Raw genomic sequence first — 144,179 nt, 5'->3', positions numbered from 1 at the left:
ACTTCAAGTGGGCACCAGGTATAAATATTGAACACTCACACCCAACTCTTCAGTACACCTCTAGACCTGTAGAAGACTCAGATGGACTGCTGTGCTCCTCAGGACTGCTACTCTGCTGCCCAGTGGCCTGAGTGAAAGGACTTGACCAGCCTTCTGATTAGAGCCTCAGGGACAGAAATGGCTCCAACCACCTTGAACCCAGCACCTGGATTCAGTACGCTGTGAGTCCTACCCTCCACCCCCCCAAGTGGTGTCACCCCAGTATCTGGACTCTTGGAATTGGGCCTGAAGATGCTCTGCCAGCCCAGCTGTTGCCCTATGGGCAGACCCAATGCAGCACAACACATCTCCTCACATTTCCGCTTTCAAATTGCTTCCCCGTGATGCATTCCCGACACAGGACTTCGCATCGCAGCCATCAGTCTTCTCCAAAATGACGCAGTGTGACACATCTTTGACATAGGCATTTGCATTGCAAGCCCCTCATCAACGGCACACTTACAGCCCAGCAGCTTCTTTGGAATCATCTGTGCGCAACGCATCTTCGACACAGAACTTCGAATCACTAAGCCCCTGTTGACGGCATCCTCGATGACACTACAGGACTTCACATCACAGCCTCGCAGCTCCTCAGAACCGCCGCTGCTCGATGCATCCTCAATGTGGGATCTTGCAACGCTCTGTAACCAAGATTCAAGGCACTTTGTTCAGCGGGCCTAACTTGGTCTCTGTATCGGGCCCATGCTCCATTGTGGTGTGCCTGAAATTGAGATTTTGTCACTGTTTGTCGCAACCAGATAACCACAGTTGCCACTTTGTGCTTTTAGGCATCGAAACCGGCCTTGAAAGCGCTCCATTGGCTGCCCATAAGAGCGAGAGTGAAATTCAAAGCGCTCTGTACAGTGTTCAGAGTCCTCCAAGGCACAGGCCCTCCGATCCTTAGAGATCTGATCCGCCCTTACAAATCATCACGAACGCTCCGCTCTGGCGAGGAAAACCTGGTAGCTATCCCGAGAGCAAAAAGAGTAAGGACCGGAGGACGCCGCTTTACAATAAACGCGGGTCAGCTATGGAACTCCCTCCCAACATCAATGAGGAAAGAACCTAGCTTGACCAGATTCCGAAAATCCCTGAAAACGTTCCTTTTCCCCCAGAATGACTAACATCTCCGGATGCGATTCAGAGGAGGTCTGTCTGTGTGTACACGTAGCGCTGGGACGCTCAAGGGCAGCCATGCGCTTTAGAAATTCGTTTTCATTTCATTTCTTTTTCATTCATTTCATTCATTTCATTTCATTCATTTCATTTCATTCATTTTTACTTTATAATTCAAAACTGCATATCGCTGGTTCTACTCTTTGGATTTTTGTTGTTTTTGGTCTCAAATAATTTATTAAATTGTACTCTACTTTTCTAAATTGGCGAGGGATTTTTCTTGTTGTGTTTTCACTTTATTACTGTTAGAAGTGCTACATAAATACTTTACATGTTGCCTCTCAGTTAACCCTGACTGCTTGTACCAACCCACCAGAGGCTTAAGCACAGGTTCTTTAGGGTTTGCTTGTGTTTCACCCTGACAGATATTGTGATTTCTGCTTGAGTAGGGTTTCACCCTCCTCAACCAGTAACTCAATTTCAAACATGGGGTTTGCAGGGGGGAAAAACCTCTGGTGCAAATCCAAGTACAAACTACACTTGAGTGGATGGAATTTTGTCTCGACTTGAGGGTTAACATCATCAACAGTTCAACAACATTTCAGTAACAATGGAGCCCAATTTTCCCCACAAGGAAGACAGAGAGTAGTAGATTTGCAAGTGATGAAGGTTTATTAGCAGATTAGCAAATTTGCAAACTCAAATCAATCAGAATCTTCATAAACTAATAATAACCTATTTACATAATGGTTTGATACAATTCAAAGCAGATTAAATTAGAAAATGCAAAGACTAGGTTTTTAAAGATAGACATAGGCAAATCGGAAAGATTCACGGCCATATGTATAAAAATTATGGAAAAGCAATTTCCAAATTACAATTCTTACCAAATTGAAATTTGGAAATCTCAATCTTTATCTACTAAAGAGTAAAGTTGAAAATAGAGATTCCTAGTGGGGTCACAAATCAACCTACTTCATAATTATTGAAGAGGTAGGCCGCAAGTTGTGACCCACTAGGAAAGTAGGAATCACACCAATAACAGGGATGGTGGCTTGCTGAGATCAGCAAACCACCATGTCTGTGATCAGTTTTTACTAAAGCAAACTATTTTTCTTTGAAATGCAGCCCTTTTCCTTAAAGAAAACTGGTAAGCGTTTAAAAAATATATGAAACTTTTAAGTTTCATTTTTTTAAGGGTAGACTGTGGTCCATGGGACCACTGCCTGCTATTAATAGGTTTTTTTTTTCAAGGGGAATGGGTCCCACTACCTTTCAATAGTCTGTAAAAACAAATCAATGTTTTGCAATCATAATTCAGTTGCATAACATTAATACATACCACTGCATTTAGGAAGGGATGCCCTAAACATGCCACTTCCAAATACCGAATCGCAAACCCCAATTGCAATTCTGTAGCAAGTTACCAAATTACAATTTGGCTTTTGCACATTTAAAAATGCTTTTCTGAGGTCGCAAGCAGCTCGACTCAGCAAATCGGGCCATTTGCAAACTTCATAAAAGCTTTGTGCATGTGGCCATTTGTTTCCTTTGAGAGAAATTCCCTACAGCTAAGCTAAGGGTTCAAATGTGCTTGTGGGAGTTAAAAGCAGCACGTGTTAGCAAGTGAAGCCATTAAAGGCAGAACCAAAGGAAGGTTCTGTTGGACAAAGAAGAAACAGACTTCCTCGAGAGTTTACCTCCATGAGCAGGACACATTAGCATGGAGTCTCAAGAGAGGAAGGGGAATCTGCTCTCAAAAGATTAGATGGGGTCATCTACATCCAGAAGTGGCCAGGAGCAATCTGAATCTGGCTAAATCAGCAATACAGCATTAAAACATAAGATTTAACAAACTGTAACACATCCCACAGTTCCCAAGAGAGGGGAACCAATCAAATGTAATCAATCTATCGATATGGTGCAGTCACCCTCTCTGTCATGCATCCCGCAAAGGAGGCTCACAGACCTTGAGAGGTGTCTCGTCCAGGTTTGTCCATCACTGTCAGGCCGTTCAAAACACAGGTGCAAAAGACTCATTCTATCACTTTCGGCGAAACTCACAAGTATAAACAGTTTGCATAGAAGCTAATGCATTGGTAGATTTAGATCAAATAAATTAAGGTAACTCAGCTCCTGGAACAAGTGACAAAATGTGGCAACGCACGGAAGTCAAAGTCACATGTGAAATATTAACATTCATCATTTTAAATAGGGCCTACATTGACCATGGCTAAATTAACGTGAAGACACTCCAACTATGGTTACCTGTTAAGGTGAGACTCACTAGCTATGATCAAACCTAACATGAAAATCACCTCTCAGAGAGGCGTTCATAATGTGCGTTAGTATAATCTGTTCGTCACCCGTGCTAGCACCAGGATCCCGAGACAGGCCATGCAGAGACATCTTGAGACGGCCAGGGGGCTGTCACTATGACCTGCTGGCTCAAAGGTGAGCAGGCCGCCAGGTCAAAGGTTTAATTCAGTTCAGACTGCTGAGACGACTGGAGTAAAGCCGGTGTGTCTCCCACCTCAAAGTGAGTCAAGTGTTTTGTGGAGTGGGAGCCTCACCAGTTTAGAGAGGCTCTCCTGCTCCACTAAACTCTAAATGATCCCTTCATTCTTTTTCCTGTGAATACAAAGTCTCAGAGCATCAACATGGATGAATGCTATTCCTCCCATATTTCCTTGAACTTGATGGTCCTGCTCCTGACTCCAGCAAAACGAAACGCACTTCCTTTAAAGCTCACATGCATTAATAAAATGTGATGCCCACGGCCTGCAGTAATGGTATGAGTTGTGTTACATTATGTTATGGTCAATTACATTATTTTACGTTACACTACTTTATGTTATGTTATATTATTATGTGATGTCTTTTTAACTTGTAAAGCGCATCTCACCCGGGAGGGTATCCTGGCTTTGATGGGAACGATGGGGTGTGGTGTTGCCCAGGCTGAGGTCTATTTGAAGAGCCAAGTTTTCAGTTTCGACAAGAATTCTAGGACTGAGCTGGTGGTTCTAATTAATGTGAAGGGCGAGCTTGTTCCAAGCTTTCAGAGCCAGGTACAAGAAAGGTAGGCTACCGATTCTGGCTTCTCAGATGCGGGGGACAGCTGCGAGCAGAAGGTTGGCTTACCAGAGGTGTCTGCTGTGGGTCTGGGAGCTGATGCAGATGTTCAGGTAGGTGAGACCTAGGTACTACAGTGCTTTGTATGTGTGTGTGTGAGTAATTTGCACGGGGCATGCTTGTGGATGAGGAGCCAGTGGAGGTTTCTGAGCTGAGTGGATATGTGGATGCCAGGTGGGAGTTGAGTATGAGTCTGGTCACTACGTTCTGAATAATCTGGAGCTGCTTGGTGAGTTGGGTGGACATTCCATTGTAGAGTGCATTGTGTTATAATCTAGGAAGTAAATGATGCATCCTCTCTGTTGCTGTCCTTGCCTTGCTGCTCAGTCTGTGTGATGTCATCGGAATGTTGAGTGTGTTTGAGTGGAAGCAAAGATCAGTTGGTGAGATGGGCTGAGCAGCAGGGAGGCTGCTCCTGGTGGGGCATCGCTGGACAAAGATCAAGGCCTAGCATGAACTTAATATGGATCTTAACCAAAGAATAAAGCTGAGATCTTGAACTACATCTCTGGACTACATAGCATTCATTTATTTGTAACACATTTCCATTGTCTAACTTGGTGGTGATAAGTGCCTGGGTGATTGTTTAACAGGTGTTGAGAGGAAGCCACCTGAAGATGTTCATGATGATCTTGAGGATGTGGAAGCAGGAAGAGATAATCAAGCTGACTTGGCTGGACCTTAATAGTTGTTGACCATGATCCCCCGGTTCTTGGCTTGGCTAATCGATGTGCGAGTGGGACCCAGTTCTGATGGCCACCAGGCCAAGTACCAGAGTGTTGTGTCCTTATCCAAGAGTACCACCACCATCTTATGAGGGTTGAGCTTTATGCATTTGCATTTTGATGGAGGTTGCTAGCAGAATACTAAAATCTGAAGCATTGCCACTTTTCCTCTGGACGCCAGTGTGGCTGACCTGAAAGAAAAGGAAGATATGTGAGACAAGCATTGGTGTGTCACAGAATATGACCCAGGATTGCCCTCTAAATGAAGACCAAGACCAGGGGCCTCTGCCCTGAAGAAGTCTGCTTGAGTGAGGCCAGGGCTGCCGCCCGGACACTTTGCTTGTGCTTTCTTCAAAGGCGGAGCAGTGAGATGCTGTGGGGCTGGAAGATCAACTTGGTGCTGGGACAGCTGGTTAGAAAATGGAGTGGGATGTGTGGGGGTGGCCTTATCTCGAGACAGAGATTTGTGAGGGTGAAGAATGGTCAACTCCCTGAGGCAGCGGTGGCCTGGAGGAGGTTCTCGCTCATGTGCTGTTTATCATTGTGATTCTATTTATTTCTTGTCACTGGCCCTCAAGGGACTGCTTTCTGCTGCCTGGGACTCAGACACACGAGAAAAGAAGCAGGCCCGACATGATCCAACAGAGTTCTGTGGGAAATTCTGAGTGGACCCACAGGACAAGACTTCCCAGCACCACAAGAGTGAGCTTTGATAATAGAAAGATCCAGTGACAGTGAGTGCCTGGCGAGTCTGTAAGAGGGTTGAGGCATAACTGTAGAACCCTGCAGTTTTTACCTGAGATGCACAACTTGGTCGGTGGGTGCAGCGCTTGGCCTGGAGTAGTTTCTGTGAGGCTAACCCTTGAATGTATTGATATCACGTACTGTTAAAGGGCCAAGCAAGGGGCACCTCTTGGTTTTCAAACTGTTGGAGGAAACAAGCCGGATAAACACCTGAGTTTTTTGGCATTAAAAAAGTAGTGCTCTTGAAGTCACTTCAGCAGCTCGAGGAACTGAGGTCTTAGAGGTGTGCGCTGTAGACAACAAAAGTCTGGAGTTGTAGAACTGTGGATATTTGTATTAATTATGCTGAGAAAGTTACTCCTTGCCCTGCAGCTAGCCCCTTGGGATGTGTTACCAGTAAATACATACTGAATTTCCTTTCCGTGCCGACAGGGAGAACAAAACAATATGGAGTTGCCAATAAAGTACAGCAGTAAGCATTCGATTCCAGGGGATTTTTGCACCCACAATGGTGAAGCATAAACTGATTAAAGTAGCCCAGACAAACTGTGTACTTCTATCCAAATGGAAACAGCATATTTTATAGCTAAAAAGCCAAAGATTCCTACCCCCTGAGTTGAATATGTTTACACAGGTATTAGAAAAACCCTCAAAACATGCATAGAAGCTGTTGTCATAGCTCTTAACCTAATTTTTCTGGAGATAAGTAAGGTGTCAGAAAGAGTGATCTTAGTGGAAACTACAGAAATGGCTATATTGGATGAGGCAACCAGCGCCAGGTAGAGGTGGGAGAGCTCCAGGAGAAGACCAAGAGACTTGAGACCCATGCTGAAGATGCTGAAGGGAAGTCCAGGTGCAGCAATGTTTGAATGATTGGTTTTCAAGGATGATCAAGAAAATAATTGTTCCTAAAAACATGATTATTGTCTGTCACAAAGGCACATAAAGTCTGCCTCTCACTTGCCCTTGTGACTCGTCTGCCCAGTGATGTTACGTCCCCTAAATTACCAAGACAGGGATACTATCTGGATAGTAGCGAAGTAAAAACAAGAATTTCACTTTGATAACTCGACCATAATGCACCTCCCTAACTTTATGCAGGCTGTGCAGTGACAGTGATGCAACAACTGTGCTATGATGAAAAGATGCTACGTATTGAACTTTAAATATGTGAATATTTTCCCAGCTGAGTAAAAGGTACTATCAGATGACTAATCCTTATTTTTCATCTCAACTAAGCAGGCAGGGGTTTGACTGGGCAAATTTCACAAGTGTGAAAGAGAGCCAGCCAGACCACGATTTGAGCAATGGCGGAGCTGCAGGAGAGTCATCCATCGTGTTCTTCCAGGAGGATTTCCCCTCCCCTTCAACCACCTAGGTTTTTGGATTCCAATCTGAGTACAAAGACGGCTAAGGCTCCATGCAGGTGAATTTATGGTAAATCTCTAATGATTTGGCTGATCCTCCAGCTGTTGGTTTTGGGCTGCACAAGATGGTGGTCTTGCCCATTTGTCCTCATCTCTTCCAGTGCTGTGTGCACCACCTCCCCGTGCGGCCGTGCGGAGTGCCCTGAATGTGCTGTGGCACTGTCGAGAAGCTTGGAGCCGGGCTGAATTGTCCAGGGTGCCTTATTCAGGGTGCCTTATTTGGTGCGCAACCGGGTGGACCGAGCCGAGGTGAAGGAGCGAATCCTGCCCGAGGCTGCTGGGCTCCAGAACCTCCTGTGAGGCGCTGCCACAACCACCGCTGTGACCGTCCACGCTGCGGCAGCTGAGGATTTGGAGGAGCAACTCCCAAAGCTGAAGGTGAGGCCTCCTGGTGAGATTGCAGATCTCTCGCTGCTGCTGTCGGAGGGGGGTGTCACTGTTTACTGCCCCCCAGGAGACACGTGGATGTCCTGATTTTGCTGGGGAATATCTATAAATATATCCTGCATCCTGGTCTCCTCACACCTATGGAATGAATAGTGGCCAGATTGATTGGTGCTCGCTTGCTGGGAGCAACGGTTATGTGGCAGGACGTAGCGCTTTCTGCTACATAAAAGGCAAAAGCGGAATGCTTGCGAGGGAGAGGCACCCACATTAAACTTTTCAATTGTTGAGTTACGGGCGTCCGTTTGAGAGCTAAAGCTCCACTAGAAATAGAGGAGGTGACCAGTGCCCTCTTCAAGGAATCATCAGCACATTAGCCATGAAATTAGAAATAGGGAACAAGGATGGCAGCCATCTTGAATAGGTCTTTAGCTCTCCTTCAATGGAAATAGAAATAGGGTGCATTCCTCTTATGTGGTTGCCAGCCATCTTGGAGTGGTCAGGGCTATTCAATTTCCGTACTTCACTATGAGCAACCACATTCCACAATAAGACTAGTCACAGAAGAATACATCCGTTTTTAGGAATCCAGACAATTATGGAACCAGGTCTGCCCGGATGAGATCGTAGACAACTAAGTAAGACTAAAACAGATATATGCAGCAAGCAACAACACAAACAAAAGCAGTTTGGAGTAGCTCCTACTCAAGGAGGCATCAGCTGTCAGTGTATATCCCACATCACAGAACACTAATAATCGTGGAAACATGTAATTGAAGATATCGGTATATTCTACCTCCCATCACAAAACAGAAACAATACGGATGACTCAAGTGTATAAAGTCTGTAATTATTACTAATAATCATGACGGAGACCTATCTGAAAAAGGAAGGAATGAACTCTTATACAATCTCATACCCCCCTAATCTCTCCAAAAATGCCACCAATTCCTTTAAACACAACGTACTTAGGAAAAAACCCCAAACCCTAATTTCAGACCCCTCCTTCAACATAAAAAAAGCGCCATCATTAACGACCTAATATTTTACACTACTAAAATGGCTAAATGGCGGAACACCCTAAATAACGTGCTGAAGGTACAGGAAGTAAGAAACATTCCTTACGGCATTAAGATGCTAACATCACCCTCTCGAAAACTAAGAGCTACTCTGAATATAACATGCTACAAGACCATCACGATTCTCATACAAGCCGCCAACAAAGACTTGGATCGTTTCGATGAATATTTCGCAACCTTAAAAGAACACGTTCTTAAACGCCCTCTCTCAATACACCTGCCAAACAATAAATAGCAAGACATCACCCCGCACAGGGTTCAATCTACCAAGATAGAAAACATCGCCACTATAGAGCCCCAACAATCAAAAATGGTACCCAGTAGCTCTGTAGCTAAGAAGAACAGCCCACATTTACTGAAATCCAAATTATCCCCTACTAACCACAGAGCCCATAGCTCTGAAGCAAGCCCTAATACAGGTCCGACCCCTATATGGGAAAATGTCGTTAGGATGCAATCAGCAAGCACTGACCAGGATAACCGAAAATGTACTCTAAGGACAGGATCTAATTACTGCGAAACATCAACAGGATAGAAGAAAATATGCATAGGTAAACCCAACAGGAGCCCAATCCCTCAAGAGACGACCTATCCCAACACACCAACAGAGTCACCAATACTACATCTCTCAACAACTTGGCATGGTATCTGATAACTCCAGTTCTTTTCAACCCAGTACAGAGTATGAGGATAATCTCAGCTCCCAATCGAGCAAAACTTACAAAGCCATGCAACTAGCTATCAGGGACATGACGAACCTACTTCTCCTATCAGAAAAATGTCTTTTAAAACTGGAGCGCCTACAGAAATCCGATCACGATACCCACAATAAAATAAAATCTATCCCAATGGCAGTGACAAACAGACTATACTGCTCTCGCAATCAACTCGGATATCTGACAGACATTGAGCTACAAACCTTTGTGCTATCATATGAACCTTCCCCCAATCCTCACACTAAGTTAGACAAACATCTCATTCAGTCAGTCCCAATAAAAGCAAGCAGAACGGCAAAGACTAGCCTTAGAAGGCCAAACTTCAATAACCTAAAGAATGTGATACTAATCCCCGAAAAGCAAGAATCACCACTCATCAAACCACAAAAACCTATTTCGTGTCTACTACTCAACTGTCGATCAGCAAAGAAACATGCTGCGGACATAGCCGACCTCATCCTAAACCATGAAATAAACGTAACTATTCTAACATAATCATGGCTCTCTGACTCATCTTTCCCATGCCTAGATCTTTTAGTCCTCCCAAACTATTGTATTGTGAGACTATACAGACCTAACAAAAAGGGCGGAGGCATGGCCTGTATACATGGATCCGATATAGCCATTACAAAAGTACAATCGGACCCCTTAGAGTCTTCTGAATATCTCGGTCTGTCATTAAGGTCCTCAGATAATCAAACTTGCAAACTTCACACATTTTACCACCCTCCTGGTAAAAACACCTTGTTCATAGACCAGCTGATATCTAATGATATTTTTCTAGGAGACTTCAATCTTCGCTGGGAGGATCATACCGACAATCAGATCAATCTACTCAAAACCTTCCGTGGAGAGCAATCGCTGGTTCAAGAATGCCACCTACCAACCCATTCAAAAGGCTCCACCCTAGACTGGATCATCTCGAAAGAAAAAGCTGTCAAAATCGAGATCACCCCCTGCGACTGGTCTGATCATCACATCATTACCTTCCAAATACCCCACATATAAAAGAAAACCTCATCACAGCCAATAAAACCCAGAAAATGGATTCGCGACACCAGAGGGCTCAATATGGAAAGTCTCGCAGCACGCTGTGAGGAAGAATTGCAACCTCCAAATAACCTAGTAAATGTCAGTGACCTCACAGAATACTACAACAATACGATGACGAGCATAATAGAGGACATAGCCCCTTAAAAACTCAAAAGGATCCCTGACAAAGACAAAAAACCCTGGTTTAATGGATCCCTCAACGAAGAAAGACGATCACTCAGACTCACAGAGCGGAAATGGCGACAACACCCTTCCTCACCACACTTAGCACTACTAAGACAGGCTAGAAAGGTCTACAATAAAAGTATCCTAAATTCAAAAAAAGACTTCATTAGGAAAGAACTGGACAATGCAAAAAACAGACCGAGAAAACTCTTCCAAATACTAAAAGATCAATCCAATAAAACGGCCAAATCTGCACCAACAGCTACAATATCAAACATAAGCAGCAAAGAATTCTTCTCCTTCTTTACAGCCAAAGCCATATCGATGGAGAGGGAGCTCAAAAAGGCAGTGGATTGCCCTTCAGTCAAGACGAACACCCCAGCCAAGCCTCATTCTCAACCAGTGCTGGAAAGACCTAAAAATAATGCGTTATGGTCAGAATTCAAGCCTGTCTCTGACACAGATATCGCAAAGATTATCGCGACCATAAAACCAAACAATCACTTTAACGATCCTCTACCTGCAAAGTGCTGGTCTACAATAAACCATCTGCTCATCCCCTCGTGGACAAAGATTATTAACGCTTCGCTATCGCAAGGGTCACTACCAGACTTCCTAAAAATAGGGCAAGTCACTCCAATTTAAAAAAAACACAACAGAGAACTCTGCAGACTTGAACAATTTCAGACAAGTAACAAACATGCCCATGCTAGCCAAAGTCCTGGAAAAAGGTGTTCAACAACAACTGAGCCAACACACCGCAGACTTCAAACTGCTGAATGACTTCCAATCAGGTTTTAGACCTTTCAGCAGCATTTGGCACTGTAAACCATACCAAAATGCTCGATCACCTGAAAAATAGGATGAGCTTAGAGGGTTCAGTCCTAAAGTGGTTCAGCTTGTTCCCAGAAAACAGATCGCAAAAATTCATAGTAAACCAAACTTTATCTGCTTCATCCAGCATTTTATTGGGGTACCACAGGGCTCAACACTATCCCCTGCTCTATTCAACTTGTACGTAGAGCCACTCACTGATATCTTACAGCAAGCAAACATCTCCTTCCACATGTATGCTGACGATACACAGCTATACATAAAGATCACATCGACAGAAGAGATCGGTATCATGAACTAAGCATTAAAGAAAACTATCCATTTGCAAACCAGTAATCACCTCAAGCTTAACCCACAGAAAACTGAATTCCTCTTGATTTCCCAGCAGAAAAGCACCACGAATTTCACGGAGTGGACCAAACTAATCACTGTGCTAAACTGTATTCCAGAGATTGTAGACTCAACCATATCCTTGGGCATTATGCTAGAAAAAACCTGAACATGCTTGCACATATCAACACAATGGCAAAAAACACCCGCTTCCATCTAAGCTACCTCAGAAAACTGAAACCTTTTATAAACAACGCAGACCTTAAAACTGCAGTCCAGGCACTAGTCATATCAAGGATCGAGTACGGTTGCACAACACTAGCCGGTCTTCCTAAGATCTCAACAGCCCCACTAAAAGCTTGTCTCAATGCGACTCCATGACTTATAACTGGATCCAGAAAATTCGACCACATCACCCCTCATCTGAAAGCGCTCAACTGGCCCTAGGAAGCAAGAATACAGCTAAAAATGGCATGTATCACTCACAAAGTGATACATTACAATACACCCAGGTACCTAGCTCAGAAAATCACTCTATCAGGAGGTTGTTGGGTTTCCCGGAGTCATGGAGATCTATTGCTAAAACCGGCCCTCTTCCGAAAGAAAAAACTCTTATGATCGAGCTTTCTCTGGTGCAGCACCGAGAATTTGGAACGCTCTCCCCCCTAACATTAGAAAAACTTCATCCGTCGCGGCTTTTAAAAGCGCAGCCCAAACTTTTCTTATGAGCAAATTCCTGCCATAACTCCAGCAGGCCAGTCATTATCAGAGGACCCGCTTATTTAATACAGACACTACCACACATCGACCAATAACATCATTTCGATTTTGTAAATTTGTATGTCATGCACAAATGTCTCTATAACAATTCAATGCACAACTAATTTATGACCTCGTAACATAACTGTTGCTATTGACTTACTGTATAATGATTAGGTTTACTGAAACTGCAAGGTGTTTGTGTTATGATAAGGGGATAACATTATGTGAATGTAAAGCGCTCTGCTACCCTATTAGGGTCAAGTTTGCGGTATATAAAACACCAAAAATAAAATAAAATAAACCCCCATAGGTGATACTGAACACTGGTATGAGGTTGAATAAGGAGTAGATAAAAACTGGACAAATTTAAGCGACTGTACTAGGAAGATGGTATGTAGGTGACAGATATAGAAGGTTATTATTTATGAGCAGTATTGCAGTTTGCTGAGTGGTGGTTTTCAAATCAATTAATTACTCCTGGAGGAGGAGCCTAGCGCGCAACCAAGATGGCCGCGTAGGTGCGAGGCTCCCGAGGACCTCCGCGACCTCCTGAATTAATCCTGGCGATATCCTGTTCTTGTTGAGGGGACTGTGTTGGGGAACCGGAGCTGAGGCGCCACCCGTTTTTTGGGCTCGAATCGGACCCCGAACGCCGGTGGGAGCATCGATCGAAGGTTGCGGCCTTCTCCTCGCCGGCCCCCCGGATTGGAGTAGTGGGGCGATCCCGGGACAAAGTGAATAACAGCGGCGAGCTGGGCTGGGCGACTGGCGTACCCCGCACTTTCACTTTCGCTTTTGCGCCCTCCCAGCTCTTGAGCGGGGTCGGGCTGCGGAGTGCGGTGGTGTGGCCTTGTCCGGGAGCCCAGCTGACCCGCCGGCGGTGGGTTGACCCGCGGTTCGGTGGTCGCCACTGCCCCCCCCCCCTGGCACCCGTGACCTGGTATAGCGGCCCGTTTGGGGAGCTTGGCACAACGGTGGAAGAGCCAGCATGTCCACCAAACAAGATGGCGACCGGGCGAAGGTGAAGACGACCCGCCGTGGCACGGCGCACCAGGCCAACAGTATGGACCGCTACACGCTCCAGAAAGGTTCTCCGGAGACATCGCGTGCATCCCCGGTGGGCCCGACGGAGGCATCTGCTCATCCGGTGGATCTGACCCTCCGGGACGTCATGGGCGCCATCGCAGAGATGAAGGCCTCGGTGGACCAGCGTTTCGACACCTTAGCGCAAAAAATAGACTCGGTCCTGGTGGATGTGAGCCTTGTGAGGGCAGACTTGTCCAAAACAAACGACCGAGTCGACTCCCTGGCCCACACCACGACGAGCCTCACGACAGACGTGGTGGCCCTCCAGAAGGAGGTGCGACGGCTTGGCCAGGCGAGCGCCCTGATGGACCGGCGACTGGAGGACTCCGAGGGTCGGGCCCGGAGGAATAATGTCCGTATTGTGGGGGTGCCGGAGGGCCGAGAGGCGGAGGCGGCGGATCTCTTCGTGGAAGAATTGATCCTGAACCATCTCCACCCCCGGGGGCTGAGTAAGTTTTTTGCGGTGGAGCGTGCTCACCGGGTCCCCGGGGGCAGACCTAAGACTGGTGCCCCGCCACGGCCTCTCATTGCCCGGATTTTTAACTTTCGGGACAGAGATGCTATCCTCCAGACCTCCAGGCAACAGGGACCGGTCAAGCTTGACAACATGGAAGTACATTTCTACCCAGACTTTACTCCGGCGGTCCAGAAGCAGCGACAGAGCTTTCTTGGTGTTAAACGTCGCCTAAGGGACCTAAACCTCAAGTACTCGATGCTCTTTCCAGCTAAGCTGAGGATAGAGGTGGATGGTCGCACGCACTTCTTTGACCGGCCCGAGGCGGCTGGGGACTGGCTGGACACTTTGCCTGGAGATCGGGGCCGGGGGGGTGGGGGGGACGCGGCTGGCGAGGAGGGCCCGCCGGACCAGAATTGAGGGGTGACTGCATAGGCCTTGCTCTGGACGTTGTTCCTTCACCATTTCTTGATTGCGTATGTTACCCTCCTATGGAGGTCGTGCGGGGTCTGTTGGGGGCTTCCCTCCTCCTCTGGGGGACTAGTTAGTATTTTAGCTATGGGGCGACAGGCACACTGCACTTTGGGGGGGCTGTCTGGGCTCATGCAGGGGTGCAGGGAGGGGGGAGTTTTGTTGGGACCGGGGGGTGGGGGGGGTGTGTTGTTTGTTAACACCGCAGGGCAAACCCGCTACTATGTTGCTGTTTTTAGGATGCTCGATGGGGGACGACCGATTGTTTCGACTTATGATGGGGGGTAGGGATTTGACTGTGTTGTCATGGAATGTTAACGGCCTGGGGGACAGGATTAAGCGTGGTGTGGTCCTGCAGTACTTAAAACGTATTTCACCAGATGTTGTCTTCCTGCAGGAGACGCACCTTATAGGTAACTCCTTTCTTGCAATGAATCGGCGGGGATATCGTTTGGCTGCCCATTCCGGCTTCACCTCGGGCTCGCGGGGGGTGGGTATTATGATCAAGAACTCGCTCCCGTTGGAGATTGATGAGGTGCGCCATGATGGGAGGGGACGCTACACGGTTCTGGTGGGAAGAATGGAGGGTAGAGTGTTTATCTTTATATCAGTGTACGTCCCGCCTGGGTTACAAGCCACCACATTCGCGGACCTGGGGCGCCTCCTTCTGGACCTTCCGAGTGGCCTGCTGGTGGTGGAGGGGACTTTAATGCGGTAGCCTCTGGGTCTATGGATCGCCATCCCCCTAGGGACCTCCCCCGGGCACAGGCGTGGCTGCCCGGCCTTCTGGACACGCTGGGCCTGGTGGATTGCTGGCGATTAAAGCATCCCGCATTGCGACAGTACACCTTCCACTCGGGTGCCCATGGTAGCCTCTCGCGGCTTGATTACATCCTTGTCCCGGCGGCCCATGCAGGGAGGGTGGGGGAGGTGCGCCATCTGGCGCGGGGTATCTCAGACCACTCCCCATTGTTGTTGCATTTCGATGTCTTCCCGAGGGGGGATGGCAGGGTGGCCCCAATCAATGCATGGTATTTGCGCGACCCCACCATTCGCGCCGATTTGATCAAATCCTTACAGCGATATTTCGACGAGAATGTGGGGTCGGTCTCTTCGGCCATCTCCATGTGGGAGGCTTTCAAGGTAGTCCTTAGAGGGGAGGCCCTCTCCTTTATCTCCCATGCCCGGCGGCGCGAGCGGGAGGAGGTGACCCGGGTAGAGGCCGAGATTGCAGAACTGGAGGGTGACCTGGGGAGCGGGGTAACAGACGCCAAGTTGCATGTTCTACACCTAAAGCAGGCGGCCTATCGGGCCCTCGTCACGGAGGCGGCCAGGGGCCTCAGTAGAGAGCAGCAGGGGCGATTGTATGATGTGGGTGATAAGGCTGGCAAATTGATTGCGTGGTTGGATAAGAGGGAGAGAGCGAGCCGCGTGGTGCCTTTGATTGAGAGTGTTGATGGTGCGTGTGTCACTGAGCCGGAAGCCATTGTCACCTGCTTCGCGGATTATTTCCGCGAAGTCTACTCCCCGGTTTCCCCCTGCTCGGAGGAAGATTCCCATGCCCTGCTTCGGGACATCGCACTGCCCTCCCTAACGGTGGAGGACAGGGACTCGCTGGACGCCCCTCCCACCTCGGACGAAATTGCCTTGGCTATTCGCTCGGTTGCATCCGGCAAGGCCATGGGCCCCAATGGTATTCCCATCGAGCTCTACAAGCTACGCCCGGATGTGTTGGCGCCTCACCCGCGCGCGATGTTCCTGGCGGCCCACTCGCAGGGTTCCCTCCCGCCGGACCAGCGTCTGGCCACAATTGTGGTGATCCACAAGGAGGGGAAGCCCCGTGAACGGGTCACATCCTATAGGCCGATTTCGCTTTTGAATGCGGAGCCCAAAATCCTCGCCAAGGTGTTGGCCAACCGGTTGGTTGGCGTGGTGGGCGATTTGGTCCACCAAGACCAATCTGGCTTTATACCGCACCGCAACACGGCGCTCAATCTGCGGCGCTTGCACGGGGTACTCGCGCGTGTTCCATTTGTGCGGGAGCCGGCCATCTTGGCGTCCTTGGACGCCACCATGGCGTTTGATACGCTTGAATGGCCTTACATCTGGGCGATGCTGGCGAAATTCGGGTTCGGCCCGGGTTTCATTAGCTGGGTCAAATTGCTATATTCGGGCCCCTTGGCGCAGGTGGTGGTGAATGGGCGAGTCTCGGCCCCATTCGCGCTGGGGAGGGGTACGCGACAGGGTTGCCCCCTGTCGCCTCTCCTGTTTGCCCTGGCCCTGGAGCCCCTGGCGGAGTGGCTGCGGTGGCACCCCTCTATCCGTGGTCTCCGCTGGACTCCCGAGCATGAGGACCGTGTGTCCCTCTATGCTGACGATATCCTTCTGTATCTCGCCTCCCCGCGTAAATCACTGATCGTCCTGGTTGATGTTTTGCGTTCATTCGGTCGCAACTCAGGCCTGGTCATCAACTGGGCGAAATCCTGTGTCTATGTGCTTTCCGGGGAGGCTCCGGCCCTACCACGGGACTGTCCGATCCAGATTGCCTCCCAAGGTTTTCGGTACCTGGGTATCTATATCACACTTGACCCGGAGGCCCGCTATGAGCGGAATTTGCTGCCCCCCCTCCAGCGCTTGAAGGAGGACGTGGTGCGCTGGCGGCGTCTGCCGCTCTCGCCGCTCGGCCGAGCGGCCTTGTTTAAAATGATGTCTCTGCCGCGCTTCCTCTACGCCCTCCAGAATACTATGGACTTGGTCCCGGCACGGTATTTCCGTGAGGTGGAGGGCCTCCAGCGGCGCTTGTTTTGGGACGGGAGGCCGCGCATTGCTCTGGCTAAATTGACGCTCCCGTGGTACGATGGGGGGGTCGCCCTCCCGGACATTAAACGGTATTACTGGGCCTCCCAACTAGCTGCAATTAATCACGGCCTTTATGGGCCCGCCTTGAACCCGGCATTTGAGATGGATAAGATGCTCCTACCCGGTGGCGATTACAATCGCGCGCTCTATTCCGGCGCGCCCGACTCCCGTTTGACGGGACCGACACGTGTCATGGTGCGTGTCTGGCACGCGGCTAATGCAGCTATGGGGTGGAAGGACCGTTTGACCCGGGCGTCACCGCTGTATGCGTCTGAGAGGTTGGGCTCCCTGTGGACGTCGAAGGGCTTCGAGAAGTGGGACACGATTGGAATCAGCACGGTGGGAGATCTCTGGACGAGGGGGGGATTCAAGACTTTTGAGATGCTGCAGGCGGAGTTTCAGCTGCAGGGCAGTGAGTACTTTCGGTACCTACAAGTTCGCCATGCGCTGGGCTCCGTCTTTCCGGACGTCGCATCCATTCCGGAGTCTTCCCCCCTGGAGGACAGAGTGCTGGATGGCCATGTACCGGACAGCACGATCACCCTCATATACAAAAAACTGATCAACGATAGATCGTGCCTGCTGACTAGTCTCCGCGAGGCCTGGGTTGCCGACGGGCTGGAGCTGGACGACGAGGATTGGATTTCCGCGGTGGCCTCCCCGAAAGAGGTGGCCATCCCGGCTCGCCTTCGTTTCGTCCAGCTCAAGATCCTTCACCGGGTTTACGTGACGGGGCCACGGCTTCTGCGTATGGGTTTTGCTGGTGACGGAATGTGTAAGCGTGGCTGTGGTGCGTTGGCGACTTTCATGCATATACTGTGGGAGTGCCCGAGGGTGGAGCGATTCTGGCGTGGTGTGCATGAGGTCCTGCGTGTGGTTACGCGTGTCGCGTTGCTGCCTGAAGCGAGGAGATGCTTGCTGAATGTATGGGAACCGAACGACTATTCAGTCCCGCAGACGCGGTGGGTGACTCTGGGATACATGATAGCTAAACGGGACATTGCTCAATTGTGGGGATCCCAGAGGCCCCCTGCGGTGTCGGCCTGGAAAGAGCATATGGATTGGTGTATGTTTCGTGAAAAGGTGGTGTATGTGGCGAGGGGTAAGCCTGGGGCGTGGGTGAAACTCTGGGGCCCCTGGAACGCCTACCGCGGGGGTATTTGTGAGCCACCATTGCTACCGGCTGCCTCGCCTGCTCCGTCTCCCTAGACGGCCCCCCTCCCTCGGCCGCGGTCGCGCGGTCCCCCAGTCCCTGACCTACTCCCATTCCCCTCCTCAGAGTTCTGCTGCTGGTTCGGATCCCCCACTTCTGGAGCACATGCTGTCACTTTGGATCGCGGGTTGCCGTGCGGGTGTGGTTTTTTTTGTTGTTTCAAGAAAAGGGAACCGTACTGTGGGCTTGGAGCTGTGAGGCCTGCACCATTGATTACTCCTGTTTTCACTGCTCCGCACAGCCGAGAGACTTTTACTGTATGTATATAATATGCTTTTGTCATTCTAGCGGCCGGCCGGGTGGTTGTAGGCCCATACCTGTAACTTTTACAAACTGCAATAAACGGTTTCCAAAAAAAAAAAAAAAAAAAAAAAAAAATTAATTACTCCTGAATGTGACACTGGCGGCCAATTTGTAGATTGCCTATTTGCCTAGAAAAGTTGGAGCGGGAGGGACTACCGTGTGGGATTTCTGTCTCATGCACATCTTTCCAATACACCATGAACATTGTCTTTATGAGGCTTTGGAATGCTTTATAGAATATAGATGTTCCTCTCATCAAATGGAATATGGTGTAGTTAGAGTCCCAGGGGGTTAGTAAAGACAGGCTTCTCTGGTAATGTCAATGGAAGGTTCACGTTTGCACATGAAATCACGGGATAGGGTTCCCCTTTGGAGGCGTGGTCCAATTGGCCCGTTTTAATGCAAAAGCAGGTTGAACTATCAATTTATGTGACAAAGACGATTGGGCAAACGCAGAAGCTATAGACAATGTATAGAATATTTCTAGGTGTCATGTTTTTGACATCCCCTTTCTGATGTCCACTAGGGCTGCATCAGATTCTAACAACAGGCTAGTATGTAGTGACTAGTGTTACTTGCGTTTACCTTATGTTCTACCTAGGTTACTATTCTAGGGATGGCAGTACATAAGGTGCCAAAAGACCCAACACATTTTTGGAGCTTCTGCAGTGGAGTGTCATGAGCAGTGCAAAAATGGATTCACTTAGCAAGAATGATCAGGAATGATATTCTCCTATAAGGATGTTGCCTTTATAGTGCACTGCAACAGTATCATGTGAGCACTCTAGAAATATTGCTTTATCTTGCTGGTGCAGTATTGTTTAGTCTCACCTTTATTGTAGTGCTTCACTCATTAGCTGTGTTGCAGACCTATGGATGGACTTGTATTGCCAAGCCAGTTGGTCATTGACAACTTAGAGAAGCGTTTCAGTGTGCCTTTGAGGCCACTAGTCTAAGTACTAACTCATTCTCACAGTGTGTTACACTCATGAGCCTACGTCATTTTGTAGGCACACGCATGTGGTGTGTGCACCTAAAAAATGACACGATGGCTTTTATTTATTTACTTTAGGTGTGCTGCACAGCTTTGTGGAGGCTGTGCAGCTTGGCTAAAACCAATCACCATGCCAATGGGCCATAAAAGTGAGTCTTATTGACTTTACCAATGCTTGTTGTTTTATTTGGTTGGTGAAATTTGGGGATATTAATGACGCTCCTGACTGGAAATACATTGCTTTGAGACCACTTTCCATTTGTTCTTTTGTGAGAGCAGCAGCCTCATCAAGGAACATAAAATGTGTGAAAACTCATAATCGAGCCATAATGGGCATAGCTGTGTGCTATCAGCTGTCAGAAGAACGGGCTCCATGTCATGGTGGGCGGAGCTCTCCATCACCCAGCATCCCACAATGCAAGAGGGCCTGCACATAGAGTGCAGATAAATATATGTGTATGGGTTATGGTCATGGTAACATACATACAAATAATATGTTTCCAAATAAAGGAGATGGATGGGCAAATGTGTAAATAAAGTAAATGTAATTGCCTGTAAAAAGAATTCTGAGAGACATGAAGACCAGAATAAGCCTGTCAATCATCTCCAGGAACAGAAGCAGTGAACTGTGAGATGACAAAATGTACCTTGAGCTATATGTGAAGCAGGCACAATATCTTCCAGAATGTTTATTGTCAACAATATTATTTCTAATTTTGTAAGCCGCACAAATGCAATTTAAGTTGAACACAGGAAAATATGTGTCAAAAGTAACGCTGCTTATATTTTATAACATCTTCGGTGAGGTCTGGGCTGGTGGGAGGTGCTCGAAAAATGTAAACAGACAAAAGCCCGTCAACATTATGGAATGCACTGCGCACCTGGCGCCCTTGGTGTGGTTTTAAAAATGCGCAGTAAAAGCAGACACTTCACCCAGAAGGCGATGCATGACAACAACAGGGTGCAGAGTTGTGGGAGCTCTCAGACTGAAGCAAGATCCTCGCTACCATGGAGCAGCCATGACAATGTTCCATATTTTGGCCTCCATATTTTCATAGGAAATGAAGCAAAATACTTCATGGATGTAAATTTGTTTTCCTAAAACGTATTTAAAAAGTAGCTAGTTAGTGTATTGTGCGTGGTTAATATTAAATGAGAGAATACAGAAAATCAGTAGGTCTCCACCCTTTCTCCATAACTATGTTGAAATGCATGTTTGAGTTGAGGAATGTGCGAGCCTTTGGGTGATCTGTGCTACCTCAGTGTCTTGTCATGGAGGACACAGTCATGAGTCTGTACCTATAAGCAGACTTTTGGACAAGTGTGAACCTTCTATTTGTTTGTATGATCCAAGGCTGCACGACCTTATCCCCTCACCTCTGACCTCCCTAACCCACCCTGCAAAAATACAGTATAAGCATGTATGTTTCAGTAAGGTGACAAAGTAGCCTGCTTCCTGCTTTTCTTGCTGTCTCCACAGCGTCAGTGTATTGTATCACCAGCGTATCAAGGGTGCCATGGGCCCTGGTGCAAGGAAGGAAAATGGTCCCTTTGACTGATGTCCGTGAAGCAAAATCAGGGGCGTAGCTTCAGGGGGGTGTTTGGGTGTTACAACCATCTAATAAATTATTGGTAGGCTGTCCGGCTTTAGGTTTAAACCTATAATAACCGATAAAACCCCACCAGAAGGGAAATAGCACCTCACCAGTGTTAACATATAAACACTGAAAAAAAACCTGCACAACCACAAACTAAATGCCATTCAAAGAAAGGAAAAGGAGAGTGAAAGAGTCATTTTTATTTCTTCCTTAAGGGCCCGATTCACAGAACAAACTTAAGACTAAATCCTAAACTTAGTACCATTCTGGTATTCACAGAATGCACCTAGTACTTCTGGTATTCACAGAATGAACTTACTACTTTTGCTATTCACAAAATGAACTTAGGACTTTTGCTATTCACAGAATCCATTTACGACCACTAAACTTACGTCCGCACTCGGGCCGGAATTTCCGCACCCGGAGTGGAATTTCCGGGCCCGGAGCGGAAAGTCCGCACGCGGGCCGGAAAGTCCGCTCCGGACGCGGAATTTCCGCTCCCGGGCCGGAAATTCCGCCCCCGGGCCGGAAATCCCGCTCCCGGGCCGGAAAATCAGAATTGGGACCAGACTACATTAACTGTTGCCATTGATCATTTGAGCCAAGGGGAAACACCTGTTCAAGTCCCTACCACCCCCCACCATGCATCAGCTGACGCACTCCAGCCAATCCCAGCCAACAGCTCCAGTTAGCCATCATGTTGCTAGTGCCTACCATCCCCCACCATGATCCAGCTGAAGCCAATTAACACTGATTGACCAGCAGCAAAAAACATTTAAAAGCAGCACACAGTGAAGGAACAGGTTTGGCCACACACAGTTTGTATTTGCAAGCAGAGACCGGCTAAGGAAAATGGACCTCCTGAAGAGAAAGAGGAACTACACAGCAGAGGAGACCACCATGCTTGTGGAGTTCATTGTCAGGCACCACAAACGCCTCTATAGACTCCCACCCTACTGCACCAGTGGGACACAGAAGGCAGCCCTGTGGCAGCAATTAGCCACTGCTGTCACAGCATTGGGGGAGAAGAGGCGCACTGTCCAGGACCTAAAAAAAAAATGGCAGGATGAGCGGCTGAGGGTAAAGGAGAAATACTCCAGGATTGAATTACAACGGATCATCCCAGCCGCATACTCTGGACCACGCATCCGCCTCACTCCACTAGAGGAGGATATCCTGACAACCATACACCCCCACTTGGTCCATGGGCTGCCTGTCAGTGACGTCCGCTACGTGGTACCAGGTAAGTGGGATGAAAAGATAAAGTGCATGAATAGAATGTCTGTGTTGCACTGTCAGTGTGAATAAGGAAGTAGTCCAAAGTGTATAAATTAATCCGTCAGTCAGAGACTCCTGTGTCACCCTCTGTATGTAGCACTACAAGTCCCACAATCCTTAGCGATGGAAATGGCAAATCCCTCCCCCACTTCAGAAAACATGGCCACTGTCCAGTTGCATTAATACACCAGCCCGCTAAGTAGCAATTGACAAATAACAGCAGAGATGCGCCAGTAACAATGCCACACCCAATCCAACTCTTGTGCAACCGCGGATGCGTCACATTTACAATGCAGTGCACTGTGGCGCTGGGATAGACAGATGGGTGTCGCAACTGATGGCATTAGGGGGATGCTCTGCTGGAGTAGTGTCGCAAGTGTGACGCAACTCCAACTATGTCCATGGACCGCCTACACCTAACGTTCAGGGCAACTCATTACAGGTGCCTCAAGCTGGTTTAAGTTTGCATGGCACCACCCTATGAAAAGTGACTACGTGAAATGCCGTCGATTACAATGCATCACTTGTACGAGGCATAACCAAATAAACACACACCCTGCCTACATCACAGCTGATGCATGTTTAATGTTGCGCAGGACCGCACACCGTGAGGCATCCCCATAGATGCATAACATTGTGAATAAGTCTAAATGTGTCACCTGTATTACCCCACCGCTGTGTCACAGAAGTGACGCAACTGCGGTGTAAATGTATTACAAGGGGCGTGGAAACATGCCACTAAATCTCAAAAAAGTAAATCACCCCGTGCAAGCTTAAAGCACAAAGCAGAAGGTGAGAGAATCATCTGATCCAAAAGTCAGACACCTATTCTGTTGTACATTTCCCACCCTGCCACGCCATTACGACCCCAATGCACCACTGCTCCTACCTGCCCAGTCAGCGGCAGTACTGCATAACACTGTTAGCATGCAGAAGAAATGGGGAAATCACAGAAATGTTCCACAAGCACATATTCCAGATGTTTAGTTTTCTCTCTTCTCACCCATTGACACATTCAGCCAGAGCACAGACAACTGCCGCAGCAGAGGTCCCTGCATCGACTGGGAGGAATCGCCACCGTACACCCTCACCGACTGGTAAGTCAAAGTGGCCAGGAGATGGTCAAAATGCATACATTGTCAGGAGTGACCGAGGGACATGTAGTGCCCACATATGAAAGTCAACCAGAGATGAACAAATAGCTGCATTACTATTGGAGTAGTCAATGGACATCCACCTTTAGCTAATTATAATTGTGAACAGCTGAAGACAATATATTACATGTCTTGGCTCATCAAACCTTCGTAATTGCGGAACATGACATGTTTTACAGCAACAGGCCCAGACCTGGGAATCCAATCCTGTTATCGAGTGCCACAACTACTCAAAAGGGTGCCCCCACTATGTTGTAATGGTGTCTGTAGACGTAATCAATCAAAGTAATTGACTGAAATATGGCAATGATGAACAAGTGAGATCCCAGGGTCATTAGTATTGACAATGCATACACTGTCCAACCTTGAATGTTTCCAATATAGATCAAATTCCCAGTCCACACAGCTGGTCATGTACCACTTACATTGTCTGGCGTTTGTGTTGGCCATCAACAAAACACGATAGTGGACCTCACATCAGGATCCGTAGACATGTCATTGTGATATCGGTTGCATCCAGGTAGTGGGCCCATTCGAAGTCATGTGGGAGCAATCATGAAATTACGTATAACACACTTCAGCGACGCTGGTGCCCACAACTGCTTGTGCTCATCCTTTGTGCCAGAAATCTAGTGCATCACATGTGGCTGCCGGAATGTTAAGTAGCAAAACACACTTATCATTGTAGGTACAACGAGGTCCTCCCAGAATCAAAGACACACACTGACTTCTGCTACAAGGTTGGCTGTGACATCTGTTCAGGGCCCACACACTGTTCCCGTGCTGGGCCAAGGGAGGGGAACCCAAAAATATATCAGGCTGACTGCTCATGAAATGTGCCTTTCACGTCCGCCGTATGTTGCATGTGTATTACAACACTGTTGTTCTGCATCACAATATGCTCACATATGGCATTTGAACCCATGCAAGATCAGACCCTGGTGGCTAATGAAAGGATGACACAAAATGTATGCCAAGTGAGTGCAGAATGGACATTCAATAGTACCATGAGTCATATGAAGTGACCAAAACACAACCGGCTTGCAATTCAATGATAGGAAACACCATGATGAAAATAGCATGGCTGAGGCCAACACTGATGCCAGTAGTGTACCTTTGAGATGAATGTAGGGGCTGCTAAGGTGAATCTTCATGCAGTTACACCTGCTAAATGACTAGGCAGAAGAGCAACACGCTAATCCAGTGCAGGCAGAAGGCATCAAAGCCTCTTAGCCTATCCGCAATGTGTGAGTATAAACCAAATGTTACATTCTGCTTGCCTCCTCTCCTACTGTATTCACATGTATAGGTGAGTGTTTGACAAAAGAGGTTTGGATGTCTGCTGTACAAGACACCAATCGTCGTCAGCTAAGTAGTACCATGATCTGGGAAATAGAGTACGCAAAGAGAGGACACTCAAAGGATGGACATAAGACATCTGTGTTCTCTCATACAAATATGTGTGACTTCATGCGTGGGGAAGCACAAATGAGCAACATCATGTCCCTGACTATTGCAAATCTCACACATGAAACCCTTTCTGACTTGACAACAAACAACATGAGACTCTGGAAATATGTAAGTCTGAATGGCAAAGGTGATAGCAGTGTAATGGGGAGGAATCCGGGTCATTTATCCCTTCCTATCAGTAATCTTCTCATACATGTGTGTCTGTTGATGTGTCATCTCATTGATGTCACTGCTGTGTGGAGGGAACGGCTGGCAACTGCTGCATGTGAGCAGGTGCCCAAATGTAAAGTTCAGGAGCTAAACATGCTGCACATAGTTCTGGATTACCCACAAATGGTCATTGAGAATGACATGTTGGCTCAGAGCTACCATCTGTTGTTGCAAAATATAGACCTGTATGTCTTATCACAGCTGCTGACCGGATTACACCCCAGCAGCGTGCACCATCCCAGGGACTGAATGACATGCTGCCTGCAACTGTGCAACCCTCGCGCAGCCGTCCTTCAGGTAATTCTAGCATGAGGTGTCTGTTGATGTGTCATCTGATTGATGTCACTGCTGTGTGGAGGGAACGGCTGGCAACTGCTGCATGTGAGCAGGTGCCCAAATGTAAAGTTCAGGAGCTAAACATGCTGCACATAGTTCTGGATTACCCACAAATGGTCATTGAGAATGACATGTTGGCTCAGAGCTACCATCTGTTGTTGCAAAATCTAGACCTGTATGTCTTATCACAGCTGCTGACCGGATCACACCCCAGCAGCGTGCACCATCCCGGGGACTGAATGACATCCTGCCTGCAGCTGTTCAACCCTCGCGCAGCCGTCCCTCAGGTAATTCTGGCATGAGGTGTGTCACTGGCTTCGACTCCAAAGCCATGACAGAGATCCTGATTCCCCTCTGCATGTAATCAGCAGTCGTTGTGTACTAAGTGAAATACAAATCAGGAGTGTCATGTGCCTGTCTGACAATTGGTGATGCAGATAATTGAGAATGTTGTCACTTCCCTCTACAGCTGCTGGTTCAGGGACAGCTAGGCCTACGAAAGCCGTGAGGAGACAGGTCCAGCAGGTGACACTAGGGGGGAACACCAAGGGACAGAGAGTTGTGGCTGGAGCTGGTGAGTTTGCCTGTATCTGTGTAACACCTCAGTGCTATGGTGTGAGCTGTCATTTGTGGCGGTACCCTACACAGGTCACAAGATCCTCATCTGTTGATGCAAAGTACAGTTAATACAAACCCTTGTGTTGCACCACATGTTATACCAGGTCAATCCCTAATACGGTTGCAACCTCTGTTCCAGGGGATGCTGATGACGAGGATGACAGGCCTATGACCAGTGCGGGCCGACGGGGAATCAGAGGGGAGAATCCCCTGATCCTCCAAGCTGTGATGTCGGCTGCAAGCACTGCTCAGGAGGAGGAGGATGATTTTCCTGAGGACGTCTACTTGGTGGATGATGAGGACTACATGTCTGATGACGATGAAGATGCCAATGCACGCTATCGTGCCAGATTGGCTAAATCGGTCAGGGCATCAACTCCTCTGCCAAGCAACGTCCGTCAGCCTCCTCCCAGGCATACCATGGCCTGTCCCCAGACTCGAGCAAACCAGCCACAGCACCCACGCATCACAACACAGACATCACTCCCTCACAGTCCTCACGTCCAGGACCAACATGGTGGTTCCCCTACCCACTCTTCCCTAGACAGTGTATCCCTGCCATCCTCTCCACCATCTGGGGGTGGTACCAGCCCTGTTGTGCTGCCGGAATCCCCTGGGCACCATTCACCTGCCCACAGGCTCCCACCTGCCACCCCCCCCCTGCTGTAGGACCTGCTCGTCCCATCCATGGCAGACAGCTGCAGAGAGGGCCTGCACCTGGCTGTGATGATCAGTGGGAGCAGGACTTCTACCAACAGCAGAGTGATGTGAGGCAGGACATTAGTGCCATAGGGGCTACCCTGTCCGACATGTCGGACTCCCTGCAGGACATGGTCCACTTCCCTCAGGCGGTGGAGAGGCTGAGCCAAGTGTTGGATAGGATGGATAGGACTTGGCAGGACATGTCCAGAAATATGCGAGACATGCTATCCATCCAGAGGGAAGAGAGTGCAAGACACCATGCCTTGGCCATGAAGATGATGGAAGGCATATTGAGAGTGAGCCAACCTTTCCCTTCACGGTCAACGCAGGGAGGGGAGCCATCATATCTGCCCACAGGACAGCACATCCCCACACCTGTACCAACTGCACACCAACACAGCAAAGGGAGACATCCACACCAGCGGCCTGAACTGGCACTCCCAACACCAACCCCTGTTCAGGCACTCCCGCCACCTGCACAACCACCACCAACCCCTGTACAGGCACTCCCGCCACCTGCACAACCACCATCAACACCTGTACAGGCACTGCCCCCAGCAAAACAACCACCAACAACCCCTGTACAGGCACTCCCACCACCTGCACAACCAAAACCACCCCCTGTACAGGCACTCCCACCACCTGCACAACCACCACCACCTGTACAGTCACTCCCGCCACCTGCACAACCACCACCACCTGTACAGTCACTCCCGCCACCTGCACAACCACCACCACCACCTGTACAGGCACTCCCACCACGTGCACAACCACCAGCAACCCCTGTACAGGCACTCCCGCCACCTGCCCAACCAGCACCACCACCTGTACAATCACTCCCACCACGTGCACAACCTGCCCTTGTCCAGGCACAACCATCAAGTGTGCATACACCATCTGCCCCAGCACATGTGGATGACCCTGGACAGTCCCTTGGACAGTACCCACCTCCACGTAGGCGGCGAGCCAGACCTGAGCACTCCGAGCGGTCATCCCCCCCCAAATTGCGGCGTCGCACTCACCAGTGACAGGAACCCAGGACAATGTGATCACGTGATTGTGTGTGCACCAAATAAACACCTACCAAAAATAAAATTCTGTTGTGTATCATGTCCTGTGTAACGATGTAGGTGGCCTCGAGATGAGAGAAGGTATGTGTGTGTGTGACACAGTTACAAGTGTAACCCATCATTGCAACCAGCCATTATGTGCATAGCAGATGACTCACCAAATATGTGTCCATATTCAGAACCAGACATTCAGAATGAAGTCAAACAAGTGGAAGTTATTAGTATTCCGAATTGTATTTTAAGAAGGTACAAAAGAACAACCGTCCGTTTGGAAGGGAGAAAGGAAAACAAATGATGATCTTAATGCAGAGGGAGATGGGAACCTGGATTGGGGTGGGGCAACAAAAATATAACACGTCAGGGAGCGTCAGGGAAAACAGTCTATTTACAAGGGGAAAATGAAATAATTGTTCACGTCAAAAGTCAAGTGTCCTTCTGGTCATCCTCTAGGACCACAATGTCCAGATCCTCAGAGTCCGATGCAGGCACACGTCTGGCGGGTGCAGGAGCAGGCACCACTTGGGTTCGTGCCACACGAGGAGTACGGGGGGAAACATTGTGGGCCAACGGACAGGGGGAGACATTGACGGTGGTATGGGAAGGGATTGGGGAGACAACAGACGACATGGCTGCGGTCAGTGAATTGATGCTGGTGGTGAGGGTGGCCATTGTTCGGAGCATGTCCTCTCGCATCATGCGTTCCTCCTTACACACTTGTAGCTGGATGCGAGCGGACATGTCTGGCTGACCCTCACACATCCACATCAAGTCCACTGGCACAGCCACAGGAGGAACAACACCGGGAGGGGCCTGGGGGGGACAGGAGGGATGTGGTGCCTGAGGTCCGGAGCCAATGATGTTGGGGAGCTGGCGGCTACGATGAGGGGGACTGGTTGCAGGGGATGCAGCTGGGTCCCCTGATGGAATGGGGAACTCTAGAGGTAGGGAGGGGCTGATGGCAGGCCCAGATTGTTTGTTGGCCTGCCCCGAGGACACCTTTTCAGGGACCACAGGTGAAGAGTCCTGAGGAGAGTAGCTCTCCAACACCTCATGGTCCGAGGTGTCGTGTTCACCCCCCCTCCCCCCCCAATTCAATGTCTGCAGCCTCCACCCGGGATGTGGCACCAGCATCAGGGTGTCCCTTGTCAGTCCGGGTGGGCGCAATCCCCTTGGCTCGTGATATTGAGGGTCCCTCCTCATCCTCCTCTTCCTCGCTGGTGGAAAGAGGGTGTAGCCGCCGCCGCTCTGGTGGCCTCGCGCTCCGGACCTGGTCCTGCTGCCCTTCTGTTTCGCCAGCTGTGCCTGCTGAAATGTAAGCAAAATCCGAATGTTATGTTTGTGTCATGCAGGACGAGACACATTCATAGGAGCCAAAGTCAGACTTATTTTCCTCTGATCACACTCAATAGTTGTCAGTGTCTATGAGCTGACATTATGTGTATGTTCACCGTCATTTACTGGATTGAGTCTGACATGGCCATCTCACGTGGATGTGTGTGGCTTACACAACTGTATTGGCCAACCCTCAACCTGGTGATCTGTGTGTCCTGCCACAGCTACATGTGCAGGTTCCAAAAGCAGTCCACCAATGGAGAACATGAAGTCCAGAATCTCAGATTATGGCCATTCATAGGGAGTCGCAGCTATTTAAGGTCTGGACAAGTGTCATCTGCTTTGTAGCATTGTATAGGACACGACAAGTGGCGAATGTGGGTCACACATGCACTGAGGCTCTGGCCTATTTCTGTAGCTAAATTATGAGTCTAGCCTTTGGCTGTCCCCACACATGTTCTGACAATCCAGTGGCACATATTGGCTTTGGTGACTGATATGGTAATGCAGTACACCGCTGAACACTGGGGGAATTTAGTGACAGCTACCTGTACATGTGAAATGTGAAACAGGCCACTGAGGCTGAGACGTCTGTCAGTGGACACCCCTTGCAAATTTAGAAGCGCTTAAGAGTGATGCAAGGATGTCAAAGTCTGTCTTGACTCCATGGCACATGATGTTTTGTCACAATTGGAACCCAAACTCTAAAAATGCAATGCAAGTCATAGCATCCAATACCCTTTGGCCTGCCATGCGCACACTGGACAGTGTCTGTACCATTGCTCATCCAATGCACACATGATTTCCTAGTGCCAATTGTAGTGGTGCGGGAAGAGCTGATTTCAGTACAAATGCACAATTATGGCTCATTTAGCCAGTTGTCATGACGAGACTCCAACTCCCAAAATGCACTCTGCCCTGTACAGTTCATATGCCACAGTGTGCCTTTTTAAGCTTGGTGACTGCTGCATGGACACGGAATCTGTGAATGGAGGCATCGGACACACAATGGTACAGCACTGTTTCACTCACATCATACTCCCAGACACATTTAGCATATGATGCACTTACCATGTCCCTGCTGCTCATGCTCCTCCAGCTGAGCATGGAGGGTCGGCCAAGCTGATCGCAGGACCCTCCTGTACAGTGGGGATAGGCGAGGACGATGCACATGGTGCTGGGAAGACTGGCCCACCAGCTCCTCAGCCTTGTGCCGGGCCCACCGTTTTAGGTCCTCCCAGCGCTTGCGGCATGCCCTCGCACTCCTGGTGTGGACTCCCACTGCACTGCAGCGCTCGGCGATGTTGGCCCACAGCCTGACCGGGCTGCATTGCTCAGCTGGTGTTCAGGGTCCCCATATAGCTGAGAAAATTTGGCCAGCACCCCCTCAGCCAAGATGTTCAACTCACTTTCAGTGAAAGGGGGTGCCTTCTCTTCGTAACCCTCAGCCATTATGGGGATAATAAGAAGGATGAGAGCAGCAGGATGTCAGAGGATCTGTCTGTGATAGAGGATGACTCAGAATGAACACAAAATGGCTGCCAACTATTTCCTGTGATGTATTTCCTGCCTCCCACTTCCTGTAAAACATTTCCTGAATGAAATTATGTGTTCCGGGTCATTTTCGGAGTTTACGGCCCGTAAGCGCAGTTTCCGGTTCCGGAGCGGGGGGTCCGCACACGGGCCATACGCTCCGTAATCGGAGCGTCCGCACACGGGCCGTACGCTCCGTAATCGGAGCTTCCGCTTTTTGTCCGTAAACTCCGAAAATGACCCGGAACATATAATTCCATACAGGAAATGTTTGACAGGGAGTGGGAGGCAGGAAATACATCACAGGAAATAGTTGGCAGCCATTTTGTATTCATCCAGATCCATCCACAATCTGGAATCAAATCTACTGCCATCCTGCTGTTCTGTTGTGGATAAAAATGAAAAGACAGTGCATGTGAGAATTATTTAAATGTGACAAGAGGGTGAAGAGACCATTTCAAGACATTTCTGCAGTTTCAGTTTCACTTTCTCATGCTTTGCATTATGGTACATGTAGTCCATATTAGGTGCTCATTTGCAGAGTTGTGTGATGTGTTACGGAACATTGTGTTGGAGAAGTGTGGATATATCACAGACACATGGGGGCAGATTTACGGCTTCTGGCGCATCTCTGCTAATCAGCAGAGATGCGTCAGTAGAGTTGCGATGCATCTGCCCACCCGTGCGCCAACACAGATGCGCCGCATTGACAATGTGCTCGGATGTGCAGATGCGTGACGCATCCCCCGTTGGAAAGGCGGAGCATTGCTGGAGTTGCGTCGCAAGGGCAACGCAGCTCCAGCAAGGCTCGGGGGTGCCCTATCCCTATGATGCTGCATCAATCCTTACGCCTGCTTCAAGAAGGCGCAGGGTTTTGACGCAGCATGGCCTTAAAAGTGACTGAGTGAAATATTGTAGATTTCAGCCAGCCACTTTTATGAGGCGTTCCTGCGCCGGAAGGCCCCCCCCTGCGCCAGAACGCCTACATGTGGCGCAGGCCTTTACAACGTGACGCATCTCCCAGATGCGTCATATAGTACATACCCCGCAGCATGGCGCTGGCTTTGCACTGCCGCTGCGTCACAAAAGTGATGCAACGGCAGCGTGAAAGGGCCGCAAGTCCCACATTAATCTGCACCATGGTGTCTGATTGACACATTGCATCACTCACGTCGTGGGCGCATCATTTGTGGGGGAGTCACATCTGTTGATGGCACAGGGCCGACAATGCTATGGTTATGGCCTTTTCTGATTAAGAGACCCATCCTCATGAGGTCCGGCAAGGTCTCTCAGTACATGTATCATCTTCCATCTGCGGCTATAGATTCTTTAGGGACATCCACTACACTGATCGCTGACATGGGCACATGTGCTGAAGCAGGCTCAACCTTTTGACTACTGTCAAGAGCTGTGATTAACATGCAGTTAGTGTGGCTTGCAAAGTTGCCTCAGGAAGGAATTTATTGACACAGTCGTGTATATCCAAGTTTCATCATTGGCAACAGACAGCAATCCACATTTAGTCCATTCCACTACAGGTTGCTCATGTGAAAAACGTGGCAACAAGCTGCTCACGGACTTGCATGCCCTGACCTCGGTTATGTGCCATGGCCCGGTTTCCCAGATTCATAGGTAGCCGAGGTTCCAGCGGTATCCGTAAGCCATGCGTTAAGGCAATGCTGTGCAAGACACAACAGGCTAAAATGATCTTGCACACTACTTCTGGGGAGTACTGCAGCACCCCCCCTGTACGGTCGAGACATCTGATTCGCGACTTCAACAGACCAAAAGTGCGCTCTATGATGGCTCGAATCCGTATGTGTGCCCTATTGTACCTACGCTGTGGTACAGTGTCTGCACGCCTGTAAGGGGTGAGGAGATGTGGGGTGAGTGCATACCCAGCGTCACCTGAGTAGAGGGGAAAGGGCAGTTGGTTACATTTCCCTCTTTGACTTGCACAGGACATGATCTATACTGTATTACATGCATTGTCAGGTGGGCCCTGTATCTAGCTTTATGATTCTTATAGTACAATGGTTAATGTTGGGGGGCATTCAGACATTTCAAAAACACATATTCCTCCTTTCTAACGCTTGGTACTTACCCAGTAGCCACATGTTGCCAAATTCTCCCGCAGCCATCCGCCGGGCAAGAGGTGACATGCGGAATATGAAGCTGTCATGGGTACTGCCGGGGAACACCACATGCACATCAATGAACCTCCCTCTGGCATCACAGACAGCTTGCACGTTGATGGAATGCCATCGGTGTCTGTTGCAGAAGATGTGTGCAATGTGGCGGGGTGGCTGAAGGGCCACATGGGTACAGTCAATTGCACCCAGCACGCGTGGAAATTGTGCAATGAGAAAGAAATCTCGTGCTGCCCTTTGTCTCAGGGCCAGTGTCGGTGGCATATGTATGTGGTGGTGGGATCTTGCAGTGATGCATCGCAGTACCTGATGCAGGCACCGCGACTGGCTCGCCTGGGATATGCCCACATGGTCACTGGAGACCCTTTGGAATGAGCCAGTGGCAAAGAAATGGAGCGCTGATAGGATCTTTAGGTACGCTGGTATTGCATGTGAACAGTAGGTCACGGAGTCAAGTTCCTGCTCCCACTTACATACCATATCCAAGATGATTTCTGGAGGGAAACGGTACCTGGCCCATACATCTTGACTGGACATTCCAAATAAGTTGATCCTCTGTCTGAAGATCCTCTCTGCTCTGGCTCTCCTCCTCCTCCTCCTCAAGTCGTTTTGCCGCATGGCAAGGGGCAGTGCAACAAACACATTTAGTGACATGTTGAAAGGGTTTGTGTGTGTCTGCTCTGCAGTTATACATGCTGCCGAGCTAGGATTGGCTGGAGTGTGTCAGCTGATGCATGGTGGGGGATGGTAGGGACTTGGACAGGTGTTCACCCTTGGCTCACATGATCAATGGCCACCAAACCGGAAATTCCGGCCCGCAATCGAAACTTCCGGCCCGTAGCCGGACTTTCCGCCCGTAGCCGGACTTTCCAGCCCGTAAGCGGGACTTCCGGCCCGTAAGCGGACTTTCCGCCCCGTAAGCGGACTTTCCGCTCCGGGTGCGGACTTTCCGCTCCGGGTGCGGAAATTCCGGCCCGGGTGCGGACGTAAGTTTAGTAGTCGTAAATCCATTCTGTGAATAGCAAAAGTCCTAAGTTCATTCTGTGAATAGCAAAAGTTGTAAGTTCATTCTGTGAATACCAGAAGTACTAGGTGCATTCTGTGAATACCAGAATGGTACTAAGTTTAGGATTTAGTCTTAAGTTTGTTCTGTGAATCGGGCCCTAAGTGCCTAGACAATGTAACTTTTTTTATATAAGGCAGCAGTAAGAAAGACTGGGCTAACATTATTCTGCTTGAGTTTTCTTGTTTAGGGATGTCACTAAAATATTGTTTTTTCTTCCTTTTTTCAGTTTTGTGGCCTTTGGTCTAAAGATTCAGGGGTTAGAAGCATGTTTTAGGTGTTGTTTATTTATTTTATAAACTGTTGAGAATCAAGATATATCAAAATCATATTTGATTTTTTGGCTACGTTTGAGTCTCTGATAGAAATAATGTTGGTTTCATAAGAATCTTTCCCAATATGTACCATCACATTTACCCACTGAGAATGGGTAAAAACCCTTGATACATCAGCCCCTTTTTCTAGTGAGTCAGTATTGATACTAGGTGAATTGCAAAACACCCCAGGCTTTAAACATTCAATGCAAGGTATAGTGGCATGGATGTGTGAAAACAATGCAGTCACAAAGCATCTGGGATACTGGTGAAAATACGACACCAGACTTATGAAAGACACGGAGAACAGTGTCACTTGGAATGCTGCTGCAAAAAGTTCTTGCCAAGTTCAACAAAGATTGGAGTGATTTTGTTTGTATTTGCAGTGATTCAGCTACGTATATGAAAATGTTGTGTGATGACCTGTCAAAATCGATACCTGAGCTAAAGTGCTTCCCTGTAGGAGATGCTTGTCCCTTGTTAGATGGTATGCTGAAAGCATCTTTACAATCTTCAGAGTTAATGAAGAATGCTATTGACTTTTTAGTCCACTCTGGTGCACTGTTTTGTTATGCAAGGAAACTAAAAAGCAAATATTTCTCATTTTGTGCTTTGTGTGCATCAAAGAAAGAGTCATCCCAAGTGTGTCACTTAGCTGGTGGCACTCAGTCCTAGAGGCCATGAATGCTATTTTATCCATGTGGCAACCGTTTACAGAACTTTTGCTGAGTGATTATGCCAAAGGCAAGAAATGTGAGGATCTTTGGTTACATATTGATAGTAATTTGAATAAAAGTATACTACTACATTCTTAGATTTTTACAGCAAAGCATGACTGCTGTATTGGACATAATTAAAAAACTAGAGTCTGAAAACACCCTTGTCTACCAAGTGTTCAGCATAATTGGTGTAGATGTGAAATATCTCCTTGAGAGTAGGCTGGGTGACACTTTTAGTGGCTTTGGCACTGCAACATATTCCATGTTAGAGTGCTTGCCACTTGAAAAGCAAAGAAATGTTGAGTAGCAATTCAGGAACCTTTATTTTACAATGTATGACAAATAGCCCTTCACCAACCATGGCATTTGAAGTCAATAAAGCCTCTCTGCGGTACTCTGCACAAGTTATAGATCCATCCGTAAAGGGAAATTTTCTCCAGAATTTCAAAAGTGCTGCCTCATTTGTGACCGCTTCAATAACTCTTAGGGTATATGCACCCAGTTCCACGCATATGTTGCAGAGAATCACAATCTTCAGGAGCATCAGTTTTGGCATGGAAAGCTATGTCAGTGGCCAGAGTTAGCAAATTGTATACTGGCTATTTTGGTGTTGCCTGTCTCAAGTGCCAATGTTGAGAGGGCCTTTTCACAGATAAGAGTTTACATGGGAAGTAAAGAGCGAGCATTCATGAGCAAAGACGTACTGAAGAAGAATTGTATGGTGTACTATGATAAGTTTGATTTGTAAAAGTGTATTTGGACCTCATTTACACTGTACATACACTGTCTATATACCATGAAGTGCAGAAAGCAAGCAATGATAAAAGCAAAAAGTTCCATAAACACCGGAAAAACACTGTTTCTGTTGTTTTTAATGGCACGAAAATGTGTAACCACTGAAAACCACTGTTTTTTACGGTATTGAAATCACTTGAAAACACTGAAAAAACCCCACCAGTAGTTACCAAAAATAGAAACTGAAAACAGGAAAGCCTAATTATTGGGCATAGGTACTTTCAGTCGGGTATTGTGAGATGTTGTTCGGATTTCAGCAGCAAATTGTACATACACACAGACAAAAAAGCACACACTCTGTTTTAAAAGTCCTCAAAAATATTGCTTATTTTACAAAATAGTGTATTTTCTCTCTTAGTACTACTACAAATCCGCATTCCTCTCCCATTCCACTGCCCCTTAGGACCCTCTCATGAGCCCTGCTTGCCGTACAATGCATTTAAACATTATATGCCAGCCTGATTGTAGGAAAATGTGAAGCTCATACCGCCCATCAGTCTGGCTGACCAAGCTAGGCCCCTGGGCAAAACTAAAATGCAGCAATTGCCCTGACACCACTGCACCTGCTGCCTCAATGGTAGCGACTCCCCTGTTTTGTATGTTGGATCTTTGCTGCCGCTCTCTTTACTGTGTACACATGGCAATGCTTTGGGAAGATGAGCTGAGGGGGGAAATATCCACTAGAGGTGGATATGGAAAGGCCTTCCTCCGTTGATCCACCTCCACAGATACCTGCTTGACTCTGGCCGCAAGCTCTTTAATCCTGTCTGCTTCCACCACCACATAGACTCAGAGCGTTGCTTCCACCATCACATAGGCTCACAGCCCAGCTTCCACCATAACATAGGCTCACAGCCCTGCTTCCACCATCACATAGGCCCGCAGCCCTGCTTCCACGTTCACATAGGCTCACAGCCCTGCTTCCACCATCTCATAGGCTCGCAGACCTGCTTCCACCATCTCAAGGGCTCACAGCCCTGCTTCCCCCATCACATAAGTTCACAACCCTGCTTCCACCAGCACATAGGCCCAGAGCCCTGCTTCCACCATCACATAGACTCACAGCCCTGCAGTCTACAATCATATAGGCTCACAGCCCTGCTTCCACCATCACAGGCTCACATCCCTGCAGTCTACTATCACATAAGCTCACATCCCCGCTTCCGCCATCGCATAGGCTCACAGCCCTTCTTCCACCATCACAGGCTCACATCCCTGAAGTCTACCATCATATAAGCTCACAGCCCTGCTTCCACCCTCACATAGGCTCACAGCCCTCCTTCTACCATGTCATAGGCTCACAGCCCTGCTTCCACCATCACAGGCTCACAGCCCTACAGGCTACCATTCAGCTGTTTCTCTTCACTATGTTGGCTACATTCCAGGAGCTCTAATTCTATCTGCTTCCACCACCACATAGACTCAGAGCGTCGCTTCCAACATCACATAGGCTCACAGCCCTGCTTCCACCATCACATAGGCTCAGAGCCCTGCTTCCACCATCACATAGGCTCACAGCCCTGCAGTCTACCATCACATAGGCTCACAGCCCTGCTTCCACCATCACAGGCTCACATCCCTGCAGTCTGCCATAACATAAGCTCATAGCCCTGCTTCCACCATCACAGGCTCAAATCCCTGCAGTCTACCATCATATAAGCTCACACCCCTGTTTCCACCATCCCATAGGCTCACAGCCCTGCTTCCACCATCTCATCGGCTCACAGCTCTGCTTTCATCATTTCACAGACTCACAGCACTGCTTCCACCATCACATAGGCTCACAGCCCTGCTTCCACCATCACAGGCTCACAGCCCTACAGTCTACCATTCAGCTGTTTCTCTTCACTATGTTGGCTACATTCCAAGAGCTCTAATCCTGTCTGCTTCCACCACCACATAAACTCAGAGCATTGCTTCCACCATCATATAGGCTCACAGCCCTGCTTCCGCCATCACTTAGGCCCAGAGCCCTGCTTCCACCATCACATAGGCTCACAGCCTTGCAGTCTACAATCACATAGGCTCACAGCCCTGCTTCCACCTTCACAGGCTCACATCCCTGCAGTCTACTATCACATAAGCTCACATCCCTGCTTCCGCCATCGCATAGGCTCACAGCCCTGCTTCCACCATCACAGGCTCACATCCCTGCAGTCTACTATCACATAAGCTCACATCCCCGCTTCCGCCATCGCATAGGCTCACAGCCCTTCTTCCACCATCACAGGCTCACATCCCTGAAGTCTACCATCATATAAGCTCACAGCCCTGCTTCCACCCTCACATAGGCTCACAGCCCTCCTTCTACCATGTCATAGGCTCACAGCCCTGCTTCCACCATCACAGGCTTACAGCCCTACAGTCTACCATTCAGCTGTTTCTCTTCACTATGTTGGCTACATTCCAGGAGCTCTAATTCTATCTGCTTCCACCACCACATAGACTCAGAGCCCTGCTTCCACCATCACATAGGCTCCCAGCCCTGCAGTCTACCATCACATAGGCTCACAGCCCTGCTTCCACCATCACAGGCTCACATCCCTGCAGTCTGCCATCACATAAGCTCACAGCCCTGCTTCCACCATCGCATAGGCTCATAGCCCTGCTTCCACCATCACAGGCTCAAATCCCTGCAGTCTACCATCATATAAGCTCACACCCCTGTTTCCACCATCCCACGGGCTGACAGCCCTGCTTCCACCATCTCATAGGCTCACAGCTCTGCTTTCATCATTTCACAGACTCACAACACTGCTTCCACCATCACATAGGCTCACAGCCCTGCTTCCACCATCACAGGCTCACAGCCCTACAGTCTACCATTCAGCTGTTTCTCTTCACTATGTTGGCTACGTTCCAAGAGCTCTAATCCTGTCTGCTTCCACCACCACATAAACTCAGAGCATTGCTTCCACCATCACATAGGCTCACAGCCCTGCTTCCGCCATCACATAGGCTCACAGCCCTGCTTCCACCATCACTTAGGCTCAGATCACTGCTTCCACCATCACATAGACCCACAGCCCTGCTTATACCATCACATAGGCTCACAGCCCTGCTTCCACCATCACAGGCTCACATCCCTGCAGTCTACCATCACATAAGCTAACAGCCCTGCTTCCACCATCACATAGGCTCACAGCCCTGCTTCCACCATCTCATAGGCTCACAGCCCTGCTTCCACCATCACATAGGCTCACAGCCCTGATTACACCATCATAGGCTCACAGCCCTGCAGTCTACCATTCAGCTGTTTCTCTTTACTGTGCTGCCTCCATTCCAGAAGAGATCAGTATAGAGATGATCTTCTCTTCCCCAAACCTCACCCTCTTTCGCCCTTCTCCAATAGTGCTTGATGCTGCAACCAGTGCACTCCGGAGCATTTACACATTATGAGTGGGGAGTGTCACTGTTCTGCCTCTCTCTCCACCCTCCTGGAGCACCTTTCTTCAGGGAAAGACACTGGAACCCAAACAGTGTGCATTCCAACCTCCAGACCTGGTCCACCTCCCACCTCCACCCGGTCTGCTATTTTTCGTTCTTGTTTTTTAAATTCTACTGACTACTTTATACATTCTATTGTTTTCAGTTAATGGGTCGTGCAATGCGTCCCTTCTCTTTAGAACTGTGTAGAAATTCATGTTTAAGTAAAGGAAGGAGTGGGTGTGGGATGAGCCATAAATTGTAATTTTTAAAAAGTAAAGTTTATTCTGTAGGAAAAAGGGGAATAAACAGCAGGTTCACAATATAATATAACAATGTACTGAAAACATTTGAATAATAATAAGCTGGAACAGCAAAACATTTACAATTATATGTAGAAAACAGGATAAGGGGGAAGGGAGAAAGAAAATAAAAAGGGCCAACATGAAAGTACTTCTCATGTAATGAAACCAGCATCATTTTAAACAGCAGTGGAATTTCGAAAATCATAGAATATATATTAGCAAGGAAACAAAGAAAAGCAAACCATTTTACTAATAGAATGGAAGCTCTAATAAGAAAATAATGTATTCAAGGAGGTTTAGATACTTCATCAGTTAAGGGTTGATGTATGAAAGTTTTTAAAACTGAGGAATCTAAAAAAATGGTTACTGGAGACCAAAGATAATTTCATTTTATAGTTAGAGACATTGGGCAGTAATCACCCTATCTAGTCTATGATTATAACACCATACCACCATGCTTGAAAATAAATATGTATATATTTTTTCTAATTTTTAGTAATCTGTTGACATGTGACAGCAATTAACAAATCTACAATTTATATATTAAAAGTACAACAATGCCAATCACCAGAAAGACTACATAAAAATAAATTAGCAAAGGAGAATGGTACATGTGTATGAAAAATTGAGTTAATTTGTTTCCATACTTGTAGCCAAAATTGATAGGCGTGGGACATTTAAATAAAATATGTTTAATATCAGAAATTGCTGCAGAACAGGACCAACAAGACAATGGAGTGACACTATAAAACTTGTGTAAAGAAGCAGGCGTGATTAGAAGGTGGTTATAGAAGAGATACATTTTAATCTCAAATTGAACTATCCTTTACAAGGTCTTATGGTGTCCACAAATATTTGTGTTTATTTAGCCCCTATTGATCCTTTGCATTCATCATAGTAATTAAACCTTTATTAGCATCTTTAAGAGAACCAAGAATGGCTGCCTGCTAGCACCTGTATGATTTTTATGCAAAATAGTTTAAAGGATAGAAAGGATAAAACAATGTACACTCATTGCCTGCTGGGAATCACACTTGCCGCCAACACTCCTAGGTGGTGTATTTTGCTCACAACAAGCCTTCCCTTTTTGTCCTAGTTCAACAGTTCTAGAAAACATACAGGTGGTTTCTTGTTGCTTTCTGTCTTACATTAGTGAGTTGTGAAATTTGCCAGATATGCTTGCATCTTCTACACTGCTCATGCATGCTGTAGTATCTCCCAGTTCATGAAGGTTTTCACAGAAAAAACATCAAATGTCCAGCAGCAAGTAAACACCTTCAACCCAGAGTGCAGGTATCCAGACTGGATCAAACAGGCTAGATGTGTTAAAATGATACTAGATTGTTTGAAGTGAGTACTGGTGATCTTAGTATATTCGGTACCTTTTTGCGCTTCTCCTCTCAGGGGACATGGATAGAATTTGCACATATCATTCAGGACATTTACACAAGTGTTGGTTGTTCACATCTTTCCAACCCTGCAAGTTCTCCATTGGCTGCGTAAATCCTGTAACATCTCATTCATGGGCTTCTTCATCTCCATGGAGGCTATCCAGCACTGCAGTGTATTGTTTTGGTATTTGCATGTTGTTTTCTTACCCCTTGTGAGACCAAAAGCCCTTACCAATGGCATTGGCCCTATCTTTCTCTAACTAAAATTTCCAACACAACAGAAACACACAGATAACACCCAACATCTACTACATAGACCACAAAATAAATCCACACTGAACAAACCAATGTCTTGCATTATAATGTAGCATTTGTGTAGCACTTACCACCGATATGTGGGGCACTAAAGCACTTACCCATACGGAGAGCAAACTCACCGTGTAGGATGTGTGGTTGGACGGGCGTTCATTTTGTTTTGAGCTTATGTGGGAAGTGTATTCATGCATACATGACGACCCCGAGGTGTGGCTATTGACGAAGTTTCACAGTTTCTGGTGGTGTAATGGGTGAGGGCATGTGAGAGAGAGCTGCAAATTATAATCGTCATAAGGTCTAATCAGTTTAGCCACAGGTGCTGGTGGATGCTGTGTACCTGTAAACCAAAAACGGGGGTAACCAGAGAATTCCCAGTAGTCCATATGGCGACATGCACCAGGCAGAAGCCACAACAAATGTAGTCTTTTTCACAACCCGTGCTTTTTGTCCTTGTCCGGGTTACGAAGGTCCATACAAGTGCTTCAAATAAACACCATTATGCTTTGGAGGTACTATGCAATATGAATATGAAATAAATAGTATGGTAATCTTGACCCTGTAGATATGATTTAACTTTGCCGTTTAATATAAGATGTAAAATGGGACATATCCACGTCTTATCTGTTGGCCAGCTTTTTAGCAGTTCCCAAGCCTTTTCAGCAAATTACAGGGTCTACGGCACGAGTGCGGGCACTCCGTCAATTCACAATTAGTGCCCCTAAAGGGCAGTGTTTTATCAACCAATCACTCAATCAGGTTTCTCATAAAGCACGACTGCTCACTCGTGAGGGTCTCAAGGCGATGAGTGGCGGGGTGGATCTGTGGTTCAGTCGAAGAGCCAGGACTTGAGGTCATTCCTAAATTGCGGCAGAGATGATGATTGCGTGAGGTGCAGAGGCAAGGAGATCCAGATCTTCGCAGCAAGGTAGGAGAAGGATCATCCTCCAGCTTGTGGTCTTGCGGATCCATGGGATCGTTGCCAGGACCAGTTGGGCAGAGCGGAGATGTCTGGTCAGAGTGTAGAAGGGGAGGCGGTGGTTGAGGTATGCAGGTCCGGCACTGTGAAGCTCTTTGTAGACGTGCATGTGGAGCTTGAAGGTAATTTTTTTGTTGATAGGTAGCCACTGAAGGCCTCTCAGGTAGCCAGTGATGTGGCTGCAGAATGGGATGTGCAGGATGAGTCTGGTGGAGGCGTCTGGCTGTTCTGCAGTTTCTTGAGTTTCTGAGTGGTGTCGGCCTAGAGTGTTTTACTGTAGTCGAGTCTTCTGCTGACGAGCACATAGGTGACCATTTTCCTGGACTCGGTGGGGATCCACTTAAAGATCTTACAGAGCAGGTGGAGCGTGTGGAAGCTGGAGGACGAAATAGAGGTGATTTGGCGGTTCATTGAGAATAAGGAGTCCAGGATAATGCAGAGGATTTGTGCGTGGTCTGTTGGTGTGGAGGGGGTTCCGAGCACTGCGGGCCACCAGGAATCGTCCGAGGGGGTGGAGCCCAGGATGAGGACTTCTGTCTTATCTGAGTTAAGCTTGAGGCAGTTGTCCTTCATCCAGGTGGCGACTGCCTTCATCCAATTGTGGCAATTGCTCTTGGCAGCTGTGGACTTGTCTGTGAGAGAGAGAGACTCAGCTGGTGAGGAAGTAGCAGATCCATTCTAGGGCTTTGTCATGGATGCCGGTGTCATGGAGTCTCGTGCAGAGAGTGTCGTAGGAGGCGATGTCGAAGGCAGCTAAGAGGTCCAGGAGGATGAGGGCAGCAGTTTCGCCTCAGTCGAGGAGGGTGCGGATGTCATCTTTAGTGGTGAGGAGAGCGGTCTTAGTGCTGTGGTTGCTTCTGAAGCCCAATTGGGAGAGGTCCAGGATGTGGTTCATTTTGATCAACTCAGAGAGTTGGGCATTGATGGCTTTCTCGATGACTTTGGCTGGGAAGGGGAGCAGTAAGATGGGTCTGTAGTTCTTGAGGTCTATTGGGTCGGCAGAGGGTTTCTTCAGCAGGGGTTGATCTCTGAGTGCTTTCAGTCTTCAAATGGAAGAAAAAGATGGTGCACCAGGATAAAGTCAGGTTACTTCGTATGTATTCCAAAATATGTCCTTTAATGGTTTTTCAATTTAAAATCTTGGACATCAGCCGACGCGTTTCATTCCTAAGGGAACTTCATCAGGGCTGTAAAGAATATACATAAATACAAACTAAATACAACTGCCACATATATAAAACATACAAAATACAACATTTATGTACATATAACATATATATTTCAAATAATCATTAAATAATTAAAAAGAAGAAAGTGGCAACGAAAAAATACAAGATCCAAAATATACAAACATATGATGTTAAGACATATAAACGGATAAATAATATACACATCATAATAATGTCATTGAATGTAATGACACAAAAAGAGAAAGAAAAGAACAGTATTTCTTTATGCCACACAAAAAAGGGAGAACAAAGAAAACAGTAAGTAGAAAAAGGAAGCATAAACATTTTTTTGTAGAAAAATACAAGTATATAAACAAATAGGACACAATGGAAAGATAGAAGCAAAAGAGAATGTAAATATAGAATAAATATAGATACGTGTATGTGAATAAATATTTTGAAAAGCATTAGGTAGACGCAATCCAAAAAGTTATTACGCAAATAAAATGTACTACAGTCTTCAGGGAAGGTGGAAGACTCAATGGAGCAGTTGATGCAGCAGAGTTTGGGTATGATGGAGGTGCCGGCTCTGTTGAAGATGTGGTGAGGGCAGGGATCCGAGTGGGGTCCGGAGTGGTTGCTCTTCATTATCCTGAGGTTGTCGTCAGAGGTGAGGGTGGTCCAGTTGAGCATGGTCTGCTGGGGTCTGGAGCAATTGGGTGCAGTGGTTGTGGGTGGGGTGGGTGGGTGGGTCTTGGGTTGAGAAGCTGTCTTAGATCTCCTTGATCTTGCGGTAGAAGAAGGTGGAGAGGTTGTCGCAGAGGTCTTGAGTTGGGAAATGTCTGCTATCTCTTTGCTGGGTTTGGTGAATTCTTTGAACACAGCGAAGAGTTCTTTGCTGTTGTCTGCGCTGATGTTGATGTATGGCTGCTTTCTGTGTTGTTCTGATGAGGTGGTGGTGTGCGTTGATGGTGGTATTCACGACTGTGTGGTCTTTCTCCTTTTTGCTGCTACTCCATCTTTTCACGAGCCGCTTACAGGTGCACCTGGAATCTCAGATGGTGGGGGAGAACAAGCTGGCTTTCTTGGAGGGCTACTTGCCTGGGGGTTTTCTGAATGGATCCACTGTGTTGGCACAGTCAGAGATCCAATTGTGGTGGTTGCGTGCTGAGGTGTTGGTGTCCGTGGATGTCGGTGGTGGGGTTTTGCTTAGGAAGGTGGTTAGCTGGTTTTATCCCATACTAGGGCAGTATATGAGTCTTGAAAGTTGACAGGCTAAAAATGTGACTGACGCAATGGCAATGCGTAGGTGAAAGTAATTTAGGTTTTAATGCTTCTCGCCACTCAGCTTCATATTTTGTATTAACATGTGGTGTTGGCATGCAAGAAAACGTAGAACTATAGTGGCAAAATTAGTAATTTTAGAACAAAATGTGTTTCCAAACATTTCATCTTATATTAATGTAAGAAAATAAAAATCTATAAGCTATTCGATGCATAACAGATGTAGCAAAAAGAGCTATTCACAAAATGAATGCGATATCCCTGCTCCACTGACCCACGATATTGAAGATGACACCTTTTCATTACAAGTTTGACAATTGTCTAGTTTCGCCAGCAGATTTCTTTACTGCTTTCTCTCCTTGCACTTGGAACACTCCAGGCTGAAACTTACTGCTGCGGAACACTCTCTTCATGAATGCACAGTTTCATTTTAAAGCTTTTCTTATGGCATTAACTCTACGAGACACATTATACTGTGTGGTCTGAACGGTATGCAATGTTTCAAGGTAAATCATTGGTTTAATCTGTCAGATCAGTGTCTCGGTTTTCAGAGCCTGATAATGCTGTGGCCATGGTTTTGCAGGATTCAGGTTATGCCAGGCTTTTGACTGTAACATGGCTCCGATTATATCATGCTTACAATGCCTAATTTTTTTAAAGAATGAGTGCCGGGCCAAAGATTTGCTCAGGAGCCTGCAGTTGATGCTACAAAATATTGGGGTTACCAAATACCAAGGCTGCCTAGTTTTTATTCCACCTCATACCTCCTTCATCAATCCCCCTCATGCTCTCTGTCCTTTATCTCACTCCTGCATGTTAATTTTCATCTCTGCTTCTCCTTTTGTCACTGTTTTTCTGTATTTTTCTTTTCCCTTCTTTCTCTTTTTGTCTTTTTCTTTCCCTTGCTCTAGTTCACTCTGGGTCAAAGTCTGATGAGGAAAAGTAAGTCCATATCCCCAAAAATGAGTGCATGTGGGCCACAGCTGCAACCATCTGCAAAAATTAAGCACTGCATGCTTACGAGTCTTGACTACTTAAAATATATCGAAGCTCTGTTCACACTATGTCTCTAAATATACCTGAAAGCAAAAGGAGCAAATGATGGACGGAATGCTGAACAATGAAATCATTCAGCCCCAGTCACAAAGATCTGGGTTTGATCCATCGTTCTTTTGCTCACTATGCCACCCCAGTTTGGACCCAGCCATATGAAAATCAGTCTTGATCCTGTTCCTCATGGGAACAGTCCAGTCCGAACTGCCAAGCCAGGTCCTCCTTGGACCGGAAACAAGCATCCTGGGACCAGTGTCAGGGCATCACTCCTCATCAGCCAGGCTAGCTTGAATCCAATGGCGCAGTGAGTACGGGACCCACGTCTGGACCATCCCTTCCCACTTAGGGCAACAAAAGCAAAAGGAACAAACGATGGACGGAATGCTGAACAATGCAAACATTCATCCCCAATCACAAAGAATTGGGTTTAATCCATCGTGCTTTTGCTCTCATCGCCACCCCAGTTTGGACCCAGCCATATGCAAATCAGTCTTGACCCTGTTCCTTATGGGAACAGTCCAGCCCAAACTACCAAGTCAGGTCCTCCACTGGATTCAAGCTAGCTTGGTTGATAAGGGGTGATGCCCCAAAACCGGTCCCAGGATGCTTGTTTCTGGCCCAGAGAGAACCCAGCCTGGCAGTTTGGGCTGGACTGTTACCATGAGGAACAGGGTCAAAACTGATTTGTATATGGTTTGGTCCAAACTGGGGTGGGTGGTGAGCAAAAGAACAATGGATTAAACCCAGATCTGTGACTGGGTGTGAATGCTTGCATTGTTCAGCATTGTGTCTCTCATTTGTTCCTTTTGATTTTGTTGCCCTAAATGGCAAGGGTACGCCCAGATGTTGGTCTCGTACTCACTGCACCACTGGATTCAAACTAGCAAGGCTGATAAGGGGTGATGCCCCAAAACCAGTCTCAGGATCCAATGTTCTTTATTCAGCATTCCGTCCATAATTTGTTCCTTTTGCTTTTGTCACCCTAAGTGTGAAGGGTATGTCCAGATGTGGGTCCCATGCTCACTGCGCCACTGGATTCAAGCTAGCATGGCTGATGAGGAGTGATGCACCGAAACCGGTCCCAGGATGCTTATTTCTATTCCAGGGAGGACCAGGCATGGCAGTTCAGGCTGGACTGTTCCCATGAGGAACAGGATCAAGACTGATTTGCATATGGCTGAGTCTAAACTGGGGTGGCATGGTGAGCAAACAAACTATGGATTTAACCCAGATCTCTTGATTGTGGGTGAATGTATGATTTGCTCTGCATTCCGTCTGTAATCTGTGTGTCTTTTGCTTTCTCACTGTGTCACTAGATTCAAGCTAGCCTGGCTGATGAAGAGTGATGTCCCATAACCAGTCACAGGATGCTTCTTTCCGGTCCAGGGAGGACCTGGCTTGGCAGTTCGGGCTGGACTGTTCCCATAGAGGAACAGGGTCCAGTCTGATTTGCATATGGCTGGGTCTAAAGTGGGGTGGCATGGTGGGCAAAGAACAATGGATTTAACCCAGACCTCTTGACTCGGGATGACTGTTTGGATTGTTCAGCATTCCTTCCATCATTTTTTCCTTTTGCTTCTAAATATACCTTGGCTCTCTGTATGGGGAGGCCCTGTTGCTGTAGAAATAAAAAAAAATGTGATAGGTGGAATGTGTTTATTAATTATAGTAGCTGCCAATTACACAGAGCCACAGTCAAGAACTATTTATTTGAAAAGTTTTATAAAGCATGAACATTACCCGAAAAGGTTATCAGAGCGCTGTACATCAGAAAAAGAATACAATTGGTCACTAAGCAAGTAAGCATCCAAAACATTTGTAGTGAACCAACCCCAATACAATAAGAGCGAAACCAAACATGAGGAACATGTAGCGAGAACATAATTAGCATCCCGAAAATATCTTAAACAAATGAGATAGCAATGTTTTCTCTAGGGAATAAAAAGATTAGTTATATTGTTTTCAGGACAGTTGTTGCAGCTGGTTTTTCAGAAGAAGTCCTTTGACTTGTATTTTGAATGAGGAGGTCGAAGGGTTGGAATGGATATCAGGCGGAAGAGTGTTCCAAATTCTTGGGGCCAGACCCGAGAAGGAGCGGTTGTATGTTCTTTTCTTTTTGAATTGGTGCGGTTTCAGCAGGAGAGTACTGGAGCTTCTTAGGGACCGAGACAATTCCAGAGAGTTTGAGTTTATTTGCCAAATAAGTGGGAGTATTATGGTGGAGCGCTTTGTGCATCAGGCAGGCAATCTTGAACCTAATCCGATCTTCGAGCAATAGCCAGTTGAGTCGAATTAAGTCAGGTGTGATGTGATCATGTTTTCGAGAGCCCGTGGTGACTCTGGCAGCAGAGTGGCCCTTAGGGGGGTCAGTCTAGCTTTGGGCAGCCCAGCCAGGGTCACAATTCCATATTCCACATGAGAGATAACTAGGGACTGGACTACAAGTTGCAGGATCCCAGCAGGTAGGAATGGCTTAATTTTCCTAAGAGTGTTGAGATGGTAGTTGGCTCCCCTAGTTGCGCTGATGTGGACTTGCACATTGGGGTATTTGTCTAGCATGACGCCTACGGATCTAGTCGAATCAACAACATGAGGATTGCAGTTGAGGGCCGTAAAATGTTTGAGCCAGTCTTGAATGGGTATGGAGTGGGTGGGCGGGGTGATCAGGAGGAATTCAGTCTTGAGAGTATTAAGCAAAAGGTGATTGTGAGTTAGCCATTGTTGAGTTTTCAGAAGAACACAGTTCAGCGTTTTCATGTCTTCCCGAGAAGCCATTTTCATATAAAGTTGTGTATCATCAGCACACATGTGGTATTGTATGTTTGAACATTTCAGGATTTCTGTGAGGGGTTCAATGAACAAGTTGAAGAGTGTTGGAGAGAGTGTCGAACATAGAGGCACTCCAATTAAAACTGGTGTACTCTTAGCGAGGGAATGATTCACTTTTATTCTTTGTGTTCTGTTCTGTAGGAACGAGTCAAACCAATTTAAGACTGGGCCTGATAACCCCATCCTTTTTTCCAGAATATCAATCAGATTTTCGTGTTTGACCGTGCCAAACGCTGAGGATAGATCAAGTAGGATAAGTGGACATGGCACATTTTGGTCAAGTAGACTCAAGACATCATCAACAATGTGGGTTAGGGCTGTTTCAGTACTAGGTCCTGCTATAAAACCAGATTGGTATTGGTCAAGCAGCTGAAACTCTTCGATGTGATTGGAGAGTTGCAAGTGTACGCATTTCTCAAGAAGTTTAGCTAGAGTCATGATGTTGGAAATTGGACGGAAATTGTTGGGATCAGATAGGTCTACATTAGACTTTTGTGGAATGGGTGTGACTTGTCCTATCTTTAGGCAGTCAGGAATCCTACCCTGTATGGGCAATTCATGGAAAATCAAGGACCCGAAAGGGAGGATGGCAGATCTAAAGTCTTTGAAGAATTTGGCCGGCAAGGGATCATAGAAATGATTAGAGGATTTTAGTGACATTCCGATTTTTTTAAACTCAGCATCGTCAGGAAGTCTGAAAATTGTTCCATGATGTGGTATTTTTGGGAATAAGTCCTATGTCACTATAGGACAGAGCACTCTCTGAGGTTAGGCAGGTCGATGTAATGGGCTGAGCCCGATGAAGCCTATAATGTGAAGCATGTTGAAGTTCTATTTCAATCTTTCTGGACTTTTCGATAAATTGTGCAGAGAAGACTTCTTCATTGGGGAGAGATATCTTGGGAGCAGATTGTAGATCGGTTGAATGATTAGCTTGTTGCTCTATGATTTCGAATTGTTTTTTAGGTCTGTTTATAGCATTGTCTAGTTGAGATCTAAAGTGTTCAGCTTTCGTGTTGCGAATATGTTTATTGTAAGAACTTCTTGCTCTCCTCGACTGTTTGAGGTTAGTTTCAGACGGAGAGTTTCTCCAAAATCTTTCTGAGGGCCTTAGTGTGCGACTCTACTCATTGAGGGAGCCATTGAACCAGGGTTTGGACTTTTTGACTGGTATCCTCTTGCGTTGCTTCAGAGCAACTGTGTCGAGTATATTAGTCATGGTCTGTATATAGTGTTCAGTGACGTCGTCTAAATTGTTCATGTTAGGGTTTGGAGGGAGTAGGTTGTTACTAACAGATGTTAGGTCCATTGCATGAATGTCACTAAGATTCCTAGACCACTGTTTGTTCTTATGCGGTTGACCATGTCTAGACATTACCTTTTCTAGTATGCGAAAGGAGATTATGTAGTGATCCGACCAGTCACACAGTGAAATGCTTTTCAGTCGTATCAAGTTATCCTTGACTATGATTAAATCGAGGGTGGAGCCCTTGTGGGTTCATTGCAAATCTGGGTGAAGCTAAGGTCTGAGAGGAAAGCCTTAAAGGTACACATTGAGGGATCAGTTGTATGGTTCCAATGCCGGTTGAAATCCCCAAGGATGATATGGTTGGAGGGTAGGTCAGAGTTAGAGGCTATGATTTCCATCATGTGTTCGATGAAGATAAGATTGTCTCCAGGAGGATGGTAGATCGTGTGGAGCAAACAGACAATCTTGTAGCTGTTCCAGATTTCAACACTCAGCAGTTTGTGTGAGGACATCGGCACTGTTTAGACATGGACCAGCATATGCAAATCAATCATGGTTCTGCTCCAAGCGGAACCGATCGCCGCCCTAGGTACTACGGACCTGTTCTCCCTTACAAACTGCAAGCGGAGAATCATACGGCGTTCTAATTCCAGAGGATTCACAACCTCTCTACTCAAGTAACCGCGAACGGAGTTACTGTGAGTACCTCATCACCACACTCACAGCACACTTTAGGGCGTGTGCTGATAATTACACTTGGCCTATATATTATTTTTACGGCCATTCACCAAAATTACTTTTACTTCAATTCTGGTTGGTCCTGACGAAAGCCTCTAGAACTATAATGAAGGCTGAAACTAGTTGACCTAAGTTTCTAGGGATACAAGGAAAATAACATTCCTAACCATATCCCCTTCTCTTTTTTACACTAGTCCTGGGACCCTTAAAATTAAAGTTTTTGCAAAGGGCATTTCCCAGAGACTTTTTAACTCTTAAATCACTCCACATAGCACTTCACTCACTGCTCATAACCCTGCTCCGCTGTATCTCAGGCGTTGTAGCACAACTGGATTGTGCTAGACAATCCAGTTGGGCCCCGATGATGAAGCATGCCACCTACTAGGTAGGTGGGTGAGGGGTTTCCTACACAGCAGTTGTGCTCTCTCTCCTTTCAAAATTGTTTCCCATAATGACAGCGAAAAAAGTTTGCTTTAAGTCATGAAACTTGTCCATTTTGTTTGATCATATTGTTCTGGGGAAGAGGACAAGTTTTCTTTTTCTTTTTCCTCGCTCTCTTGTTGTTCTTATTTATCTGCTCCAATAGGAACAGTTCAGCCCAAGCTGCCACACCAGGTCCCTTCCAGACAGGAACACAAGCAACCGCAGAACATATCCAGCCTTCTGGCTCTCATCAGTGAGGGTCAGCTTGAGTCCAATGGCTTCTTCATCTCCGGCATCTTTCCAACCCTGCAAGTTCTCCATTGGCTGCATATATCCTGATACATCTCATTCATAGGCTTCTTTATCTCCCTGGAGGCTATCCAGTCCTGCACAGTATTGTATTGGTATTTGCATTTTGTTACCTTACCTCTTGTGGGGCCAAAAGCACTTAGCGATGGCATCGGAGCTATCTTCCTCTGACTGAAAATTCAAAACAGCTGTAGTACCCCTCAGAAACTCATAGATAGCACCCAACATCTACTACAAAGACAACAAAATAAATCCACACTGAATGAACTAATTGCATTATAATGTAGCATTTGTGTAACACTAACAACTGATATGTGGGGCTCTTAAGCACTTACCCATACAGAGAGCAAACTACACTGTGTAGGATGTGTGGTTGGAAGGGTGTTCATTTTGTTTTGAGCTTATGTGGGAAGTGTATTCATGCATGCATGATGACCACGAGGTGCGGATATCGACCCTGTGTCACAGTTTCTGGTGATGTAATGGGTGAGGGCATGTGAGAGAGAGAGATACAAATTATAATCGTAATAAGGTCTAACCGGTTTAGCCACCGGTGCTGGTGGATGCTGTGTACCTGTAAACCAAAAACAGGGGTAATCAGAAAATGCCCAGTAGTCCATATGGTGACATGTGCCAGGCAGAAACTACAACAAATGTGGTCTTTTCACAACCTGGGCTTTGTGTCCTTGTCCATGATACAAAGGGCAATACAAGTGATCCAACGAAACACCAATATGCCTTGGAGGCAGGTCCGGTTCTAGAGGGTGGGCAGGGTGGGCCTGGCCCACACAAACATGAGCCTGGCCCACCCAAACAAGAGCCTTGGCCCTCACAGTGAATCTGCCAACGATGCAAAACGATAATAAAAAATGTGCTGATAACTATGGTGATTTATAATCCTGCTTGAGAGCAATCATTTTGTCTGTTGGTAGTTTTTAAATGCAGATAAATTTAATTTTATGTGGCTAGCTCAGTGGGTTACTGCCTTTGTCACAGAGACTCTGCCCGTTCCCCCTTCTTCCTACCTCCTGAACAATCAGCATGAAGAGGCCATTTACGTTGCAAATGGGGTTCAAAGTGGGGAGATTTGCATATCAAAAGAAAGTCGAGGCTTGTGTGAAACCATAAAACGCAGTGGACCTTAATAGGATACAAAGCGAGGCAGTATAGTCCATCGTGTCAATGCGCCTGCTGCTGCTGTGTGCAACATTCAGCTTAGACGGACATTCTTACTGGACCAGCTTTGCCTTTCATCCCACTGAGTTTGAAATGGACACTGTGAATTCAGGGTGATATGTACCCTCAGATGATCTTGTCCTGTATGGTCGTCCCCTGAGAATGAGTTACAATGTGAAAAAATACCGCGGCGCTCACCTAAATCCTTCTAGACAGCACTCCCCATTCAAACCAACATCCTTCAAAAGGGGCATTTTTTTTTTATACTGTTTTTTATTTTATATGAACAACAACCGGGTGTCGGTACATATATAAAACGCTTTCACAAAAAGAAATCCCCTCTCCAATATATACATCATCATAGTGACATTTACCCCTTAATGACGCAGGGATGCATGCGTAGCAATACAGGTCATACAATTTACAGGGAGCAATTAGAGACATCGCTATCTAGAAAATAGTAACATGTTGCAGCAGGTGGTTTGGGCCACATAGAGCAAGAACATCAGAACTATGGGGGGGAAGCCAGTACTTCCGCCGTCAGCTGGGCAATCAGGGTTCGCCTTTCTCTCTGCAATTCCACTGTTGGGGAGATGCAAATTTCCCCTCTGCAACTGTTCCAGTTTCCCCATTTCTGATCCCATTTCTTGGGGCAACCCCGTCCCTTAAATACTGACTTTTCAGTGACCATGGCGATGTCCATATCCTTTGCCCAGTCAACCAGGAGCGGGGCCGCCTCCACCCCCCACTTCTGTGCAAAATTTTGTTTCGCTATAATAAAGCCCATAGAGGCCCATGATTGTTCAGCTTGTGTGAAGTCCGTCGCCTCCCAAATATTGAGTAAGCACAACTGGGGAGATAGCCCGAGGGGTTTGCCCCCTGCCCTCTCAAGTTGGCGAGCAATTTTCCCCCAGTAATCCTGGATGCGTGGGCAATCCCATAAAATATGAATGAAAGTGCCCTCTTGGTTACAATGGCGGAGACAAAGTGGGTCAGGGCGTCTGCCTAATTTGAACAACAATTTGGCATCAAAATAGGCCCGGTGGAGGATCTTAAACTGGAGGAGCCGCATGCGCATGGGGATGGCGACTTCCTGAGGCCAAGGCGTCCCGCCACATGTCGTCCTCCAGCACTCCCAAATCCCTCTCCCATCCCCCTCAGTTTCAACATCGGGCCAGTGCGGTTGTTGACCAGCTTTCTATATGTGAGTGAGATGGCCTTTCGATCCATGGGGTCCAACATGAGCCGGTCTTCTAGGGGGGACGAGTTGGGTAGGGGGCCCTCCCTTGGCAGGGCGGAGGACACAGCATGGGTAATCTGCAAATATCTGAATGCCTTGGACGGAGCAAATTGGTATTTAACCTGGAGCTCTGTAAACGATTCCTAACCGAAGGTCCAGGGAACATCCCATACTGCTACACACTCCCAAAGATCCATAAAGAGAGACTCCCTCCCCCCGGACGCCCTATAGTCTCGGGGATTGGCTCTCTTCTGGAACCCCTATCACGGTTCTGCGATCATTTCTTGAAGCCTTTGGTTCAACAATCTACTACTTACCTTAAAGACACTAAGGACTTACTGAAGCTACTAAACAACATTACGTGCTCAGAAAACACCATATTGGTTACATTAGACATAGAAAGTCTATACACGAGCATCCCCCAGGACGAAACCATCAGGGTCCTGGAGGAATCACTTGACTCCAATCCTTGGGAGTATAGAACTGCAAAGGAGTTCGTCATTCAATGTGCCTCCCTGGCCTTAAAAAAGAACTTTTTCGAATACCAGGGACGTCTCTATCTCCAATCCACAGGTACTTCCATGGGGAGTACCTTTGCTCCCAGTGTGGCTGGATTGTACGTGTATGCCTTCGAACAAAAGTTTATCCTTCCTGATTCCAATCCATATCGTTCTTCCATAGGCTTATGGAAGCGGTATATAGATGATGTGCTACTGATCTGGCATGGCAATACCAACGCCCTCCAGACTTTCCTCACGTGGATAAATACCTTGGATCCAAACTTGAATTTCACACATACTTATGACCACTCTGAAGTTGTATTCCTTGATGTAGTGATCACAAAGACACAAGGTACACTTCAAACCAGGACATACTACAAACCTACCTCGAGGAATAATCTCCTTGATTTCACGAGTTTTCATCCTCGTACACTGAGGGAGAACTTGCCCTATGGGCAATTTCTCCGCCTTCGACGGAACTGTACTGCCTTGAGTGATTTCAAAAACCAGTCTCATGATCTGACTACTAAACTGACAGCCAGAGGGTACCCTTCCCCTCTCCTCTCCAGAAGCTATAAGCGTGCGAGAAATCAACCCAGGGAAGTACTCTTGACTGACTATGTGAAAGATACTGCTCCTATCCCACTAACATGTGTTACCACCTATAGCACCTTATCCAACCAATTGAAGAAAGCCATCATAAAACACTGGGGGATAATTAACAGCATCAATCGCAAGTGGGAAAAACCGCTCTTTTCATTTAAACGTGCTCAGAGCCTACGCAATAGTCTCGTACACACACGTCCTTTAGTACATCCTGATACTTCTCAAAGAACTATAACTGAAGCTTGGGGCCTCCCCAAGGTAACTGGACATTTTCCTTGCTCTGATTGTAGCATATGCCATTTGACTTCACACACTAAAACTCTAAACCTCGAACCCAACAAGGTTTGGATCCAAAGAGGACGTACCAACTGCAATACACCTAATGTAATTCATTTAATTACATGTCCTTGTGGTCTACGATACGTAGGGATGACTACGAGGAAGGTCAAACTCCGGATATGCGAGCACCGGAGCAATATCAGGTGTAAGCGCGTTAACACAAAACTGAGCGAGCATTTCCTATCTGTCAATCATACAACAAATGACTTAAAGTGGACTATTATTGAAGAGATCTCAACAGGCAGAAACATCCCCAAAATCCTTTTTAAAAAGGAGCAAAGATGGGTTTACCGTCTGGGTACCAACCTTCATGGCTTGAATGATAATATACCTTGGACTAATATTTTATAACCTACCTGCGGTCCATAAGGTGCCCATTACCCAGCTCTGTTTTGTCTCTTGTCCTTATTCTGATCTGTCCAGAGCATCATGTATTCTTCATCTAAAGACTTCGTCATGTATTAAACATGTATTTTTAAAAATCTATGTCTCTAGCAGACCTGATGATCCTGATACCCTGTAAATGCACACAGTAATTCCTGCACAGACCATATACCTTCCCTATTAGACTTATCTTATTCTATAACCTAGAAGGTGCTATCCCCAATCCTTTCTGCTAAAATATAGCGTTCTCCTGCTAAAAAATAGCGATTCCCCTTTAACACGCTCCCTGTGAGGTGTTGTCCTGCCGCCCCCCCCCCCTTTCTGGGCTTAGTGATTGTTTTTCTTCGGAGCCTTTCAATAAAGTTTTGTGCCGTCTTCCTTCCTTTTTTCCGTCCTCCAAGTCGCTCAGTACTAAGAACGACTCCCTCTCATCCGTATTGCTATTGGATGTTCAGAGATCAGTATATCCAATCACAACGGAGTTTGGCGAACCTTGCCCAATCCCGTGTGCTCTTTCTCTCCATCAGCCCCACTGGGGTTTTCGAATACTTTTTATACCAGCCTCCCGCCATGGATCCTTACTTTCTGGGCCCGGTGGCAAGAGGCGCATTAGGTGACATACGGGTGCCGAGCAGCAAGGGCGTAAGTTATCTACACTGCTCCCGTCCCCGATGGTAAGCGGAATCACACTCCTCCGCTCGAGGTCGTGATTCGTCTTCTTTTATCTCTCTCCTTTTTCATGCAGGGTGTGCCATATTGCTCCCACCCCCCTCCCGGGATCCTTGAGGCTTCAAACGGATTGGCCTCTTTGTAAGATGTTTTTACTTCTTGCATGTTAAGTATCGAGGTACGCTTCGTCATGCCCTAGCCTTCCCCTTTTTTTCGTATTTAGATTGGCACGCTATGTCGTAATTCCACGTGCGTTCCGATATACGATTCTAGTCACATCCTACAGGATATTCAGCTAAAGGTCTTATCCTACACCGATATCTGGATACACCTAGGTGCACATTTTCTCACCATTATTGCACCTGAGGTAGATTTAGTGGCACTCCTTCGTTTTTTGAGCACTATTGTTCTCAACCCTAGAACATTACATTACGAGTTTGCCACCAACACTTATGACTCCTTTATGTTTTGTCTTCTGTTTGTGTGTCTTTCTCAATGTCAGAATAAACTCGTTTCTCTCCCCCATTATATATTTTTGGCGGACTTTTTCACTGTAAATACTTTTTCACACAGCAGTCCACGGTAGGGTGAACCTTAGCGCGTTCATACCACCGGGGCTCCGCACTCCCACTCTGGTCCTGATGAAAGACTGTTGAACACTCACTGAGGCAGAAACATGTTGACCGCCGTGGAGTGAAACAGGTCTTCTATTTTTTGACCTTCACTCCTTTTTACTTTTTTCCAATTAGCAAAATTATTAAAACTTTATTTTTTGACTCAATTGGAAATTTTAAATTCACTACCACCTCACATGAACCCCGCTCCGCAGTAACCTGGCGTTGTAGCACACTGGGATGACATTCGGTCATCCCAGTGGAGCCCGATGATGAAGCATGTCACCAATCAGGTTGGCGAGTGAGGGCTTTTATACCAACTGGGTAATATTTATGGAGGTCTGCATTCTTCTCAACAACATACCGGCTTGTTCTGCACTTGTGGATCAGTGCTCTTCTGTTTAGTGGTGCCTTGTTTATTTTACAATGACTTTGTTTATTTTACACTGACTTTGTTGTTTTTGAACAAGCTCTGTAAACGAGGCCAGCTTCCCTTTAACCCAAAAGTCCCTAACCGTGGAAATACCAATTAAATCCCATTTGTCAAACCCCGGACAGGAGCTCAAATGGCCCAGAACATCAGGTTCTCATAAAGAGGTTGCTTTCGTCAGTCGTTTGTGCCATCCCAACAGTTTAGTGACACTGTGCCAAATCTCGACCGTACGTGCCGTAGGCCCTGTTAAGTTGAGTTTGCGGGGATCGGTATAAAGCGCCCTATTGCACCCGCCGCGCCCCATGAGCCAGGGGTCCGTGCGGAAATTCGGCTCGTCGTGGGGTTCGAACACCCATCTATTGAAAGCGATCAGCTGGTACGCTTGGTAATAGAGCCTGAGATCCGGTAGGCCGATGCCCCCGTCATACCAACCCATAGTGAGTTTATTAATTGCTATACGCGGCGTACGACCCTCCCACAGCAAGTCCCTCAATACGCCGTCGATTTGAGAAAAGTAAGAATCTGGGATCGGGATGGGGGTGTTTTGCAGGGCATAAAGAAGTTGCGGGAGTGCTAGCATTTTAAACAGGGACGCGCGCCCGAGGAGAGTCAGGGGAAGAGAGCGCCAATGTGCGGCATCGGATTTAAAGTGCTGAAGAGGGCTGTTGGAAAACGAGGCAGCATCTGTGAGGCCTGCACAAATAACATGACTACATTTGTCCTTCACTGGGAACCAAACACCCAATTGTAGCGCCTGACTCTCAGAGGGTAGCGTTGCAGAGCAGTCTGAGGCTTACTCAAGGGAGGTGGTGTGGGCTAGTAATCACCATTTGCAGGTGCACAAAAATAACACTCAATAATTGATTGTTCAGTCTGTACTTTGCTTTATAAAATTAAGAGTACATTTATTAAACACAGACACTACTCAATACTATGCACCAATTTACAAATATACATAAGCTGTTGGAATTACTTTGTGACATTGCATAACATCTCCACCCCTCCCGCAAAGGGGGGGTGGGGTCTAGTACCACCACTCCCATGTATGCACATCAACTTGCCCCCAATGCAGATAGTTGAACATAACCTGGAGCGAGGGCCCTGCGCACTGGCACCATCCCAGTGGCGACCCACCCCATTACCTCAACAAGCATTAAAAAGGGGTAAACCTGCCTTGGTGACACATGACTCTGACTGAGCATCTCCTACTGACCATACAGTATGCACCTCTATATCTTAAGGGCTAGCAGTCCGGGGTCTTCACCTAAGCGCAGCAGCAAGAATCCATGTTTACGCACACTTTAGAATGACAGTACTCATCACCTTGGTCGATCATTTGAATGCATGGCAATTACAGCCCCTAAAGGCATCACAGATGAAATCACAGGATTACGCATCTACAGCCAGACACCCTAGCAGGACTGTCTGGCAACATAACCCCACTTGGCTTATGACATCTCCTTACAAGGGCCAAGTAGGTTTTCGCTGAAAAAGAGATCGGCGTCCGGAGTGACGAAGATGCCCAAGTATCGAAAGCCCCGGGGGGCCACCGGTATCTCATAACCCCGCGGACTCACCGGGGGGACGGACCCCATAGCGCATACATCTGGGACTTAGACCAGTTAATCTGATATCCAGAGTGGGTGCCAAAAATATGGAAAATACGCAGCGATAGCGCAGGGGAAGCCAAGTATAGGAGGATGTCATCTGCATAAAACGAGATACGATCCTCATGACTCGCCGTCCACTTAAGCCCCCAGAGCTCGGGATCACCACGGATCCACACCGCCAACGGTTCTAAAACAAGAGCGAAGAGTAACGGCGATAGGGGGCAGCCCTGCCTCGTGCCCCGGTGAAGCTCAAAGGTGCCGGAACGATGATTATTAACCAAGACATGAGCAGTCAGGCAAGTATACAATAGCCGGATCCAGCATATCAACGTAGGCGCGAACCCCAGGCGATTAAGAACGGCAAAAAGAAAGTCCCACTCAATGGTGTCAAATGCCATGGAGGCATCCAAGGATAACAGCATCGCGTCCTCCTCTGGGGTATGGATCCGACGAGGACCCCATGGACCCGACGCAGGTTACGAGCCGTATTTCTCCCCGGCATAAACACTGATTGATCCGGGTGGACCAGATCAGTAATATAGTGGAGGAGTCGATTCACGAGGAGTTTGGCCAGAATCTTAGCCTCGACTGTCAGAAGGGATATGGGGCAATACGATTTGCACTCTTCGACAGGTATGTTTGGTTTGTGAATAAAGACAATGGCTGCGGTTCGGATCTCTGCAGGGAGGACCCCTGATTCGAAACATTCAGTGTAGAGATTTAACAGGTGGGGAGCCAACAGAGTTGACATGGGTTTAAATAATTCGATAGGAAGCCCGATGGGGCCAATAGCCTTCCCGGAACGAACATCTCGTATAGCCTTTTGGACCTCCGTCACTGTAATGTTTGCCTCCAGAAGCTCCCTGTCCTGTGCGGAAATAGTGGGGACTTCGATAGTAACCAGGAGGTCAGCTGACAGGGAGGCCTGGGATATAGGAGAGCTAGTGTAGACCTCCGCATAATAACTAGCAAATGTGTCAGCGATTTGTTGAGGGTCGGTACAGAGAGTGCCTTCAGAATTCTCTATCGCACCGACCCACCTGGCAGCCTGCTCCCGTCGTTCAAGCCACGCCAGAAGTTTACCAGTCCGCTCGTTCTGCTCATATATCCGGTGTCGGAGGCCAGAGAGAAACCACCCGCTACTTCAAACGGGCAGAGCGCCTGTCGCCCATCCACAACAACTTCCGGGACGTGTACAGCCCCACTCCCTAAAACAGGAAACAATGAAACAAGCACCCGCCCCGGCCCCAACGCCCCAAGCAAAAAATACCATGCAGCCTCATTAAACTGATCAAAGAACAGGAGGCCTGAAAACCTGTGCATCAAAGTCCATGCAAACGTAAAGCCAGTCACGCAGGATAAAAAAGTACATTCGGCAACCCATAAAAATATGATGAAAACACAGCCCCCAAAAGTGAGCAGCTTCCACATCATTACCGTGCAAACCAAGAAAACGTCCAGTAGCATTCAGGTATGTTCAGTCTTACATGGTCACCCCGTCGGGCCTTGAGAACCTGCATCAGAAAGAGGCGGAGAACAAGATTGCTGTCGCCACTCGGTGAGTCCCCCAGCACTTGGTGTCGATTTGTGGGATTTCTTGACCACCGTGCGCCAGCCCTCAAGCCAGTCCCAGGCATCCTCAGGACGAGTAAAAAACCACAATTTGCTGTCTGATTCAATTCTAAGCTTTGCAGGGCATATTTGATCTCCTGGTCCCTGAGAGCTCGTTTCACCTCCAGAAAACTTCGGCATTGTTTTTGGGCCCTAAGGGTGAAATCTGGGAAAAATGAAACCATGCTATTCTTGACAGTCAGTGGGGGTGCCACCCTTGCTGTTTGAAGGATCAAGTCTCGGTCCCGATAGTTAAACACTCGGGCAAGGAGGGGGGGCCCTAGTTTAGGCTTGCCACCAGGCACATGATGGGCACGCTCAATCGAGAAACACTTGGAGAGACCCCTAGGCTGTAGACGATTCAGGATGAGCTCCTCGACATAGAGATCAGCAGTGGGCCCCTCCTCCCGCTCCGGAATGCCCAAAATGTGGATATTATTGCGACGCATTCTACCTTCACAGTCGTCGAGTTGAACTGCAAAGGCCTCTTGAGATGAACGCAGCTCGGCCACCTGCTTCTTGAGGTGGTGTCGGTGACCAGCTCCGTCGTAATGGTCTCGAAGGTCAAGACACGGTCAGCCATTTTTCGCATGTCCTCTCGTATGAGGGCCACCTCTGTGGCGACCGTGTCAATTTTGTGCTCCAAAGAGGTCCAACAGTGGTTATGGCCACCAGGAGGACCTTGTTGTTGGGCTCTGAATTGCTGTCGTGCGTCACAGTGGTGCTCTGCTTGTCCTCGTGGCCCCTCTGCCACGCAAATTTTTCTAGCTTGGCCTGTGTCGCATTGCGCCCGTCGCCATGATGCCGCCAAAGGGGGAAGGTCCCGGAGGGGCAAGACGCAGGAGCCACTCGCCGCCGCCTGCCTTGGGAACCCCAAGCGGCCTGTCCGTTGTGGCACCCACCCCAATCCACACCCTCAGGGGCGCAGATTTAGCGACACAGTCAGAGCACCGGGAAATGGAGGTTCCGGCCCCGCGTACTGCTCACCGGGCAAATGATAAGTCAATGGTCGGACCCTGAGAGATCTGCAACAAGCCTTAACACGGGCAAAGCAATGGTCACCCCACTGCAAAATGGCGGCCAGCAAAGTAGCACCCTCGATCGCTCAACTGGGCCCCGGCACCACTGACGCCTTCTGAGAGTCACCGCCAAGTCAAAGTTAAGGAGCGCAACTCACCAGACTCCGATGCGGGCAACGGATACCCACCCACAGGCCCACCTGTATGCGGCAGGACGTAAGGCAAGGCGGCCCAGAGACGCCCGGAGCTCGCGGCAATGCTGGTGCAGGCGTCACCAAGGCGTCTCCAAGGAAGAGGAGCGTCGTATTATCCAGGCACCCTCCGTGATGGCGCCACCTGCGTGGAGAGCAGCTGATGGGGGTCGTAGAGACACAGGGCCCCGCGACGTGCTGGAGACGAAGAAGCGCCGCAGAGCGGAGCAGCGCAAAGGTGAGGCGGAGACAGTCGTTGGGCAGGGTCCTCGAGCCAGTGATTGTGCCCCAGTGGGTGATCAGAAGTCCCAGGCAACGCTCCGGGCACGGTGCAGGTCGGGCAGCATTCACGTGACCACTCTGAACAAGGCCGCATCCACGGCATCAAGTCGTCTTCGCCCGCCGCAGGGCAGCACTTCCTGTCGGCACTGACTCTCCCAGTGAGTCCGGCGCCCGGAGCGTCACACCTCGATGGTGTCCGATGAGGTCAAAACTTACACCGCACCATGGGTAAAGGTACCAGAGGTCAGTTAGGCTCTTGGGCGAAGATCGGGCTGGGGCAGACAGTAGTAGACGGATTTTCCGGGAGTGGCACGACGGAGCTCAGCTACCATGCGGCCATTCCCGTCGACAGCTGGCCACGCCCCCCAAAAGGGGCATTTTAATTTTAAATAAACGCAAGATTTACTGCACCACTGTCCTCTACAGGTAAAAACAAACATACAAAAATATACATAAAAACTAATAACTTTTGACTTTTTATAAAGTCATGCAATTGATAACACATATTAAAAACATCGATTTGTGTTTTTTACACAGGTACTTACAGTCCAAAAGTCTGTCTACTCGGTGCTTTTCATTGGCATGCTGCACTCATCACTTTACACCCAACAAGCCCTTCACAACCAATAGCAGATTGGAACACTGATGTGGACATGTGGGGAAGACATACGTTAGCAGGAGTCATGTTCATTCATTGCATGGCCTATGTGCTGGAATTGCACAGCTGGCGTGTCTTTTTAAGTGCTTGCTAGGAACAGGTGGCGGACAGGATCTGTCTTAAGTTCACACTGTAGAAATGCTTATTTTCTTTTATATGGTGCGCATGTGCCTGAGTTGACGGCAGAGCCCTTTAATAAAAGGCACAATAGACACTGTATATTATGTACATTCAGAGCCGAAACAACTAAATCACAATGCCTCATCAGAAGTAGGAAGTGCTCTGTACATAAATTGCCATTCACCCGTATCCTCATTACAGAAGTGCTCTCTCGATGAACGAAGGTAGTGAGTGAAGAATTTGAAGACCCGCAGGACGAGGGAGCGTCATGGCCAGAAGAGGCGCGAGATTTAAAACAAACATTTGCAATGCAATAGGTCTTGCATTTGCTAGAGTTTGATCTATAGGCATTGTAAATGACAGTGCCTTTTATTTATGTGTTCGTTTTTAAAACATAAATAAAAGGCATTGTCATTTACAATGTCAATAGCTTAAACTCTTGCAAATGCGAGACCTATTCCATTGAACATGCGTGTTTATTTAATTAGCAGTCGGGTCATTAGGGCAACTGTGGAACATACTTTAAAGTGTGTGCTAATTATATTTACTACTATATTCAATGTTTCAAGTTTGGAGGTGATTTTACTAATGTTTTTTACCAGGAGCAGGGACAGATTGGTACTGCGACCATTCGTGCATTGGCCGATGGGCTGGTGTCTCAGTGCCTTCTGTGGGACGTTTATTTCTCCTTTCCCAGTCCACAGAGGGCACTGGACAGGGAGAGTAAAGCAGCCTTGCTGGGTGGCCATGTGATATGGCCATTCAGCGATTATCAGCTGTGGCCTTTCCTTGACTCCCTGCCCTGTCAAGCAATCACACTGATGGTGGGCTGGGGAGCCGGCGATTGCGTGCCAGAATCGGCCTCCCTGGGGCCCAGGTGTTGCTCAGGCCATTGAGCCATTTTCACCTCAGCCCCCCTGGGGCCCAGGCAACCCAGAAACAGTGTTTGCATTTGACACCTCGCCCACAGCCCTTCTCATTCAGGGCATAGTGTGGGCAAGGAAGAATGGGTCTCGCTGTGGGGGCCTGGCAGGGCACCGGGTGCCAAGCTGGGGTGGGGTGCTTAAAGCACACATGGTTTGGAGCTATCAAGGTGCGTGTCTTCTCGCCCATCTTGCTGTCCTTGAGCTTAGAGGCAGTGTGGGAGCGCTCGCGCCACTCCTCTGATCAGAAGAAAGATGACAGCAGCAGCAGTTTGTTATTTAAAAAGACGACCTGCTTGCTTGTCTTTCTTTTGGCGCGCAGCAGAGCAGGCAAATTCTGGGCCGGAGATGTCATTGGCCTGTCATAGGAGTAGGAGGCCCTTGTGGCTCCACAATTACCATGGAGGCTTTTTTTGCTCGAGAGAAACGATCAGGAGAGCCACATTATTTACTTTTACATGTTTGACTGAGCTGTGTGCCGGGAAGGGCCCTGCCAGAGGTAAGCACTTCAAGTAAATACAGCCTGCCAATGAAATGTCATTCTATGCTGTCTTATATTAAAGTCTTTAACTTTGCAAATAAAAAACTCTGATCTGGTTCTCAGCAAAGACTGTAAGAACCCTTAAAGTAATTTAAGACAGCCATGCAGTCCTCTTTTACATTTCACCCATTTTGGATCATGTTGCATGGTATGCTCTCCTAACCTGTAGTAGTATTTCCTTTTCTCTGATGAGTTTCTGTAATTTAGGTTTTCATGTAATATGAGTCTTGTAAAATGCGACTTTAAAGTGTGAATGGGTGTTGAGGGTGGGACATGATTTAGAGCTGTGGAACCTGTAGAGCTGTGGAGACTGACCCCATTGTATGTCCTTGTCAGTGCTTGTCACTGGGTCAGAAAAGTATCCAAATTACATGATCATCTATTCATTGGCCTCTTTGCCAGTAGAGAGAGAGAGACAGAATTGGTTACATATGGGCTACCCCCTTTCCTGCGTGTTCCCTCCTTACCCCGCACTCTATCATCCATCCCATGTACCCTGCCCTCCCTGTTAGGGAGATCAGATGGAGCACATGCCTACTGCACGGCTGACGGCTCTGGAGACAGAATAATGGTCACATATGAATCAAGTGAAATTGTCATTCTATCGAAATTATGCGGGTACAAGCTGTGAAAGCACAGACAGCACCAAAGAAAAAAAATGCAGTTTGATGTGTGGGTAAAGGGGGGGCTAACAGTGGTTGTCGCACAGGGCGCCACCATTTCTAAACCCGGTCCTGGGGCCAGGTGATGTTGTGAACTCAAACCATCGTCACCTCAAATGTGGGCCACTTTTTTCGGCATTGCCCGGGCCAAATTTTGGTCCCAATCTGACCCTGACTAGGAGCAATGAAAGTGGAACCGGATTGTGGCTGGTATGGGGCTGGGCCCCAAGGTCAGCTGTGAGATAAGATGCACTGGAAAGGGGGTGGTAGAAAAGTGGATAATCAAGCCTGGAATGGAAGGCGTTGCAGAGTCAGGGGTCAGGTGGAGGTAGTAATGAAGAGGGATTCTCCGTGAAAGCTTGCACAGAGGAAGCCCGAGTAGTGTCACTTGCATGATACTCCCACCTCAGAAACATTACATGGAAAAAAATCTTTTTGAGAGTGATAACATTGAGATAGAGATTTGGAAAAGAGTGCGTTTTACTGGGCCTTGTAAGACTAAGAAGAGATAAAGGACGGCCCAGAAGCAGGCCTGGCTAGACATATAAGCGACAAATCAGGCCCGCAGTGGCCCACCCGAATGCAACCTTGGACCACCTAAATAAAAATTCCTGGAGCCGGGCCTGCTTGGAGGTACTAGAATATGAAATAAATATGGATGGTAATCCTGACCCTGTGGATATGATTTAACGTTGCTGTTTAATATAAGGTGTAAAATTGGAGAAATCCACGTCTTAGCTAGCCTTTTAGCAGTTCCTGAAGCCTTTTCACCAAATTCCAGGGTCTATGCGGTTGTATATCGTTACAACGCATTCCGTTGCAACGCATGCCTTTACCACGCATGCGTTACAACGGAATGCTATTTCCACGCATAACCTTTACCACGAATATTCCTTTACCACGCATACCTTTACAACGATTTTCGTTGTAAATTTATGCATGGTAAGGGCATACTCTTGTTAAAGGTTATACCCCTCTCCTGTACACCTACATGACCCCCCAGGCCCCAATCCTTCTTATAACTACCCCTGCCCTGAATCCTCAATCTGTATATATATATTTTTTTGAACTAAAATTCCCCTTACCTCTTCACGTCGTCTCCTCTCCTTCTTCTTCCTTGGTGACGTTGTACCTCGTAAAGAGGAAGCGGAAGTTTCTTTCCGTTTCCTCTCAAACGACGCCGATTGCCTCCATTTCGCGACGTGACAACAGGTCCAGTTTTTTTGGGGGGGAGACCCCCCCACGCCCCCTTTTTTCCCCACGCCATTTTATTTTGGGGGGGGGGGTAGACCCCTCAAACCTCTTTTTAGGTCTCGCCTGAGCCAGCGCTTTAGCGCTGCTCTGGCGAGAGCTATAGAATACGGGGATTTGGAAGTGCAAACGAGTGCTTTTCAGGCCCCCAACTCCAGTGCATGTGCGCCGGGTGCGCGCACCAATTGGCAGCCTGTGTGTACATTTCGCGGGCGCTTTGATGTTCTCAGTGAGCCGCGCGGCCACTGCGAACATCAAAGCGCCCGCGAAATGATTACTTTCACTTTAACGCTCCCCGCCCCCAAGCGCGCGCGCGCCACGCTCCGCCGGGCTTGTTTTTTTTACCGCGCCTACCACTAGAGGACTCAAGTGGCGCCTCATGCACATAGCTCTGCCAGAGACCGACTTGCTCTGCACCAGCAGCACTAAGGGTAAGCTGAAACTGAATTGGAGCTGCTGTTCAATATTCATGAGCAGCATCACTTCCTAGGAGGCAGAATTGCTTAACAAGCAGAAAAGTGGATGTAATGAATCAATGTCAACATATTTAAGAATTATCCCCGACCCAATGGAGCTCGTAACAGCCGTCACTTTTAATGCATGACCGCCTGGCTCCGAGTCACACTTCAGCGTAACTTTTCATTTCTCCTCCGTGGGACGCTTGTGTCACAGAAGTGACTCGCCCTTTCAGCAGACTGGCAAGTCTCAGATTACAGCGCAGCTCCCTGAATACAAGTGCCTCTGAGCGCTGCCACGTCAGCGCTACAAAACACAGTGCACTCTCACAAATGCCGTCGCTCACCGGCCTTCCCCTACTTCTACGTAGAAGACTGTCAGTTTCGTGCTAATCTGCACATTTGCTGGTTTAACCTATAGCCAAATGTTATGCACAACATTTATTAGTGAAGAGACAATGTAGTGGGATAAAACAAAGGCATGCGTGTTTGTCAGGTAAGCTTGTTTCCTTTACCTCAGTACGTCGACGTCATCAACAGGTGTTAAACACCGACACTCTCACGCACAGGACCTCAAACTGGACAGCCAGAGTGGACATGCATGCACGGTGACCCGGTCACGAACGGCGGCCAACTTAGAGACCGGTAAAAACGTTGCTGCTTGACCACCCACTCCGTCCGTCATTGCATTTTTACAGTGGGGCTCATCATATAACATGAACATTACTGCCGCCTCCCCCTTCACCTCAGCCTCCAGCTGCCCCAGCTCAAGAGAGGCCTTCCACGCAGTGTGTTAATGTATTTCTGAAAGGAAAGAGTCACGCAGCTACTCTTGCGCTGTCCATCACTGGAAGCCGCATTTGACATTGCACAAAAAATGTCAGCTTCACGATGTGTGTTTTACCATTTCCTACCAAACCTCCAACAAGAGACACCCGTGCCGCCATGTTTGTCTTTTACATACATAATTGCCATTAAAGGTGTCTGTTCAGCGCACAGAAGCAGCAGCCAGGACCCGTTATATTGCAGACTGCTGAGACAACAGTCATTTTCTGTTTGATAACACTTGAGATTGACATGGTGTGAAGACTGTGGAAGACTTAGGAGCTGGCATTTACAACATGAAAGGTAAACTGCCTGTTTGAAAAAGAGAAACATTCAATTGGATTCTTCATCAGTAGGCACCGATGTTATGTGTGAGGGAAGGGGTTAATACTGTCGTAGAGCAAATAATATTTCTTTCTCTGGTAATTCCAGGGCTTTAAGTGGGCCGGGTCTCACCGGGTCTGAGCACCAGCAGTTTTTTTAAAGGGGGCCTCGAAACGGGTCTCTATCGGGCTCTGTTTTGTGCCCTGGCACAGGCGGTCTGTTTTTTCTTGGACTGCAGTGACAGCAGACACCTCGATGTGCGCTGCTCACACTGCTCACTTCTCACTGTAAAGAGGTTACTTCATGACGTCATGCCAGGTGAGCGTTGTAGGGGAAGGGAAATCCTTTAAAGAGAGTCATTTTCTCTCTGGATTTCCCTTCTCTTTTTGAAACTCAGGAGCAGCAACATTGTCGTGGTGTCACCAGGGCTTTAAGTGGAAGCTTTTTCAATATTATATACAAGCCTTAGTTGCTGCTTATTTATCTTATGCCACTAACAATAGGCCTGACTTGTTGTAGGTATGATGTTACTTGTTCTATCATATATCTGGATGCAATGACAGAAACAGCAAAATACAAGTGGGGCGGCACACTATGCTAAGTACTGATTTTTAGCTTATGTGTTTTAAGCCACGCTCTTAATTACATTGGCCACGCACCCTTGAGAGACCCTCCCCAGTTTTTTCATCCCACTTAAAGCCTTGGGCATTACCTCATTCATATATCAGTAGTTTATATGGCGGACACAACCCCAAAGGGTGAAGGCGCCCTTCACATATATTCCACTTGCAAGAGGAACAGTACCCATAGAATATAAACCAAATGTTTAATGGGTGTTCAATGATTGCATTGAAAATTTACACTGGGACTTTTAAATATATATATATATATATATTATCTACTGGCGGTCGCCAGTAGATAGTTATAGTTACAACCTAGTTTCCATAGGAAATCTGAAAATTCTATTTTGAATAACTTTGGCGCCGGTTGACGAATCCTCGCGAAATTTTCAAAACTAATGGGGCGCTCCGCTCAGCTCCTACCCTGAAAGTCTCGGGGTGATTTGTCAAGCGGGGGCCGAGAAAAAGGGGGGGTCACAAAACACGTTTTCCCCATGCATTTTTCCATAGGACCTTTAGTCGCAGCTACAGCCCGATCGGCTGAACAGAATTACGTGAAATTTGGCACAGAGGTAGCCATAAGGTCAAGGAAGTGCCTTTTGCAGGTCTGGTGTAAATCTGTTCAGTATTTCCTGAGAAAATAGCATTTAAAAGCATATCAATATCTATACGCGCGCACCGTGCGCGCACTGTGCGCGCACCCTGCCGTGCGCGAGCGCAATTCTGATTGGTTGTTAGATGTTGGTAAACATTCGAATCGGTCGAAACCAGGAAGTGTCGTACGCCATTTTGTCTCTCGCAGTCTGAGGGGGTGAAAAAAAAGGTGGAGAACGTGAAAAGGGGGCAGAGTGGACAGTTCCTGACCCCCTAGCCTTGGTCAGGGGGTCACAGAAGGACCCCCACGGGAGCAATTTTTTATTTTTTTTTTTTTAAATCGCGAGGTGCGTGCACCGCGCGCGCACGGCACGCACTGCGAACTGTGGGTGCTCGGTGCGTGAAGCGCACCGAGCGCCCACAGCGCGCGCACCGAGCGATTTAAAAAAAAAAAAACATTAATAAATACATAACTTAGCATTTAAAAAACCGTACAAATTCACTGAAAAAACCATAGGTCTCACACACGTTATAGTTACGAATTAGCATTTAAAAAACCTTGCAAATTCACTTAAAAAACCATAGGTTTCACACATGTTATAGTTAGCTGGACATTTCACTCGTAAAAAAACAATGAAATTTCCCCGTTATAGTTACTGCAGGCAACTATAACTCACGCGACCGCAATCCTCTGCTGATGACGTCAGATATTACATCACTGATGACATAGGTGTCTTTATGAAAAATAAATATTTGTAATATATGTATAGCTAAAGATTAATGGAAGAAGACATGGGTAAATAAGTGTCTAAATACAGTGATGTAATATCTGACGTCATCAGCAGAGGATTGCGGTCGCGTGAGTTATAGTTGCCTGCACTAACTATAACGGGGGAATTTCATTGGTTTTTTACGAGTGAAATGTCCAGCTAACTATAACATGTGTGAAACCTATGGTTTTTTAAGTGAAAAAAAAATATATATATATATATATGTATATATATATATTTCCCTCTTTCTGTGCGTCTGTTTATGCTCATGCCTCTGTGTTTTGGTGTCTTGTTTGTGTGTGTGCCTATTTAAATATTTCTATATGTTTAGCTGTGTGTATGCTTTCTGTGTGTCTGTGGGCGTGTTATGTGTGTGTCTACGTTTTTCTATGCAAATAGGTGTGTGCTGGCATGAGTGGCTAGCTGTTTTCTTTTTTACCGATTGTTGGTGTTAATGCAGTTGATTCATTAATATGACAGGCAGTACTGTCTACTGCTGGATACAGCACCACAACGAGCACTATAAGGGCTCAATAAATTTATAGAGGACAGAAGGGGGTTTATTGTTCACCCAGACAGTGAACAATTTTTACATGCATAATCATGCATTTTTCTTTATGTTGCTGGTGTGTAACACTTCTTACCACACTGCTACGAACCTTGTACATTTACCCCAGTCCTCGCCTTCTCTTCCCAAGCCTTTCTCAAAGCTTACAACTATTTCCCCAGTACATGTGATTGTGTAAAATGTGACCACAAAAGTTTAAAGTGGTAACAAAATCTTTTTAAGTTAAATAATTTTTATTGAATAAAAGAAAACACAGGAATACAAATAAACACTGAATCAAGAATGTTCAGAATATGAGCATACAAACGTTCTAAAAACTAGTAACAACTTAATAGGATAATTGTACAAATAAAGTTACAGAATATATAAAACAACTCTAGTAACTTGCTTAAAATGATACTAAATCAAGAACAAGGAAAAAGAGAGTATACCTAAGGAAAAATATAAGAAACCAGGATATTACAGTGGTACACAAATAACCTGTGTGAATGTTAAAATGAATAAAGTATTTAAAGGGGGTAGAGTAATTTTTATAGAGAAAAGAGACAAGAAAAAAGAGAAAGAAAGAAAACGAAAGAAAGAAAGAAGGAAATGAGTGAAGAAAAGAGAAGAAAGAAAGGAAGAGAAGGAGACCTCAGTGATAAGAAGAGAAAGAGATTATAATGATAAAGAAAGATAAGTCGTAAAAGGTAGCCACAATAAATCAGATTTAATCTGAAGGTGTAAAGAAGATTGAGGAATAGAGGCAATTCTGTGCTCATCACATATATAATTCCACCAATGTAAAAAGGATAATTTAGAGTTGTCTTTCCAGCAGGACAATATGACTTTAAAGGCCACCGCAAGAAATAAATCAAATAGAGGAGATGTGAGATTACCTTGAGCCAAATCTGACGACATGGTGCCTAAGAAAATATTATGAGTACTAAGTTGCATTTTATAAGAGAAAATCAAGGAACATTTTGACCATACATCAGTCCAAAATACATAAACCCTAGGACAATAGAACAATAAATGCAATAACGAACCTTCAGCATTAAGACAAGACCATCACAATGATGAAGCAGAATGGTTAAACTTATTTAACAAAAGGGGAGTAATGACAACTCTGTTATAAAGAAAGTACAAGGACTGTGTAATATTAGCAGCTTTGGAAGTCTTGAATATTTTTTGCCAAAACTTATCCCAATGCAATATCGACCATGTCAATGAAAGGTCATGTTCCCACTCTAGTTCAACCTTAGATTTAGTCCGAATATCAATAGGGGTAGACAAAGATTTATAGATAAAGGAGGCACTAGGAACAGTATCAGTAGAGATTTGATATAGTGGAGTATCAGGAAGAAATGAAGTAGGAGTTGGTAGAGAGAGACATTTCTGTACACAATCTTGAAGAGTTAAAGCTAAAGTATTATACTGATGAATACAGGAGTCAGATAGTTGAAAAGATTCTTGCAACTGATGAAAAGAAAGAATTACACTATACACAATCATTTGGTGCACATAAATAATACCCTTTTCTTTCCAGTGTTTGTAGTAAAATGATTTGTGACGAAACTTAATGTATTCATTAAACCACAGTGATGATGCAAGAAAAGCTTGATAATCATCCAAATTCGTAAAGAAAAGTGTATGTAATAAAAATTGAGAATGTTTCAAAATAGGGTATTTGGAAAGAAAAGTACAATTAGTCATGTGTACAACATCTCGCATTGAGAAATCATTGAGCAATGAACATTCAACATTGACCCATGAAGGTTTAAGTGAATCCTTATAGTCTTTAGATAGAGCATAAAATTGACGAATCAAAAAGGCATTATGATATAAAGCAAAATCAGGAAATCTAACCCCCCCTCAGTCTTAGGACGAATCAATTTAGACAAAGCAATACGTGCATGTTTGTTATTCCAGAGAAATTTAGTGCATAATGAGTTAATCTGAGAAAAATAATATTTAGGAATTTTAAAAGGGAGCATAGATAATATAAACAGAATCTGAGGAACAATCATCATTTTAATTGTATCAAGTCTACCCCACCAGGAGAGGAACAAAGAAGACCAGAGGGTTAACAAATTAGCAATTTTGAGTTTTAGGGCAGTAAAATTATGGGACAATGTGTCACGAATGTTGGGAGAGAACCATATGCCAAGATATTTAATTTTTTGGGGACACCAAGTGAAATTAGAAGAGTCAAACATATAACGATAGCATGAAGGATTTAAGGGTAAGATCTCGGTTTTGGAAAAATTCAATTTGTAGCCAGAAACCTTGGCGAATGATGAAATTTCCTGCAAAAAGGGGGGTAGAGAGGATATTGGATTAGACATATAAATAAGAACATCATCAGCATATGCAGACAATTTGATTTGGTGAGTCTTGAAATTGAAACCATTAATAAGGGGATTATGTCTAATACGTTCCAAAAAAGGTTCCAAGCATAACAAGAAAAGTAGTGGTGAAAGGGGGCAACCCTGACGAGTACCTCGTTGGAGAGAAAAATAAGGGGAGAAGAGGCCATTAACAAAAATACATGCTTTTGGATTGGTGTATAGCAATTTAACATATGAAATAAACTTTGGACCAAAACCAAACCACTGTAATACATGAAATAAGAACACCCAATTAACCCGATCAAAGGCTTTTTCTGCATCCAGGGACAAAGCAGCAAGTGGGGCTGGATAGTTTCTACTAAGAGCAATAACATTGGAGAACATTCTGGCGTTGTCAGAAGCCAAACGACCTCTGACAAAGCCAACTTGGTCTGGATGAATGAGAAGAGGGATAATTTTTTCTAAACGAGAAGCTAAAATTTTTGCAAAAATTTTACAATCATAGTTAATTAATGATATAGGGCGAAAATTTTTGCAAAAGGAGGGGTCTTTGTCTGGTTTGGGGATTACAATAATAAGGGCTTCCAAAAAAGAACCACAGGCTTGGGAGTTGGATATAAAGGAATTAAAAAGTTGTAACAATTTGGGAGCAAAAATTGAGGAGAAAGCTGCGAATAATTCTATTGAAAATCCATCGGGGCCAGGAGCTTTCGCTTTTTTCATAGACTTAATAGCAGCAGTCAATTCTTGTAGAGAGATATCTTCTTCAAGGGGTTCGAAATTATCCTGTGAGGCTTTAGAATTGGGTATATCTTGGAAGAAAGAGGTAAAATCTGCTTCAGAGGGCATGGTAGTTTCTGTATACAAGAGATTGTAGTATGATTGAAATGTGGAGATAATGTCGGAGTCAGAAGAAAGGAGTGTGTTGGTCGAGTCCGAATGAATGGGACCAATGACTTTACGTTCAGATTTAATTTTTAGATAATTAACTAACATTCTCCCAGCTTTATTTTGTCCCCCATGAAATTTCGATTTAATCTTAAGGAGGATGTTACACGCGTCCACAGTGACAATTTTATTTAGGGAGGATTTAGCCTTAATTAATTCTTGTAGGGATGTGGGAGATTTAGAAGAATAATAGTTATGTTCTAGCGTTTTTAGAAGAGTTAGGGTTTCTTTATATTTAGTGTGCAGTCATTTTTTCTTCCTTGAGGAGTATGCAATAGTGAATGCTCTGAAGGAAGCTTTAAAGGCATCCCAATTGTTGTGAACGGAAGTGTCTAAGGAGTTATTAAAGGTAAAAAATTCCTTAGTAAAAGAGGTCGCTTCTAGAATAAAGGAGCGGTCCGATAGAAGGGAATTATTAAAACGCCATCTACCTTGTTTACATGTAGTGAGAGATAGGTCGATAAGGGTGGAGACAGGAGCATGATCGGATATAAATATGGATCCAATGTCGGAAGATTGGAGACAAGGTAGTAGTGATTTGGAAACTAAAATATAATCTATACGGGATCTGGTATGATGTACAGGTGACAAGAAGGTAAATTCTAAGGTATCTGGGTTCCATGTTTTCCACGTATCAAATAATGGGCGAGAGGAAATGGCTGTCTGGAATGATTTGTGAGATTTGTCAGGTTTGAACTTACAGTTGGATTGCCTATCAGAAAACGGATCTAGCCAATTGTTGAAATCACCCCCTACCACAATATTCGAATTAGTACAAGACAAATGTTTCAGGTGTATAGAGTGCCAGAATTCAGAATCTGGTTTAACAGGACCATAAATATTGAAAAAGGTTATTTGTTTTTTATTTATAACAACCTCTGCCAGCACCCACCGACCATCAGGGTCACACTCTGACGATAGAATCTGTGCATTAATGGATTTGTGGAACAATATAGCAACACCACCATGACGATCAATAGCAGGGGAGAAAACAATTTGATTAACCCACTGACGTTTAAGTTTCAGGGATTCTTTGTCATTACAGTGGGTTTCCTGTAAAAAAGCAACTTGGGTATTAAGTTTAGCAAGATAAGATAATACCTTTTGACGCTTGACTGGATGACCAAGACCACGAACATTCCACGAAGTCACATTAACCATAACTCTGAGGACAGGTAAACATGAAGTAACAGGAGGACAACAACTGCAAAATCGACAAGCCAAAAGAAGGAAAGACAAAATTTAATACGCGAAAAAAGAGACATAATATTAAAAATGAAATCGGCACAGACAAAGCGGGTTAAAACTGAATAAGACTGAGTGGATGAAAAGAAGAGATGAGCCATAGGAAAAGGAAACAGAAGAGAAAAATGAGAGGAGAAACATAATACAAAAAGTAGGGCTAAACACACAGAGAAACAAAAACAAGATAAAAGAAAGAAAAAGGAAGGAAAGGAAGGAGATAGAAGAAAGAAGTAAGCAAACAGATCAAGGATTAGCATCCAGATCTGCAAGGTAGAAGAAAAGCCGAAGAAAAGAGGAGCATAGTGACGCCGAAGGACACGGACCACAATAATAACTGCAAAAAGTGAATGAGAACCTCATAAATACAATAAGAACAGATAATCAGAGGGTGTCGAACAGGCAAATCAATTTATAATCTAATTAGCAATCCTAAAATATAAGAAAGAAAAAAAAAAATCAAACATTTGTATCCATGCCCTGAGGAGAGTGACTGTGAAGAAAAAGTTTAAGTCTATCCGGATCATCAAAGGAACGAGACCGACCATTATGTGTAATTTTACAAAGGCAAGGATGGAGAATTCCATATTGAATGTTAAGTTGTCTCATCTGAGGTCATAAAGCCAGAAATTCTTTGCGATGAGCATTTGTTGCATTGGAAATGTCCTGAGATATGAAGATATTATGGCCTGACCAGGTAAGATGGCGTTTAAGTCTCACAGCCTTCAAAACTTGCATAAGCTCGGTGAATTCCAGAAAAAGAATTATAATTCCACGGGGCTTGTTGGCATGAGGAAGAAGACGTCCCAGTCGGTGAGCTCTTTGTATATTGAGAAGGTTTGAAGATGGTTGAAGATCTAACAGTTCTGGAAGGAATTTCTGCAAAAAAGAGACCATGTCAGACCCTTCAATATTCTCCGGAAGGCCATAAAGGCGCAGATTATTTCTGCAATTGCGACTTTCAAGATCCTCTGTGTGGATTTTTAATTTATGGATTTCTTGTTCCAATGTGGGGATCTTAGATGTGACGTCTTGTAAATCACTTACACGCTGTTCAAGATCCAAGACTTTACCCTCCATGACAATCCATCTTTCCTCAATCTGCTTTAACTTTTCGTTAGTCGTGGACATAAAGGGTTGAAGGCCACGTACCTCATCTAGTATAGAGTCCAGGACCGGATTTTGTGAGGAGAGAATAGGAGACGGAGGATCATTTTTATGTCTTTTTGGCTTGGTACCGGAGGTGGAAGAACGAACAGCATGTGAATCGCTAGCCATTGTGACTTAAAGTGTTTTGCAACGGATAAAAGATAACGCAGATACAAAGAGACTGTTCCATATATTAATAAAGTACAGATGTTGTATAGAGCTCACCACGATGCACAAATTGTAGTAAAAATAAAATTTAATAATAGTGACCTGAAATCCACCAGACAAAACATAGCAAAAATCGTATCGGTTGGCATATATAACTGTAAAAAATGTCATTCCAAGTGGAGAAGCCGCAGTATATAAAAAGATCATTAAAAAAAACAAAAAAAAAAAACGATGCACTTGCAGACAAAAGGACTATCGTGGTAAATATGGTAAGATGCGCTGAATGACATTAGTGGTTAAGGCTCTGCCATTAGGTATGATTAATGTGGGCTGCCATACCATTGATTCATATATAGAAGGGCACTGAAAAGCTCCTTGCCTCAAATAGCACACCTGCAGCAGTTGGCATTAGTGCATTAAAAAAAAGAAACAATCCAAAAAGCAGCAGGAGTAAACGCCTATGTCGTAGGGTGCACTCATTATGCTTTGAAGGAGGCCGTAGGCAAAGTGGAACAATAACACGCGAAAAGCAGCGTATTATGAGAGGAGAACACGGGTGCCGCGATACAAAATGGCGGGCGCCCGCGAGTCGCTGAGGAGAGAAACACCGCCGCAGCTTATGGGCTCGTTCAGCAAGTAATGACGATCGCCATTCCACTCCGGCGCTCAAGCCACGCCCCCCGTGACTTTAAATTCTAGCATTTAAACAACGTATAGATTACTGAGGAGCAATGTTACTGCAACGTACCAGCAAATATGTCTGTTCTGAGTCCAAATCAAGCCTTGGAAGATAATTTACTGTCACCTAATGGTGGTACTGCTTAATCTCCGAGCAAAACACGAGGAGGCGGGGGCGGTGCTTCATTTGGTAAATTATCACTCACTAAACAATATTTGGCACCAACTCTTAACGACATTATAAGTACTGCAAGTTGGGTATACTAAATCCTTGCCTTCAATCTTGGTTGTTACCAGTAAAGTGCCTTATCCTAATGCTGCATATGCAATAATTGCACTGAAACAAATAAATAAAAATATGAAAATTCCACAAGATCCGGTACTTGACAATATCATCTGCTGTCAGTCAGACAATGAAGTAGCGTATTATGAGAAGAAAACGTGGGCGCCGCGATACAAAATGGCGGGCGCCCGCGAGTCGTTGAGGAGAGAAACACCGCCGCAGCTTATGGGCTCGTTCAGCAAGTAATGACGATTTAAAAGCGGTATGCCGACTCACCGCATCGTCAAACAATCATGCCCGCCGCCCAGATACCGGAACAACATCTTGGAGAGGCTCTGCACAAGAAAAATGTCCCGCGTCGTTGCGGAGCCTACGCCAGGTCCGCCATTCCACTCCGGCGCTCAAGCCACGCCCCTAAAGTGGTAACAAAATCTGACCATGGACATGTACTACATGAATCAACGAATCAGGTAAAGCACCGACACACCGAATCCGATAGCTCACAGGGAGATGATGTGATTTTAAATAAATGCATAGGATGCAAAAAGTCCTCACCAGGGTACATTTCAAAATCAGCCATTCAATATTCAAACCTAGTCATTTTGTTGTGTGTTGCCTGGGTTCACAGCCCTTTTTTTTCAACACACCTCAGTGCTCCCCCTGATCCTCATTTTCTCTCCTCACTTGTTGATTCCCCGTTGTCGCTGCTTGTCCTCCCTCTTGCATCATTGCTTTCCAATTGAAGTTGCCTGCCCTGCCCCTCACCCTCCTTGCTGCTTGCCTGTTACTGCCTTGTCCCCCACTCCCAGGCTTCACTCCTCCTGAGATAGCTTAGAGGGCACAGCAGCCGGGATAGTGTGCTGCATGGCTAAACACTTATAAGGTCCCAAAGGCGAGACCTATTGGTTATGCCAATGCTTGTTCTAATTTTAGCCTTTACCACACATGCCTTTACTGTATCTTGTAGTAAAGGTATGAGTGGTAAAGGATGTTGTGGTAACCACGCATGAGTTGTCATGCATGCATGGTTAAGGTTTGCGTGGAAACGGCCGCGTTGTAGTGGCCGTTTCCCGTCTATGCGAGTGTGGGAACTCCCGTCAATTCACAATAGCCTCCTGATTGTATGCCTCAGAAGTGTTATTAGCAATTACTGCCGCTAGAGGGCAGTGTTAATCCCATACTAGGTCAGTATATGAGTGTTGAAAGTTGACAGGCTGAAAACGTGGCTGACGCAGTGGCAACACGTAGGTGAAAGTCATTTACGTTTTAATGCTTCTCGCCGCCCAGCTTCTTATTTTGTATTAAAATGCAAGAAAACCTAGAGCTATTGTGGGAAAATGAGTAATTTTAGAAGAAAATGTGTTTCCGGCTGTGAAATGGCTTTTGATGCAAGAAAATCGAAATTTATAAGCTATTCGATGCATAACAGATGTAGCAAAAAGAGCTTTTCTCAAAATGAATGTGATATTCCTGCTTCACTGACCCATGATATTGAAGTTGACACCTTTTCATTACAAGTTTGACAATTGTCTAGTTTCACTGGCAGATTTCTTTACTGCTTTCTCTCCTTGCACTTGGAACAGTCCAGGCTAAAACTTACGGCCGCGGAACGCTTTCTTCATGAATGCACAGCATCATTTTAAAGCTTTTTTTAGGGCATTATCTCGGCGAGACACATTATACTGAGTGGTCTGAACGGTATGCAGCGTTTCAAGGTAAATCATTGGGTTTATCTGTCAGATCGGTGTCTCAGCTTTCAGAGGCCTGATGATGCCTTGGCCATGGTTTTGCAGGTTTCAGGTTCTGCCAGGTTTTTGACTGTAACATGGCTCCGATGATGTCATGCTTACAGTGCCTAATTTGTAAAGAATGAGTGCAGGGCCAAAGATTAGCTCAGAAGCCTGCAGTTGGTGCTACTGATTATCGGTTTTGCCAAATACCAAGGCTGCCTAGTCTTTATTCCACCTCATATCTCTTTCACTCATCCCAACATGCTCTCTGCCCTTTATCTCAGTCCTGCAGGTTAATTTATATCTCTGCTTTCTCCTTTTGTCTCTGTTTTTCTGTCTTTCTTTACTCCCTTCTTTTTTTTCTTGTTCTGGGTCACTCTGGGTCAAAGTCTGATGAGAAAAAGTAAGTTCAGGTCACCAAAAATGAGTGCATATGGGCTCCACCTGCAACCACCTGCTCAAATTAAGCCCTTCATGCTTACGAATTTTGAATACTTTAAAATATATGGAACTCTGTATGCACTATGTCTCTGAATATACCGGGGCACTCTGTATGGTGAGGTCCTGTTTCTGTAGAAATGCAAAAATGTGATTGGTGCTCTGCTTTTATTAATTACAGTAGCTGCTAATTACAGAGCTGTAGTCAAGTCCGTCGTTTACTTGCCTTCTGACCAGCCATTGGCAAATCAATCATGGTTCTGCTCCAATAGAAACAGTTCGGCCAAAGCTGGCACACCAGGGGCCATATTGCTGTGGTGCCTCGGGAGCGCAACAGGCATTCATGTATGCTTTGCTCACCCAAAAGACACTTTGGTATTACAGAAGGGGCCATAGATGCTTGTGCGGTCCCTTCTGTAACACCGATAGCATTGGCGCACATAAAGCTCCAGCGGAATCACCAAAGGGTGTACCCCCGTTTGCATGGGGGCGTGGCCCCATGTAAATGAGGGAATCCCTTTGCCTCTGCCTCTGCTCAATATTACAGATGCAGGCACAGAGACAAAAAAGCTGTCAGGAGGCGCACTGTCAGTGCGCCCCCTGATAGCAGCACTCTGGAAGGGGGAAGGGAGTCCCATGGACCCTCCAGACATCCCCCTGCAAGCGGGTGCAGTCACTCACTGCACCCACCTGCAAGGGGATCTCAAATCCCCCTTAAAAGTGCAGGTGGGTTGCCGCCTGCCCTGTGAAACACAAATCGGCTTCTAAGCAGCTGCTCTCTTTTTCACATGAATACGCTGTCCTGGGGGGGTGGGGGCGTGAGTTCGCAGCTGCCCTGGGACCAGCGCATTTATCCTAATTAGGAGCATTTTCCATGTTTGTGCCGGGCACACCCAGCGCAAACAAGGCAGATGCGCCATATGCATGATATGGCCCCAGGCCCCTTTCTGACAGGAACACAAGCATCCCCAGAACATATCAAGCCTTTTGGTCCTCATCAGGGAGGTTCAGCTTCATTACAATGGCACACTGGGAGTGGCTCTGTGTATAGCAGCATTCTGACATTGGGTAGACTCTGAAGGACAGATTTACTCATTTTACCCGCAGGGCCGCAAGCAAAGTTGCTGCACTGCATGTGGGAAAAGAAGCCAGCAGAAATGTGCCAAAACTAAGATATGGAGCAATTTCTGCTACCGTGTGTTACCTAGCACTATTGCAGGTTTCCTTGCACCATAGTGCAAGGGTGCCTGCATTAAAAGCTGGTCGGTTTTGTGCTGGAAGGGACACCTTCCTGCAAAAAAACAATCCTTAATGGCATTTTGCAATCTCTATGTGTGCTGCAAAATGTAGCACAGGAGGAAAGATGGATTAGCAAGGAGAAATAAATATATTTCTCCTCGTTTTGACTCACTGGGGAAGGCTCGCATTTTGATGCATCCCCAGGTGTACACGTTTCGTTAATCTGGGAATGCATCAGAATACATGGGCGGATGGATGTGGAAGCCCACTTTCCACCAATGGAGGGTCTTCCTAATGCAAGGTAATGCATTGCAGCACTATGCCTGACCTTGCATTACTTTGTATGTCCCAAGCCATGCAAAGCCAAGCAAAGTGGCTTTGCAAGGCTTAGTCATTTACAAAAATGATTTTGCGACGGGGCTGCGCCATAAATGTGACACAAACCCTACGCAAAATCTTAGTATATCTGTCCCTGAATCTTCACGCACTCATTAATCCATTGGTTGTAGTACAGCATAGTTCTGAATTTGCCGGAGTTGTTCTTATGCCAGGGTTCTGTTCTGACCTTAAATTCTGTGCAAGGGTTTCACAAATTAGTTTCATAAGGAAACTATTTTCTGCAAACAATTATATTGTGTCTAATATTGTTATGTTATACTTGCTTCACATTTGAAGCTTAAGTAGATATAAATCTCAGCTTCTTCGTTTTATCGCATTGTTTGACTTTGGCAAATATATTCATGTTATTGTTCCTGCAGAGCACTTTACACTGGTTTTATTTGTGGTATCAGTAAATTGGCATATACATTTTACAAATGGATGAACTCTGCTTAGAATTTACTATATGGGTTATATAAATGTGTGATCAGTGTGCATGTAAAATGATCTTGTAGTAAATTCTGAAATTCAGAAATGTCTAGGTTGGGTGTGCTATAACAACAGTGTTTAATGGGTACAAAGTAGAGAATATTATGATTTATACATGTAGTTTTTGGTTTTCCACATTTTTTTTGTATTAAGCAGAAAGTGTTTTTTGCTTGTAAATGTCTGTGCAACATACTTTAGGGTTGATTGCCTCAGGATATCAAAGGGACTGTGCTCTTCAGGGTTTTTTGGGGATTGCTTGAACGGTGACATAGAGCCAGTGGCGTAGCTAGACCTACTGCCACCCAGGCGGCCCATAAGTTGATGGGGGGGTGGCCGACTTGTTCGGGGAGGTGGGGGTGGCGGCCGATGGCTGTCTTGTTCTAGGGGGGTGGCTGACGGACAACTTGTTCAAGGGGGAGATGAGGGAGGGGGTGGCTGCCGACAGATGACTTATTCGAGGGGGGTGGGGTTATAGTGGTAGTCGAAAGACACGACTTGCTCACCTCTGACACCCCCAAAAAGAGTGCCGCCCGGGAGGACTGCCCCCTCCCCCTAACTACACCACTGCAGAGAGCTATAATGGAGCTGGACTAACTCTCTTTGCCAGGTTTATGTGGTTGGTGCACTGAAAATAAAGTATGTGTCCTCCACACAGATGCTTCGCTAGACAACATTTTCTTTCTAACAAGTGAAAACTCTTCTCTATTTTTTACCCTGGCTTCCAACAGTTTAATATGTTCCAATATTCCCAAATACAGAATTCTTAGTACTGATACAATTCTGCAAAATATTAAAAATAATTTTTTTATGGGAAACAAGTGCGCCAATGCGATAATCATGAAAAGAGACTAATAGGAAACGTAATAACGACACAACCATTTAAAAACTATGCCATATACAAACATCATCTAATAGATTCATCTTCAAATAATCAAAAATTACCATTAAATAAACCCTATAGTAGTCTAAACATCCAAGCCACTAATTTAAATAGAAATCTAAAACTTTAATTTAAGACTTTCAGTGTCTATATTAGGTCCATATTTCACACAGATGGGAGTTATAAAGTGTTTTCTCTCTGAATAATATTTTGGGCAAAACCTTAAAACAAGAAATAAAGAACAACATTCCACAAAACAACCATTGCAACAGGACATGATTTAACTTTGTGTTATCTATATCAGTATAGAAATGAACTTGATATGTCATTGTTGTTCTCCTCAGTATCAAACACTCCATTTCAATTCTGTTATTTTTAACGCGCTTAAGCATGGGCATCAATTCACCAAAATGTTAGGGGCAGCGAAAGTGACATCAGACACCCTTTTACCTAAATCATATCACAGGAAGTTACATCATAGGAACCCTGATGCCTGATTTCCTTCCAGGAAGGCATGACACTAACATCAAAACAATTGGGAATTTGCGTTGGATAGTATCCTAAAGTAATGCAAAGTTGTGCTATGCGCTGCTTTATGTTTTGTTTTATCAAGGGGGTGTTCCTTGCAACCACCCAAGGTATAAGATGCAAATCTCCATCTACAAACATTAGTAGATAGGAATGTGCGTCAAAATCTTATGCCTCCTAGAGACAAGTGTAATGAGGAGAATTATTTTTATTTCTCTTTGTTTTTCCAACTTTGTGTGTGCTGCCTTATACAGCACACACACAAAGCGGGAAAAGCCTTCAAGCATAGCTTTTGTACTGGATGGGACGTCTTTCCGTACAAAACCTATGCAGAGAATTCACATTTAATTGTACTATGGCCGAAGGGTGTGTGTTGGCGCATGTCTGCCAAATATGTGCCTGAGCACAGGTAAATAAAAAATGCACCATGTTTTATGAAATATGACACATTTTTCTGTTCTCCGTTTGTCGCAAGGCAGTGCAGCAACATTGCAGTGCAACAAAGATTAGAAAATCTGGTCTTCAAACTCACACAATATAACTACCTTTCACTTGGCTCTCACTTAGCTTCACTCACACACAAATGCTTACACATAGACACACTTGCTCACGCACATGCACGCACGTTCTTTCTCTAACCGAAACACTTTGCCACCGCAAGTACGCATACAACATACATTTAAAACTATTTTTGCTTATCACAGCTGCCACCAAAGGCCTTAAGTGCTCCATTTTCTATTACACTAATAGCGAATAATACAATATTACTCAATATTAGTATAATGTAAAAGGGGCAGACATTAATGAATGTGGAGCCGTGCATGAGTACTTGGCATTGATTTTGCTAACTCTCAGGCAAGGGGTTACAAAAGCAGTGCCAGGGGTCTCAAGGGGCAAGCCAGGGGTTCCAACTACATCCCCTGGCAACCCCTAAATGACATCCATGTTATTAAGAGTACCTGAATTATCATATTTAATATACACATTATTTATTCTTGCACTGCATTTTATGCACTTTGTTTGCAAGAATCATGCCCTTTCCATGTAAGTGAACGGCTGATGCTAAGAAAGCTACACATTTCAAGATGGTGGTTTTGTTTCAGATGAGTGGACCAGTCAATTACAGGGAGACAGGATCAGTCTGCATTCCAGAAGATTAGTGCCCCATTTCTGCAGCCATAGGCAAAGCAACATGGTGCACTCTTTGAATGTAGATGAAAAAAGGGATGGAATTTTTTGTTGAATTCCAGAGGTCACCCTTTATTCCACCTACAAAGGAATTTGCTCCAGTTGCACAAATGTACCACTATGCCACTAGACTGAAATTGAAAAAGGACGACCACAATGTGCCCTGACACTCTGAGCAAAAAACCGAATTTAGTGTTCTTTTAACATGAAAACTACAAAGAAAGACTAGAGTCACTGAAAACAGAATGGGGATTTGGGGGGCAGCCGACAACAGGGAGGTCTGCTCCCCCATGGTTTTTAGGGAAGTGGTCCAGTCTAGGGGACAGCACAAGGATTTTGGGCATTTTTGGGCTACACACATAGTCCAACATATATATGAGGATGCCATTTTGGGTGCCAGTTACCATTTTATCGTGGTAGCATGGTAGCTGGTACTTACGCAGGAGCTTTTTGTCCATTTCATCAACTAGGTGCTTTCTGTGAGGCAGTGGTTAGGTAATTAGTTGAGGGTTCGAGTTAGTTAGTGCATCTTTTGTGCTTCATACCTGATGGCAGCTGTGGCAGGAGACGACAAGGTAGCCCAAGCCATGCGGTTGCTGGTGGAGGCCGGTCGACTCGACTCTCTGCGAGTCAGGCCCAGCTCAGTAGGGAGCGGCCATCTTGTAAGGCTGCCGTAGGAATGGCTGCCGCCGTAATGGCCTGTGTGTCCAAGCGCAGGCCAAAGACTGGGAAGACGGAGCAGGAGAGCAGCCCCGAGCGGGGGGTGGGGAGGGAGGCACGTCTGGCCTCCGCGGTTAGCTGCGCGCATCAGCTGACTCAGCCACACCCGAGCAACGGGCCACTAGGTGCAGAAGCATGTCAGTTGCGAGGACCCCAGAGCGGAATGGAGGTCTCGCGGATACAAATTTATGTTGTACATCATGAGGCCTCCCGGAGCGGGAGGGAGGCCTTTCTGATTCCAAAAAGGGGCGGGGTTGCCATGGAAGCACGTGCAACCTCACTTATAGGGAGATGGAGGGTGGGGGCTTCAGGGGAGAGTATGTCAGGACAAAAACGGTCAAGTCAGTTGGCAGGGACAACAACAATAACAACAATAGGGCATGGGAGTCCACTGTTGGGGGGTTCCAGTTACCAGCACACCGGATCACGTTTCTCTTTTCCAGGTTGGCGCATGGACTGGGGGGCCTTACTTGGGAGAACTACGTGCGGCTCAACGGCCCCAAGTGAAAGACACAGCGCGGGTTGTACGGCTAGCTGAAATTTGGCGCTGGATGTCAAAATCACGGCCACAGAAGGGTCCAGCATGACCTTGGTGATGCAACTGGCAGAAGGATTTAGAGCATACTCCGCCAAGCTGGATTACGGGACTATGCATCACGCATCGGTAGGAAGGTGGGGAGGGCCAGAGAGGTGGTCAGGTGATCATACTGCACATGTGCTTAACCTCTTTCAGGATCAGTTTGAGACCAGTGTGCGCAGACACTCAGGAGGACAGTTTGAGCAGTCATTGCTAGATTATGATGAAGAGAGTCTGGAAGAAGGGGAATTGCGGTAGGATACTGAAAGACAGGCTGAAGTCTTGCAATGGTGGGAAGAAAGCACAGCGAGGAGGTCTTCTAATCCATCTGCACCTAGTATGTTTCAGGAATCAAGGGCAAAGCCTCAGTCGGCAGGACGGGACAGGAATTGGTAGCAGCAGATGCTGACGAAGCGGCGGGCCCCCCAGCGGGTATCGCCTTGGCTCAAGGTAAGAAGCTGAAACATGAGGGTCACACAGCTAGCTTTGGCCAGAAAGGGATTCAGGACAAGGAGCACCAGCCCAGCGGGGAGACTCGCACGAAGATGGTGTCCTGGGGGGTCGATGCTAGGGACCCTCTGGAGCGTGGTGTTCATTGGGGTTGTGGGCGGTGGGCTTCAAAACAGTTGGGAGGCCCGCTTAATGAAAGGGCGCTACATGCGGGACACTGGGATTGGTACAGAGGACCACCCGGTGTGCACGGTCCAGGACAGGTCGCTACAAACGGGTAGTGAACAGGAAACGAAAGACAAGGGGCTCCCGGGGTGGAAAAGAAGGTAACTAACACACAGAAGGGTGTAGGATAAGAGGGGGTACAGTCAGGCGACACAATGAAGGACTCAGTTGACAAGTTAGTAAGCAAGGGGGTAAAATAAAAAAAAACTTACTTACATAGGGGCATCCAAACCATTGAGGGCACATCTTATGCAGTCGATCAAAGAAAAGATCTGGAAAGGAGAATACATTGAGATTTTGAAACTCTTACATAGGGAACTGAGGTCCAAAGAGGCTCCACGAAGGAAGGGTTGGAATTATTAAAAAGACCGAGAGTGCCGGTGACAATCGAAAACTGGACGGCCGCTTTCCTCATTTATGCAAGTGTCTACTGTGAAAAGTATCCGGAGAGGTCACTGGCACTCTTTAAATACATAGACATGATTAGGAAAGCACACTTAAATTACAGGAGCTACGCTTGGGCACAATATGATGAGGAATTCAGGGCCAGGTTAGCGTTGGACCTGGACGCCCAGTGGGGAAAGCAGGACACAGAATTTTGGCAGCACATGATGGTCCCAGCGAAATTCAGCTAAACAAGTTTTACAGCTAGCGGGTTGGCAATAGTGTACAAGCCCTGTCAGGGGCGCCCCACCCGGGAAGGGGTGTGGAGGAACAGCAAAAGTAAGGGGAACCAGGGCGGGGCATGCTGGGATTACAACAAGGGTCTGTGCACAAGTGAATTTTGCAAGTTTTGACATGAATGCTCGAAGTGCTCAGGCAGGCACCCATGGGTCGCCTGCTTTAGCGTGGGCGGACCCAGCTTTGCCACAACAAGGAGCAGCCGGTGGTCAGCAATGGGCAAATCAAGGGCAGCATTATGACCAGGCAGCGGGCTTCAGGTGAGGTAAGGGGGCACAGGGATCTGGAGGGAATGGCTTGTATGCCCATTAAACTGGACAGGCTCGCAGTTTGACTTTTCCATTATGACAAGACTTAGGACACTAGGCTACTGTTAGGAGGCTTTACTGATGGGTTTAGACTCTGCTACAGTGGCCCATGGGTGCGCCGCTGGTCTCCTAACTTGAAATCTGCGACTGAACATGCACAGGTGGTCAAAGAGAAATTACACAAGGAAATACAGGAGGGTAAGATGGCGGGTCCTTTTGATGACTAGCCAATAGAGCCCCTCATTGTGTCTCCTATTGGAGAGGTACCTAAGAATGTGCTCGGGGCAGTATCAGCTGATACAGCACCTATCATGGCCAGAGGGTCCGTCTGTGTTAGACCTGTCAGCCCTTTGGGTGGTCCCTCCTCATCATTATTTATTTTGTCCCACTTTTGCCTCAAACCCTGTTTTAATTTTTCCTTTTTGGGAACCACCAGACTTTTTCGTGTTGCTGCAGATTCAGGGAGCCATTTTATCTACCCCTGAAACTTCTGTCTGAGGGCCTGGAGCACAAAATGGTGGCCACCTGTGACATCACCAGCATCCACTGGAACCTACTAGCACCTTCCAGAACATTCCAGAACCCTGTGACCGTTGGAGGCGGTTTAGAATGTTGGGAAGCTAAGACAGAGAGTTGGCAGTTGGAGCTGGCAGTTGGCACCTGACTGGTGAAGAGTGAGCAGCAGAAACCTGAAGGAGGAAGGAGTGAGGCAGCAGGGGTGGAAACTTGTGCCTGGAGTGGGGTCCATAAACCCACCCTTGATACTAGTCCCTACTGACTGAGCCCAGCCTGGAGCCCTGTGTGGGAAAAAGGAAGAAAAACCATCTTAAGGACCTGGACAGCAGGAACAGGCCTTAGAAACCAAGAACAGTAAGATCCTGACCTGGATACTGGTTTCCCTGGAGCCGGACGTCGAGTAGCCTGGAGACCTGGAGCCTGAGGTGGAGAAGCGGCGCTGACTGGAAAAGCAGACGTCGTGCCCAGAGCCGCCAGAGATCGTGAGAGGGCGCCGACGGAGGACGTGAGGTGTACCAGAGGTCGAGGAGGAAGTTAACCAAGGTCGAGTGAGCGGTGTCGACGGGGGAGTGAAGTCCGCCCTCCGGAGTCGCCGGAGACCGAGGTGAAGTGTACCGGAGATCGGGAGTGAGGATCGCACTCCGGAGTCGCCGGAACCTGAGAGAATCGTGCCGGAGGTCGGGAGTGGAGGTCGCACTCCGGAGTCGCCGGAAACCTGAGGAGAGGAGCACCGGAGGTCGGGAGTGAGGATCGCACTCCGGAGTCGCCGGAAGTCGACATCGAGCCAAGGCCGGCCGACGTCATCGAAGCTGAGGTCGCCATCGGACCGGAGCCGCCCGAAGTCGACATCGAGTAAAGACTGCCCGACGCCATCGAATCGGAGGTCGAGATCGAGCCTAGGCCGCCGACATCGAACCGGAGCCGGCTACCGGCGTCGTCCGGAACTGACATTGTGCCGAGGCCGCCGACGTCGAACCGGATCCGCCTCACGGCGTCGACACGACTCCAGCGGCGTCGGAACATCAGAAAAAGGGCAGTAAGTGGAATAGAGGGCGCCAAAGGCCCTGTGGAATCCTAAGAGACTACTCTAGGGGTTAGAGAGGTGCTGGAACCAGCTGGACTGTGCCAGGGGTGAGCTGAGACTAATTTAGAGGGGTTGTGTAGAGTGAGAGAGCCAGGTCTCTGGTATTCCCCCCTTGATCTACCTCAGTTTAGGCCTCAGCCTTGTCCAAGCCAGGGAGTAGACACCCTCAAGCCTTCCACATCCCCACAAGCTGTGCCTGGGCCAAATCAGCCCTTAGGAATTCAAATGTGATCTGATTCTATGAGTGTCACTGTCAGCTTTTAATTATTTATTAGGGGCACTGTATTTATTGTATTTAACCTATTTATTGCTTCACTGTATTTATTGGTCCACAGTATTTATTGATGCACAATATTTATTGGTTTACAGTATTTATTGCCTCAGAATATTTAATTGCCTGTATGTATTGCACTTATATTTATGCCTTCCTTATTTATGATCACCCCTATTTATTGAATCATTAAGCCAGTATTTATTTGACCTGCACTATTTAAAAAGTTTGTATATTGTGATTGTTATTTATTTATCTAATCAGCAACTAAGAGAAAAAGAAGATAAAGAAAGCTATTTTCATAATTTTTACGGTGTAGAGTCGTTTTTGGAACGGATGCACGCATGGTTACTGTATGGGTATGTCGTATGCTTAGCACGGTGCCTGATCCCTGACCACTCGAGCCAAGCTACCACTGTATGTCCTGGAAGTACCCCGTTACCACCAACCTCTTCAGGCGTGGGAGTGGAGTAAATTTCCAACAGTCTGTGAACGACTTCATTCCAACAGATCAAGTATCAGACTTATTAATCTGTGGACGTGACATTAGCTTTAGTGGAGAAGGTTGGTACTGGGGCACCAATGGCTAAGAGCGACATTAAGTCTGTCTTTCATTTGTTGCCGGTACACCCTGCTGACTTTAAGTTGCTGGGCATCCAATTTGAGGAACAATGGTTTGTGGACAATGGCTCCCAATGGGATGTTCCATTTAGTGTTCATTGTTCAAGTGTTTTAGCTCATTTCTTCAGTGGTTATTCATATGGTGTACAGGAAAGGACCTTATGACTCACTACTAGAATTGCTTTTTCTTTGTCAGGGTCTCTGGTTCCAAGGACTGCCAGCAGTTGCTGGATAGCTTTTGGACTCTGACGGATTTAGGTGTTCCCCTGGCTCAAGAGAAGACAGCTGGTTCTGCTATGGTACTGTGCTTTCTGGGTATTGAGATAGATTCCATAGCAATGGAGACCTGGCTGCCCGAGGACAAAAATATTAACATGCTGACCCTGTTGAATACAATGCTTGGTAAACAGAAGGTGACGGTTAAAGAAATACAAGTATTGCTGGGCCATTTAAACTTCACCTTCAGAGAGGTGAGATGGTAGGACTTTTTGTAGACAGCAAGTTTTGTCTCTCTCGGGTTTGCCCTTACCTCACCATCATGTCAGGTTGTCGGCAGGAGTAAAAGTGAACATGAGGAGGTGGAGGACCTTCTTACAGTCATTTAATGGGATTCCATTGACTTATTGGGCAAACATCGAATGGGATGCACAAATATTTTCAGACGCAGCGGGTGGTTGCGGTTTTGGCCTGTATTGGTGAGGACAGTGGTGCAACGAGGCGTGGGCAGAAACATGGTAGGATGGGCAACCTAGCAGTGCGTTTTTGGGACTTTTTTCCCCTGGTAATAGCGGTGATGCTCTGGGGAAAAACGTTGGCCCACAAGAGAGTTCTTTTTCACGTTGACAATATGTCGGTGGTACAGGTAGTCAACAGACAGTCCACCAGGGAGCCTCAGTTGTGGCAGCTGCTACGGGTCTTTGTATTGTACTGTTGGAGACTTTATATAACTTTTAGAGCCCGACATATCCCCGTTATGGTTAATTAGATGTCTGATGCTTTGTCTCGTTCACAGTGGGAGAGGTTCCATGGGCTGGCCACAGAGGCGGACCGGGAGAAGACACGAATACCGCAGGAACTATGGTTAGTAGGAGTGAGAAGATGCTACAGTTGGTAGTTGAGTCTTTAGCCCTTTCTACAAGGTGGGCATACCTCTAAGCATGGGCGGAATTACTAGCAGGGGGGGCAGGAAGACACCTCGGGAGTGGGATAGACTGAATTATGATATAAAATTCATGCTCTCCCTCAGAGAGAAGAGTATGAAGGTGACCATTTCGGGGGGCGCTAGAGGGCGCACGGCGAGATGGCCGCCTGCTAAGGCGGCTCCGCTGGTCGGTGTAAGAAAACGGCAAAATTAAACAACATGCGGAGACCCTAGAGACATGAAAATGGCATACTAGGACGGTGGAACGGGTGGGCATCCTGGAGAACGTTTGAGGTGACCTGCAGATCCGGAGAAAAGGTGCCACGCACCGATCTATATTCCGAGCGGACCTTGCTGACTCGAGGTCAGGCAAAATGGCGGCGCCTGTTGCGACTTTCGAACCATGATGGGCATCCCGGACGTGAGTTGCAGAGGAGGAGAGGCTGCCTACATTGAACATGGGAGCGCCCTGAAAGCGGTGGTGGTCCCTGGTGAAGACACCGGGAAGCGGCACTAAGGCGGATTGCGGGTGAGAGCGCTGTAGCGGGGATGGAGCCGGACAAAAAATGGCGCCCATCATAGCGGCGACTGATGCCCCACAGACGACAACGAAGGAATGGCGGGGTATGGAGCTCGGCCTGAGGCGACTGCATGTCATGTGAGTGCCAGAACTTGCTCGAATTAATGTGATTAGGAAGCGGGACTGCTGGGCTGATCATGGGCTGTGCGTGGAGGTGCAGGTGAGACCGGCTCGGGCAGACGAGCGTACCGGACGGGAGGAGGGTGTTCTGGACGCCGGAGAGAACGACCTGCGAGCCACCTTGCCCTCGAAACACTCTTGGAGGCGGCGAAGTGTGGGTGGAAGACACTCCTAGGGCAAACGATATAGAAGTGGTGAGGAGGGACGGGATCGGAAGCGATCCTCCGCAAGCTACAGTGCGCGTTTGGAGAGGTTAAGCGACCACGTGGAGGTGAACGCTGCAATGGGAAAGCACAATCGAGGCCAGACAAAATTACAGTTTGATGCCAAAAAAGGTGCGAAAGCGCAGTCGGAGACCCCGGAGGAGGCTGCGGAGGCTGTGCAGGTGGCACCGGTGGGTATGGAGGGTGCCCTGCAGGCTATACAGCAGAGCTTGCAGGACATTCATGGCAAGCTAGACTCTATTACTTTACGAGTGGACAACATGGCGGCTAAGCTAGATGGACACGGGGAGCGACTGGTGGAAGCGGAGACCCGTATATCGGCGGTGGAAGATGAGTCGCACGCCACGGCCCGAAAATGTACGGACATGGAGCGGCTGCTGGATGTGATTAAAAACAAGGCGGAGGATTTGGAATCGAGGTCCCGCCGCAATAACGTACGAATTGCGGGCGTTCCGGAATCCACGAACATAGCAAAGATGGAAACCTATGTGGAGGAACTGATCAAGAACGTGTTTGGAGTAGAATCCCTCTCGCCCATCTTCCTGGTGGAGCGCGCGCATAGACCGCTAGCCCCGAGGCCGAAGCCTGGCCTGCCTCCGAGACCTATTGTGGCGCGGATCATGAACTATCGAGACCGAGACACCATTCTCCGCATGGCCCGGGACAAACGCAAGGTCAGCTATCAGGGCAACGAGCTGGAGTTCTACCCGGACTTCACGGTGTCGGTCCAGATGGCACGTAAAGAGTTCAATCCTGTCAAAAAGAAACTCAGAGAGCTGCAGATTGAGTATGCTATGCTCTACCCAGCGCGTTTGAAGGTCACATATGACGGGAAAACTGCACTTCTACAGACGCCCAAGGAGGCCCAAGACTTTGGTGCCGATTACGATCCGGTAAAAACCGGGTACGAACCGTCGGTCGGAGCGTTTTCCCCGTCCGACTCGTACCCGGTCGTAACACTTAACAAACATGGAATTACGATTCGCACGGAAACACCATTTCCGTACGAATCGTAAAAAACACCGACCGACGAAAACATACATACGAATGTGATCCGGGAATGCTGCGACGTGACGTCGGGACGCTTTCAGGCAGCGTTTCACGACCCAGGAATTACGATTCGAACCGACAGCAGTCCGGACGGCAATATTTTCACGGCACCCAAAAAGTGCCGGAAAAGCGAAGTACGGCGCGAATCGACCAGAGTAGGTGGCCCGGTACGCACCGTACCCCCCCCAGCCCCCGTACGTACGCACCGTACCCCCCCCAGCCACTGTATGTACGCGCCGACCCCCCCCCAGCCCCCTTATGTACGCGCCGAACCCCCCGTGTATGTACACCCGTGTACGTTCGAGTCGAACCCCCCCGTGTACGTTCGAGTCGAACCCCCCCGTGTACGTTCGAGTCGAACCCCCCCCGTGTACGTTCGAGTCGAACCCCCCCGTGTACGTTCGAGTCGAACCCCCCGTGTACGTTCGAGTCGAACCCCCCCCGTGTACGTTCGAGTCGAACCGCCCTGTATGTACACCCGTGTACGATCGAGTCGTACCCCCACCCGTGTATGTACGGTGCGTACCCCCAGCGCGTAGAAAGGGGGTACAGTTTGATGTGGACACTACGTATAAGGATGAGGTGGGACGATTTGTACTCATAACAGGGAGACTGCGGGGACATAAAGTAGCATTGGTTAATACATATGGTCCAAATGTGGACGACCCGGAATTCTATACTGAGGTGTGGAACAAACTGGGTGAACTACCTGACATGCCATTGGTCTGGGGGGGTGATTTCAATATAGCACTGCGGGATGGGTGGGACAGATCGGACGGCACGGCTGAACCTCATACGAGGGCTAGGAGAAAATTGCTTGCTATCATGGCTGACAGGGAGCTTGAGGATATATGGAGGACAAGGAACAGGGAGAGCAGAGAGGCGACGCATATGACAGCGGTTAGTAATAGCTGGTCCAGGATAGATTATTGGTTGGGGTCTGCGGGAGCACTCTTGTGGACAAGATCCGTGTGTCATTTACCTAGAACATTATCGGATCATAATCCGGTCAAACTCGCCATTGAACTGCCGAATTATATGCCCCCCCCGTTTAGTTGGAGTTTCAATGCGAGAGCACTGACTGACCCATTATATGCTGACGCCATACATAAGGCAGTTACGGAGTAGAACTGAATGCGCCAACGACGGAAGACCCTGGGTTGCTGTGGGAGGCGTTTAAAGCTACCATTAGGGGGATTTGCATTGGCACGAGTGCTGGAATACTGAAAGATATCCGCCAGCAGTTGGTGAGCCGGGAGGAGAAAATAAGCAAATTAGAGCGAGAATACGAGCGTACGCAAAATACTAAACTGTTAGGTGACATACGACACATAATAACCGAATACCAAACAATCGCAGAGGACGAGCTCAAGTACATATCGAAGAGACAGGTAGCCAGAACATATGGCGAGGGTGGTAGGCCAGGTAAAGCATTAGCAGCTAAAATCTGTGCGGGGAAGGTACCGCAGATAGTACGTGGGGTGCGTAATGAGCAGGGGGACATGCAGTACGGGGCGCAGGATATCCTAAGGGAATTCCGTGCCACATATGGAAAATTGTACGAGGCACAGCAGACAGCATCGGAAGAGGAAATTGGGGACTATCTAGAGGAGGTGGCGATAGCATGGCTGTCGGATGCACACAGAGAGTACTTAGCGGAACCTATTACAGCGGAGGAAGTGTCAGAGGTGATTAAGTCACTGCCAAACGGGAAAACGCCGGGCCCAGATGGGTTCACGGGTGAATTTTACAAAGCATTTATAGACCAAGTAGCACCTCATTTGGTTGGGATGTACGGGCATGCTCACGAACAGATGCTGCTACCCCCCACGCTCCGTGAGGCGCTTATCATTGCGTTATTGAAACCAAATAAGGACCCTGAGAGATGTGAATCGTATAGGCCTCTGTCCCTCATTAATGTTGACGTGAAGATTCTTGCCAAACTGCTGGCGAAACGGCTCCAGCCGCTAATGACCCGATTGATATTGCCGGATCAGTCGGGATTTATCCCCACCAGATCCACAACGCACAACACGCGAACATTATTTGCATTGGCGCACTATTTAAGGCCAACGACCAAAGCAACTGCGGTCCTCCTGGATGCTGCGAAAGCATTCGATTCTCTAGAATGGCCTTATTTACACAAGGTATTGCGCCGGATGGGATTTCCGTTGCGATTTCTGCAATGGATGCAGCTGCTGTACACGGCCCCGACGGCCCGAGTTAGAGTAAACAGATATGTATCTGGGCCGATACCTATTAGCAGGGGGACAAGGCAGGGTTGCCCGCTGTCCCCCTTGCTATTCGCGCTAGCAATGGAGCCATTGGCGTGTAGGATACGGCAGAAGCATCACTATTCGGCGCTGCAGTTTCCTCAAAGGCCGCTTCATATCTCGTTATATGCAGACGATATGTTGCTTTATGTGCGCGACCCTGAGGTGAATTTAAATGCATTGCTGCAGGAGTATGTTCGGTTTGCACAGACGTCCGGGATATGCATTAATTGGGCGAAGTCGGTCGTTGTCCCATTGTCGGACACTACTCACCCGCACCAGCTGGACTACCTAATTGAATGGCAAACAGACCCGGTGCGCTATCTGGGAGTCTGGTATCATAGGGACCCGGAGGTGGTGATTCGAACCAACTATGGCAGGGCGGTCGGAGCGCTCGAAGGGAAAATTGATAGATGGATACAGCTGCCACTATCGCTGGCAGATAGACTGGCCATTGTTAAGATGGTCGTTTTGCCCAAACTATTGTATCTATTCACTAATATACCGATACAGCCGCCGGCCGAAGTGTTCCGTAGAATATCAGCAATGGTGCTTAGACTGATTTGGGCGGGTAAACAAGCCAGAATTGAAATGAGGGCACTGACGCTACCGTATGCTAAAGGAGGGTTTAAAGTGCCGGATTTTTTGTTATATTATCTATGTGCGCAGGCGCAATTTGCGCACTACTGGTACCATCCCGTCCCGTTCCTGACGCACACGGCAGTAGAGGAGGGTGATGCGGCGGCAGTTCCATCATTGCGGGTAGTCATTACGCATGTGCGCGCTCCGCTGCATAAGCGGGATATAAATACAATAGATACAACAAATAAGGCGTGGAGAGTAATGGGGAAGAAAGCACATAAATTCCCATTATACGCGCCGGCACTGCCTCTATCACACCATCCGGAATTGTCGGTGACGCAGGAGAAGGTAGGGATGGGGCTTTTGCGGCAGGTAGGCATGGCCACAATGGGAGATCTGTTTAATAATGGAACGTTTCAGACAATAAGTGAGCTTACCTTTATTAGTAATCAAACGCTGCTGTTTAAGTTCACATATTACAGACTGCAAAGAGCACTGAGGACACTTTATCCTACGTTTCCTGAGGAGCCGCCACAGTTGCTGGCTCTGCAGTTTCTGATAACAACACCCACTGCCACTTAATTGGTGTCGAGGCTGTATGGTAAACGGCAAGAAGACATAGCAGGCAATACGCAGAAATCAATGGAAAAATGGAATAGTGCATTAGACGACCCGCTGACACTGGAAGAATGGGAGACAGCCTGTTCACTGACTGAATTGCTAACACCTAATGGTAATCTTAGAATGCTGCACTACAAATATCTGCACCAGACCTATTATACACCGGCTAGACTTTGTAGGTATGGTTTACGGGAAGACTCGCGCTGCTGCCGCTGTGGGGAGGAGGGGGCGGATTTCTGTCACCTGGCTTGGAGATGCGCGAGGGTGGCAGACTATTGGGTGACGGTGGTGGGGATGGTGGGCAAAATGGTGGGAATAGAACTCGAATGTTCAGAAAAGACCTGTTCATTGGGGATTCTGCCTGAATTGCGTTCTATTAAACGTAAATTTGCTGTGATAGCACTCTTGATGGCCAAACGGCGAATATCGCTCTGCTGGAATAGTAAGCTAGCCCCTACGGTTAAGCACTGGATCAAGGACTTAACATTCTGTAGAGATACTCTCAAAACGTATGAGGAGGAGCTTCCTGGAGGGTCGAGGCCCCGAGACTATTGGGTGTACTTAATTGACTATTTACGACTTCATCCGATTGAGTGATCATGCATGACTACATTGGGGTGCTAAGGCTGCTTATGCCTATTGAGACACTGGCCGCCAGGTACAGGTGTATGCCTGGAAGATGGACGATATTGTAACATGACCTACTTGTTTTTTATTGGTTTTTTTATGTGTGTTGCAATGTTGATTGCATTTCCAAAATGTTAATAAAAAGAAAAAAAAAAATGAAGGTGACCATTTCAGAAAAGTTGTCGGCATTGCCCTCATGGGCAAACTACTATGGGGCTATGTCCCCTCAGCCTGGGAACTGGGGAAGAGAATTCAGGAGGGATAGGTGAGAGAATCGGGGCCTGGCTGGCAGATATGGCAGACCCTGACATTGAGAATTTTGACTAAATTGATTCAGGCACTTAGGAAGTTGTGCTATGGATATAGGAAGATGGTGCTGCTTTCGACCATTATAGTCTGGATGTTCTGTGGGGCGTTTTGAAAATCAAAGCTGCTAGGGAGGCAGGGGGAGTAGGTGAAAACTTTGGGAGGATGTGCTTTTCAGGGACGCCAGAGTACATGTCTGGTTGTACAAGTCTAAGACAGACCAAAGGTGTTTAGGGAAACCTATGCTCTTGAAATATTACCCATTGGCGGGCATTTGTTCCGTCCGATTGGCAAAGGCTTTACGGCTCAGGGTGGTTATTGTGTGGAGGGTTTTTCGACACGATGAGGGCAAGCTGGTTTCAGCTTTTCAGTTGCTGGCAGTGTTGCGCAAGGCACTGAGGTCGATTGGCTTGGATACGAGCAGGTTTGGGACTCATTCATTCAGGATTGGGGCAGCAGCGGAAGCAAGTCAATGGGGTTGGGGCCCTAGGAGCATCATGGAAATGGGTAGATGGACATTGAGTTGCTTTCGCAGGTATGTCAGGGGGATAGGTAGATGGGGGAAATTAATGTTCAGGTTGTCAACTTTGTTTCTTTTTCAGGTTCTGTTCCCGTTCCACTGGTGCTGGGGATGAAAATATGGATTGTTGGCCACTCCTTCGTGAAGTGGGTAGAGCAGCAAGCTAGGGCAAGCAGCCATGGCCTGAATTTAGAGTTCAACAAGGATTTATACTCTATCACGTGGTAAGAAAGAGAGGGTATGCGGTGGCGAGACCTAATTCCTTATCTGAACAAGCTTGTAGTGGGCGGGAAATGTCCAGATTTGCTCATTCTTCATTTGGGGGAAAAATGACATGGAGGTTCAAAAAGGCTTGGCGCTTATCAAGAGTATGGAAGAGGATCTAAGGGAGATTCACAGGTCTTGGGCAGGTTGTCACGCTATGTGGACGGAATTTTATTCCCAGGAGAATATGGCGAGGGGCAGTCAAACCATCTGCCATAGAAAGGCCAAGAAGAAATTAAATAAAGAGATGAAAGTTTTCTGCAGGGACAGCATGATTGGCAGGATAGAATATTATGATCTCCATTATAAGGATATTGACATTTTCAGGGGGGACGGAGTACATCTCTTGTTCATGGGGAAGGAGCTTTACCTACTCCAGGTGAAGTTTGCCTTGGCTAAAGAATTGGGCATTGAGTGACCGGTGACATTTCCCCTAAGGTAGAGTGAGGGCTAAGGCTGGGGGTGCAGAGATAGGAGGGAGGTAGGGGGTGTCCCCTCTTCTCTCCTTTCTCTGGGTGGCAGTTGACTGAGAAGTTGCTATGATTTACAGAAGTTAATTGTTTGTCAGCCGCACTTCAGGCTAGGGTAGGAAGTTCACGCCTGGAAGACATAGAAAGTTCAAGGTTAAGTAGGAAGTTCAATGAGGTTCAAAGGGTAGTTGAGGTAGGAAAAGGGAAGGGATATTAGAGGTCTTACAGTTGATCAGCTCTGATGCAAGTATGTTTTTGAGGTTTGAAGTTGTTATGGGGAAGGGTTACTATAGGGGTGGAGGTAGTTTATCATAGGTGATTTAAGATGTATTGTGAGTGTTAGAACTGGGGGTCTCTAGTTGGCTGAGGTAGGTACCTTAGGCCAAATAGGGACCCTTGCTTGCACGTCAGGGAAAGGAAGGGCACCTTCTCAGTAACCCAATGACGACACCACAAATGGACTCCACACGAGTTTAATAAAAACAAGTATATGTTTATATAAAAAGATATACGATGAGACCACACAATATAAATCCAACATATGCATATTTGTAATATTCCCCCTGGCCGGTTATTAGGCCAGCCAGTCCTTGTAGGTTCTGGCGATATTAAAGAGCAATTCTAGATGATCCAATGCAGTCCTAATGCAATGCTATGCAGTTCGTAATGCAAGAATCAGGCACTTCGCAATGTAAAAATAATGCAGTTCGTTATGCAACAATCAAGCAGTTCGTAATGCCAAAATAATGCAATGCGTAACGCAGCAATCAGGCAGTTCGTACTGCAGAAATAATGCAATCCGTAATGCAACAATCAGGCAGCTCGTAATGCAGAAATAATGCAATGCGTAATGCAACAATCAGGTAGTTCGTAATGCAGAAATAATGCAATGCGTAATACACTCCAGCACCGTTCATAGTGCTTTAGACGGCTCTCCGCCCCTCGTACTGACTCGCGGTCAGCTGTCAGCAACATATGCCCCCAACACGGGTATGGTGTAAACCAAAGTGCAGCTCCGCACTCCGGCCCCGGTACTGCCACTCCTCAGCAAGTACGGGCCGCGATATGAGCTGAAGCAGAGTCTCGCGCTGCCAGAATGGGAGAGGCCGAGAGCGTCTCTCTCTGAGCCCGCACCCTGCCCCAAGCTACGACACACGTTACCTGGGGGGTGCGACCTCGCTCCCCTGTTCCCGTGACTTGGGCCTCTGATGCGACTTTTGGATTCCGGCCAGTGGCGATAAAGAAGATCTCAGGCTGCAACAGGGCACATACACACAGCGTCGCTGAGACTCACTTGAGTTCCGGGTGCACACAATCACAGGGCAATCCTCACGAAGGTCTCAGGCTGCAAGAAGCACACGCACACAGCGTCGCTGAGACTCACTTGGACTCCAGGTGTCCACGATAACAGGGCAATCCTCACAAAGGTCTCAGGCTGCACAAAGCACACGCACACAGCGTTGCTGAGACTCACTTGGACTCCAGCTGCACATGATCACAGGACAATCCTCAGGAAGGGCTCAGGCTGCAAAAAGCACACGCACACAGCGTCGCTGAGACTCACTTGAACTCCAGGTGCACACGATCACAGGACAATCCTCAAGAAGGGCTCAGGCTGCACGAAGCACACGCACAAAGCATCACTGAGACACACCTGGAAAGTTTTGTGTTCCTGAGTTTCCACAACGGGGAGCCAGCTCTCCTCGGGCCCTTGGGGACAAGTAACTTCAGGACACAGCACACAGCAAAGTCCTCTCAAGCAGGGGGACACAGCACACAGCAAAGTCCCTTTAGCCTCTCCTTGGTTAAATCAGAAAACTGCAGGCCTGCCCCAGAACACACAGCAAGGGTCAGTCCTTTCCTTCAATCTCTTCAGCTGGTTCTTCCTTGGCAGAGGTTCCTTTTGACCACAAAGTAGTTTCAATCCTTTGCAGTCTTGAACAGTCCAACGTTCAGGGGTGTTAGCTCTCATAGTTATACCCCTCAAAGTCTTTGAAGTCTTTGTGTTCAGGGGGGCACTTACCCCTGTCCAAACCAGTTCTGGGTGTCTCCCTGCCAGAGAAACCTTCTTCCTTTGATAGTGGGGGTCTGGATCTTTAATCACTCAGCAGGATATGGAGCCATTCTTTTATGGCAGCAACCCAGGCCACTCCTCCCTCCTACACTCCAGATGCAGGTCAGCCTGTTGCGGTCTCACCTCCTCCCCTGAGTCAAGACATTCCCCAGATCCTATCACTTTCAGATCCAGACAGTCAATCCACAACCAGGCAGAGATACACAGAAATGTTAGAGCACAAAAATCCAGCCACTTCTAAAAGAGTGGTTTCTAAACACACAATGCAAAAACCACCTTCACAAAAAGATGTGTTATTGAATTTTGAGTTCAGGCACACTAAACTTCACCCCTCAATCTTAAGCCTTTGGGAAGATAGGCTGGAAACATATTACACAGTCCCCCCATTCTGTCCTATGGTCAAGGTGGCCTTTTCAACAGTGAAAAACGAAATGGAGAGTATTGCAGGACATGGTACACACCACAGTACATGTCCTACCTTTCACATACACTGCACCCTGCCCAGGGGGTACCTTGGACCTACCATAGGGGTGTCTGATGTGCATAGAAAGGGAAGGGTAAGGCCTGGCAAGTGGGTGCACTTGTCAGGACAACATGGCAGATTAACAAACTGCATACAGCACTGCAGTGGCATGCCTGAGTTCTCTCTTTACGGCTACTGGTGTGGGTGGCACAATTAGTGCTGCATGCCCACTAGTAGAATTTGCATTACTAGCCCTGGCACACATAGTGCACTTTACTAGTCCTGACTTTACTAGTAAGGCAAACATACCAATCATGGACAACCAATTACCATTACACTTTTACACAGGGAGCACTTGCACTTTGACACTGATCAGCAGTGGCAAAGTGCCCAAAATTGGCAACACCATGTCAGAAAAAAGGTGTAGGGGGAAAGCAAAAAGTTCAGGGAACTTTAGCCAAAAAGGGCCAAGTCCAACAGTGAGGTCATAGTTTTGTAAGGCAAAAGGCCCAGGTTATGTTGTAATGTGCACCTGTTTTAATAAAGCTGCCTTTTTCACACAATCCTGGTGTCAGTGATCTGTGCTGCCCCCTCTTCCCCAATGGGGATTTGGGGGACAGCCGAACACAGGGTAGTTCGCCCCTGGGGTTTTTGGGGAAGTAGTGCAGTCCAGTGGATTGCACAAGCCTTTTGGGTTATTTTTGGGCTACACACGTAACCCAACATATATATGGGGCTGCCATTTTGGGCGCCAGTCCCCATTTTAATGTGGTAGCACGGTGGCTGGTAACTAAGCAGGAGGTTTTTGTCCCCACCCACCCGTCTCTAAACTAAGTCTTTGTAGGGGGGGGGGGTGTTCCTTTCCTCAGGATTCGTAATTCATTATTTCTGCCCTGGTTTCTTTTATTGGTACAGGTGCGCAGGGGAAGCTATGTGTTCAGATTGTCAGTTGATTCAGGTTCATTAGCGGTTGGCTGAGAAGTTGCCATGATTTACAGAAGTTTATTGTTTGTCAGCGGCAGTTCAGGCTGAAGGGGAACGGGTAGGAAGTTCACGCCTGGACGACATAGGAAGTTCAAGGTTAGGTAGGAAGTTCTATGAGGTTCCAAGGGTAGTTGAGGTAGGAAAAGGGAAGGGATTTTAGAGGTCCCACTTACAGCCAATTTAAGGGTGGGGGTAGTTTATCATAGGTGATTTAAGATGGATAGTGAGGTCATAATTTTAAAAGGCAAAAGGCCTAGGTGATGTTGTAATGTGCACCTGTTTCAATAAAGCGGCCTTTTTCACACATTCCTGGTGTCAGCGGTCTGTACTGTGCCCTCATCCCAAAGAAGCATTTTGAAATATATCATCATGCAACACTACTATGATACTTTTTCCATAAAGTAGGAAAACTACGCTCATTATCTGGTACTTTACTATAAATATGTTCCTGTCAAAGTTGTACAATTTGATCTTTTTAAATTATTTTTAAGTGCTATATTCATTGGCTGGTACTTTACTATAAATATGTTCCTGACAAAGGTATACGCTTTGATTCATTTTTAAAATCTTTTTTACCCTTTTGATAGAGATAAAATACAATGCAGATGAGTCACCATTCTTGACAGATCTAGTCTTCTATTATAAAGATATGCTTAATATGATTCACATCTTATAATTTTTTTCTTGACGAAATACATTGTTCTGCCGACATATGACTAATTGTCAGCAGTGAATAATATGATTCATTATAATTGCAGCGTTTCCGGTTTCTTTATATCATGCATTTCTTAACAGGTTTGTTATAAATGCACTTTACACTGTTGCATATAAAATGCATCCTTTTTAAACTGTACCCTTTGTTGAGTAACTCTGGGCTGAGTAACTCTGGGCCGCTAATAAGGTCACTGATGTGTGCCCGCTACACTTCCAGCTCCTTCACTTGCCTATTTCTGGAGGCTAGGCCGCCATTTTAGGTCAATCCCAGCCTGCAGGCAGTGGAGCCATCCATTGCTGCCACAGGGGGGAACTTCCCACGCTAATCAACCAAGACAACAATTGTAGCGTATGGATTTGCCCCCTATTGACTGCCACATCTCCATAGTCTAATTAAACGCAGCTGATTAGGACCCAGTGACCTGATTTTTAGCGTCTGAGCCTCCAAGAAGCCGTGTAATGTGTTAGTAAATAATCGCTTGTCCTCTTCTAACCTCCTCTTTTTTTCACTTTTTGTGAGTGGATGGACGGACGAGTTTATTCGAAATGTGTTCTTGCGCCTTTAAATATATGAAAAAACAGCTAGCAGAGTGCTATTGTGTAAGAAGTAAAGCAGGTTAATTTTGAGCATTTGCCACTTAAAGGATGCTTTTTAGATCTAGCTTGACGGTGCAGGGTTGTGCGAGACCTAGAGAGTCCTATGGCTCTTCCAAGAGTAGCATATGTCTCGCCATCTTGCTACTGCTTGCTTGATGTGTATACACCGAATCACAAATTATATTGTTTATCTCACACATGAATTGTATATGGAAAGTAATCCTTTGTTTTATTTTTTCACTGATTGTAAACATATATGCTTATCCCCCTCCCCTCCAAACACACACGTGCATAAGGGCCCACAATCGAGTTGCTCAAAATTAAAATAAGCATTGGCAACGCACATATGTTTGACTCTAATGTGTTAACAAATGGGCATGTTCAAATGTAGATCACAAGCAGATACACATTAAATGAGGCCTATTGTCTTTGTCAGGGCAAGTTTTTTAATTTTTCTTAATGTTATTTCTGATCCATTTAGAACTGGGATCCCAGATTTGTTTATCAAAGAACTATGGGGCATATCAGCAACGAGACGATATAAAATTATCGCCGCTTCTGCGTCTGTTTTCGGGCGAAAAGCGGCGATAATTTTATCGCCTAATCAGCAAAGTCACGCTATCGCGTGAAACCTTGCATTGGCGCCCGGATTCTTAACGCCCAGCTTTGCATCTCTTATGAGATGCAAAGTGGGCGTTCCTGACCTGACATGACTGGAGAAATGTCGTTAAGCGACATTTCTCCTATCATCAAGCCCCACACTATGAAGCATAGCGGCAAGAAAAGTAGCGATAACCCCTGTTATCGCTGCTTTCCTTACGCCTGCTTCAGGTCTGACTTAGCCATGATATCCTATGGAAGGTGGATATCATGGCTAAGTATGTGAGGCCCTATTATCAAGCTAACGCCAATCTTTGTGAGATTATCGCTGGGTTTCCAGCGATAATCTCACGTTTGGCAGTTAGTGCTAGGATTTTATCGCTTTTGAGATAAGCGTTGCTAATAGCACGCTATCTCAGCAATAAAAATCCACGCTAGCCGGCGATAATTATCCTAGCGCTAAGTGCGCTTAGCGATAATTTTCGCCGGTTGTTGCTGATATGTCCCTATCTTATTTGTTATTAGTTGTTTACTGCAGTTGTCTCTCTTGCTCTGCTTTGCGGTCCTTTACAGGGGCTGATTATGAATGCTGAGATAATTCTAGCCCCTGTACAAACATGTTTGCAGAGTTGAAATTATGAGATGTGCCATACGTATTGCATCAGGTAGTTTACATGTTGCGATAAAGCCAAACCTCTCGTTAAATTTCAGCAGCCTATAGAACACGCGCGAATGACACCGCCGAGACTGCGGGCCTTGAAACTGTTCGACGACGAGATATCTCAGGCGCGTTCTGAGGCTCTCACACGGCCGGGGGCATTGACACCCTCGACGTTGGGGGGTTCCTAGCTGCGGATGGGCTAGCCGGGGCCGGACCCCACCACGGTGCAGACATACTTCCCCACAGGCTTCGTCCCTTAGACCTGGGCCTCCCCCTCCACACCGCTGCGAGGACTGCCGTGCTGCCTCCCCCTCCCCCGCCGCCCTCCCCCTCCCCCCGCCACTTTCCCCTCCCCCGCTTTCTGTTTACTTAAGTTTGTCCTGCCTTCAGGACGTGTAGAGGTTAAGTGCGTTACTAGGGCCTTGATAACTCAGCGCGGTGGCGCGACGCGCCTCTATCCAACCCCTTCCGACCCTGCGCGCTTACATCGGGGCGCTACACCGCCACACACGAGCTACCTCACACATTGTGTACCCGCGCAACACGCTGCAGCCCCGGCTTAGTGACAGGGTTGCCCTCAGCTGCGAGTTTCGTGTCGGAGATTATCGGGCGCCACCAGGTACACATGCCTTATCAGCCCCCGCATCGGGCATACACGCGGCTCTGGGTGGGATGCGGGGTGGTGGGCCTCCGGAGTATGACACGCTGATGGCAGTGAATTGGAAGGGGGGGAAAAACTGCGATATGTTAGGCAGTAAGGCCTTTGTAAAATGGAATTTGATTTTGTTCGCTGCCGGCCAGGTTGGTTGTAGGCACACAGCTGTGTACTTTGAGCTCACCTCTTCTTCTAAATAAAACAAAGTTGGATACAAATTTCAGCAGCCTAAAATTGCTGAAAATTAATGGGGGAGAATGCCCTGGTAATTACTGAAATATGTGCAGCTACCACCAATAAACACAAGTTATTCACGATTACTGGGTATAAAAACTTGGAATAGGTTCCATTTATTGCATCAGGAAAATTTAAAACTGTGGGGTATTGGATTTTATCGGAAGCAATAAATGTCAAAGACCCCTTCTGGGCACTCATGATCACTCCTAGGTAATGTAGAGAAATACACAAGAGTAATTTGATTAAATAATGGTTTTCTTAGACTTTGTTTTGAGTTCCAAGTAGACGACATAGAAGCGTCTTAACATGAATCAATATTCATATACAATTTAGTTAGGGATTGATAAGAGCCTCTAGTAAAGTCAGAGCTGCAGGAGAATGGTTCATTGTTTGCCCTCTTCCCCTTCCATTCTGCAGGATTAGTGAAATAGCTACCTCTGAAGATGCTTTGCCAATTTAACAATGTAGGCAGCCCTTCAAAATCACGTTAACATCACTCTTCTACTCTATGTGAGCCTCTCATTTTTCATCAACCTCCCACCCATATTTACTCAAACTGGTGTTCCCCAATGCCTCATGGGTGTTCTGGCCTCCTCGTTCACAAATCATGTATCAATAAAACTCCCCATTACTCCAGAGGCCCCAATGGCAACAGAGGCGTATTTTTGGAGGGATTTTTGTGTATGCAACCTCCTAACGTAATGCCTCCTTGGCTTGTTAGTTTGGTCAAGGGGCCCTGAGTCGGGGTGCTATGTCTGCGTCGGTTTATCTCACCGTCCTGCTGTCATTAAGAGGTTTTTATCTTTTTCTTTTTTGAATCAGGAACATAGATATATATTTAGTGACCGGTTTACCAAAAAAGTAGCAAATCTGCACCAGACAAGTACTTCATGAGTGGATGAAAATGTACTACTTTTTAGAACTCACAAACTTTGAGTGTCAGTAGTGGGCTTGGAAAGCTCTGCCAGTCCCACGTTTCCAGGCTAAAGCTGGCTATTAAACACCCAAAAGGTGAGGGGACGAATGGTTGCAAACATTTATCCACTGGAAATCCCTCGGGGTAGCATTCCAAACCATCTTCTTTTCAACCACTGTGCCACTCGAGACAGATAGCCTGATTTAGGGTTTGGCAAATGGAATAAAGGTAGACAGAGCAGCAAAGGACTTTACACCCGCTAATTTGGCTTTACTCTGCCCACCAAATTTAGAGATGTCCACCGGCACCCTCGGATATCTCTATGCATTGACAGGAACCCCCTTCATTTCAGTTCCTGGCAAAGTAGGAAACATTTGATGGACAGCAGGCTGTCAAACATTTCCAGTGTTTATTATTTAAAAAAAAAAAACGAATGACTCCCACAGCATGGAAGTTTTCTCGCATGGTGTGAGGGTCATTTTTCATTTTTTACTGTCCTTCACTGCCAGGATCTATCTGGGGGTGAGGGAGGGTAAAAAAAGAGCAATCCGACTTTCCATAGGGCAAACATTTTTATGGTTTACCTACGACGGCACCTACTCCGCCAGATGACGTTTTATATCAAACGAGTACATTTTACTCCATCGGCTTAAAACGTGCGCTCCCCTTGATTCAAAATGAGTGGGTGGATCTTACGTTTGACGGACATGCAGTGGCAGCCACTGCCAAGAGCAGCAATGAAAGGAAAAAATAAAATGATAATAACGGAATGTAATTATTATTTTATTTTTTCCTCCCGCTGGGGCGTGGCAGAGCTGCAGGGAAGTGTAGTGGAGACAGGGTTTCATGTGCACACATTGCTATGTTTATGTGCATAAGCGTTTTATAACCTAAACGCCATCTTGTTGCTTTGCTGCTTTTGCACACGACACTATAGGTAGCTGTTATTACAAGTAAAACTGCTTGCTTGCTTTTTATTCACATGAGAACGGTCTGTTGTTCACATCCCTAGACGTACACCGCGACCTTAGTCTGAACACTGTGTGCAGAAGCCGTCAAGGTGAAATAACAATGCACGCTGTTGAATTCAGGTTGATCGGCCCATGCTATAGACACAACAAGCACACAGCTGCAAATATTTGAAACTCGGGTGCCTTTAATATTGCATTTGCATGCATGATACAGACACTTTTGAGAAAACCTTTCCAGACACAGAGAGCAGAGCTGATCCTGTGATGTGATTCACCTAAGCTGATCTTTGAGGTATGGGGTTCCCCATTCAAACCTAGAGACTTTCTATTAGTTTATAAAAACTAGTTTACTAGCCAAGGCAGGGTGGTTCACAAAGTATTATAGGACTTGTTTTCCACTATCATCTTTAATATGATTTCTCCCTTCATTTTCTATGGTATTGTAACAATGCTGATGGCTTTATTTTTAATCATTTGCTTGCTTATATTAGCCAAAGTACTGCACCTTAGAGCACATAGTTAAAAATAAACATTTTAAACTTTTTCGTGCCTCTGATTACTCTTGTTGTGGACTGATATGAGAATAATAACGAAAAGGTGTTTCTGATTCCCACCATTCCTGAGAGTACTCTAAGTCGCTTGTTCTGAGTTGTCTAATCATTGGTAGCTTCGAGATGATATGGAAAACGAATGAGACACTGATGCTAGTCGGATAGGGGTTCTGGGTACTGAGGTGAGTTTTTTGGTACACCACAATTCACTTAGGTACAGTTTTCCTGTGCATAGTACTGTGCATGAGCAGAATCCCCGCAACAGAAGGAGTGGTAGAACACTCCTGTGGCTGTGCGAAATGACTGTTTGGTCGGCCGTCTCGAGCCGCCCGAAACAGTCATGCGCACTCCCCTGTTCTCCATGCAGGTTACATTACAGCAAGGAAGTACCTGTCCATCAAACTCTAATGTGCATGAGCAGAAACCCCGCAACATGGCGCACCTAACGTTTTGGTCTTATGATTGAGACGCCTTAGTAGTGCTTATATTTGTCCACAACACCCTCACTCTTGTTTACGGTTGACGGGAGTGACGGTTTAAACCTACCTAAATTATTAATATATAGGTTCTCTCAAGCTTGACAATTAAAAAGGTTTCATTTTAAATTCTAACCTTTTTTGTGCTACAGTTTAATATAGATTGTTTTCACTCTCTGCGTCCTTATGGCTGAGGTTGCTATTGCAGCGCATAGTCGCGCACCTCTCCGATGTCCTGTGATGCATTTTGGGTTGCCTGACGATGGGATGTCTATTATCTTTGTAGTGAGTGCCGATACATCGTTTCCCTATGAGCTGTTTTACTCTTGGGTTACTTTGCCAGAGGTGAATGCGGATGATAAGACGTTTCAGGAATGTAGGTTAGATAGCAGAAAACAGCATAACTCTTGAATCCAAAATTAGATAGAACTAAAGTGCTTTTTATGCATCATTTTATTTTTATAAGTTTGTAGAAAAAATATATATATATCCATATTTACAATTCCATATTTTGAATTTGCTATTCATCTGTAAATAAATCACAATTCTTCAGATGGTTTAACATGTGTAAAGATATTTGACACAGTTAACAAGGGAAATCTCCTCAATGTGAACTAAAGTACAAAATGGAACGGAGAGAGCGTACTTCCAATAGATTTGTTAGGCGAGCTTAAGAGACGGTCATGGCGGTCTAATAAGAGAATCGGGGCAAATGCATTAGTAGAAATGCTGCATGATGAAGGCACATGCCGAAACGCGCGTAGGATTGTGGATACATCCTAAGGCCATATCAACGCTTAACCCTTTGTCTAACAGTCTTTGAATATCTGCTTACCACATTTGTAACTTTTGTACTTTAGTTCACATTGAGGAGATTTCCCTTGTTAACTGTGTCAAATATCTTTACACATGTTAAACCATCTGAAGAATTGTGATTTATTTACAGATGAATAGCAAATTCAAAATATGGAATTGTAAATATGGATATATATATATTTTTTCTACAAACTTATAAAAATAAAATGATGCATAAAAAGCACTTTAGTTCTATCTAATTTTGGATTCAAGAGTTATGCTGTTTTCTGCTATCTAACCTACATTCCTAAATCCATGTTTCTTCACATTCAGTTCTGTCTTACCCTGATTTAGGAAAAACAATTAGGGGTAACCCTCTGTTCTTTACACATATGATAAGACGTTTCACACATACACTCCTACGGCAGTCCCAGCTAATTACACGCCGTTTAGGACGCAGGAAATTCCCATTTCTGCTTGGCAGCATCGTATTTGGTTTTATGGCGCTCTCCCCCACACCGTTACACTGGTTCGTTTAGGTCCCTTGCCCATTCCAGGGGCCACTTGGTCAGTCTTGGCCGGGTTTACACCACATCCACGTTATTTGCAAGCCCCGCTGCATAACTTACGTTAACTCCATACCTCCTTGATTACGGTACATAGGACTTTAGTGCAATACGTCTCTCGCAATGTCCAGGCGGGGGGACCTGGGGTTGCGGCGCAACGAGCTGGCCCCGCCGGGATTACTATTAGTCCCGTCATGGTTAATTCGGTAATGGGCAAGCGCCCCCAGAATAAAGACGATATGCCTTATTGGCTTGCTGAGAAATTTGACCAGCTGGGAGCGGTTTTTCCAAATTCTACTCCGGTGGAAAAACACAGGATCCTTACCATTAGTTTGCAGAAAGACTTGGTCCCTGAGGTTAATGATTGTCAGAACTGGGGTAAAGTGTTTACAGCAGTCTAGTCGAAGTGCTTCGGCACACCGTCTATGACTGTACTGCCCTCTGTGATCAAGCGTGTTCAAGATCAACACGGTCCGGAGGCGGCGTTCCAGTTAGGAATGAGGCTTGTCGTTGTGTTCGACGTAGTTGTTGATCTCATCCTTGCTAACGTCAAGGGCGATGTGGTTAACTTTCAGGTGTCGAAAGCCCTGAGCCTCGTTGACGACGTTAATAAACCCCGGCAGTTACCGAAAATTATTGCGGAGGCTTATAAAACCATTGGCTGCAATAGTTTAGGGGTAACGGGCCCGATTCACAGAACAAACTTAAGACTAAATCCTAAACTTAGTACCATTCTGGTATTCACAGAATGCACCTAGTACTTCTGCTATTCACAGAATGAACTTACTACATTTGCTATTCACAGAATGAACTTAGTACTTTTGCTATTCACAGAATGGATTTACGACTACTAAACTTACGTCCGCACTCGGGCCGGAAATTCCGGCCCGGAGGCGGAGCTTCCGGGCCGGAATCGGGCCCTAAGCCTTTTGCTAAAACAACAGCCCAACCGCAAACTCAGGCGGCTATGTCTACTAAAGACGACCGTCCAGCTTTTCATAAACAAAATTGGAAAACTAAGAAACAGGGGAAGCAGCAACAGAAACAGGGGTCCCGGCCCGCGTCACCAGTACAAGTGACTACTGAACGCACATCTGAATTGCGCGATCGCACTAGAATTAGGTCTCCTGATAAATTTCAGGTTCCTGAACAATGTTCTCCTCGTTCTTCACAGGAAACATCAGACTCACATTCCGGTGGAGGAGAACATGGCAAAGGCCGGAGTGCCCAACAAGGTCGTGAGCAGCCCCGCCCGGCTGACGGTAAAGGCAAGCAGGAAGAGTTTGCACATCAGTGATCGCCATTTCAGAAAAAGAAGGTTGCTGCACTAACAGCGAGGTATGCCACAGATAGTGAGAACGCAGCTTCGGAACCTGACATGGGCACTAACGCTGCTAGACAGCACAGCGGAGGTTACAATAGTGCGGCAAGCACTGCTTCCATATCTGAAGGTGACAGCAACTGACACATTTATTACTGTAGAAACTGCTGACACTAGAGTGGCTCCCCCTGATAGACTATATGACATAGTCCTTTTAATTGAAGGTGACATACAACACTCTACATATGACATTCTGTTAGCAGAGGCGGACTGGCCCCCAGCTTTCGTTTTGGCAGCTCCCAGGGGGAGGAGGTAATCCTCCCATCTTTCACGCACACTGTGCCGAAGGAGCAAGCTCAGAACTTTGCAGAAGAGTGGGCACAGGTGCTTGCTCCGGCGTTGTACCGTACTCAGGTTGGGGGGGATAAATTGTCGCCAAGCCATGAGATTCCATTACGGTCTATGCCCCAGCCGCAACCCCAATAACCCATGCGCCACGAAGCTAGATCTCACGTCGCTGAAATCCATGATCAATTAGAATATCAAGGTGTAATTGAAACATTTGTGTCACCCATGAATAATCCTCTTTTCACTGTAACCAAACCTGATGGGTCGTACCGCTTAGTTTTGGATTACCGGCATTTGAACTCTGATTGTCGGACGTGTGCGGTACAGAATACCCACAGTTCTGCCCTCGTTGATAGTCTCATGAGAAAAAGGTTTAAGACCACACTTGACATCACCAATGGCTTTTATAGCCATAACCTGTCCTCTATTAGTAGTCAATGGACAGCCTTTACTTCAGGCGGCAAACAGAAACAGTTAAAAAAAATAGCCATGGGCTGCAAAAACAGTCCAGGTGTCTTTGCCTTACGTGTAGTCTCTCTGTTGGAGAGCATTGACCCTGACGCGTACTCATATGTTGATGATATCTATCTCACAGACGACGAATTATGGCCGCATCTGTGTCGCGTTGACCGCATCATTGTTATGTTTGCGGACTTCGGTTACAAATTCAACTTTGCAAAATCACACATTGCAGAGTATACAGTTTTTTTTGGGCTATGAGCTCAACAATGAAGGTCGAGGTTTAGCACCTCACTTCCTGGAGAAGTGCGCATGTGTGCGCGCTCCCAAAGCCCTGAAAAAACTACAATCTTTGCTGGTTTTTTTAAATTTCGGGCGTACTTACATTCCCGATTATGCACAGTGTATCAAGCCGCTATATGCCTTGGTACAACCAACATTTTCCAAATCGAGCTGGCTGCCAGAACATTCAGCTATCCTGCAATCTTTGCAGGCAGATCTTCTTGCTTCTAAATACTTACTGATGCTTGATAACCACACTAACCTGGTAATAAGAATTGTGCCTGGCGAAGTGGGTTTCACGTACTTAACGTTCAGTGAGGGCGACACAGTCCCCATTGCTTACAAGTCACACTTGTACACTTCGGCTGAAATACGCTTTTCCATGGTCGAAAAGGTCTTGACTGCAGTGCAGATGGCGATTCTGAAAGAGAGAGAGCTGTGGCAAGGGAAACGCATGTTGGTTGTCACACCATATCCTGCCCTAGAGGCAGTGACAAAAGTCAGTGTACCAAATTCGAAAGCTTTGCATCCGCGTTGGATACAATGGGCCACTTCTTTGATGTCTCCGGATGTCACTTACATCTTTGATGCCTCATTGCAGACTCAAGTATTTGCAGTATGAATTTATTCATCCAGCTTCTTTGTGTTTGCGTCCGCTTGAAGATTACCATTGTGTCATTTACACTGATGGTTCGGCGCAGCCTGCGACAGATTCTAAGCTTGCTTATTCTGCGGCCTGCGCAATAGTGGCTGGTACTTTCGTGAATGGTGAATTCAAGTCTGATGTCGTGCACACGCAGACATTGGGTGATTGTACCGCCCAGTTGGCAGAGCTTCGTGCTCTGGTGCTTGCACTGGAGTTTGCTGATCCTCGAGTGACTACTCTTATAGTGAGTGACTCTTTTTACTGTGTTCAGTCTTACAACGACAATTTATTCTTTTGGTCTCAAAAAATGAGTATCGTGATTCCAAAGGTAGCACAATCGAGCATAAAATGCTTTGAGTTCGAGTCGCAGAACTTAAACAACGTCTGCTGCTCGTGAATGTACTTCATACTCGTGGGCACCAGCGCGTAGGTGTCCACGCTGTTGGCAACAGTTTAGCTGACGAGGCAGCGAAAACAGCAGTGGTAACATATCTAGTAGCAGCAGTTAGAAGATCCAAAATTAAGATTGATGATGACGTCTTGGCAGCAATTGCTGCGACAGAGAAGGGTGATAATTACCCTTGGGGTTTCCCTTCTAAATACTCTTATCATTTAAGTCTTGATGAAGGTTCCTATGTGAGAATTAACGACGTTGGTGACAGATTGATTCCCAACGCAGACTGCAGACTTTCCTTGATAACAGCCGCTCACGAAGGTATGGCGTCTGCTCATGCCGGCGTTTCAGCGACTGTTACTATCTTACAACAACGTTACTGGTGCTGCAGATTGTATAGACATACTCGTGCTTATGTCCTTAATTGTGACATTTGCCATCAGATTAAACCTTCGACTGCTGCGTGTCCACCTCAAACACAGTTGTATATATCAAATAAACCACTTGGGTGTGTTTATTTAGATCACTGCGGTCCTTTCTCCTCTGATACTGCATATAAGTACATCTTAGTTGCAGTGGATTTGTGCACACGTTTTCTATGGGTCTGGCCACAACGGAGTGCTGATGCTCAAACTGTCATCAGGGATTTGCATGTCTTTGTGGGAATTTTTGTGTGTGGTACCCTTCATTCTGACAATGGTCCGGCGTTCGCCTCTAAGGCGTACAAGGATGCCATGAGATCTTTGGGGGTCCAAGTCAAGTTTTCGTCTCCATACCGGCCTGAGGGCAATAGTGTTGTGGAGTGAATGAACCGTGACTTATAGCAATCCCTGACAGCTAGGGTTTTAGGCACTGGCAGGAACGTGTTGGCCCATTTGTATAGCGTTCAACGTGCACTTAATAATCTCCCTAGAAGGTCTCTGGGTGGGCGGACCCCATACAAAATGCTCTTTGGGATAAAGATGTTTGTCCCAGACCATGATGGTCTAGACATGGCGGCTTCGGCAGCTCCCTTTGACGTAGATGATCATTCTGCTGTATTACAGAATCTACAAGAGACCCGAGACGGTCTTGCAAAGGAACACTTGCCCACCACAACTGATGCTGCACTTCAGATTCCGGTAGTCGGCTGGCTACCTCGAGTTGGTGACCTGGTCCGTGAGAAGGTGGAGAACAAGAAGGAGTTCGGCCCCTCTGATCGTGCACAGGTTCCAGTGCTTGGCGTGCATGGTACAAGAACAGTCATTTTACCTCCACTTCCTGGTCGCAAGGATAACAGGTATATCTCCATTGACAATGTCAAACTACAACGAGTGGCCGATTCTTCTTAGTATGACTCCAGCGGTCTCTTGTCCAGCAATGCTGAGAAATTCTGTTTTGGATCTGGCAAATACCAACAGGCCTGATGTTGCCATCGAGATGCATACAGTTACTAATCCTTTATTGACTCCACCGGCTGGTGGTCCAGTTGAAGATACTGAGTATACTTATCCCACAGATGTGTCGTTGCCTGGTTTACAATCAAGTGCAGTTGACCAGTCAAGTTTTTCATTTGACACTAACTCTATAACTTAGAATGCCCAATCGAAAAAATCTAATTTTGCTGTTTGGTTTAAAAAACATTTTTTAATTTCCCCTTGGACTTACATTTGGCTGGTGCTCATAACTATTTTTTTGTTAATGTCAATTGGATTTGTGGTTGTATTTTTTCATCTAGTAAACGGACACTATCTCACCGAACGATCTGCAATTAGATTAATTGATGAAACTTTGGCTCCCCACTCCTCATCACACATCATGAAGAGGGATCAGACTTTTGTAAATATTACTGCCTGGCCTGTGTTGGATGGGATTGTATGGGATGATGTCAAATTTCAAATTCATGGTCCCACAGAGGTGATCAATGTCCCCAATGTACTTCGTGTTTCTATGGGGGATGTTGTGAAACAAAACATATGCTCTGATGATTGGGATGTCCAAGCCATAGAGGCTCTTTTTTCTGATTTGAAATATTATGCTGCTTTTGATGCTGAAGATTTGTACTTAGACACAGCAAATTATGAAGAGTTGTTTTGCTACCAACACTATGGCAATCATTTCCTGCATAAAGCTAATACATTTAGAAATATTGTCAATTATACACAATGGGAACATTGTCCTGCTCCAAATGAGGGCAGCTCCAAAACTCTAGTGAAAAAATGTACATATTTTACTGATTTCAGTGTATCTGAACCTGAAGCCTTTTATTTTAAAATGGCTGCTGAGTCAGCATCCAAGGTTAGACTGACCCACACTAAATTATTGTATTCCAAGTCTTTTATGGATGAATTGGCTATAGGGGGCTATGAGCTGTGGAAAGATACCATTGATCTTAAATCTGTTTGGGGTTCTAAAGCTTGGCAGGTACAAGCTACAGCAGCTCTGCATCGTGCATGCCTTATCCCATACCACATGTTGTTTTTGAATTCTACCATTTTCCAAACCACCTGCTTTGGATTGGCTACTTCTAAAAATATGATCTCCCCTACTATTCCTGATCTGGGTGCTTATCCAAAATGGGATAATCACACTGAGTTGTCCCTTGATGAATTACAGTCATTTGTTACTAAGACATCCTTCAACATTTCCAACTTAGATCCTGAAGGGTGGTTAATATGACCGAAAAGTTCAGATTCCTGTCAACATCATTTTCTGGGTCTGTACCCCGGCTATACACAGGTTAGGGTGATCCCCCGATTTGAATCTTCCCATTCTGTTACTACCTATTTTGTTGGAAAGTTATGTCAAACCTGGCTGCAACATTCCACCTTGGCATAAGTTAAACATCATTTATCCAAATTAAATGACAAAGTAGATTTGAATGATGTTGTTAAGGGCCCTGTGGGTGGCAGGTCCAAAAGATGGGTGTATGCTGTTTACAACGAAGTTTGGAAATTAACTCAAATTGAAGCTGCTTCTAGATTAAGGGCTATTGATCAAGCCAATTTGGAAAAAGTGCTTGCTGTCATTGATAATAGCATTAACACCCTTTCATCCAGAATTTAAACATTAGATAATATTGTTTCATCTGTTGTGGATATTGTACAGGATGATATGTCTGTTTTAGACCATGGTCAAATTCAATTGTGTTCTATAATGCAGTTTGCATGGACTTTACAAACATTGAAGGCTGGGAAAGTTCCCTGGGACTACATGAACACATCATCTTTATTACTGCCGTTTAATCTGACTGATAAACAACAGTTCATGTCCATGAACGATGCAACATACTCATTATTGCATATTGAAAAGTTGGAACCTTTACCACACATTGCTATGTTAGCATAAGTGTTTTAGAAGCTAAACACCATCTTGCCGCTTTGCTGCTTTTGCACACAACACTATAGGTAGCTGTTATTACGAGTAAAACTGCTTGCTTGCTTTTTATTCACATGAGAACAGTCTGTTGTTCACATCCCTAGACGTGCACCGCGACGTTAGTCTGAACACTGTGTGCAGAAGCCGTCAAGGTGAAATAACAATGTATGCTGTTGAATTCAGGTTGATCGGCCCACGCTCTAGACACAACAAGCACACAGCTGCCAATATCTGAAACTCGGGTGCCTTTAATATTGCATTTGCATGCATGATACAGACACTTTTGAGAAAACCTTTCCAGAGACAGAGAGCAGAGCTGATCCTGTGATGTGATTCACCTAAGCTGATCTTTGAGGTATGGAGTTCCCCATTCAAACCTAAAGACCTTCTATTAGTTTATAAAACTAGTTTACTAGCCAAGGGAGGATGGTTCACAAAGTATTATAGGACTTGTTTTCCACTATCATTTGTAATATGATTTCTCCCTTCATTTTCTATGGTATTGTAACAATGCTGATGGTTTTATTTTAAATGATTTGCCTGCTTATATTAGCCAAAGTACTGCATCTTAGAGCACGTAGTTAAAAATAAACATTTTAAACTTTTTCGTGTCTCTGATTACTCTTGTTGTGGACTGATATGAGAATAATAACGAAAAGGTGTTTCTGATTCCCACCATTCCTGAGAGTACTCTAAGTCGCTTGTTCTGGGTTGTCTAATCATTGGTAGCTTCGAGATGATAAGGAGAACGAATGAGACACTGATGCTAGTCGGATAGGGGTTCTGGGTACTGAGGTGAGTTTTTTGGTACACCACAATTCAAAACAGTCATGCACACTCCCCTGTTCTCCATGCAGGCTACATTACAGCAAGGGAGTTCCTGTCCATCAAACTCTAAATTAGCTTTGGAGGCCCACTTAATGCAAATCAGAACTGACCTGCCTCTCTTGAGAACAGACCGTTTCGAACCTGGGTCATCTCACCGATTCATTCCAGTTCCCATCAAGCATCATACTCCACTTCAAATAAAAATAAATCTTCCTCTAGATTAAACTTTGTATTGGTGTTTAGACCGTGGTATCGCCACAGTGGGTATACATGTAAAGAAGTCCCGTCTCCATTGGAATCTATGAAATATAATTTCTTTTAAAAATATAAGGGGATATTCTTAAGAACGTGTGATAACCATCGCAAAATTAGCTTAACGGAACTCTCCACATCGCAGTCTATCGTGGAAAAATAACTGCGTGTTAACGTGGTATTCTCAAGCCGGTGGCACCATGCGGTAGAACAATGATTATGCGTCAAATGAACATGTTAAAATCAACCCGATGCCACAAAAATACAAAACACGAACACGAAAAAGCAGCGATGACGCCAATCGCGATACGAAAATCAGCGAAAACCAGCCACAGGCCTGCAATCCCCACGCGTCACGCAGGAAAATGCACTATAAAAGTTGAAAAAAAAAATACATACAAAAGCCAAACAACAGCAAAGCACAGTAGAGGTAGCCGGAGCAAGTGCAGAGGACAACCAGAACCCCACAAGCCCCCCCGGCTGACCAGCCTGGGACCTCGGAGTCAGGGAAGGGCAAGGACAAGAAGAGTCGGAAGAAAAGGTGCAGTTCACAGGAAAACAGGATCCTGATAACGGAGGTGATAGAACACCATCAATTACTATTCGTCACCTCCACTGTGTCACTGGCAACTAAAAAAGGAATAAGGCAGACCATCGTGGACAAGGTGAATGCAGTCGGAGTACTGAAGAGGACAATGGAAGAGGTCAAGAGGCGTTGGAATGAAGTCAAGCGCAAAACCAAGCAGAAACTTGCAAACAACCGGAAGGCAGCAATGCAGACTGGAGGTGGGAGCCCAGCGCTACAGGAGGAGCTGGACGAGATGGAGGAAATGGTGTCCACAGTCATCAGTGGGGAGACGGTGGCAGGAGTTGGGGGACCGGACACTGCTCAACATGACCGGACACAACAGCAACAGGGTGAGTAACGACCAGGGACTGGGGAGACGGGGGAGATGGGCACAGTGGCACACATGCACACATGCACAATTAGGCATAGCACAGCTGCAGACAAACCATGCCCCAGAGTCCCAACTCCCACCAAGAGCCCAATGTACCCAAGTCCGCAACATCCCAGCACTGTATAAGCACAGAAGTCAAAGGCACACCCCATTAAAGGACTAAGGGGCATCCAACCCAGAGCTGCAGGGTTGACACTCCCAAAATGCAGCACACACACATAACATGCAGAGCACAGCAACATTGACAACAATGTGGTACAAACCGCAACACGTCCACAACAGAACAGAGGATACAACTGGTGCTGCTTGTGTGCAGAAACTGGCCAATCACATTTGGCATAGCAGGGAAATGTGAGTTGACAATGTACAAGTACAAACACACATCCGTGATGTTGTCGAAATGTCCACTGTCCCACATAAAATAGGCAGCTCCCCCAAACACTCACAATGTACACTGTCATGCAGTCTGAATGTACACATGTACAATGTGTCAACACCCATGTCAACACAATGTTAAACTGCATCTCCCCTTCACATTATAGGGGGAAATCCAACATCTCCTGCAGAGCAGCCCGAACCTCTCTTCTCCGATGACGAAGAGTACCACCACACCTGGTACACCGACGCCCTCCAACAGCTTGTGGAGAGCCTCCGCACCCCACCTCCAGGATTAGGGCAGCCCAGCTGCTATGAGCAGAACCCACCCCCTGCACAGAACACACAGCAGACAGCACCCACCACCACGGGACCAGCACGACGAGCACATGGCCTTCCAAGGCCGTGTGTTGGGGTGCCAGGAGAAGCTGGCTGAACAGGTGCGGATGGGGTTCGACCTCACGGCAGACAAACTAGATGCCATATGTGGGTGTCTAAGTCCCATCAGGGACCACTCACAGTCCCTAACGGACACCCACAGTCCACTCCATGGTCTCCAATGAACCATGGCTGACATCGCCAGAGTCCTGACTCTGAGACAAGAACGACTGTCCAGTTAGAGTGGCTCCAGCGAGCTCACCCGGGAGGCTCATGGAGAACATGGAGTGTACGCGAGCGGAAAGAGCAGCTCCCATGGCTGCACACCAGCGAGAGGTAGCTGGGTCCCTCAAAGCCCTAACGACCATCCTCATGGCAGTGCTGCCACAAGGACAGGCGCTGATGCATGCTGCTGCTACCACTCCATCCACATCTCTGGCCCCTGATGTGTCAGTGCCACACAGTGCGGCAGACATTCCACCTCCGGCCCCTGAGGTGTCACTGCCACACAGTGCTGAAGACAGAACACCACCAGCCACATATGAGGCACATGCAACAGCAGAGGACGAAGATGCGGATGAATCTGCCATGGTGGTGAGAAGAAAGCGGTAGCATTCATCTCCGCCATATGGCCTGTTCCAGCTTGGTTCTTCCCTCTGCATCATCACCTTCCACTGTCCCCCGATGCAATCTGCGACACTCACCTTGGACCTCGACATGGACTGCCATATTCTGTTTGGTCACCAATGACACAGCTATCAGACTGCGGACTGAACTCCTCCTCTCCTGATGTACTTTTCATTCCCTGAAGGACTCTGGCTGGCCTTCCATGGGCCAACAATGTAAAGTGGGGTTTGTATGGCCCTGTACAGCTCCAGCTACAGCACTCCACTGAATGTGCATTAAACATTCATTTTCACACCGATGTGTCATGTCTATGATCTTGCAAGTGCGGAGGTATGGATGAATGTAGGGTCAATGATTCCCCCTTACGTCCATGTTGCTCATGTTGTGGGACTTGGGTCACAGGGTGACACATTGCCAATTGCTGTCCTGGTGACGCCCACACTAGAAAGGAGACACGCATTAGTTACCTCCTTGCCCAGCCTGGAACGGAACTACACCCAGAGCCCAGGGGTCATTGTTCACACCCTTATGCTGGATTACGCTGGACTGGCATACGCCAGGCCAGCCCACTCCGCTTACCCTCACAGGGGGGGTGACAACGCTACATGTCCCAGGTCTACCCTGTAGGGATCTGCTGCTCACGGGTCTAGTTGTCAGCATGCCACAGCCACTCCCTCACGGCTGGTTTACACCCACACCACACCCGTCCAGCACAGCCGTCACAGGACATGTGACCCTGCCAATAAAAAGGGCCTGGCGCACGTGCTGGATGCCATTTCCACTCTATAAATGTGTGTCTCCGTGTGGTTATCATTTATGCATGAGGGCCTAGGGCCCGGGCACAGCACATTGCCCAGTGCCGGGGGTGACATGATGGTGTCCGCACCACAAGACTCAATCATAAAGGGTCCATGGCTTGCGGTGCACAGACTTGGTGGCACTGGATACATTGTGGCAGGCACAGGCACACCGCCACGGGACAGTATCTTTCGGTGGGCTGAGGTAGGGGCACCTTAAGTGCTGAGTGGGTGTGCAGCCTGCGATGATGCGCCGTCCTGGAGGTCCAGACTGGTAGGATTAGTATGAGCCCTGCTGGACCGCAGTGTAGGCCTGAGCCAGCGGGCAATGTGGGCCTAAAGCCACGTGGCGTCGCCTCGCGGTTCTCAGAGTTAGTGGCACCTCAAGAGCTGACCGGGTGTGCAGCCTGCGATGATGCTGTGTGCACTGATATGTTCTCTGCCATAGCGAAATCAAGACCCAGAATCAAGTGTGTGACCTGGTGGTCCGCGGTGCGAGGCTGCATGATGTGGAGAGTGCCATGGTCGCGGGCCCCGGGCTTGGATCTCCCACCGGCACATAGTGGGCCCTCTTGGAGACACGCCGGTGGCGGAAGGTGAGCAGTGAGGCCTGGTTGCGCAGGGGTGGGCAATCACCACTGGGTGTCGGGAGGGGCTGCGGTGCATCAGCCTGTGTGCGTAGGGGCGGGCAAGGGATGAGGGCGTGTGCTACTGTATGGACTCTGCCATTCATGTCTCTGGAAACTGTTTCAGATGAGGGACCTGGGGAACTGCAGCGTGTACCGGCACGTGGTTGGAGACACACCGGTGGCAGCAGGTGAGCAGTGAGGCCTGGGTCCACAGTGTCGGCACTCCCTCTCTCCCTCTTTCTCTCTCTCTCTCTCTCTCCCTCTTCTTCTCTCTCCCTCTCTCTCTATCCCTCTCTTTCTCTCTCCCTCTCTCTCTTCCTCTCGTTCTCTCTCCCTCTCCCTCTCTGTCTCTCTCTTTCTCTCTCCCTCTCTCTCTCTCTCTCTCTCTCTCTCCCTCCCCCCCTCTCTATTTCTCTCTCCCTCTTTCTCTCTTTATCTCTCTCTCTCTCTTTCTCTCTCTATCTCTGTACTTTGATGTGTGCATGACACACCTTCTTATCTAGGTTTTTGTCTTGCAGGATGTCCTGAGAAGACCCGACATGACTCTATAATAAACAGATTATATGGATATTCTAAGATGAATGTATGATTCTCCTTTTTCTGACCACACATGTATGTTAGGTGTTGTGATTGTGCGACTACAGGCGAATTGTGGGGTTCATGATTTTGTGGAGTTGATGTGCAATATCTTTGTCCAAAGGTGGGGGGGGGACCGGGGTAGGGCCCGGGGGGGTGGTGGCGGTGGGTGTTGTTGCCCTCTTGTGGCTCCGGGCTGCATGTTCAGTTGCTCCATGCCATCTGTTGTTCTTCATGTGTGGCTCTGGGCTGTGCTGCCTTGTCTGGTGCCGGTTGTCGTCTAACTTTAAACCAAGGCAGAGCAGGTGTTAGTTTCCTGCTGCTAACGCACCTTATCGCCTGTTTTGTGTTCTCATCGCAGATTAGGCTGGTCGTTGAGAATGTTGCGAAGTGGTGTTGTCGCGGGTTTTTGCTTGGGAACGCCTACTCTGCATCTCATTAGCGTTAGTCGCCGGGGTCATCTGTGGCGATGTTTTTTGCGGCTGCTATTGCCGGAAAACTGGTGATATCGGCTGTTTGCACCAGCTTGTGAATGGGGCGATAAATTTATCACGACTTTGGCTGCGATAAAGTGCCGATAACTCGGCGATAGGTCCTTGAGAATATGCCCCATAGTATTGTTAAATGGTAGCAGCAGTTTCAGTCGATAACCTTTCAAGTATTTGCCCGGCGGTAATCGCCTCTCATACCACTCGATAATTTACCAATGAAAGAGGCAGGCGCCGGAGACTGGAAGGCAGGAAACAAAGTTTTATTCCGTCGGAGCAGAACACATCAGATCAGACAGCAAGGTATCGTCACGAGGTGCTCTAACTGCATCTCTGAGACCTGGTCTCTTATACACTGGTTTATTGCTTTATTACACATAGTACATTCTTGAGATTCCCTTGATGTATGGGGGAATATCCCCTGAAGCCCCGGTTCAGATCCGATCCCACACATAGATACAGTAGAAGTTCCCACCCCACCCACAGTAGGAGATGGCTATTGCGCAGCAGGGTATTCCGTCAATTCCCGGGGGTGTGTGTGACCGGTCGGGTCTCAGGGGGTAGGGGCTTTGATCTACTGTAATCCCTTTGATGTGGGGTGTTTCCCTTACAGTAGGGGCAATAAACTGCATCCGCAGGGCTAGGTGATGGCCTGGGACCAGTTCGGACAATGGGGCGCAGAGGAAGAGGGTTATCAAAGGAGAGGCATGACCATGTATGGGTTGTCGGTCGGAAGTGGTTCCGTAGCAGGGTCGCGCAGGAGAGGGTTTATGGCCTGTATGAGAGAGCGGGGGTGGCCGGCGCGCGGGGGATGCTTGCAGCGTCAGGGGAACGCGATGGCGATTGACAATGAGAGAGTGGGGTGCCTAAGATGGCGGCCGTGCATTCGCTGTGCGTGGCGCTGGGGAGAGGCAAGATGGCGCAGATAATGTTCAGTTTGTAAGCTAAATTTCCACAGTCCTCCCTTTTAACATATCTCGCCAGCTTGTCTAGTTCGGATTTATCCCCATAATACTACGGACCTCCACCTCATAAAGGGCTTTCATCCGCTCTGTTGCAAAGTTCAAAGTCTTAGGGCAGATGCAGTTCATAAAAAGCGAACATAAAGGTGGCAGACACTGAATCCCCAAGCAACATCCACATAGTATCACAATCGGTATTAGGATAAATGAAAACAGCCTCCATCCCCAGCTTTTAATAGCGTCCCAAAACCAACTCCCCAGCGACCATTCTTCTTGCTCTTGATGGACCTCTGTGGACAGTCTGTGGAGGTGTTCAATTGCTTTGTAGACTGAGGGTGAGTTATCTGGTACGTAGGTACAACAGCTGGACCCAATGATGCGGCATGCTCCTCCACGATCAGCCAGAACCACATCTAGAACGAGGCGGTTCTGAAGGGCCACTAAGCGGACGGCCTGGAGCTCAGCGGTGTTGTTGGCCAGGGCGCCAGCCGTAATGTTCATTGCCGTTTCGACTGCCTGGGTTAAGTGGCGGATGGCACGGCTGTTTGCCATTGGGCCCCAGAGTGGAACAAGGCCTTTGACTGCGTCCATGAACTGTGCTCCGGTGGAGTCGGCCTGCACAATGTCTTTGGCCCGTTTCTGTCGGTGATGGTTTGCTGGAGCCACATACGTCGGAGGAAGGACAAAGGCGATGTAGCAGGTGCCTCCCCAACCTTTCGGGAGCCAGGTGTAGGCCTTAGTACCACAGACGAAGTACATATTCGGGGAGGCAACAAAGGAGGGTGGGTCAACTGAATCCGATGTTCGGGTGATGAGGCAGGAGCTGTGGCCCACCAGCTGTGCCCCCAGGCCTTCGAGGCATACAGATCCAGTGATGTTGATGACGGACAGGGCCACTGTTAGGGTGGCGGCCGTCCGTTTTCGGAGGTAAGAGAAGGTGGGTCTGGCTGGATTGTTGAACACTTGCATTTCAACTCGTTCTTTGGCAGGGATGTCCATGTGAAAGGAAGCGTTCGATCTTAGAGGGCAGAAGAGGGCGGAAGCTCTACCAGTTTTGTTCATCCAGAACCCATGGTAGAAGTGTGACATGGTTCTGCCGGAAGTGGCATTGTCCTTGTAGCTCTCCTGCAGAAGGATCAGCCAGGCGAGGCAGGAACCATGGACAGAAAAAGGTGAAGGGATGAAAGGGATTGAGTGCCCAGTGGCATGTGGTAGCAATCCACAGATCCAGCAGTTAGTGGCGTTGGTGGCAAGATTGTGTTGGTGGAGCAACTGCACAAAAGAGTTATTCCAGAACTCCTTACGCCTTTCTCGGAGTTGGGGTGAAAGTGAGATCAGATGGTGCTCCTTCGTGGTGGTAGGTTGAACGGTGGTCAGCAATGTCTTATGAGCGGGTGTGTTCTCCTCCATGATCCAGAAGGTGACCATGAGGAGAAGGCAAAAGAGAAGGGTAATAAAAAGTGCTATAGTCTTAAAGCTGTGCATTCGGTCAGTCTTTGGGTTTTTGTAGGGGATCTTCGGACGTCCGGTTGCTTCCATCACCTTCATGTCGGGCGCTTCCATCACCTTCGAGAGACTCGGTAGCGGGCAGAACCACAGACTTTGCTTAGTTTCTCTCCTGGTGGCCTTTGAGGTGACTAGGCTACCGCTCTGAGATTTCCACTTAGCCTGTGGTCTGCTTAGCCGAAGTTCTCTCCTTTCGTCGCAAGTTATACCCTTCTTTGGATGGCACAGTGGGATCGGGATATTCAATCAATTCAAGTGTCTCTGTATCCGGGCAGCGGCTCAGGGATGGTCGGTCTTTGTCCAGAAGTTCCTCTTGGGCGGTGATGTTGTCCGTGGTTGTCAGGGTCGGTGATACCTTCTTGCAGTGGTGTGCATGCAGCCAATTGCGTTTCCCCTCCACTCGAAGAGCTGTTCGGGTGGTGATCAGGACTTGCAGGGGGCCCGTCCACCGGGGCTCCAGACTCTTGGTGCGCTGGAAGTTACGCACTAAGACGAAGTCACCAGGTTGGATGTCGTGCCCAGGGCCCCTGGAAACATCGGGAATGGCGTGCAGCACCTGCTGATGGATGATAGACAACGTTTTAGTTAGATTGTACAGATAATCAGACATGAGGACGTCCGGGACGTCGTGGATGGATGTCGGTTTTGGTGCAGTCCAAAGGTTCATGGGCCGCCCGAAGACGACCTCGTAGGGGGTTAAGTGGTGTTTGGTGGGGGTGGAACGCATTGATAGCAATGCTAGTAGGAGAGCGTCTGGCCATCTTAGCCCTGTGGTGGCGACTATTTTTGCTATCTTAAGCTTCAATGTGGCATTGTGTCGCTCAACCAGGCCTGCAGATTGGGGATGGAAGACCGCATGGAACTTCTGTTTTACACCCAACCCTTTTAAGATGAGTTGGATAACTTCGGCTACGAAGTGGGGGCCGTTGTCGCTCCACAAAATTTGACAAAGGCCGTATCGGGGGAAGAATTCCTTCAGTAGTACTTTTGCGGTAGTCATAGCGGTGTTGTCATGGGTTGGGTAGGCTTCCACCCACTTGCTGAAGGCACACACAATGACAAGTACATACTTCAAACCTTGGCACCTTTCTAGCTGGACATAGCCCATTTGTAGGACTTCAAAGGGGTGATTGGGGACCCCAAACCCTCCCCGGGGTACAGCAGTTCCTTTCCCAGGGTTGTGTTGGAGGCATACTAGGCATTGTTGGACTAGACGTTTTGCTGAGTCTGGTATTTTGTCGTTGTGCCAGACTTTAGAGATGAGTTCGATCATGGGGGTAGACCCTATGTGTGCGGGGGAGTGTGCCATGGTCAGCATGGGGATCAAGTATGAATCTGGTAACAACCATTTGTTCAAGTCTTTGGTTCGCCAGCAACCGTCATCGTCCTTCAATCCCACCCGGGCCCATTCAGTTAACTCGTGTGGTGTGCTGGCTAGTTGGATATCCCTAATTGTTTCCCTAGCATCCTTCCATTTCTCAGTTTGTGACCTGGTCACGTACATACGGGTCGTGGACCTATTCTCGGCTGTGGTTCGGGCAGTAATGTCAGCCAGTGCATTTCCCTGTCCTATAATGTCTGTCACCTTCTTGTGTGCCTGGCATTTGATCACAGCTAACCGTGTGGGGAGGAGGACTGCTTCGGTCAGGGCAGAGACTAGATCTCCATGCAGGATGGGTGTGCCATGAGAAGTCAAGAATCCCCTCTCTTTCCATAAGAGCCCAAAGTGGTGAACTACCCCGAAGGCGTACTGACTGTCTGTGTAAATGTTTGCGGTTGTCCCTGCTGCCAGGATGCAGGCTCGTCTAAGAGCAATTAGTTCCGCCGCCTGTGCGGATCGCTGTGTGATGCGGGCTGTCTCAACAACTGTTCGGGCTGTGGTGACTGCATAGGCAGCTGAGGTGGTGCCATCGGGGAGCTTGATGCATGAGCCATCCACCCACAGTTCTCCGTCAGGGTCCGGGAAGGCAGTATCCCGGAGGTCAACTCTACTCTTGGTTTGTTCGTCGGTGAGGGTCACGCAATCATGTATAGGGGATGCATTGGGGTCAGCGTCAGGGAGAGGCAGTAGTGTAGCTGGATTCAGAGTGGTGCATCGTTTCAATGTGATGTGGGGTGCAAGCAGAGTCAGTTCATAACCAGTCAGTCGTGCGCTAGTCAGGTGTTGAGTCTTGGTTTGGTTCAGGAGGGTGTCAACAGCATGGAGTACCAATACCGTGAGGGGGTTCGAGAGCACGATCCCCTAACTTTGTCGGATAGAGACAGCAGCGGCGGCTACTGCTCGAAGGCAGGCGGGCAAAGCTCTGGCTACGGGGTCAAGAGTGGCAGAGAAGTAGGCACAGGGGCGTTGCTTAGGGCCTATGGACTGGGTTAGGAGAGACAATGCACATCCCTCCCTTTCGTGGGTGTAGAGGGAGAAAGGTTTAGTGTAGTCTGGGGTTCCTAGGACTGGGGCCGAGCAGAGGGCGTTTCGTAATTCTTTGAAGGAGGATTGACATTCAGGTGTCCAGGGGAGGGGGAAGGGGACATCCTTAGCCAGCAGGGAAAGCAGAGGCTTTATGGTAAGACTGAAGTTTGGCAACCACTGTCGACAAAAGGAGGTGAGGCCCACTAGGGACCGTACTTGCTTCTGAGTTTTGGGAACAGGGGTTTCTAGGATGGTTTGAATTCGGTCAGGGGTAAGTTTCCTCCCGTCTTTGGATAGTAGGTGGCCTAGATACGTTACCTGGGGCTGGCAGAATTGCAATTTCTTTCTGGAGACCTTGTGACCGTTCTCCGCAAGGAAGCGGAGGAGGTGAATGGTGGCTGTGACGGCAAGAGGAGTGGTGTCGGCCGCCAAAAGAATGTCATCGACGTACTGTATCAACACCACTCCATCGGGTAGTTGGACTGCATCCAGTTGCCTCTTGAGGGCTTGGCTGTAAATACTGGGACTCTCAGTGTAGCCTTGGGGTGCCCTGCAGAATCTGTACGAACGGGCTTTTAAAGTGAAGCCGAACAGGTAGCGGCTGTCTGGGTGGATGGGGATGGAAAAGAATGCGTTCTTGAGGTCAATAACAGTAAAGATGGTGGCAGTGGATGGAATCAGGGTGAGGATGGTGGTGATGTCTGAGACTACGGGGTACTGGGGTATGACTACTTTGTTAACCTCTCGCAAGTCAACAATGAAACGGTAGGCTTTCTCATCTCCCTCGCCTTGCTTTTTCACAATGGGTAGGATAGGGCTGTTGCAAACATTACTGACTACTTCTTCTACCACTCCTGCCTCGACCAGGGACTCGATGATTTCTACCAATGCCTTCTCGCCTTCGGGTGATATCCGATACTGTGGAAGCTTTGGGAGCACTGCGTCCGGTCGGACGGTTATGTGTACCGGGTCGATCACCATGCGCCCTACATCTGAGTTGGTTTTAGCCCATAGATGTGAAGGTAATGTGTCGAGTAGGGACATATCAGCATCGGTTATAGAGAGCATACGCCGTGTGTGACAGGGTCTGGACAGATCTGGGTTATCGTGTAGGATGACTCGAACTCCGTCTGGGGAGCATCTGATGGTGGCTCGAAAATGTTTTAGCAAATCAAGTCCCATAATAGCATCGGGGGTGTTGGAGGAGAGCAGAAAGGTTGTGTCAGTGGTGTTATCTTCTAAGTCAAAGGAGATTGGTGCTGATAAGGGGTTACTGGAGGGCGTTCCGTCAAAGCCTATTGAGGTTACGTGTGAGCCAGACAAGGGTGCCCTAGGAATCAGTCGTTTAGATAACGCACTACGTGTCGCCCCAGTATCTACCAGGAATGGAGATTTTGTGCCCAAGACCTTAGCGGTGACGTAAGGACCTTGCAGGTCAACACAGAGTTCGACTGGATCCCTCCCTTGCCCCTGGCGGTCCTATGCGAAGTCATGAGTGCTCTCATAGTCGGACTGCTGACACTGGTTTTGGCGGGGGCGATCAAAGGTGTTTGGTCTGCCTGGCCTGTCGTTGATGGTGTTGTTCGTGTGCCCTCGTCCCTGTCCTCTATTTCTGGGGTCATATGCTGTGTCTCTGGGGTCCCTATTCTTGTTCATTTCCAGAAGGACCGGGCACTGGGATTTCCAGTGTCCGAACCCTCTACAGAACGCACATTGATTCCCATCTAAGTCTCTCCGTCCGTTGTAGGGTGTAGGTGTATGATCTCTAGGGGGTAGCTTTCTAGGGGCGGTTGGTTGGTAATTCTCTTTCGGGGGTTCCCTTCCCATGGTCACCCCTTGCAACTGTGCTATCATTACCCTCTCCTTTAATTCCTTTTTCTTCTACTCTGACGCCCTATCATTCTCGTTCTTCTGGTTTTCGTAGTATTGGGCCATCTGGAGAATTGCTGCGGGCTTGGAGGCTGCCCAACTACTCTCGCTGGTCTGTAGTTTCTGGGAAACTTCTGGCGACAGACCCTTTACATAATTCTGGACAAAAAGGTGATGTCCGGTTGCGGTGGTCATGTCTTGGCCACTGTAATCGGAAAACACAGTCTCGAATCGGGAGAAGTATTCAGACACATCCTCCTGGGGTTTCTGGCGGCAAGCCGTCACTATCGACCAGTCTACCTTTCTTTCTGGGATTAGAGTCTTCAGCTTTTGTACAATCTTGTCTGGGAGCTCTAAGATGGCTTTCGGGGGTTTCTGTCCTGGTTCTCGCTGTTTATCTATGGTATCGAGTTGTACCCAGGTATATCCGAACGGCTCAGCGTGGTCAACTCTCCGGATTTGTTTCCACACATCAGCCGGCAGGCATAGCCCAAAGAACAAGTCGATGTCTGCTAACGTCATTATCGTTGAGCCTAGGGCTGTACCCAATTCAGTGTAGAAGGCAGTCGGGTTCTTTCTCAAGTCGGGTAGAGTCTTTCTAAAGGTCAAAATATCTTGCCGGTCCCACGGCTGGTAGACCCAGTTATATACAACCCTTCCCTTGGCATCTTGGTGGTTGATGTCGTCGTGTGTTCCCTGACCCCGTGGGGGGACCCAGTAGGGGGCAGCTTCTTTAATGGGCATCATGGCATCGGCCCTTCCTCCCTGGGGCTTAGTTGCTATGGGGGTTTCTGTTTTGGTGGTCTGTCCATGTTCTTTAAGGTGTCGGTAGACCTCGAGTGTACGAGTGAAGAGGTTCGTTACATCGCCCTCTCCTTCTTCCCCAATGTCTACCTTCCTATATAGGGCCGCTAAGCCTTCGGGACCTTTATCGTGGTATCTGTCCTCATATGCATTCAGGGTGTGATAACAGAGCCGTACAACGAAGTGTCGTCTGCGGCTGTCGGCATACGAGTTATACACGTCTGTTATATACTCCTCACTTTCTTTTTGCTCCACCAGCGTCCCTACTATCTTATCGATTCCTGCTCGTTCATCCTTAGTTAATCGATTCATTCTGGTGGACTCTTTCTTTCCCATCTCATGGTCATCTAGCGTTGTAGTCGACATTGGGTTCAGTACAAGAGGCTCAGCCGGCGCGGAGGCCGTGAGGGCCGAGGCCCCTCTACTGCTTTCGATCGTGTTCGGGGGTTGTGGGTGTTGCACTACTGACTGGGAGGGTGCATATGGAGGGGGCATGTAAATGATCGGGGGACCTAACAGTAATTCGTCATTCGTTCGCTGCTTGGAGGACAACTCAGGGTAGAGCAAAGAAGGGGTCCGAACAGCGTACTGTCCTGAGGTTTCGGGCTCCTGTCTTAGTTTAGTTTCCCTTCTCTCCTTTATCTCTTCCTCTAACCTCCTAGCGGCAAGATGAGCTGCCTTTCGTAATTCCTTTTCTGCTTTTACTTCTTCCCTCTTTTTCCGTTGCGTTGCTTCTTTGCGCCACATGCCGATACTGTCAAGCATATTAGGCGTCGTCTTATTGCTACGCAGAGCTATTTCTAGCGCTTCTATCTTATGGTCGTCGAAGGATCCCATCAGTGGCCACTGACTTTCGGGGTCCTTCTTGGTATATTTATGCCACAGCTTGCTATAAGCTACGGCGACTAGTCCATATTTAGTGAACATGTCCTTATTAGGGGTGCCTTCCAGTGGAGCCGGGTGGTTCACCTCTAATAAGCGGTTCGGGCAGAACCAACTACCAATCAGTGGGGAGAAGATAGGCATGACGGGTTTCAACGGGGACAAAAGTCAGCACTACCTATCTTTTCACTGCTTGCAAAGACTAGACAGAATATCTCTATTCTTCGTTATTTGTAAGCAGAGAATACCTCCAAAGAACCAATATCGAACAACTAGTGTTCGGACAATCAATCAATCAATCAATGGGGAGATAAAGATAGGCACGACGGGTTTCAACGGGGACAAAAGTCTGCGTTACCTACCCTTCACTATTTGCAAAGACTAGACAGAATATTCCTATTCTACGTTATTTGCAAACAGAGAATATCTCAAAAAGCACTATTCTTCAAAACAATCAATGTTCGGACAATCAATCAATGGGGAGATAAAGATAGGCACGACGGGTTTCAACGGGGACAAAAGTCTGCGTTACCTACCCTTCACTATCTGCAAAGGGAGAGAGAGAGAGTATTTCTACTCCTCCCCGTTTGTAGACAGCGAATATCTCAAAAAGAACAATCAATGAGCAATACTAGTATTTCCAAAGCTTCAAACAATCAATCAATTATTTCTCAATTTGTCGTGTATCACGACCTTACCCGGACCGCGTGGACAGTTTTCGTCTTCCGCCTCCAGCGCCCGATCGTCCTCTACTCTCCGTATTTGCCGCGGCACTCCTGATGGTTCCCAGTCAGGACCGTAGATCACTCGAGAGAGGTCTGCTCGGAATCAGTGAAGTTCGGATGATCGGCTGCCAGACGAGGGTCTATTGGGCAGGAGCTCTCCCGATCGTTGCAGTCGTTCACTCTGTCGTCGGGACCTCTCCCACTGGATCCACGTGTCGCTGATGGGCCCCACGTTTGGGACGCCAATTGTTAAATGGTAGCGGCAGTTTCAGTCGATAACCTTTCAAGTATTTGCCCGGCGGTAATCGCCTCTCATACCACTCGATAATTTACCAATGAAAAGTTTTATTCCGTCGGAGCAGAACACATCAGATCAGACAGCAAGGTATCGTCACAAGGTGCTCTAACTGCATCTCTGAGACCTGGTCTCTTATACACTGGTTTATTGCTTTATTACACATAGTACATTCTTGAGATTCCCTTGATGTATGGGGGAATATCCCCTGAAGCCCCGGTTCAGATCCGATCCCACACATAGATACAGTAGAAGTTCCCACCCCACCCACAGTAGGAGATGGCTATTGCGCAGCAGGGTATTCCGTCAATTCCCGGGGGTGTGTGTGACCGGTCGGGTCTCAGGGGGTAGGGGCTTTGGTCTACTGTAATCCCTTTGATGTGGGGTGTTTCCCTTACAGTAGGGGCAATAAACTGCATCCGCAGGGCTAGGTGATGGCCTGGGACCAGTTCGGACAATGGGGCGCAGAGGAAGGGGGTTATCAAAGGAGAGGCATGACCATGTATGGGTTGTCGGTCGGAAGTGGTTCCGTAGCAGGGTCGCGCAGAAGGAGAGGGTTTATGGCCTGTATGAGAGAGCGGGGGTGGCCGGCGCGCGGGGGATGCTTGCAGCGTCAGGGAAACGCGCTGGCGATTGACAATGAGAGAGTGGGGTGCCTAAGATGGCGGCCGTGCATTCGCTGTGCGTGGCGCTGGGGAGAGGCAAGATGGCGCAGATAATGTTCAGTTTGTAAGCTAAATTTCCACAGTATCTTCATTTGAAACTTCAACTAAAGAGCTGGTCAGTATGGGCCCTATGAACTCTTATGAACTGCTTATGAATGCCCAAGTCCAACATATGAAAGAGGGAGAAAAAGAGTATTCTCAACCTAAAAAATCATGGAAAGGTAGAATATATTTGTTACTTTCAAAAGAGATAAATAAATTAACGCATACGCAATTCCTTTGGTTTTCCGTGGAGTGTAGCAAACAAATAAATTCACTCAGGACAAAACTCAAGAAGAGACATGCAGCTCAAAGAAATCAACATTCGGATATGAAGGGTACCGTCTTCAGCGAGCTGTTCAAGAGAAAAATGTAAGGCAAGCCTGGCAGATTGTAGCCGAAAATTGTGGGACAAAAATAAAACAGTCAGAAAATTCCATACTTGTATATAACTGGGTATCCCATATGTCGGATCTTTATATGGAAAATAAGGGAACCAGATATTTTTCTCTTATGGCCCTTTCTTACTTAAATATAACTTGCCCTTCAGAGAAACAAATAATTAGTTACATAGATAAAGCGAGACTTTCAGCAGCTATGGGTCCAGATGATAATTGTTGATAAGCAGAATGCTGAACAATGGGCTAAGGTTCTGTGTGTGATTTTGTTGGGGGGGAATAGAGGCCTTTTCCCCATTATCTCAATGTCCAAAGGGTTAAAACAGGGGTGTCTCTTTTCACTGCTACTATTCTAGTTATATATGTCTGATTTTCCACAAAGATTTCGCCATTTAGAAAATATTCTTCCAAAATTAGGGGGCATATTTACAAGGACGGCGATAAATAAACGCAAAGCACGCTTAGCGCTTTTCTGTTTATCGCCGTCTATCACTGGATGATATCACCCTGTTAGCACGTTATTTACAACGCGTTTCCCCAGGGTGATATCATTACCAGCGATAGCGGGGAAATCGCCGTTTTGCAGGGAACATCGCTGGTTTTCCAGCGATGTTCCCTGCAAAACGGCAATAACCTTGCTGATACGACCCTGTGGTCGTATCAGCACAATCCACCCCCATATTATGTATGCCTAAGTCTGCATTTTAGCAGACGTTAGATTTCGGCAAAAACAGCGGTTTTCGGCCAAGACTAACGTCTGCTAAAATGCGTTGGCAGCCTTGTAAATATCGCGACATGCACATCAGCGATATTTACGAGGTTGTACTGCCCAGTGACGCCCACTTTGCATCTCATTAGAGATGCAAAGGGCGTCGTCGGGTAAAAGGGTGCTAACATGCGCTAATGCATGTTAGCACCCTCTTGTTAATAGGGCGATAGTTTTATCCCCGCTTTTTTTGGCTTTAAAAGGCAAAAAAGCGGAGATAATGCCCTTGTAAATATGCCCCTAAGGTTCTTAGCCAATTCATATTCTTCTCAATGAGGATGATATTCTTCAGTTTGATCTAACTCTTCTAGGTGCACAAAGACATTTGCAAGAACTATGCACTTATGCAAAAAGCCATTTTTGAAGATAAATGTTGCAAAATCTATGCTGGTACTATTAAGGGAGAAGAAGAAAGACTTAATGATTAATTATTATATCAATGAAGAAAAAATGGAGGTTGTTAATAATTCTGTCTACTTGAGTAAAAGCTTTGTGAGTAACATCTCAAATAAGTTGCACTTTTTCAATTTAGGGCAAAAAAATCTTGGCTCGCGTAGGTGCTCTTCAAAGCTTTTTTATGCTATGGAAAAGAGATATTTTAACTATTTATTGGAAATATATAGAATAAAGTCTCCCTCAATTTATGTATATGCTCTGGAATATACCACCGTGTCTAGATGGTCATTTTTAGGTCTCGCTGAGTCAGCGCGCATGCGCTGCACGGAGAGACTTTAGTAGGTGAGTTTTCAAAGCGATGCTGGCTGGCGACAAGCTTGCGTTCAGCGCCATCTGAATATGCTTGCAATCTCTTCCGGAAACTGAATCAGGTGCTGTAACTCCACCAGCTCTTTGCTCACTCCTGCTAAATTTGCAGGAAGTGCGTTGGAGACAGCCATGCTTGGGCACAGCTGTCTTTCTGAAATGACAAAGTCATAAAGTATCATTCATATTTTCAGCCAACGTTTAAATGACGTAGAACACAACAGTATCTGATCGTTAGCTTCTGACACCTTAATATTTTTCCAACATTTTAAAATGATCTAATCTGAAACTAACCACAGGAAAACTGATTCCCAGAGTAGTGCAGTTCAAATCACCTGTAGCACATTTCCCGTATTCAAAATGATTAGATTTTCATGTTTTCAATTTAATGTTGCTACACTGACTAACCAGTCTTTAACTGGCAAAAAAATGAAAGCGACCAACTCAGGCAAAAATAAAACACGACTGACGTCTGAATAAACAATATACTTCTGTACAATTTAGACGGAATTGTATTTCCTTTCGCAACTCAACCTGTCATTTGGAATTACTGAACCCGCTTTGCAAAATCCCGTACTGATTTTAAAGCGCAAATATTCGCTGCGCTTTTGGGAGTCATCTCCGGGACAAAATACGAATCGCTTACAATTTCTTTCTTCTTTTTTTTTTTTTTTAAGCGTGAAAATTCCAAAAGCAGATTGTCTTTCACTTTTCTCTCAACAAGTGAAAATGTTTCGGTACACAGGACTCTAAAAGAACTGTGTGTTTTACAGTTCTGCGGTGTTGGATGACGTACAATGGGTTTTATTAGACTACGACGACCGCCGCACTGTTACACAATATACTTAAATTGACCTCCTCAGCCGCCGTACAAGTGTCTGCCGTGTAACAGCAGAAAGACAATAAATGTGTGGCACAAGAGGGAGAGTGACATGTCCACGGTACATGTTGTGGTACAGCCTCTCAGCGCCATTATTAGGATCGCGAGAATGAGACCAAGGGGTCCCTTCAACCACAGGACTTTCAATCATGGCCTCAGCGCCAGGCTTTGGTTACAACTCTCTCTACGCTGTTTTTTTCCTCCAGTCAGGTAGTAATATTTGGGCAATGTTTATTCGATCATGTACTTTATTATTTGCGTTGCAAAAAGTCTACACGTGGTTGAGTTTTGAGTAGTTTGTTGCGTAGTAGTCTCTTCATGACAGGAGCTCTGTCAACATAGCAAAGCTTTATTAACTTGCAGAAAAGGTTTGTGTTATTATTAGCTCTTGTTAAGGCGCCCATTCCTGCCCCACATGTTCCTGCGTGGCCTGCTATTGATTTTTCAAGATTCGAACCGGTTTATATTTCCTAATTCTGGTGAATGATTTTTAAAACGTTCCTCTGAGGAATGATTTCTCTGCACACTAAAAACAAATACTGTGTCATCTTGCCCTCTGGGCTGGCCGAGGGCTAATTTTCAGTATGGTGCTCAATTTATCATAGGCGGATATTTCTAGAGCAAATGCAACTTCTCGTTATGGCAGCATCTCTTGTTGTCTCTTATCCAAAGGCTTTCACATTGCATCAATGCATTGAAGCTGGAGATGGAAATAAGAGTAGTTGCAGGGCAAGTGCTTTCTTATTGTAGGGTTGACTGCTTGTAGTATTGTGTAGCTTAGTGTAAGGTCATATTAAATTGTGGAATGTATGTGTTTTAGGTCTAGCCTCGATAGCGCATGCGTTGTCTCTTCGATACATGCTGTATCGAGAACTTGGGCTTGAAGCTCCTCCCATGTTTTCTATTGGCTCCTGTTAATGATCTTTGTAAATGGTTGCTTGTGATTGGAGAATATGGCTAATTCATCCCGCCTTTTGGGGTTTCAAAAACCCCCCTAGCAGACTGCCCTGTTGCTTGTGTTCTTCCTTTTTTTTTTTAAGTTTATGTTCATTTGTGGCACTATTTCCTTTTTTGTTTGCCTCGAGAGCTCACTACGGCCTGGGCAGCAGAGAACATGCATAGGAGACTGCCAGGGCAGCTTTGCTAGCACCGGCTGTTGTTGTTATATGTTCTTTGTTTTGTGTTTTAAATAGTTACTGGCACAGCGGCAGCATGCCGGCCGCTTCAGGGGGCAAGCGGCGTGTTTTATTTTATCAACCCTGCGCCCGTCGCACGTCATCTTTTAACATGACGGCTGCAATTTTCGTGAGCACAGCTCTTGCCAGTGCAGGAACAGGTTTGTGCTCTTCACCCTCCTAGTTTCATCTCTCCCTGGATCCCAGTTTCTTCGAGGCACACCGCGACTCCCTGCCCGCTTGTAGCCTGTGGGAGGTGGGACAGAACTGAGCTCGGCGACTGTCCCTCCGCCTCACCCATTCTTAAGTTCCATTCCCCTCCCCTCCCGGGCCTCCCTACCCTCTCTATTTGTTTTTTTTCTACAATGTGAATGCAACCCATTATAAAGAGAGTGCCTCAGGTGGTTGATTTTGAGACACTGAGTTTCTCATTATTATATCATAAACTACTCCAGTTGCTGTGGGGCCGTCTGACTCGCTCCATGCCATCTCTGAAGACAAGCGCCCCGACACCTTGTGCATAGGAGCAGCTGCCTCTGTTTGCTTTCACTGCACCCTGTCACATGCTAACTCTCAGTCTGCCCCCCACCTCCCTCTCTGCCCCTTTCCTCGTCACATCCCTTCGACTCTGCTCTTAGCACCTTCACGTTCCAATAAGACAATGGAGCACTTACATACACATAAACGACATATAATATTTATCGTTTAATATTTACTAAGTTGCTAACAATACAGCATGCATACAATATTCAGGTAAGTGCTGGCCCATGTGTGCTCTTCATATGGTCTCGTGCACTGGTGTAATTGCAGTGCTCGAGGGCCACTGTACATGTGCACAAATTCCGTCTTTCCTCTTTCTTTTAAAGCTCTCCACTGCAAACAAAGAAATAACTAGAAAACATTGTCATTTGCAACGCCAATAGCTCTAACTTTCACTAATGCGAGGCCAATTGCATTGCATTGCATTATCTGTATGAAGGTAAGATTTTAAGGGAATTCATCTATACCTGTACAGATTGTAAGACTTGAAATTGGCCTTGCCGATACTCATTTTCAATCACTTTCTAGTATAATTTATTGAGGTTATAACCTCCTCCATGCACCTGTATGCTTCTTAAGGGCACTTCTTAATTCAAGTCAGAGAAAAGGCCTGGGTGAGAAAAGTACTTTGGCATAAAATGTGTCCTTTGCTTTAGAGTGCTTTAATTGTGATTGGTGCAAAAAGAACTATTGATGGACAGAATGCAGAACAATGTCATACATTCACCACAGTACAGAGATCTGGGCCTAAATCCAACGTTTTTTTGCTCACCATGCCATTCCAGTTTGGACCCAGCCATATGCAAATCAATCTTGACCGTGTGCCCAATGGGAACAGTCCAGCCCGAACTGCCAGGCCAGGTCCTCCCTGGACTGGAAACAAGCATCCTAGGACCGGTTTCGGGGTTTCACCCCTTTTCAGCCAGGATAGCTTGACTCCAGTGGCATGGAGATTGCTTTAATTGTGATTGGGTCACTCTAGAATTGTGAACGACTGGTCAGTTACACCACTTTTTGAAAGTTCAAATTGGCAAACTCAGCTATACTCATGACCAAGATTATGGCAGAAATTTGAAAAATTATAATAGTATGGTTGCTTTGCGGAAAGAATTCTATACCTTTCCTGTCAAATATCACATCATTTGAAACATCAGCTTTTGCTTCTTTGAAAAGGCTCTCTTCCCCTTAATTGCCTGTTAGCAAGAAGAAAAGGAGCCCCAGCCGATCTTTCTAAATGTAATTTGTGTGGTTTGGGGCCTCAAAAACCTTTCCATGTACTTCATCTTTGCCCAGAAGCACTTTTTATTTCCTTTTACATCAAGACTTATTTTTAATTACTCACCCTCCAAATAAACAAGTATTGTTTTCTATATTTACATTTTTTAAGAGTTTTTTTCCGATATTTTAAAGAAAATTAAATTGTTATCCTGTATTGATTGAAATTTGTCTGTACTATTATAATATTTTGGTTGTTTGTCTGTTAGTGGAAGTATTGTTGATCTCTGAGGAGGTGTAAATCAATTTTCTTAATAAACTTGAACATGAAGGTGAATATCTTTCAATTTTCTTTAGGTCAGCCTTATTGCAATCTCCTGATCCTTGGCTGCAACACTGAATTATCATTATGAACTTACCATGAGATATCAAAACATTTTTTGCTCTAAAACAAGTAATTACAAGCATATGAACATGATTTAATCAGCGTCTCAAAATCAACTTTACAACTTTATCAGTTTACACTTTACAGTTCATGTTACTGTATTCAGCATTTATTATGACACAATGGCTGTTGTAGGAAAGGAGCTTGTTAGGTTTTGTTCCCTTCCTTGCCTGGCACCGAATGGTAGGACTATTCCCTTATAGCAGCAAAAGTAGACATCGTTCCTCCCATAGCTCCGCTAGGAGTTACCTATATATGCCTTGGCATCCTTCAGTTCGTACAGCAATGCCCTCCACCTGTTGCCATTTTCTACTTCACTTTTCCTCTAGCTAAAGGGGGACCCTCCGTGGCGCACCAATGCATTGCGATTGCCCTCGTCGCCAAGACAAGCAATAGGTCTAAGAACATGATACCCACTTTCCTTGGTTCCTGACATGCATAGAAGCCCAACAAAAATGTCTCTTTGTTGACCAGGTTACTGCTATGCAGTAGTGTATCCAGAGTAGCTATTACCTTTGTGCAAAAGTGTGTGATTGTTGGGTCCAGGGAAAAAGGGGGTGGTGATGGACAGAGTTTCTGAATGATGCAGAATACTCTTACCAAGTCAAGAGATCATGGTTTTAATCCATCACCGTTTTTAAGCCCACTGCACCATCCCAGCTCAGAACCTGGCTACATGCAAATTAGTCTGTACCTGTCCCAGTGCATGATGGGAACAGGGCAAACCAAACTACCAAGCCAATTCTTATATTGGGAAGGAAACAAGCTTCCGGGGACCGGTTTCTGGCATCACAGCCTTCGTCGGCCCGGCTTGCCTGAATCCTGATGGTGCAATGAGCAAGGGACTCACGTCTGAGCATACCCTCCCACACTGAGTGTGGTTAAAAACGATTTGGGAAAAAGGGGGTGGTGATGGACAGAGTTTCTGAATGATGCAGAATACTCTTACCAAGTCAAGAGATCATGGTTTTAATCCATCACCGTTTTTAAGCCCACTGCACCATCCCAGCTCAGAACCTGGCTACATGCAAATTAGTCTGTACCTGTCCCAGTGCATGATGGGAACAGGGCAAACCAAACTACCAAGCCAATTCTTATATTGGGAAGGAAACAAGCTTCCGGGGACCGGTTTCTGGCATCACAGCCTTCGTCGGCCCGGCTTGCCTGAATCCTGATGGTGCAATGAGCAAGGGACTCACGTCTGAGCATACCCTCCCACACTGAGTGTGGTTAAAAACGATTTGGGAAAAAGGGGGTGATGATGGACAGAGTTTCTGAATGATGCAGAATACTCTTACCAAGTCAAGAGATCATGGTTTTAATCCATTACCGTTTTTTAGCTCACTGCACCATCCCAGCTCAGAACCTGGCTACATGCAAATTAGTCTGTACCTGTCCCAGTGCATGATGGGAACAGGGCAAACCAAACTACCAAGCCAATTCTTATACTGGGAAGGAAACAAGCTTCCGGGGACCGGTTTCTGGCATCACAGCCTTCGTCGGCCCGGCTTGCCTGAATCCTGATGGTGCAATGAGCAAGGGACTCACGTCTGAGCATACCCTCCCACACTGAGTGTGGTTAAAAACGATTTGGGAAAAAGGGGGTGGTGATGGACAGAGTTTCTGAATGATGCAGAATACTCTTACCAAGTCAAGAGATCATGGTTTTAATCCATCACCGTTTTTTAGCTCACTGCACCATCCCAGCTCAGAACCTGGCTACATGCAAATTAGTCTGTACCTGTCCCAGTGCATGATGGGAACAGGGCAAACCAAACTACCAAGCCAATTCTTATACTGGGAAGGAAACAAGCTTCCGGGGACCGGTTTCTGGCATCACAGCCTTCGTCGGCCCGGCTTGCCTGAATCCTGATGGTTGCTCTCCATGCCACTGGAATCAAGCTATCCTGGCTGATGAGGGCTGAAAGCCCGAAACCGGTCCTAGGATGCTTGTTTCCAGTCCAGGGAGGACCTGGCTTGGCAGTTCGGGCTGGACTGTTCCCATGGGGCACAGGGTCAAGACTGATTTGCATATGGCTGGGTTCAAACTGGAATGGCATGGTGAGCAAAAAAACGATGGATTTAGGCCCAGATCTCTGTACTGGGGTGAATGTATGACATTGTTCTGCATTCTGTCCATCAATTGTTATTTTTGCATTTGTCACCCCGAGTGGGAAGGGTATGCTCAGACGTGAGTCCCTTGCTCTCCATGCTACTGGAATCAGGCTATCCTGGCTGATGAGGGCTGAAAGCCCGAAACCGGTCCTAGGATGCTTGTTTCCAGTCCAGGGAGGACCTGGCTTGGCAGTTCGGGCTGGACTGTTCCCATGGGGCACAGGGTCAAGACTGATTTGCATATGGCTGGGTTCAAACTGGAATGGCATGGTGAGCAAAAAAACGATGGATTTAGGCCCAGATCTCTGTACTGGGGTGAATGTATGACATTGTTCTGCATTCTGTCCATCAATTGTTATTTTTGCAATTGTTGGGTCCAGACCATATGCATGAGGTCTGCATTACTCAATTGGCATTGAGGGCATTTCTTATCGTCCGTGTCAGCTATAGTAATCATTCTTTATGGTGTAAGACATGTGTTATGTAAATACTTGAACCGTGTATATTTAAATCTGGTATTTTCTGACACCTAATGAGTGTGTTCTAAAATTTGGGCCTAGTCCCTATCCTGAATCTCTCTGTATAAAGAATTTTTTCTCATTAAGCTCTTAGTGCAAGTAGGTGATCGTTGGACTCCGATTAAAGGGTAAGGTATACCCATGATAAGAGCCTGTGTCCACTACCTCATGTAAGTAGGATAAGTAGGAGCTGCAGCGTATCTTGAGTTTGTGGTTCCACCGCCGTATCACCCATATTTGCCCTGTTGCCCTCACCAACGCCCCATCTACTAGGAACTGAGTGCGACATCCCCTCATCATCAACCATCAATTCTAATCTACGGAATGTCCTTCCCACATATCAGTGCCCTATAGTATCTTTGTCCACGAACGTTCATTCCTCCAGCCTCCTCGCTGTAGAGAATCGTTCCCGCGCAATGGGCAGCCCTATTAGCAGCATCGCATTGCATTGAGTGAGGTCTGGCCAGTCTTTTTTACTATCCATTTCCAACAGCGGTCTAGGAAACAGGGTGCATCTCAGGTCCAACCCTATCAGCAGTGCCACCAGTGCTCTCCTTTACTGTGGTCCTTCTATATCTCCTCTCCTGGCTAAATTAATTTCTTTGAGCCATTTCGCTATCCGCTGGCTTTGGGCCACCAAGTAATATTTCCTATAATTTGGTTCTCATAGACATCTTCCCGAGTGGGTCACCGCCGAATTCTAAACGACACCCTTTGTCTGCCTCCATCTCATATCAATTCTTTAGGTAATAGAGTGCTATGGGCAAAATAACAATTTTAAACAAGGCGATTCTCGCCATAATGGGCAGGTTCAGGTTATGCTAAATTGCCACATTGCTTTTAAAGACCCTCAGTCCCCTGTCCACTTTTTCATCTTTAATATATGTGTCCTCAGGTATTTAAACATATGCAGCTCCATTTCATATCCAATCTGATTGTTCCCATCAGAGCATGTAGCTGGACTGGAACACACAGGTTTTAACCCAAATAGTTCACAATGCTGGAGTTTCTTTACAAACCCCCAGTATTTCAACACAATAAGAGATGCTAGCAAAGGGATCATGGTGGTACAAGAGGACATTGTCTGTGTGAAGGGAGACAATTTGCTCCTTATCCCACAGGGGATTCCCTTCCCTCCTTTCCCATGATTCTTGCAAAAGGCTGTATTGCAAGAGTGAGTTAAATTGGGGATTGGGGACATCCTTGCCTCATGCCCCACCCTATCCCAAAGGAAGTTATGGCCAGTTCTTACTCTTACCTGTGCATCTGTATAAAATAGTGTGACCTATTTATCAAAACCATTTTCTAGAGTCATGCATTTCATGACAGCTCATAAGTAGTTCTACTGCAAGGACTCTGACACTAGGGTCTCATTACAATGTCCGGTGGAAAGTCTCCTCCTGACATTCGGTATCTCCTCGACCGTGTCGGAGCTCTTCCGACCGACTTGGTTGGTTTACATTCCGACCGCCCGATTACGATGTTCGCGATCGTAACCTAAACCATGTGATCTTTTCAAATCGGTTTCGACCGACTCGCAGAGTATACCTGTCGGTCAGAACCGCATCGTACAACCCTATGGACAGCGTTTCCGCCCTTGGGATTTCGATGTTGATTTCCAACAGCCTTTCTTTGTCGGCCAGTCTGACACGAAAAGGCTGTCGGAATGTAACTTTGGAGGCCCCTGGCAGGGCCCAGTACACCCTGTGGCCTACGGTTGATGGCTGAGGGGGTAGCTAAGGTACCCCCCTGTAAAACCCTGCACTGTGTGGCAGGCACCGTGGGGTGCCTGCAACAGGGTGCAGGGTTTTCAGCAAGCACCCCATTTCCCGATAGGAGCCTGTATTACGGCTGGTTGTCGGGGGCACACGATCTCCCATAGGGAACAACGGGACTCCGACTGAACAGTGTTCTGTCACATTGTAACCCGGCAGTCGAAACCGTCGACCGCAAGTCGGTCGATCTCGATTCCGAGTCGGTGTCGGGCGTAGGCGTTCCGCCCGACATCATAATCAGCCCCTTAGTGTAAGTCAATAGAGAGGACGGTGGCTTCAGGCTACTGAGAAAGTGGGGTTTCATCCAGGATTCAAACAGTCTCTGAATGTTCAGCTACATGTTGCTCCCTGTTATGAAGCCATTTTTGTTGCCCGTATCAGGCCACACAGATGTGGCTGTGGTTGGTTTGCCAAGACATTACTAAGTATTTTATCATCTAAATTTAGCCTTTATAATGGCCTATATGAGGACAACTCCATGTCATCTCCACCCGGCTTGGGAACCAATACTATTATGGCTTCTTTAGCTGTCACCGGTAGTTTACCCCTCTAGTGCTTCTGTATAAATTCACAGAACTAGTGTTAACGTGTATGTTAAGTAAAACTCTGGCTGGAGATGATCGATATCCGGTGTTTTGCCTCTGGCCAAGTCCTTGAGCACCTGCAAAACCTCATCCTTCATTATCGGATCCCCCAGCGGTTCCCTGTCCTCGTCCTGTAGCACTATCAGATCTGTCCTGTTTAGGAACCTCTCAATTTCGTCAGTGGTTGTGAGTGTCTGTGTATTATATAGGTTTCGGTAGTGGTCAGTGAAAACCTTGTGACTTCCCTGTTGGGTGGAAATTAAAGCGCTAGCAATGGTTTGTACAAGCCAATAGCCT

This window comes from Triturus cristatus, chromosome 8 (genome assembly GCF_964204655.1).
Source record: "Triturus cristatus chromosome 8, aTriCri1.1, whole genome shotgun sequence".
NCBI classification, from domain to species: domain Eukaryota; kingdom Metazoa; phylum Chordata; class Amphibia; order Caudata; family Salamandridae; genus Triturus; species Triturus cristatus.
The sequence above is the reverse complement of the archived record's forward strand: the minus strand, read 5'-3'. Positions refer to the sequence as shown.